We start from the raw sequence: 106,983 nt of genomic DNA, 5'->3' as shown, positions 1-106,983 counted from the left end.
GAAATTATAAAGAAATCTATAAAGAGGCGTCAATATTTCCCTAGAAGTCAATACTTTTCCCATGTACATATAAGAGGGCTGCTATATATATTTCTGGCCTAAGTGTTGCCAGGTGCAATCTGACATTTCCATTGGAAAGTTTGACATTTTTTAGCATAACATCACTCAGAACGTTTTGTCATTTAATCGTGAATTGTTTTATTTACAGGGAATTAAAAAATTCATCTCGGCCAAAAAATGGAATTAACTCGTGAACATTTTCGTGCGATCATTTTTCACAACTTTCGACGTGGATTATGGCGACAAGAGTGCATCGATGAACTAAAATCTTTGTATGGCTATGAAGCACCTATAGCACTGTGAAAAACTGGTACAACGAATTCAATCGTGGCCGACGCTCCCTCAAAGACGAATTCCGTGAAGGTATATATATGTACCTAATACAAGGATTTTAAAACTTCCGGTTGGCCGTATATATCGGTAATATATATATATATATGTGTATATATTTGGTGTCCTAAATAAGCTCCAAATTCTACAATGAATCATTTAATTAATCGTTATTCTATTTGACATAATGCCGAATATAACGGCCAATGTGTGAATAAAATTGGGTATAATTATTTTTCCGGGTATTATTGAGTTTAATGTTAAAATGAAAGCGATTCATACCTTGGTCTAGCTCCAAATATCCAATTAACGATTTCTGCGCTTTTCTTTCATATAATTTACGGAAAAATTTTAGTCAATATATAAAACCTACTTTTACAGATGTGGGTCAAATGACCGCTTTTGAAATAAAAAGTATTCTATTTTTCAGTTGATGAATACAGAATTGAGCATAAACAATAAATACAAAATAATTATTATATTTATAATAATTAATAATTATTTTTCACAAAAAGAGTCAAAAAGTCTCAAAAGCGGTCATTTCAGCGCTCTGGTAGGTTTAGTGCTGATACTAAACATTGAAGAATTGGTTCATACGTTGCACAAACCCCCATACAATGTTCTGGTTGAAGTAGATATGGTAGATTGATTAGTTTGTATACCCGATATAACGAATTTGTTTCTTTGGTTCAGTTTATCTCCTATATCTTGAAGAAAGCAAGCCACAGATCTTGATAATATTTATAGTATAAGGACATAAAAGCCCAATTCAGTTCATTTTATAGAAGGCCTTTTGATTACAAAAAATCTGAAGTATATTACAAAAGGTTACGATATATGAAATACTTAAATTCAATGAAGATCACACTTTACGGACAGAAGTATATATTTAATACGAGTAATTTATTTTTCTTAGAAACTTTGTCAATATCTAAATATTTTTTTTTTATCAAATATGTAAGTTCTTCTAACTAATTACAACTACAATTATAGCTAATGAAGTTGTGTAGTAAGTTTTACTTTATTTTTATTAGCCCTCCGTTGTAGGTTAAGTGAGCTTGGATTACTCACACTAATCTAAAATACTTGAGTATCACTACAAAATACAAAATACAAGCTTTTATAGATTTTCTTTTTAGCTGTTCTATTTCGTATTTTATTACATTACAGTTCTTTATTTGCGTTTGCATAAAGAAAGAAATGTACTGCTTAGTTTATGATGTAATTCTCAAAAGCTCTTATCAATGTTGTAAAAATGCACCAATCTTGATGCGGTCATGCCTTGACGATCGTTTATGTGACATGCTGCATTGAGAATGTAAACAAACTAGATTATATAAATGGAGCCAAACGAAAGAATATATGTATATTCTGTGGTGAAATCTCATCGAAGAGAAAATATAGAACTTTTATAATTCTATTGAAATAGCAATGACTTGAGAATCGTCGATTGTCTTAACTACACATATACATAGATATGTATATAGGATTTGTCTGTTGTATTTATAAAAATGACTCAGCATAAATATTTAAAACGTTTATATTTGTGACATTTTCTCATATAATGTATTGACACAAATGTTTGTTTATACAAAAATAATATATAAAGCATTGGTTCTGAAACATAAGTATTCATAATAGTTATATCTTAATGAAATTAAAAGAGAATAATGAAATTACTTATACCAGTTATTTGGATTTTAAAATTTTCGGTGGGATTTATTACATTGCATACAGTGAGATATAATGGGCGTTGTGGCATCGTTCAACTCAAATTGTTAAAATCAGACTATAATTTTTCCAGATATCGAACATGAAGACGTAGAATGTAGAGAGAATGGATAATATTTTTATTAAAGATATCGGTAAATATCTCAAATATTTGATCGATTTTCTAAGGGAATCTTGCTCTTCTAATAATTATGTGTCTGTGTGCCCAAATGGGTAAAATCGGGTTAATACTTCCCTTAGGAGTCCGATTTCGACAATTTTTTCATAAGTGATGCCACAGATTAATTACAGTTTTTGTGTAAAGTTTTATTCCACTATCTTATTGGTTCCTTATGTATATATTATAAAGTGAAGGAATAAGATGGAGTTCAAAATTGAGTTACATGGGAAGTTGTCGTGGTTGTGAACCGATTTCATCCATTTTTCCCACATGTCATCAGGGTGTCAAGAAAATATTATATTATATTCCGAATTTCATTGAAAACGGTCGAGTAGTTCCTGAGATATGGTTTTTGATCCATCGGTGGGCCATGACACGCCCATTTTCCATTTTGTAAAAAAATCTGAGTGCAGCATCCTTCTGCAATTTCTTCTGTACAATTTAGTGTTTCTGAAGTTTTTCGTTAGTGAGTTAACCCACTTTTAGTGATTTTCAACCCAACCTTTGTGTGTGGTGAGGTACATGAGAGAACCGACTGCAGAAAGTTTGGTTTATATAGCTTCATTGGCTTGCGAGATATATACAAATAACCAATTTGGAGCGGGTCCACGCCCACTTCCCCAAATAAATTACATCCAAATATGCCCCTTCCTAGTGCGATCCTTCATACCAAATTTTATTTTTGTAACTTTATTTATGGCTTAGTTATGACACTTTATGTGTTTTCGGTTTTCGCCATTTTGTGGGCGTGGCAGTGGTCCGATTTTGCCCATCGAAAGCAACCCTCTCACGATCTCAGGGAACATGTGTTCCAAGTTTCATTAAGATATCTCAATTTTTACTCAAGTTATCCGTTGCACGGACAGACGGACGGACGGACAGACAGACATTCGGATTTTGACTCGTCTCGTCCTGATCATTTTGATATATATAACCCTATATCTAACTCGTTTAGTTTTATGACTTACAAACAAACGTTAGGTGAACAAAACTATAATACTCTCTTAGCAACTTTTGTTGCGAGAGTATAAAAATTGCTTGTTCGTTATAAGCGGCTTTCGTTAAAACGAATTTTCGTTATTTCGAAAATTTTCGTTATTCTGGAGGACATTATTCCTAATATCTGAGTCAAATTGTGTTTTATTTTAATAAAATTAAAGCAACACAACATATGTAGGTTAAAATTCCGTATTTATTTCATTCCGATAGTAGGAGTTCATAAAACTGTCAACTTGGAAGATTAATCAAGTAACCGACTTTTGTAAAAAAGTATCACAAAACTTATTGTGTGTCTATTAGATGTACAATAAGTAAAATTTGACCACATCGTGTCTGAAAATGCATACTTTCAAAGATAGATGTCTTCTTCGATATACAAATACAGTCGAACTTCCTTAACTTGAATTACCATAATCCACTTTTGACTTCCATTGCCAATTCAAGAGTTAGAGTTATTGAGAATTTCGAGTTATGGAAGTTCAACTGTATATGGCTTTTATGCCGCTTAGTCATATTAAATATGCACATTGGAGGGTTAACGAAATTTAAGAGAACGCTGCCTAAAAGTATGCAATGAAATTCACGAAGCAGCTAAATTTTTAATTTGTATTATATCTACATTAAAAAGATATTGTTTGAGCATGTTAACGATGAAAAATTGAACTTTATCCAATATGTTTTATATATATTCTTTATTCACATATAAAAATACATAACAAGTAAGTACTAACTTGATGAGTCTGTGTTGTGTGTTTTAAATATAATTATGCATTTTTAATATTATGAATTCGCAATGCTAACTGCTAATACTGACTGATGAATAAAATGAAGATTATAATTTCTGTGCGCATATTTTTATGTTTATAAATACATAACCGTACACATTTATATATATAAACATTTTTTAATATAATGATGGTTGTTGTTGTTTTTTTAATGATATATACATACATATTCTCATTTAGATATTTTTATAGAATTTATATAATTTTTATATAATTATAGAAACTAAATAAATAACTATAATTATATTTAAATATGTATGCTTTTTATAAAAACTATTTAATAAATATTATTTAATAAGGTACACATGGTGCATTGTGCGCTCTGCCGCGCTAGTCGGATATTCCTAACGACTAATTATTTAAACTAAACCTAAACAATATTTACAGTTATAAAATTTAAAAATATACGCTATTGGCTGGAATGTTGTTTGTCGGCGCAGCTGGCTGGTTAACTGTGATTGCTATCGGCAAGACGAACATATGCTCATAAGTAAAGCATGGGAGCTTAGCAGAAGAAGTCCTCTTCACATTTGTTGTAACAACAATACGGTATGTTGTTGTAGCTAAGCGCATGTTCACGCTTGTAGCGTTCCTTCTTGTCGTGATGCAACTTCTTCGGCTTGTAACGTGGAAAGACATCGACTTTACTCAGAATTTTGAAATGCTCTTGGCCCACTTTCAAATAGCCACCATGTGGATATAAGCTGCGACTGATGAAGTGACGTTTATCATTTAATTTGGGATCTGAGGAAAAAGAAAGAGATAGAAAATGAATTTAGTGAAATTTCATACCCAATACATGCGTCAATAAGAGAATGATGAGAAAGATGTCTGTAAATATTTATGTTAAATATGTACATATATGTGGTTGCTATGGAGGCTGGCGATATAACTGCGTGTCTTCAAAAATCTGCATTGACGCAAATTGTCGTTGGCAAAAACAAAGAACTCGCATAGCAAAACGGGTAAGCAAAGCTACACAATTTTATTTTTAAGTTAACTGAGTATAAATATGTACTTAAGAATATTTGCGCACATACAAATCAATAAATACGATACGTTGAATGATATGCATGCTTTTGCTGTTATGTATGTGATGCTCATGCGTAGCTTAATGTCGGAGTTGAGCTGTTTCTGTTGTTTTGATAAGTAAGCAGCAATGCACTGTTGTTTTGATGTTGTTTTTTTTACCTTTTTTGGTAGTCCGTTATAAATTAGCGCGTCATTGAGTTTGTGTAGTTCTGGACTGTTTTAAATTTATTTTGAGATACCCAAGGGGTATGACAATAAAACATTAAAATATTAATACATTTTATACCGCTAGCTCTCAAGCGCCCTTGTCAAAAATTTCCATATGAAAACAACAACAATATTAAACAGTTGCATATCGGTATTTGCACTGATATTACTAGTGTAAATTAAAAATTCAAAATAAATGTCAGACAAAATCCATACTTCCGCCTATAAACTTCAAGTTTAGCGAATTAAATTTTTGTTGTTGTAAAAGCAAAGCTACGTGCATATTTTGATTAAGCCTACTTGCATTTTGCATTGTTGCATTTGTCATTTATTTGACAGAAACTGTGAAAATGCAATGCAATGCCAAAGTTGACTGACTTGTTGGCCTTTCCATGTCAGCCAGCCGCCACATGTAAACACCGGCGCGTTGTCAAGCCTGACTGCCGTGCATTTTGCGCTAATAATTTTTTAAATTTTATTAACAACAATTTTATTTTCAAAAAAATATAAAGCACATTTACTGTTGGCGTTGAAACGGCATAAAATGACAGCGCAAATATTTATTATTCCATATGCGCGCTCAAGTATATGTAAGTCAATATATGCACAATTGCAAGTACAACTAGTTTAACACTTAATAAATTGTTTTGCATGCCAGTTATTAACACCTTCAGCGCTATGTCAGTTGACAATAAATTAGCGCGTGCCAAATTGGTGCAGTTGTCGCACGTACTGCGTTGCATTTCCGTTGCAACGTTTTTTCAAGTCTACAAGCAACTTCACTTATTATTTGTTTAATATAATGTAAATGCTCAAGAACATATGCATTTTTGTTTTCACTTATTGTTATTTTTCGTTTCATATCATATTCAACTTACATTCATTGTGACGTATGTAATTGTGTTCATATGGTATGGGCAGCGAACGCTTTTCTCTGCCCTCATCTTGCTGGAATAAGTGCTCGCACGCCTCCATCGCAAACATCTTCATTTTTTCCAGCGAACAATAGGCATGACTCTTCGCCACCGCACCACAAATCAGGAGTGTGGGCAATAGTATTCTCAGCTGCAAGATAAGAGTGAAATATTATATAAATAGAATAAGTGTATTGACATTGAATTTTATTATTATTTTATTTCAAGAAAATTATATGAATTTTTTATTATTGATTCACTATTGAATGCAAAATTGCAAAAAAATGGTTTGTTGTAAGTTACGTATACGCAAGCGCGCACCAAACAAATACATTGCTAGATATAAAAGACTTAAGACACGAACGCCACATTTTTTTATTGCTATTGTGATTTGTGATTAGTCTAATTGAAAATATTATAGAATGCAGAATATTATAGCATGCAGTTATGATGTTAATAAGTATGATATTATGTTGGTATAGCAATGAGTATGCGGACTTGAAAAATTTGAAAAATTCAATATAAATAAAAATTTAACTATGTTATATATGTATATGTAGCTTTCAAATGTTTCTATATACTTATTTTTTCTGGACGACAATTTTTAATTATATAATTCATACTTTGGACAATTTAATTATTTATAAATTTTCTATGAATGAAAAGAGTTGTTTGGAGGATGATACAAATTTATATATACACAGTTGAACTTTCCTAACTCGAATCACCATAATCCACAAAAAAACTGAGAGTTAGAGAGACTTCTAGTTATGGAAGGTAATTTTTATGAACTTTTACTTCTATTGCCAATTCAAGAGAACTTCGAGTTATAGAAGTTCGAGTAATGGACGTTCAACTGTATTTCAATTAGAACAAGCTTTTTGTTAGATTGTCCTCCTAAATATACTTAACTGCTTATATAAAGCAGCAATGTATGTATGATAATCATTGTTACTTTTCGCCGGTAGTATAATGTTTCCCACAACTAGATTTAGACTCGATAGCATACATAACAGGCCCCAACAGATTTCAGTAAAAGACTTTCAGAAGCAATTCCCATCACAAGATGCACTTAGAAAAAATTCCAAAATTTTGAAAGGCACTTCGATTATTTTATACACACTCAATCACAAGATAACTATGCTTAGATGTCGTAGACATCTGCAATTGCTTACGAGTTTTCGTTCAAACAAATTTTGATATTTTGTCGTTGAGCTTTTATACTCACTGAGACTTATAATTATATATTCGGACTATAAAAAGCTGCTTTATCATTCAAAGATAAACTTAATATAAATTTTATTGTAACTATCGCGATTAATAATTAGATTTAACTAAAAAATTCAATCATATTGAGTGAAATAATGTCAAAATAGGTGCACATATATGCATATAAGAACCATATGTATATAAACTAGAAGGGAATACAATCGGCAACAGATTTTTATATTTGTTGTTTAAACTATAAAAAAAAATATTTTTGCTGACATTGTATTAAAAAAAAATCACATAAATTCAGTAATGTGTGAGAAAAAATCACAATGTTTGCGGTTGCTTCGTTTTGGTTTCGGTAAATTACTTGGAAAAAGTCACAACCATCAATTGCCAACACTCGCACGGCAAGAGTCATCATCCACGGTGAAAATCTCGCACAGTCATCATTGTCTTAGAAACCCAATTTCACTTGTTATGAAATTCGAACATGCTTACACATTGACGTCACGCAGCATACACGTATATGTATGTAGCAAATGTTGGCAACGAGCTTCAGGCCAACATAAATGATTTTGACTTGATGACTCAGTTTTATTTGATTTTTACTACTTCTTCATTTCGAACGCAACACGTGTGTTGTCACCCTCATTCTCTATAAAAATGCGCCACAATTGTTGTTGTTTTAGAATAACACTTGCTTATTGAGATTGTGGCCAGCACTTTGCCTTATTTGACAGCGTGCACATAACGAACTTATGCAACGCACTGCATATACACACACACACATACACCATACAAGCGCAACAAGATGCCGGCTTTAAATTAAGATGCGGAAGTATTTGCGATAAACAATGTAAGAATGAGGCGTTTCGCTGAAATGCAAAATATGCCGAATTGTCGAATTGTCGAACGAATGAGCGCAGAGAATATTCGCTGATTCGCTGATTGAGAAGTAAAGCCGAAATAAAACGTTATTTTTAACTGCACAGTGCTACGCTACGACAGCTGTGAGAAATGGAAAGTCCCAGTGCAAAGAAGAAATGAAAAAAATTTAATTGCATTTTTAGAAGTTAAGATTTGCTGAGTTAATTGATAATAAAAGAGTTGTAAAAATCTTGTCAATGAGTTGATTATTCGTTTCGCTTCTCAGTTTAAACGACTATGGAATCACTAATTTACTAGCACTACACTACACTTACCGTTATATGCATTTTATTGTGTTTTTTCTGTTTTTGTAGAACGTTAATGAACTTAATAATTAATAGCACGTAGCTATTTAGTATGCTTTGACACTTTAGTATTACAACACAATATAAAAAATGTTTACAGTTTATTACAGTTTCTTATACCAGCTGCCTTTTTCAAGGTGCCGTTTTATCACTACTTTGTCTCTTTTACTATTTGCAATTTTTTTATATTTCTAATATTCAACACTGCCTTGAAAATGTGTGAAAAAGTCTAATTTGTTAGACTGAAATTTCACTTGTTTCACTCGCGCTACGTTAACCGTAATCCAAACGCTGTGTGTGTCTTCGTACACTTTCCGTTCTTAATTGTGCTTGAATTCGCCGCGTTCAGCGATATGTTTCATAATTAAAATATCGAGTGCAAATGAAAGCGCTAATTTCAATTGGTTCATTTATATATTCGCGTCGACTTGGCGACAGGTAATGAAAGAAAGGATCGCCGCCGCAGCACACACACACACAGACACACATACGTACATACACCAGCCGAAAGCCACAACGCAAGCGCACAGCATACCGCTTAACGCTTAAACGGGTCTGAGAGCGCACGTATTAGTGGCGCTCAAGTGAAGAGCGCAAATTTGGTTAATTGAGAGTAATTAATGTGATCGCTTAGCTCGGCACACAAAAGCTACTGTTGGTTACAATAATAAAGAAAACAACAAACAATTTTTGGTATGTGATTGATTGTGAGATAACCGTAACCGTAGCTAGTGACGAACGTTAAGACATGAACACACGTTCGAATTGACAGCGAATCGGAAACAAAGCAACAACAGCACAAAACAATTTTGGGTGGGAGTAGGAAACTATTTGACAGTACATAAATCAAACAATGCAACATCAATTCCGTTGTTAATTATTTGCATGTTTGCCGATAAGCCAAATGTTATTTTCGTACTTTTGATTTTTTATTAATATTTTTTTTTTGGTAGCATTCTTTAAGTAGATATTTCGTGCACATTTACACGCACATAATGTCGCTTTCCGTTACTGTTGCTGGGCGTTATGCTAGAAGTGCGGCAATTAATGTATTTAAATAAATATTTGTAAATTAGTATCCGTTATAAATAAATAAGTTAAATAAAATTACAGTGGAACTTCTCTAACTCGAAACACCATAATCCACAAAAAAACTTCGAGTTAGAGAGACTTCGAGTTATAGAAATGTTCATTAACACATATAAATTTTCAAAAAGCTGTAAAACATAGATTTACCCACAGTTTTAGTTATTTACTTCGGTAAAAGTTGTATTTAAATACATTAAAACATGTATTTTGTAATTATGTTGGTTGCAGTTTGCTATTGTTTGGCTCTTGACGTCTATATCTCATGCCTTTGTTACATGATTTATGCAATCTACAAGGGTAATATCATATTTTTGGTTGGCCTCCATACGAATATAGGGACTCCTTTAAAATTGCTCCCTGATAGTAAAATTTTAAATTTTGTATAATGTCCTGGTCAAAAAGTTCGATTTATGAAAGGAAATTTGTTTGAAATTTTCAAGTGTTCGAGTTATGGAGATCTTCGTTTTATAGAAGGTTCGAGTTATGGAAGTTCCACTGTATTATAATTACAAATAAATTCATGAATAAGTTAAAATATGAAATTTAATTTCCCAGCATTTTCAAGTGTGTCATACATATCTTTAAATATATTTCAAAAGCATGTACTTTTATTAAGAGCAAAACACCCTCAATGCAATACAACACATTGTTCCTTCGCTATGTAATTTCGTTTCATGACAACAACTGATCTTTTGGAGTTTTATTGCATCCAACTTCACACTTAAACTTTTTACCGTATATATTTGAACAGCTTAAGAAGTAAGGCTTTTTTTGAAAAAACTTATGTTAAATTTTTTGGAATAGTTTTTGTTTGCTGCCCTAACGAAGATCGAAAACAACATTTTCGGCATATTTTACTGTTTTACCATCAAAAGGAAATCAATCAAGCCGAAAAATATGTGATGTGTAAGGAGTAGAAAAATTTAGTTTTTCGTGTCATTTCGGCAATCTCAATCTTGAAGATGCACCACCTCCTGGAAGGCCTCTTGATATAATCGATACAAATCGTTGAATAACAACTAGAGAGATTGCTGAAAGTTTAAATTTGTCTAACGCGACAGTTCAGAAGCACATTAAACGTCTAGGATCAATTTCAAAGTTTGACATGTGGGTTCCTCAAGTTCTTACAGAACGAAATTTGTTTCGTCGCATTAATGACTACGATTTTCTTATCTAATGTCAAAGAAGTGATCCATTTTTGAAGCGGCCACTTTGAAAGCCAATAATCACCAAAACAAAGGTTATGTTGTCAATTTATTTCAAAGGGATCGTTAATTTTTAGCTTTTGCTCGACAATATCACGCTTTATATCAGCTGGAAAAATTGAGTGATGCACTCAAACAGAAGAAGCCAAAATTGATCAATAGAAAAGGTGTAGTGTTCCAGCAGGATAAAGCGTAACCTCACACAAGTCTGATGACTCGCGAAAAGCTTTTACAGCTTGAATGAGATGAGCATTGAAAATTGTGTGTGTGTGAAATCAATATCTTACCCGAAAGATGGTAAGAGGTATTGGACCAAATTGGAGAATATATATATTCATAAAACATTTTACACAATATTAAATCGTGTCTAAATTGCACAAAAAATACAAAATTACTTAGCAGACGATCCAACAACCCAAATAACAATTTTTTTAACAAGGATTGTACGATCGCACTATTAGTCTCTCAAACTAGCACGGATACGGATTTATATCCGGACGAGTATTGTCAACTCGACAACATACTTCAAAAGTACTTGTAGAGTATTATCAGTAAACTACTAAAACAACAATATAAGTTTGAGCATCTAATGCTTAGAATATCTCCTTAATTCTAATACTTCAAACTTTATCATCAGATCCTCAGATTTGGTTTCTTCTTCAGTAAATTTTATAAGCAATTATGTGACAAATTGGTACTACACTATATTCGGGGGCTTGACCGACCACGCGTAAAACATGTTAATTAAGGCTGTAAGTACACTTACCAAAGCACATTGAAAATGAGTTTAAAAATACCCCAGCCTGCATAATTATTTGTGTCAAAAGTTGTGACATCAGAAGAATTACGTTACCAACGCATTAGCGCACTACTTCATCGCTATATCGGGATGGTTGTGGCCTCCACAAACCAGTACTTTATTATTCCAGACTGAAGTCATCAAAAGTTCAGTGAACTACTTGTTAAACAAATACTCGTACACTTGTGGCATATGCATTTGTTCGTATATTTATAAGTTGTAGCTAATTGCATTTAATAACCATAAAATAATAAAGTATGTTTTTTAATTAACCGAACAAAGTTCGTTCTTTGTCGGGAATGAAAGACGTGATCAAGTTTTTGGTCTATGCCAAGCGAGGAATGCATGCATAAAATCTCCTCATGCAGCTTGAAACATTCCAGTTTACTGTGAATTCCGGTCACTATCAACAATAAACAACAACAAAAACAAAAAGCATTGCTAATAAGAAATTCTAAAATATTCTTTCACAAAAGTCGAGCAACGTGTCTGTGCTCGCTAGGTATACTAAATTTTTTCAGCTTTAAAATATTTGTACAGTGCTTGCATATGTTCACGTAAAAATATTTGTTTTGTTGTTGTGTTCTGAAAAATGTTTACTCAATTCATTAATTAAATGACTTAGCAACAGTTAGTACTACATATTATAGTACAAATGAACACACTTTAAAAAGAAGAAAACTTTTTAAAATGTTTCGATATGGCAACGAAGTTAGTTTATAAAGATCGCGACCCCGTTATTATTAAATACTTTGGGATGAGGTTCCGAACTCTAAAGATGTAGAACAACATTTATGCATTTATATTATGACTTCGTCTACTAAATCCTTTCAGGTCTTACTATAGACTCTCCGGAAACTGCGTAGATTTCTAACAACATCTTAATCAGTTTTAGGAAGTATAAACTCAAGGTAAAATATTGTACTCATTGTATTGTAGACGGTTCCGGCCCTATGCTTTTTAAATGAAGTTGGATCACTCATCAGGTGTTCGATATGTTCGCAACTTCAGTTAGTAATAGCTTGAAGGGATGCTTCTCAATTCGAAAGAAGCTGGTGATTATTTATTTCTAGCCTCTTCTGAGTTTTTGTGCTGTATGAATGACACAAGTTGGGTAAAAAATTGGTTAGTTGGTTTGATTGCACTGCTTATAGGTATCAAATACGGATCACCGTGACCCTCATGACTATATTGGACTATATTACAAAGTTCTTAAGTCGGCGAATGTCTATTGCAGTCACTTCGCTGGGTTCGTCGAAGGTGTGTATACTAAAGTGGTTTAATCTTAGTCTGGCGAATGCTTGGATGATTCTTCTTCGTCTTACTCCAAGCAACTTTGGCAACTAACGTCTGGCTTGAACCCTAATCTCACTGCATGTGTACCTACGGGACAATGACCAATAAGCACACCAATGATTGCGACGATATGGGCTTTCCTAAGAGACAGTAGCTGAAAGGACCGTTTTCGGCCCATTGTGGGCCAGAAAGTCCACGAAACTGCACAGCTGCTCGTTGTTGTCCAGTTTTTGGCGAGCTCACTCGAAGTCAGTGTCTCCAGCGTTTAAGCGCAAGTTGACGACTGTCCACCCGCTTCCAATCCGATGTCAATTTTGCTAAGGTAACTTCTCATGCATTCTGGTCCGCTCTGCAGTGATCTGGTCCGATTGCAAAGTAGTTTGAAGCTACTGATAAGAATGTTAGGCACTCCCTAACTAACCTAATTATACTAGTCTACTTGAATTATACCAGTTGTTTGTTCGCTTCGTAATTCCCTAAAGTTTAGAGAACCGTAGAAAGCTTATGCATACATACATGGATTGCACGCTTATTAATCGGCAACTGTAGCATATCTTGGCGAGTTCAATGGTTAAAAATACCAATACTAATATGTGTTACTGTTGTCTTTAATAAACTAAATATGTCTTTAGGTTTGAGGAGGATGTTGACACAAGGACGAAATTAAAATGCGATCAACGGGTCGAAATGCGTTTTTATTCGTTCATTTGACGATCATTGCGTATTACATCAGCCGATAAATTCGACGAAGTGGGTGCGACTGTCGCGTGAAAGTAAATATATTTTCACCAATTGATCAACGCAAATGTGATGACGTTGTTGCTACAAATACACCTGCATATGCACATCTAACCGCTTATGTATTTAAAAGTTGGCAATGACATATAACGGTTTGTTAGCAATACACAATGTGAAATCGCCGGCTCGTCACTATAAATAATGCTTACTTACAAGCGGCGTTGTCGAAAATATCCGTAAATCGTGCACTGGTCCAACAGGTGGCGACAATCCGATTAATAAACGATACATGTGAGTGTATGTGTGTACAGATCTCATATATCTCCAACTGCATGCTTAAGAATCATTTGTGTGATATTTTTTTATATTATGCACATATATTCATACATTTAGATATACATATGCATATGTATACATTTTTGTGTTCATTTAGTTTTATAGATTTTAATTAGTGCTGTGCATCTAAAATCAGTATTAATTAATATTATTATAAAATTACATATTCGCATATACATACATACTTACATATAAGCATATATACTCGTACATAGCTTAATTTTAAATAGGTTGTTCTTACCGGTTGCAGATTATGTTGTTCCAACTGGAGAGAAACAAGTTTATTTCGGTTGCTCAGGTGATCACGCTATTAGAATGCGGTATCATAACTGTAATTTCTTAATATTTGCATAAGCTATAATATTTGAAATGCAACACTTAAGTAGCTTACATCAGATCACATCAAAAATCTATATTCAGCATTGCATTTGAATAAGCATCATAAAAATGTAGCCGAATAGCTTATTTGGGATGAGCGCATATTTAGAGGTTTGTCAACGCGAGACAAATATTTTTTTAATCTAATTCCCGCAAATTCCATTATTATTGAAAAGGCTTGGTATAGGCGGTCAATTATTGGTTTTAAAATTATGCTATCTATATAAAAAATTATTTTTTGAAAATTGGAATTACTCTGTTCATCTTTCAGAACACAGTTTGATGTATATTTCAAGTTTGAACCAATCACTCCTCGCGATAATAATGCAAGGTCTAGTAAAAAAATCCTATATTTTTGCGTTTAATAAAATTTTTTATTTAGCACAGATAGAATGATCCAATTTATGCACCGTTTTATTCGACAACTTCCTCAACTTAACAATTGGTTGAGATTTTCTAGATAATGTCATAATCGATTTTTAAAGGCTTATCTTAAGGCGTATCATTCATAAACAACATCATTTGCTTTAGACAGGAGTAGGTAGTAATCACTTGGTGCCATTTCCCGACTTTTAGATGGATTCAAAAGAACCTCAAAAACACGCTTCCGGAGCTTTTGCTGCGTCACTATCGATATGTGGGCTTGGCGTTGTGTGATGGAACACAAGTCTTCTCCTGGGCGAATCTGGGCCATTAATTCCTTCAGACGGTCCCATTGTTGACCGTACAGGTTCTAATTAAGTTTGGTCGTAGGGGTATATATATATATATTTGGCGTAGGAACCGCTTTTAAGCGATTATAGCCGAATGCATCAGAACGCGCCACTCGTTTCTCCTTTTTGCTTTTTGGCGCCAACTGGAAACACCAATTGAGGCCAGGTCACTTTCCACTTGATCCTTCCATCGGAGTGAAGGTCGTCCACTTCCGCGGCTTCCTCCAGCGGGTACTGCATCGAACACTTTCAGAGCTGCAGTGTTTTCATCCATCCGTACAACATGACCTAGCCAGCGTAGCCGCTGTCTTTTTATTCGCTGAACTATGTCAATGTCGTCGTATAAATCATACAGCTCATCGTTCCATCGTCTGCGATATTCGCCGTTGCCAATGTTCAGAGGACCATAAATCTTACGCAAAACCTTTCTCTCGAAAACCCCAAGATCGGATGCTGACATCGTCCACGCTTCTGCACCGTAAAGTAGGACGGGAATGATGAGGGACTTGTAGAGTTTGGTTTTTGTTCGTCGAGAGAGGACTTTACTTTTCAATTGCCAACTCAGTTCAAAGTAGCACCTGTTGGCAAGAGTGATTCTGCGTTGGATTTCGAGGCTGACATTGTTGGTGTTGTTAGTGCTGGTTCCCAGATAAACGAAATTATCTACAACTTCAAAGTTATGACTGTCAACAATGACGTGGGAGCCCAGACGCGAATGCGCCGACTGTTTGTTTTATGACAGGAGATATTCGTCTTGTCCTCATTCACCACCAGACCCATACGCTTCGCTTCCTTATCAAGTCTGGAAAAAGCAGAACAAACGGCGCGGTTGTTGCTTCCTATGATATCAATATCATGGGGGATGGGGTCATATGTAAAAGTTCACGCAAGTGAGGAAAGTTTCTGATTGCCATTCGCTTGGGAGTGGCCAGGAACGATTCTTTTGCATATAACTCAAGCAGCTCACGACTTCCGATTTTAGACCAAGTATCCTCTGGTTAGCCAACAGACATCCGTTTGAAGGCGAGCTAAAGTGAGAAGGCGAAGCCCGCTTCTGCGGTTGTGCGTAGGGTTTGGGACCCACCACTTAAAAAACCTCCCCAATGAAAGACCGAACAGAGCCTAGGATGAGAAACCCAACTTTTGATGATGACCCCTGCAAACGTAAGGGTGTAGCTTAAACTCAATTACTATCTGTTAATCATTACTTGACCACCGTTTGCGCCGTCTCACCGAGATTCCACTAACACCGTTTTCGCTAGACATTTAGTAGACTACTTAGTATAACATTTCATATTCGGTATCTACGTAATTGGAAAAGACAAGAATTTTTATCCAACCAAGGACTCTCCACTCGACAGGTATTTTTTTTTTTTGGAAATGTTTTCTCTGCCCCTACAATAACAATAAAACAGCGTAACATCCAAATCTAATGTTCAGATCAATCGTGTTCACCTCTAATTTATCGCAAGTTTTGAAATTTTAAAAGTCTTGGAGTTCACCATAATTTGACAGAAGGGCTTGTTAATTATTGCATTCGGGTAAGTAATTTCGATGCGTAATGTTGATCCTAAATTATATTTTACTTTTTTACTCTATGAGTAATACATTTGTCATATCAAAGTCCAGTTATACTTTCAGTTACTAATTAATTGCCAACGCGTGCCATTTGTAACGCAGTAACGCTTATTGTGAATGTTGAGCATATAAACACATATATATGTACAAATGTATGTATGTATGTAATTTAGTATATTGGTGCGCAGTTAATAATAAATTAAATTAAATCAAATGTTAATGCGGCTAAATGTTTAATCATTCATATAAAAGTTACAAATTTACCAGATTGTAAACATAGTTTATATTCACAGTGGCATTCATGTAAACTACTAGTTGGTAAATATGTACATATGTATGTCTAATATGTATTAATCATGACACATAAAAGGTAAATTTTACTTTTGTATATTTGGTAGGTGACCACATTATATCCAAAGGCGTACTTTATATGACAGCGAGTTGTGTGAATGTGAATAAATGAATGCATAGAGCGTAGTATTAACCGCTACTGTATTAGCGTGAGTGCATTTACAGCTTATTTGACTTACTCAGAAAGTAGTTTCGTTAGTACTGCGCATTTTCAAAAATGTGTAAAGAATGCACATACAAACACAACAACGGCACATGTAAATTGTAACAAATAAATATTCGTGAAAAAATATTAAATTTTTCAGTAATAAACAATTTATTATTAATTTCTTTAGATTCAGCAATTGTTTACTGGTTATTTTTTTATATTTGCATATTTTTGTAATATTACGTGATTAGCTGTACATTTTTTAAAGGAGTGAGCTATATTTTTTTTTTAATTTTTTTTTTTTGTCAATGAAAAATGTCACTTCGAATGATGAATATTTTATATGTACATAAATGGATATAATATTGAAAATACTTACACTTATACTAATAACACAAATTGCTAGTTCCAGCAAGACACGTTTACAATAAGTTAAGAATAATCAACAAAATTCCTTTTTCCACCCTTGCACACTTATCCAATAAACATGTGTTTATCTTTATTTTTGACTAAAAAGTCAATAATTAGTCAGGCTTCTAATTATTCCGTTAAATAGAATCAAACTGACAATACTCCGTTCTAAATAAGTTAAAATAAAAGTTCGAAAGATTGGTCAACAGTTAGCCTATAACTATAATCGAGCATATATTAGGTCTAATAAAAAAATCTATTATTTTTCTGTCAAATTGAAGGGTTTATTTTGCACAGTTAGAAATATCCAAATATTCACCGGTTTATTCGTTGACTTGTTGACCTTTTATATACTACATATATTTTCATAATACCACTCTTATTGGCTATGTCCACCCAGACCCCTATATAATATTGACCAAAACTGGGCTCCTCTGGGAAATTGTTTCCTTAAATCGAAAGGATTCTTAGCCAATCCTAACAATCACATTCTAACCCCCAATAATGGCTTGATTCCCTTTTGTAACGTTAATTCGTATTGTACCAATACATCTAGTTTTATTTAAATGTATCCAACCATACTTAAATGGTTCCAAAATGTTTTTTTTAAGAATGTTTAGATCTTCAGTTTTCGAAACAGTACTTAGCTCACTGTCAGACTTAATTATTTACATTATTTTATCGATATTTTCAATAGTTGTCATCCCAGAGCCTGATACATTTTCGATATCAAAAATAAGAGAATGTTAGGGAGGAAAACAAAATGGCGCTTGATTAGCTCTAATAACATTTTTAACAACCCAGCTTCCGTTTTCGCTCTGATTGGAGAAAATCAGGTCGATTATTTTGTCAAAACCATTGTTACCATTTGGAATCAAAAAAACATCGATACATATACATATGTGACCTGGATCAATGTTTTTATACTCTCGCAACAAAGTTGCTAAGAGAGTATTATTGTTTTGTTCAAAAAGCGGTTGTTTGTCCGTCCGTCCGTCCGTCTGTACAAGCTGTAACTTGAGTAAAAATTAAGCTACCACACTTGTTTCTTGGCACCATAGGAATGCTTTCGAAGATGGGCACAATCGGATCACTGCCACGCCCACAAAATGGCGAAAACCGAAAACACATAAAATGCCATAACTAAGCCATAAATAAAGCTATGGAAATAAAATTTGGTACAACTTGGTCTGTATTATTTTCCTTACATCCACATCCATTACAATGATATGTTGTGAAAATAGGCCAAATCGGTTCACAACCACGCCTACTTCTTATATACCAGAACTTTGAAGTCGACCTGAATAGTTTACTTTACAATATGTACTGAAGATCCCGGAACAGAACTTTGCATAAATACTGCATTTATAGAGTAACAGCCCCTTTCTAAAAATTCCGAAATCGGACCATAGGTTTACAAGGCCCCCTATATCGATCATGAGGACCTCGGCGCTTCTAACCTAATATTAGGGTTTCCAACTTTCAATGTACTTCATACCACATACATATATGACGAATATGTGGGTAAAATTGTGTATTATATAATATTAAACAAATAAATTGGGAGAGTATAAAATGTTCGGTCACAACAGAACTTAGCCCTTCCTTACTTGTTTATTAATAATTCTTCACATATTCACTAATTTTTTACTTGAATTAACCCGAAAACTTCTATTTCGAAACACTTTATCCCACTGTCATGTGTTTTTTGTTAATGTATCTTGAATCAGCTTTTGCTCCTATCAATCAAAAAACAATAGAAATGGGGGTTGACATAAAAAGAGTGTTTCAGAAGTTGTACGAGGCTTTTATAAACATATATATATAAACAGCCTTTTATATATACAAACATTTTTTTCAACAACTTCAAAGTGAAGGGTCAGCCATGCTATAATTACTAAAATGTCATACTGATCATCCGGTTCCAAGGTCTTCATATGATCCCTAAGTCATTTAATATTTCAGAGAGCACTACCAAGGTTCTCCATGATAAGCATCTGTTGAATATATGTACATATATAAGAAAACATTGGCTGGATAAGAATTAGTTAAAGTTATTAATGAGAAAGTCATTACATTACAGTTATACTCTCGATATTTCATTCAACTGAACTATATCTGAACTATCAGCTTACCATTACTAGATGGTAACTACCATGGCTTAGATGGTAACTTAATTAATTCAGTTTTTAGATTGACAAATGGGGTCACTATTAGCGTATTTTAGTGAAGCGTAATAAAACTGAAATTTATGCACAACAACATATTTGAATGTCTACTCATCCACTGACCATGGCTATGAGTCAACGAAATTTCTATGAAATCACAACGCTTGGTCAATAAATCTTCGTTTGATCGTCCGTAATCGCAAGTCGTTTCACAGAAAATACTTATTTTTAGTTTTATTGCAAAAAGTCCGTGTGTTCAATGTTAATTATTACGAAGAGATACCTGCTCCAAATCCAAATATTTTTTTGTAACTATTACACTGTTATAAATTGTAATACACTTGTTCATCCTTAAGGTCAACGCGCCACGAGACAATCAACCAATTTGTTATTAATAATTATTACCGAATAGTGAGTAAGCGAAACGTGCCCAAAGTAAAAATATAATTTCCCAAGCTTGGCGCTTTTGTTAACATTTCTAGCTACTTGATTTCTGCTAATGTTAGCATGCTTGTCGAGCACGTTAACCCTCAACTAGAAGAATTCCAACTATGCTTACAATAACAAATAGTGTATTATTGTGAAATTGTTATGCAGAAAAAAGGTACAGATCTAGGATATAGACCAGTAATTACGAAATTACTAGAAGATTTGAGTATCCAATTCTGCACTGTCATCATGCGCAGAAAAAGATCAGCTTCGAAATTGGCGCGCGATCACTGAACTGGCATGAATGGATTGTGTCACTTCCCTACTTGGCGCTCGAAACACGCTCTCATCCAACCCTTAACCTTGTAGACGCTTTAATTAAAATGAATGAAGTGCCCAAAATTTGAGCATGAATGAACACCGTTGGTTCGTAGAAAAACCGCAGCGGCGTCTAGACGTCAAACGTATAGCTGGTGGATGCCTAGCAACAGTGATCGAGTTGGCCAGCAGCATTCCAACGATTTTTACGCAAATAACTAACTTTTGCCTCTGCGTATATTGTAGGTGTGTATACATATATGTACATATGTATGTTTGTGTGTTTGTATGTATGTAGGCATGAATGAACTAACACTTTTATTTGCCGACCGCTTTGTGTTTGTTATTATATCTGTGTTTAAAACAAAACAACAACAAAATCCACACTTGTTGGTGGGCTTGTTTCCTGTTCTTTGAGCTCTTCGCATTTTTTTAATGGCACAAAAGCAAAGCAACAGTGAAACCTAAAATAAAAAGTACAAACATGAAGATACAGTTTTTCGCAAATAAAATGATTTAATTGAAATTAATATTTATTTTATTATTAAAAATTTAATGAATATTTTCTTAAGAAAAAAATAAATTTCGCTTATAAAATTATTTCATATAGTTTCAGTTTATAGGTTATCAGTTTTATACAAGCCCAATTACTTTATTAATTTTATTGAAAACAGCTATTTAGTATTTCAGTTAATTGAGTTAACAGTGAATTCAGAAAAACTTATGAAATGAGTATATACAAGTTATAAGAATAACAATTTGAACTCATCTTCTGCATTGCATCAAAAACAAAATATTATGAAATTTATGTATAATGGAGCAACACTGTAGCCTAAACCACAATTGTTGATATGGGTTAACCACAAACGTTCTTGAAACTTACACACTTGCTGACATATAACTCTACACAATCATTCATACAAGCCATGCAGGAAATGCTTTATATTTTTCAGTGACCCAATTAACTCCAAATCACATAAAAACATAATCTTATATTATAAGCTTATAGAATATATGAAACAATAACAAACATTATACCAGAAATCCCAGATGCTGAACGAAAAAGTATCTATAAAAAATCAATTGAAAAATGTAATTTTAAAGAATGTATAAAAACTATAAAATATTAGGGGTTAACTCCTTCTTAATTGCTCGCATTTGTTCAGTACTACCAAAAAATCTATCTAAAGCCTTACTTTATTGCGAGTAATGCCGATTTTTCCTACAGGGTGCCATAACTGCAGATTAATGTGGGCGTATGTGTGTGAATGCGTCAGTGACTTTTGTTGTCGTCATGAATTCTTATGCAATGATGCTCGGTAACTCGACTACAATAAAAAAATGTTTAAATAAAAAAGTACAAAAAAATAAATACATATGTACATACTTGCATTTTGGATAATCTCATTCTCTGAATTAGAAATCAAAATCCCCTAATGCAGACTAAATACTAAGCATTAATCGCTACCAGAAATCAATTGGTATTTCCTTTGGCGTTTGCTTTTGCAGAACTGCATTTGATGATTAAAGAAATCCGCCGTCAAATGCCGGAAATGCCACATTAAACTTCGGTCAGTATTAAAAAAGAGTTTCATCGAATTTAGAAATTCATCACATCGAGATTAACCGAAATACTGATGAAATTCCAAACTTAACATAATGGTGTAAATCTGAAAGGAATGACTAAGCTCGGCTGCAGACGCCGTGTGATTGTTCTACATACCATTTAAATGCAGCCAATTTATTTATTTTTATTCTTTATTTCATGGAGGATAGTAATAATATGTTCCATTTTCATCCATATCTATGTAGCACGGTTATATATATTATAATTGGTTGAATATAGCCCTCAAATATAAAGTTTTCAAAAACAAATAAAATTTACCGGGAACTGCAAACGTTTGAATTCGAATGACATACATATCTGTCGGGTTCAATGGGATATGTGGCAATAGGACGTCTTCACCTTGCATTTTTCCAGTCAATATTGCTTAGAACACTCCAAAAAACTTTACCAAAAAACAACCAACATTATCAAAGGCATAGTTTACAATTCTATAAAGGATATACAGATAATCATTAATATGTGTATATATAACTAAATATTGGTATACTTAATTATAATATTAATTAAATCGATTCGTGTAAGTAAATATAGTATAATTTCGTTATTTTGCTTCCTCTTCCGCTCTCAACTTCCAGATATTAACACTATTCACCATAATTGTAACACTTTTTGTGAATGGTTCATTAGGAAGGAAACAGCTGACCAAAATGGGTTGCCATTATTTGTTTTCTTTAGCTTATTTGGGTAGTTATGTTTGAGTAGTTATGATTGATAATTTACAATGAACTTTTCTAATAAACTTATTATACATAATTATTAATGACATTCAGAAATATTAAAGTATTTAATTTTGCTAAAAGTTGTTTATTTTGAATATCTAAGTAATAAGAAAAGAAGAAAATATTCAAACTATTGTTTTACTGTTATGCCACCCCTTTCAATTGTATCAAATGCGTTAAAAGTCAACTCTGACTTTAATAAAAACAAACAAAAACATTTCAAGTTCTACCATTGGGTGTGTGAGAGGGTAATGTTTATTAAAAAATATGGATTGTGGAAATGAACTTTGCTGTTTCATATTAATTTAAGTACACTGTAACTTCCATATCACAGTTTTTATACGTTTAAACAACTTATTGCGTCTAGCAGGTTACCAAAAAACATTTGAAAGTGTTGTTTATGTTAGAATACCTTTGCAAAGTGTGCTTTCTACAAGTGTTTACACATGCACACCCGCCTCCAACCACCCACAAATTATTAAGCGAATATACAACACGCACATTTTATTTGTGACGCAGCAGCAATACCATTGTTAATGGCTTCGAATTCGCAGGTTGGAAAAATTGTGGTCGTCGTTGCACTCACATTATTTCTCTACTATTTCTTTTGGGTATCCATATTGCCGTTTATGTTAATTGACGAAGGTGAGCGGAGTGATGGCAGTGATAACGATTTTTATGTGATAACTAAAGGCCTAGGCGGTCCTTTTGTATTCCAATTGATGTGAACTGATGTCAGTGAGCATATGTATGGAATGTGAACACTTTAATTCGATAAAAGCAAAACAGATGCATGCATAAAAACTCCATTTAAAGTGTATTTCTTTTCTAAATTAACATATTATGAACATATTACAACTTTTATTGTATCAATATAAAGTTTTATTATTTTATTGCGCTATTTATAGGTAACTTCATACATTCGTTATTTCCGCCACTTGAATATGCATTCATATTTCCCGCTGCTTTTGGAGTGATATTTCTTGGTGGAATATCAATTTACACGCTGTATCACATTTGGGATCATATTTGGGATAGGAAAACTATTTTAAATCGTGCGTCATTAGCTGCTGTTAACTCGTAAATTAAAATAAAAATAAACAAACAGTGAATAGCAAATAATTGTGAACCGCGTGGCTGGTTCATAAGGTTATCTAACATTGGCACACTACTTCTCGATCGGACTTTATCAGCGCAAATTGCATACTTAAAGTTTCGACAAATACCTGCAGTTAGTGTATTGAACTGCTATAGTGCGAACGTGCAACCATAATGCCGTCGTGGCTAGTAATAGGTGTTTCAGGTGTAACATGTGGTGGTAAAACAACCTTGGCTCATCGCTTGCGGGACTACTTTCAACAGTCACGCGGTGGTTCTCTGTGGAATACCCCCTACATTGTCGGTGATGTACAACTTATATCGCAAGATGATTACTTCCTGCCAGTCTTCGATTTACGACACAAGTGGAATGAAAAGTTGAACGTGATAAACTTCGAGCTGTTAAGCTCACTCGATATGAAACAGATGCTCTCCGACATAGCATGGACAATGAAAGGACGTAATTTGGCTACTGATCCAATGGAATATGTTGATTATATAAACGAAATGTCCATGTCGACGAACTTCGAGCATTATGGGCAACCAGTTACGCAACATATGTACCATCCAAATAACTATAAAGTTAATCAATGTGGCTTGACAGCGCGACATCAAAATCAACCACAATATCAACACAACCAATATCAACATCATCATTGCCAACAACATCAACATCATGGACACATTAATTTAAATGCTAATGCCGCACATTCTTCCCACATTATGCGTATTAATTCACAATTGGCGCATATGCGTGACAACAAAATCAATCTGCTTATCATAGAAGGCTTTACCATATTCAATCAGCCGGAATTGTTAACATTATGTAATATTAAATTCCATTTTCATTTGCCCTATGAAAAATGCTATGAACGTCGTCAGAAACGCACTTATGATCCACCTGATGTGACGGGATATTTTGAAATATGTGTATGGCCACATTATGAGAAGAATTTCAACGAGATCCGCGATCGACAGGATATTACCTTCCTAAATGGTGAATTAAGCAAAGAACGCATTTTCAAATTTGCGCTGCAAAAGATAGCCAACTACTTTGAGGAACGCTGTGATGTAGCCTGTCCGCCACCACAAAAGCTGCTAGGCATACCGAGTTGTTTGGCAAGTGGCCACATGGGTAATGAGAGTTGTGCTAGCAGTAGTACACGTTTAGTAGCCGGCATTAGTGGTAATGTGTCCAAAACCAGCCCTATGGAACAACAGTAAACTAATGGGGGGGAATTTATTTTGAAATTCTCTAGTATAAAAGCTTATTACAATTGTAAAAATTTTCTAAAATTTACATTAATTTATTACTATTACTAATGCACCGAAATTTTACAATGTAAGCATGTTGTTTAAGAAATGAGCGACCAGTTTCTAGTTTTAATAAAGTTGCAGGCTTTTTGAATATACAAATTGTAAAAACTCCCAGATTTATACGGATTGTATATGTATGTATATTAAAGATGAACCATCGTACCTTGTACTCACTATGTAATTTTGCGTACAAAAATATTAAATAATTCTGATCTATGTAAATAAACTATAAATTATTGAAAAGATATGTGAATAAAAAATTATATTATAGTGGATATAACAAAAATCGATTTGTTTTTTTTTATTATTATATTTATCTAATCAAGAACACTTAATCGCTGCGAATTATAGCTATTGTGCGTATTGAATTTTTTTTTTTTTTGCAGTTGTGTGGATGAAGCCGGTACTTATACAAATTCCACTTAAATATTTCTCTTTTTTCCATATTTACCTTATCTCTGCGCATATAAGCCCGCCAACTTGAATTTCGTAATATAACACTTACGTATTTGTCTCTAATAATGTTCTGTTTATTAATCTCGTCTGAATTATAAATATTTCATATTTTTATTGGTTTGCTACACTTGTAATTATTATCCAATACATTGCGAAATTGGTTATAATTGTATATATATATATATTTGTTTAAACTTGCTATCATACGATTTTTTTTGTTATTATATTTGTATAAAGTGATCATACTACAATGGTATTCAATTTCAATGCATGCCCTTACTAATGTATGTATGTATGTATATTTAGAATCTACTAAATTAATTGTTTTCAGTTTACATACATATTTATGTATGCTGAGTGGGGTGACTACGACTTAAATACAAACATTTTGTTAATTATTCAGTTAAGTTTCTAGTGCTAGTATGCTTTATAACAATTATTGTATATATGTTTGTATGTAGATGTATGCATGAGTGTATAATCATGTAATGTAGTTTTATATGCGAGTCTTGCGCATAAGCTGTATAAACACCAATTACTTGGTCAAAAAGCGACTGCAAAACAACACGACTTGGATGACGATGAAAATGGTGACGTAGCCAATACTTGTATTAGGCGTAATTGCTTTTCCATTTTATTTCTAATGCAGTAAAAACTAGCAATTATTTTGCGTTTGTTATGATTATTTTTGCAATTGAATTGTGGATTTTTCAGATTCAGATTCAAATTTTCAACACTTTCACGATTTACAAATGTACGTTTATAACTCGCTATGACAAAATTATGTTTGTAAGTATTCGATTTCGACGTGCACTTATGTTTAACTATGTATCTGTGTGTATTCTAGTAGTTAAGCTTTATGTATTAGTCAATAATTTCAGTTTTTACTCCGCACACTGCTTGCATGTATGACGAGAAGTGTCAGTTTGCTTTCCACTTACAACGCATCCCAGTCGATTTGATTGTTGTAAACTTCCTCTTCTAACCATATCGAATAGTTTTCCTTGAAGTAGTCGGTCAATTCTACTTTGCGATCCCACCAGCCCGAGTGTCCGAAGAATGCAAAATCTGAGTGTGACAGTATTTCGTCGCTGGGAAAACCGCCTTCGACACCATAATCATTTAGCTGTGTGTGTCCGTTGCCACCACCGCCCGTACCGCCACTGCCGAAGCCATTTGCCTCATTTCCACCACCACCCATATTATTACCGCCTCCTGCGCCCGCTATATTTCCCGCTGAATTATCTGAATTGCCGGAATTACCATTATTGCCACCAGCACCACATTTCTGCGTAGCTTCCGGATAGCGCCGCAAATTGAAACGATCTACGCAGGCACGCAGCGTACACTCCTCAGCCTGAAAATCCCATGGACGCGACTCCAAGTCATTTCCAAAGGCCCAATCATCGTTGAGACGATGTCTTACCTTTGCATAAATGGCACTCATTGTCTTCATGTTCGATTTGCGCCATTGGCGTCCGAGATATTTGGTTTGCATTTTCAGCAGCTTCAATACATATAACTGCATCATGGCATGGCGCACCTTGAGTGTTTTTTTGAGTATAGGAGCCGATTTGAAGACGACTAACATCATAACGCGCGAGTGTTTCCACTTAATTAACTTATTAAGTATGCGTAAGAGATTGATGCAGGAGAAAACGTTACGCCACGAATAGTATGGCTTGTCGGCGGTTTCACCGCTATACACAAAGCTTTCGCCCGAAAGATCTGGCTGTTCCCCAATTACACAGGAAGGGAAATCCAAGAGTGGTATGGTGTTTTTCATGCCCACATATTCGGTGATTGTTTGATTGAAGAACTTCAGCACCAGAGGTATACAATTGGCGAATACAAGATGCTGTGACATAAATTCGAATTGGTATATGTGATTAATTTTGAAATGCTTCAGATACAGCAAAATGATAGCGGACACTGCTTTAACAATTATCTCCTTATGTCTACTCATGTCAACAGTTAGTTTCTGCGAGTCTGTTATTGGCATTTTCTTCGGTAAGACGTCAGCCATTATATTAATGCTTTCCGTTTTCGATTTCGAAGTGGGCGACGCAGCCAATAAAACTTTCAAGAGGGCTATCATGTATTGCGGCAGATTAGGCAGTATTGCCTGATAAAGTACTTCGGCGGGATTTAATGGAATTTCGTCCTCTTGTGTAGAGATCGGGTTTCGTGCGATTTCTTCTTCCTTCTTTATTTGCACATCAGCGAGACTCACATACATGTGACGTCGCAAAGTCTGAACACCCTCATGTATTGGTTGTGGCAGTCCGGCAAGACTCTCGTGATCATCAATCAACGAGTAACCAATAAATTTATTTCGCGATATATCCAAGAATTGATCAATATCCTTTTGCCTTACTTTCGGTGTCCATGGCAAACGTGTTGTTACCTGTACAGGTAGTACTGGTGGTGGCTGTGAGAAGCTCGGCTGATTATTAGGGTTCGCAGTGTTTGAAGATGGATCATCGAACTGACGATAGAACTGGGAAATGTCTTCTTCTTGATTTCCATTTCCACCATTATTGCTCGGTGGTGTACTTTCATTACCAGCTGTTAGTTCCATGTCCATTTGCTCTTGCTCATCCAGAAAACGTTGCTTCATCAAAGATCGCCTGAAAATCGGAAGTTAATAACGAATAAAATAATTTAATGAAATCACATCTAACCTGAATGCATTTCGTTTGGGATTTTGGTTATCCAAAATGTCTGTAGCAGTCGCTGGTGGTGAGCTGGCGCGCATATTTTTCGTGACTTCCAGTGTATCCTCAGTAACAGGCTCAAGCCCTGCCTTGACGCGATATTCATTTTTGAGGTTTTTCAACTTCTCCATACCACCTAAGCCCAGCAATGTTATTTTCCACAACAGTAACACAACTTTTTTCATGGGAAAGTGGGGTGCGGCGCCACTACAAAAACGAGTTATCATGCCTAAAAGTTTAACAGCAAGCAATTCGCCATCAGGTAGTGGGCTATTTATTTCTTGTATGAAGGCTTCGGCAATATTTTTATAATCCTCGCTTCCCTTATCATACTCATCTCGTATGGTTTCCGCAATTATATACAATACCGAAAGTATTACTCGCAAGTCGGTCGAGTCTACCAAAGTAACATTCGTGATTTTAACAGCAACAATATCAGGAGAGCAAGCGCTCTCTATTTCCATGTTAAGTAGATCTATAAAAGATGAAAAAACTCCCAACTCATATAATACAATCACGTTGTCTCTTGTGATCTGATGTTGTTCTTCATCAGACTGAACTTCAGCCCAACATCCTTGTGCCAAATAGAGTATGCAACGCGCTGCCTGCATTCGAAACGCTCGACTTGAAACTTCCAGTTGATCGATCAACTTCATTATAATACTGCGCTGTGATGAGTTGTCTTGTTTTTGCCAATTAGGTGGCAAATCATACATTTCCATTTGATCTTCGAATGCTTTAACATTTTGTTGGAGCTCATTAAATTCTGTGTAACTGTAGAGCTCTGCAATTTCGTTTTGATAAGTATCAACATCAGCATAAACAAAATCCAAATCAGGCCCATCACAATTTCCATCAACATCATGCGTGTCCTGCTCGAAAGAGTTATTTATAGATGACAACATCATTTGGAAAAATTTCTTAGCAACGTCGTTGCACCTCTGACAAAAATACCGCTCGATTGGCTACCAGAATGCAGATGAAGCAGAATGATAGAATTAAAATTTATCTGAAATTAATAAGCACATTATTAAGACTAACTAAATAACTTTTTTTTCTGTATTTACAGCAAACTTTTAATTATTTCCAAATTGTATTGTCAATACGAGAACATAAAGCGTTGTTGTTGTTTAAATACTAGCTGAGTTCTCTTTAGTTAAGCTTTTGCTTTACACAAATTCCTCGAAGGAGTCCGCCTAAGATCTTTCTTCCAACATTGCAAATTACTAATCCTGTTATTTCTCCAAACTTATGAGTTATTATTTTTTTGAAGATTTTATTGCATTCCTTTTGGAATAATACAAAAATAAATTTCCTTTCCCAGACAATTTTTGTCTGTATGACGGAAAATTTTCTTTGACAATCGATACTTTCCACAATACAGTGTATACAGTCTTTACAAAAATTACGGGTAAAATATTGCCCATTTTTTTATAAAGTTAATTTAAATGAAAAGTGAAAATAAGTTAACGGGACATTAAAAATGTGTGTGTTGTTAGGTTAATCAGAAGAAACTGCACCATTTCATTCCAATCTCCAGTTTGTCCGCAATATAATGGACGTATCGTCATAAATTAATTTCCAAATTAACCAAAAAAGTATTGTTTTCTAATGCAACTCTGTTGTGGATCTCAATATCAGCTGATGTAACAATGACAAGGCCAAACACAATTTGGGTTTTAAAGTAAAAAATATTGTTTTTAAAGCCGGTTATATATTAATTCTTTATTGGAGATAAAAATCGTAAGTAATCTATTTGATTTTACTTCTGTAGATATACGTAATCACTATAATTTCAATATTTATGCCGGTTGTGAAAGTATTATTCGCATAAAAATAATTAAACATATGCATTCATATATATATAAAATGGTAATGAATGTGAACTTTGTACCGGACAAACGAAAAATAACTATATTATACAGAATTTAGGTGTGCTTTTGTTTATAGATAACACTTATAATTTTCTTAGTCGATAGTATAAATAAATTATCTTTTTTTGTTTAACGCAGAAGTGAGTACATATTTACTACACATTTCACAATTCTCATGGCTACTTTGCTGCACTTTTTTATTGGAGCGTTTGTCACCGCACTCGGGACTTATTACTACTACAACCATCACGTACAAGTAAATGAATAAATCACATTCAGAAGTTATAGTAAATATTAAAAGTCTAACCGTTTGAAGCATTAAGAACTAGGACATATCAATAAATCGGTAATGCAAAGCTATATAATATATATTTTATGACCAAGTCTGCTTGCAAACATAAAGTGCTTCGTCATTCTATGTGGTGCTACATATAATATATGTACATATAAGGGACCATATTTTCTTTAAATCCAAAATATTTGCTAGTTTAAATATGATCAAAATGAAAAACCTATAATATTTATGCCGAATGCCTAATTTTATAAAAATATGCCTGCATATAAACCAATTTTCTGTTGGTAATATATCTAAAGGAATAAGCAATGGTTTAAAAAATTTTAAGGGGAAATATATGTATATGTTCTGCTCAGTTCTAAACGAACATTGAGCAATATCTATAATGCATGTTATATGGAAATCATATTAATATAATGGTATTGACACAAATTATAGTACATTTTAATATTCAAATTTGTTCTGAATTCTACTGTTGGTTGAAAAATACATAAATCGTAAATTATTAACTATAAGACAACGATATTTAAAAAAAAAAGAGCTCAAGGTCACATCCTCTCATAAGCTCAATGAGGAAAAATCTACGCATAATTCGCATACAATGGTATTGATAAAACAAAAATTTATTTATTTATTAATTATTAAAATACTATTATTACCCAAAGAGTAAAAAAGTGTCTTATCGGTCAATTAATTGTACTATTGTCTTAGTTTATTTTTAGATGAAATTTCACAATTTTTGGCATATTCTTTATATTTTTTTTTTTATTAAATCCGTTTCTTCATTAATTTGACGTATGCTATGTTTTGACAAATTGATAATTTATTTTTAATAATTCATATAACTATTTATCATTGTGATTTTTTGGAACATTTTTAAAATCCGCATAGCTCTTTTGATACATATATATATATAGAAATATATATGTACAATTTTATACATATGTATATCTTTATTCCTTATCAGTCAACAGCTTGAGAATGAAACTATTATTAGAATACATATGTACATATGTATATATGTACGTATTACATATACATACGTCAGTGTTTTTCAAAATTTTATCAAGCTCCTAATCATTTGGCGACCATGAATTTGCTTATTTTTGAGTACACTAATAATCGATAAGTTGTTATGACTGTGAAAACAACAACTTCTGTCCATAGCAATATAACCGGCATGGAGAAAATGTGAAGGCTACTTTTACTTTCACCGGTCTAAGTAATTCTCTTAGGTGCAATGCAGAGTTAAAAGTCACAATGTATTGTGATTATGATTAAAGCAAAGAAAATTTAATAAGTAATTATATCTTTTTGCATTTGCAGTAGCAATGTCTTACAACAAATTGCATAAAATTGGTCAATCGGTCATTTCTCTCAAGTTTTTGCACTCTGCAAGACTTCAACTACAACAACAACAACTGCGTCAAGTGCAACGTAGTTACAGTCAGTTTAGCTTAAATCAGCAATCTATAACACCATTTAATACATGCAGTTTGCCAAATAATAAACGGCTATGTGTAGTGTTGTTGCCGATTACTGGAGTTAGTTGCGCCGCTGCCTCACAACTTGCAAAATCAGAAAATGCCCCATCATCGTCTACCGGTGGTCACCGTCCAGAGGTCGATGATGTGAGTAATCGTTCAAAAACACAAACAAAATGTACTGTGCGCATCTGAAACTGAAATATGTACAGTTACAAATATTCATACATTGTTTAAAATTTTTAACTACTATCACTACTACCACGCGCTCGAAAACACCTAGTAAACCAAAAATATAGAAATTTCGTATTTAAGATTGCAACAAAAATTCGTTTAGGAATAATATTTAAATTATAAACTGAAAAAATATGACCTTTTGAAAAACTATTCCATTTCCAAAAACTATTCTTTAAAATTATTTATTATATATATATACGTTTCTGCATATTCATGTATCTGAGATCAAAATTATTTTTAAGGGGGAATATTATTCTGAATTATTTCCTTACAGACCGTGAGTGTTTATTGGGTGTTAATTCATTTAGATACATGTTTGTATGTATATGTATATGTGTGTTCAAAATAACACCTGTCATGTCGACTTGAGTACCCATAAACAACCACCACACTTACTGAATTGATTTTTAATTCTCTTTATAAAATATTAACGCTTCATAATGTACATGTGCAACAGTCAAGTAGTCACAATATTGTGATCAAGAACTTACAGAACTATACATACATATGTATGTACATATTTGTCTAGTTCGGACTTTGTAGTGCTTAGTTTACTTTCGCAGGGCTTGCATGTTTGTATCTATATTAGTACTTAGATAAGTCTATACATATGTATTTATGTACGTATGTCTGTTTGTGCTCAATAACGAAATAATTGCTACATTCTGATTTGCTGCTAACGGTTTAATACTAATAGGCTTTGTCACATACGTTTTTCATAATAGTTTCGTTTTGCCTGTGCCTTAGTACGGTTGACTCCAGCTATTACTCTTACTTTAACGATCATTTCAGATTGACAGCAACAACATGTCAGGTCCAGATCCAAAAAGCGCTAAGACAATTTACGAATTCACCGTAAAAGACACGCATGGTAATGACGTGTCCTTGGAAAAATACAAGGGCAACGTTGTATTGGTCGTCAACATCGCCTCGAAATGTGGCTTAACCAAGAACAATTACGCCAAGTTAACCACTTTATTGGAGAAATATGAGTCACAAGGTTTGCGCATTTTGAATTTCCCATGCAATCAATTCAACTCGCAGATGCCGGAATCGGACGGTGAAGCTATGGTCTGCCACTTGCGTGATGCCAAGGCTAACATTGGCGACGTATTTCAAAAGGTATGTCTGCCATTATTTTTGGTTTTAAATGTTACTTTTTCACATCAAGGAAAATCTATAGCCATTTTAAATAATATTTAGCTGATTTATATCAAAACATAGCATTTGAGTTTGTTAATTGTGATTTGTAAATATTTTATTAAATATACATATGAATGTATAAACAATAAGATTTCGAAAAACTTGAAAGTATTGTCAGTTCATTGTACGGTATTCCTTCAATTCCTTCTTCCTTTTCCTTCCTTTTATTCAAACGTTGTTTTGATTGAAACCCTTACTGTTTTTCAGGTTGACGTAAACGGCTCCGGTGCCTCACCACTTTACCAATTCTTGAAGCACAAGCAAAGTGGCACACTCGGCAGTGCTATTAAGTGGAACTTCACTAAATTCCTTGTAAATAAGGATGGTGTACCTGTGGACCGTTATGCTCCCACAACCGATCCAATGGACATTGCGAAAGATATCGAAAAGTTACTTTAAGTTCACATCGATTTTGTCGAAATTAATCTTGATTGTTAATCATATACAACTTATTTAAAATAAGTAAAAATTACGCATTAATCTACATTTCTATGTGCTCTGTGCTATATAACCAATGCAGACATTTAGTTTTGTGTTATTTTGTGCTATTTGTGCGCTATAATTATTGTCTAAACCAGTGATTTAGAAAAGTTTGTCATTCACTTTTATTTTGTTGAATTGCAAATAAAAATAAATTATTACAAAAAAAGTAAACAAAATATTTTGTTTTTACATTAGCGTGTAGAGCCCTACACTGCGGCCACTGATCTATTTGAAATGCAAAACACATTTCCGAAATTATCGCATTGTAATGTTTGTCTTCGAGGTGCGTGGCTGTGTGTTTTATAGTTTGGCTTGCGCCACAGAATATATACAAGTTCAAAACAGCAACAGTGGTCGCATATAAAAGTGCATCACGTACTCCAACACATACATACATACATATATGCACATTATTATGAATGTATGTATACAGAAGTGACGAACATTAACCTTTCGCATCAACTTACTGTAATTTACTACGGGGAATACAACGAATTTTAGTTCACCTCTTGATATTTTTGATTTTGTGTATTTTTGGCATAATTTGCGAAACCGTAAATTTAAATTCAAAAGAATAAGATAACACAAATAAAATCCTATGAAATGTGTAATTGCTTGGACAATGCCATTAAAGGTACATTAAGATGTGCTTATATTCATATCATGTACAAAATATGTTGTAGAAATGTATATGTATGGACCCGTTGCCATACGTTGTTATGGATAAGGTATACTCATCCGTATATGTTAAACTATATTGTAGTAAACCATGTGATGTAGTGAAATTTTTTAGGGATTCCATAATTAATTGAAAAATAAACTATAATTATAATATAATTCTAGGTTAACCTGTCTCTGCAAATTTATTGGTCTTCAGGTTTATACTAAAGATGAGTGCGAAACGATACAGTTTTCAAACTGTAGCCTTCTCAAGAGTAACGTAGAATCTCACGGTATCATTGGAATACGTGGCAACTGGGCCCAATTTTTTTTACATAGAAGAAGAAGAAGATCATCATTACTACCATCCAATTAAATAAAATTAATACTCAAAACAATGGAGTGAATAATATGTCCTATATTATTTTGGACCAATTAATTGATATACTCGTATTAAAAATAACATTATATTTGGGTGAAACTGTTATTTTCCTTCTCCATGCTCCTTCTCCAATCATCCACCAACATAGTCGATGCAATATTTTATGGTGGAATAAACTCTTGCTTAAAAGTGAGAGCTGTTTTTCCTATTCCACCTCGATATAATTTCATTCATCCCAACTTCTCATATACTGGCATTTTAAGCTTAGTTGACTTAAAAAAACCTCCAATGAAAAGGAAGTCATCATTCATCGTTTATGGTGCAGAAGTGTGGACGATGTCAACATCCGATAAGACGGCACTAGGAGATAAGATTTACGGTCCTTTAAACATAGCCAGCGGCTACGTTGTCTAGGTCATGTTGTTCGAATGGACAAAAGTGCTCCAGCTCTGAAAGTGTTCGATGCACTACCCTATGGTGGAAGCCGAGGAAGAGGGAAACTCAGGTGGAGAAGGACCTGGCTTCACTTGGTATTACCAATTGGCACCAAACTGCCAAAAGGAGCGATGCTTGGCGCGCTGTTGTGGCCTCGGCTATAACTGAGTAAGCGGTGTCTACGCCAGTCAAGAAGAAGAAGATTATATTGATATCTCGATTAATTAATGAGGTTTTATAATCAATATCTTCGACTAGCCTCCAATAGCAAAATGTAACGAAAAGTACAGTACACAAGTACACAGTAAGTTCTGATGATAAGATAAATTCCATATACGAGAGAAACTTGATTTTAACCAACTTTGGGCCGTGATATTTGAATGATATCACCACAGATTGAAAAGGAAACTAAACTCATAAAATTTTTTCAGTTCAAAATTTGTAAATAACAGATATTTAAACAAAACGTATCAGAAATTGGGAACTCTGCGAAAGCATGTACCACGATAGTCCAACTAATAATTTGTTTATAGTATTCAATAAATAACGAAACCAAAAAGGACACATTCAGAGTGATCCGCAGTGGTACTATCTATTCTAAAAGAATAATGCTACTGGGTTACGCAGATGATATTAATATTAATATTTGTCCCGTTTTATTATACGATGCAGAAATATGGACGTTTACCGTCAGAGATGAGAATGCACTTGGAGCATTTGGAAGGATTGTTCTCTGCAAGATCTTTTGAGCCGCGAGGTGCATACAAATCTAATGAAAGCGCAATTGGACAGTGTCGTACGTATGCACGAAGCTCCTTCGATTTGATACATATGGGTGGACAAAAGAAGCAAGGACAAGGGAAGCATCACGTGCTTAGGGACCTGTCTACACATAAGTTGTACAACTGGCGGTCTTTCGCAAAGGATAGAGGCTATTGGAAGATCTGGGACATCATTTAAAAAAGGAACTCCAATGACTTTGAAAAATGAGGTACAGCAATAAAAATGAGATATTTAACATAACTTTATCTACAATGATAGATGTAGTGTTTGTGTTAGCACATCTAGCCTAGTTTAGAGTCCTACAGGAAAATACAATAAACCGGGGCAAGCGAAGAAAACTCGGTTCTAATATATATGTAAGAAATTTATTGTTAAGAAAATTTTACATCGCTATAGCCATAAAACCAAAATATTAAATAAAGTTCAAAATGTCTGAAAAAATTTAAACTTTTTTAATGCAAGTTCGCACGCCAACTAGTTCTAGTTCAATGTATTATCAACACAACAATTCACAATAATTGCTAATTTGGATATTTCCAAGTTTACTAAAAAAATCGCAAGTTTTTCAACTCAATAGCAACAAAAAATTGACCTTCCGACAATTAACCAAATATGCATGCATGCCACCATTTCTGGGAGCAAAGCTGTTGCCGCTTGATGTTTTGACACAAACCGGTGCGGTTTTACCCTTTTCGTAAATTTTCACGCTTCTTCTGTCACCGTTAAGGCGCTTACAACATTGACAAGCGACTGTGCAAGCCGAAAATAGTAATTAGAATTTCTGTAGCGCTGTGTGTGTTCCATTACGACGAGCGTGTCAGCAAAGTAGGTGGCGCAGAAGCGCACGCACATGCGTATTGCATAATATATTTCATGTGAAATAGCACATCATACTCGTAAATCAATCTCGACAGCAACGATGCGCCTACATCGGCGAGCAAGTGTTCGGGCTTCGGCTTTGGGGCGTGAGCAAATTCGGAGCATTGGAGATTCCTTGTGTAGCGCTTAAGGTGACATTCTGATTTGCTGACACACTCGACGAACACCTCGAACGCATAACTGGGTTAAAGACAATGCATTTCTTCACGATCATGCTGCGCATGTCTATAGACGGCGAATAACGTAAATAACAGCATGATCATTGCAACAACGGGTATGGTATTGTTGTCGCCGGCGATCGTGTGCGCCGCTATGTTGTTCGACATCCCCTGGCGCGGGGTTTGATACACAATTTTTTATTATACACAGTCTGTTGCTATCAGTATCGTGCAGTTGCCGATATGCCGGCCGGTGTATGACTCGGCTGCTGCTTTGATAGACGTAAACGCTAAAGATCAATCGATTGATTATTGGCGATCAACAGTGTGATGTGCCGAGTGTAAACAATTGTTTTTTCTGCTTTGCTTACGCGCTTACAAAGTTGCAAATATACATATGTATGTAGGTATGTATGTATGTTTGATTTAGAGTGATTTTCTAAAAATCGATTTAAATTGAATTCCAAACAAATTTGTGTATTGACACGTTGAAAATGCCCAAAATAGTTTGTACTTACGAATAGTTTGGCTTGTAACAAGCGCTCGCACTGTGACACTGTCAATCGGCCGTCCATTTTATTACAAGCTCATCGTGATGCATAGCGTATAAAACAGCGCCAGCCCAATCATTCGAAGTTCACTCAGCTGTGACCAGCAATACAAATCGGTAACGCATCGGTCAACGATTGTGAACGCGTACGCATTCGAAAACCAAAACAGTTAATTTTTGTTTAGCCGACATAAAGGATATACATAATGAGAACGGTCTTCGTGCTGTTGCTGTGCGTTGGCACAGCTTTTACGGCAACTCATGTTAATATCTCGATTGCTCAACACCCGGCCACGAATCCTGCTGACGTCACCTATTTAGAGGGTACCGCTCCCGAGGAATTGAAAGCGGGTCCAGCTAAGAAGCCAAGTGGAGAGGAACGTTTCGCCAGGTTACGGACAGCCGATGAAAGTGTTAATGTAGACAAGGTTCAGATGAGTGGTGAGCAAAAAAAAGAAGAGGCGACGAGCTTCGTTGACAACTCAAAATCCGCTCAGCAAGTTCAACGAAATCCAGAACAATCGAATGACTTTAAGCAACAACAACAACGATTCTATGGACATATACGTCAACAGAATCGGCAGAGTCAATTTCGCCAAGCTAATGCTCAGGAGAAACAGAATCAGGAGTTCGAACGTTATATACAAAACTATCACAGTGGCCCGACTGTAGAAACTGTAAGTGAAAATAAACACTTTACCAATTATATATCGGTTGTTTTTAAGATTTAAGGTTTAAGATTTTTTACTGAAATACAGATATGTATTAAAAGGCTGCTCTGAACTTATCCCTTCCGCACTTACTTATCTCTAATCATGCCACTTTAATTCTTTAGGTATTTGAAACCGCCGATCATTCTCCATCCGGACGTTATGAGTACTCATCCTCGTCTTCATCTTCAGGTGGTCCTGCGCGACTTGTCGCTATCGATTCGAAACCTTCACAGCAACAACACACCTTCGAAAGGCAAGTTGCACTTCCCGCTGCTGTAGAGACTTCCGCCGCAGCGTCTGCGGATGATCAGTCAAAATCAGCGCCCGACGCAAAGATCCAAATTTCACCTGCACCAGTATCTGCACAACCAGTTGTAGCTGCGCCAGCACCTGTACATGCACACGCACCAGCTCCATCTGTTCCAGTCGCAGCTATTGTTCCAACTGTGCCTACAAAGACGGTTAATACTCTACATAGTGGTAGTAGTGACGGTGGCAAAGTGAGTCTTGGCGGTTCATACGGTCCTAGTTTCGGCGGTGCTAGCGGCGGTTCCCATGGTGTGACGTTTAGAGTTGCTGGCGGTGGCGGATATAGTCCACCAAATTACGATCAAATTCCTAGCTATGCTAAGCCCGATTACGGACAACCCAGCTTTAGTTATGATCAAGGAGATGCAGGTGGTTTTCTAAACGAATATCCACCATCTGTGGATGAGCCCGCAGGTGGTTATGATGGATTTTATCACAACCAAGAAAACGATTATCATTCGAATGGTGGTTACTTACCTGTACACCCAAATGTGTATCAACGTCCAGTAGTCACTAAAACTATACAAATTGCCCAGCCTGCACTGAAAGCGAAGAAATTCGAAGTACGTCATCCAGCTATCCAAAAGGAATTCTACGATATCGAAGAACGAGTTGTGATTAAACCGGCTGGCACGATAGTTGTTGAATTGGAACATCCAGTTGCGAAGATTCCGAAAGGTGAAACGGTACTACCACTCGGTCATCCTCATCCAGCCATTGCAGCACAATACAATATAAATAGCGATGCAGACATTGAGACCGAGTCATCTAGCGCGGGTTCTTATAACAACGGCGTGCGCTCAAACTCAAATCAAGTTTATGCAAATGCTGCTAGAAAAAATCCCGCACCTGTGATTAGTGGTACACATATTGGCTCAACAGTTACCGCTACACCAACAAACAATCAAAATGCCAAACGTGATTTTGTGGAAGCTAATTTGCGGAAGCAATATGGTGAGGAGGCACAACTCCAAGCTCCCAGTGATGCTGGGCTTGGAGAGCAAAATTCACGCGGTAAAAACTATTACATACCCGATGACACACACGACAATCAGCGTCAAGTGTCTAACAGGAATTTTGCGCCCAACACATTTAGACGTGACGAGAACAATTATCAACGTCCAGCACGTGTTGAAGTGCAGCAAAGCGAGCAGGTGTACCGACCAAGATTCTCTAAAAACGAAGAACAAAATGTATCTCCCAAGGTGCCCAACGACTTTAACAACGAAAACGATGAATTTAAGGGTGAGTACATCACAGGTAACTTCTATAGTGCAGCTAAAGACCCTAAACCTGCACGCCTACAAGAGGAACCGGCAAAGAGTGAGCGTATTACAGCCGAACCGCAGACACGTATCATAAAGCATGAGCACACAATTAATATACCACCCTCTCAGCATAACATTTATTTGGCCCCTAGTCGATTTGAAGAACGTCCAGTACTTGTACAGGCACAACGTAAGCAAGCACCATCAGCTAAGCAGCAGCCAGCCCACTTGGAAGAGGAACCCGCACGCGTGAGTGAAGTTAAATCGTTCTTGGATCGTCAGCGTGACGGTGTAGTTGTATATGCTATACCCGCGCGTCGTCCAGTGGCCCCACAACAGCGTTATACACAGAATGAACGACGACAACCGCAATACGTGTCACCACAACGCTCTTACGAACAATTACGTTACGATCCCGATGGCGATGTGGACTCAGCAGCGGTAGAATACAGCGCACCTTACTCACATATGCGATACGATCCAAACGAATCTGCACGCCTTACCGAAGATGTGACATATCAGCGTAACGCAAATGAGAATGTCCCTGAACGAACCATAACAGTACACTATAATCGCGGACCCGAGTCACATGCACGTCTCATTGCACAAAATAAGTCAGACTCCGAATCAAAGGCACCCGCAAAGGTAGCGGAAAGTAATGAAGACATCATGTCAAAGCCCGATGAGATACGTCCACTTGCACATATCCAATTACAAGTTCCATATGGTCCACAAGAAGCCGATGAGCCCATCCGAGTTATGTCTTCAATTAACCCACCTAAAGAACGTAGTCGCACCGCCAAAATTAGTCAGCCCGAAGCTAAACAAGCCGTTGTGGAACAAGTGGTGAATGTAAATACCGAAGCGGCTGCCGATGAAGGTGCTAAACAAGAAGACGCTTTACGTTCGGAAAATATCGAATCACAGCCAGATTGTGTACACAGCGCTGAGAAGGTAAATGCACGTTATGAAAATGCACAACCAAGTGACTACGATAATGTGCAGTATGTGGCAGAGCGCCAAAACAGGAGACAAATCAAGTCTCAACGCTTAATTGATACCAGCAACTCCAACGCTAACAGCAAAGAGAATGTCAAAGCGGCGGCCTCCGATGCGGAAATTGTTGAAACGAATGCTAAAGACACAAGTGGGCAATCAGCACCACCAGGCTCACGTGTAATTTCCGCTAATCCAGCGCCCAACGATGCCTCCGCAACAAGTGAAAGCTTTCACAAACGTCGCATTGTGGTCAATCATCCTTTCCAAACCGTGCGCGAAGTCGTCGAACATGAACCGATCACAAACTATCATCAAATACAGGTGCACGAACGCGCCTCACCAACATCCGCATATAACAAGGCGCCATACTTTGCACCCAATGGCCAACTGCGTCAATTTGAAATGGTACGTGTTCCAGTTATGTACCATCACCCAAGCAGCGCTACGCACGGCAATTTAGTTTACGCATTACCTGATGCCATTCCCGTGCACGAAGACAATGGCGAAGTTGAGCCGAGCTATCAGCAAAGGCGACAGCGTGTTCGCGCTTAAGCCCACTGATTATCTATCGGAAAACATGATGTGGCCAATAGTTGTTGCTATTATAGTGTTGATGTTGCCATTAATTAAGGACACTATGCTTACAAACATAATATTAATCCAATTTGAATACGCGTATTTTAACTCTTTATCGTTATTAAGATATATGATATAGTTATAACCGATTCCACTAAGGTTGAAGGGCTAACTTAAAAGTTACACTAATGATTGCCAGATAGCGTATTTGCGCTATCCTTATTTAAGTTTCTAAACTCCATGTATAAGTTGACGAATAAAAATTCGAAACGAATGTCGAAAAAAAAATATTTTGTAGTTTCGGTTTTTTAACGATCTATAAATAAGTACAAACCAGAGTCAAACCCTCGAGGGCGTTCAAGAACTGCCACATTTAATCTATAAAACAAATGTTTTCAGTCCTTGAGTGAAGCACTCTATAGAGTGATATATCTATAAACGTCTTCGAAACACCGCTTACCTGCTCGCTGACTTTGAGCCCTCTTTACTCATTTACTCGATTTCTTAAGTGAATATGGCATTGATATCAAATATTGTCGTGGGTAAAGCTACAATAATGCCAGCAAGATGAGAGGGGGAATACATGCATGAATCAAGGCAATAAATAAGTAAGCAGAATATATTTTCTGTATTCTTCTTCTTGACTGGCGTAGACACCGCTTACGCGGTTATAGCCGAGTCCAAAACAACGCGCCACGTCTCCCTCCTTCTGGCAGTTTGGCGCCAATTGGTTATACCAAGCGAAGCCAGGTCCCTCTCCACCTGGTCCTTCCATCGAAGTGGAGGTCTCCCTCTTCCTCGGCTTCCACCAGCGGATACTGCATCGAATACTTTCAGAGCTGGAGCACTTTCCTCCATTCGAACAACATGACCTAGCCAGCGTAGCCGCTATGTCTATGTCGTCGAATAACTGCGGTATTCGCCGTTACCAATGTTTAAGGGACTATAAATCTTCCGCAAAACCTTTCTCTCGAAAAATCCTAGTGCCGTCTCATCAGATGTTGGCATCGTCCACGCTTCTGCACCGTAAAGTAGGACGGGAATGATGAGAGACTTGTAGAGTTTGGTTTTTGTTCGTCGAGAGAGGACTTTACTTTTCAATTGCCTACTTAGTCCATAGTAGCACCTGTTGGCAATAGTGATTCTGCGTTGATTTCCAGGCTGACATTGTTATTGCTGTTAATGCTGGTTCCCAGGTAGACGAAATTATCTACAACTTCAAAGTTATGACTGTCAACAGTGACGTGGGAGCCAAGACGCCAATGCGCTGACTGTTTGTTTGACGACAGGAGATATTTCGTCTTGTCCTCGTTCACCATCAGACCCATACGCTTCGCTTCCTTATCCAGTCTGGAAAAAGCAGAACTAACGGCGCGTGTGTTGTTTCCAATGATATCGATATCATCGGCGTACGCCAGTAGCTGTACACTCTTATAGAAGATTGTACGTTCTCTATTTAGCTCTGCAGATCGTATTATTTTCTCCAGCATCAGATTAAAAAAATCACACGAGAGTGAGTCACCTTGTCTGAAACCTCGTCTGGTATCGAACGGCTCGGAGAGGTCCTTCCCGATCCTGACGGAGCTTTTGGTGTTGCTCAACGTCAGCTTACACAGCCGTATTAGTTTTGCGGGGATTCGGCATAAAGGCAGCTCTTTTTCGTGCTGTCGAAAGCAGCTTTAAAGTCGACAAAGAGATGGTGTCTGTCGATCCTATTTTCACGGGTTTTCTCCAAAATTTGGCGCATGGTGAATAACTGGTCTGTTGTTGATTTTCCAGGTCTAAAGCCACACTGATAAGGTCCAATCAATTTGTTGACGGTGGGCTTTAGTCTTTCACACAGTACGCTCGACAGAACCTTATACGCGATGTTGAGGAGGCTTATCCCACGGTATTTGGCGCAACTTGTGGGGTCTCCCTTTTTGTGTATTGGGCAGAGTACACTGAGATTCCAATCGTCAGGCATGCTTTCTTCCGACCATATTCTGCAAAGAAGCTGATGTAAGCACCTTATCAGCTCTTCGCCGCCGTATTTGAATAGCTCGGCCGGTAATCCATCGGCCCCCGCCGCCTTATTGTTCTTCAGGCGGGTAATTGCTATTCGAATTTCTTCATGGTCGGGCAATAGAACATCTGCTCCATCGTCGTCGATTGGGGAATCGGATTCGCCATCTCCTGGTGTTGTACTTTCACTGCCATTCAGCAGGCTGGAGAAGTGGTCCCTCCGCAAACTCAGTATACTCTGGTCATCAATAACTAGATCACCTCTGGGGCTCCTACAGGAGTGTGCTCCGGTCTTGAAACCTTCAGTTAGTCGCCGGATCTTTTCGTAAAATTTTCGAGCATTTCCCCTGTCGGCCAGCTTGTCAAGCTCTTCATACTCACGCATTTCGGCCTCTTTCTTTTTTTGTCTGCAAATGCGACTCGCTTCCCTCTTCAGCTCTCGGTATCTTTCCCATCCCGCTCGTGTTGCGGTCGATCGCAACATTGCGAGGTAGGCAGTCTGTTTTCTCTCCACTGCGACAATCCTCATCATACCAGCTGTTTTTTTGACTTTTCCGAAAGCCAATGGTTTCGGTTGCAGCTGAACATAAGGAGTTTGATATGCCGTCCCACAGCACCCTTATACCGAGATGCTGATGAGTGCTCTCAGAGAGCAGGAGTGCAAGTCGAGTAGAAAATCGTTCGGCTGTCGGTTGTGATTGCAGCTTCTCGATGTCGAACCTTCCTTGTGTTTGTTGACGTGTGCGCTTTTCTACACAGAGGCGGGTGCGTATCCCAGCTGCTACAAGATAGTGGTCCGAGTCGATGTTGGGACCAAGAAGCGTACGCACATCAAAAACACTGGAGACATGTCGTCCATCGATCACAACATGGTCGATCTGGTTGCGAGTGATTCGATCCGGGGACAGCCAAGTAGCTTTTTTCTGTATGGCACATTCATATAATTTTGTTGCTAAATGAGCTGAAGACTGCTGTACAGTAGCAATAACTACTTTTCTTTGCGAAACTTTCTTTTGCGTTGCGAAACTGTATACATTGTTTTCTACGAAAGCAGTAAAGTATTATATAATACTTCAAAAATTCCGATTTTTAAAAGCTTCTCGGATATTGTGTGGTCAGCTCAATTTGATGCTACAATGGCGCTTTTATATGGTTTTATTACTATAAAGAAAGTATTGGAACACGTTCTCCATAACGAAAAAAAGAGTGCCGTAATAAAGCATATGAACTAGTTTCAACAATGAATATGTTAGGAACGGGAATAGTGACAATTATTGATTATTATAAACTTTTATTAAACAATTCCATAGAATCGTGTTTCGCAAACATAGAAATTGCCTTGCACATTCACTTGTATCTCTCGAACGTTCTTTTTCAACGTTAAAACGTATTAAAAATGAGTTGAGAAACACGAAAGGCCAAGAACGTCTTAAACATCTCAATTTGATGATCACTCGATATTGAAAGTGTTATCTCCAAAATTTGTCCATATTCAATTCACAAAAATTTATTTGAAAAAGTTTTATTTCATTTAATAACCTTAATTTGAGAACCTATAACAAACGAAGATATTTACTTATTTTCTACAGGCCCCGTGCAGTTGTAGAAAATATAAACCTGTTAAAGTGATTAAAGATTTTACGAGAATAAAAGAAAGTGTCATCGAAATCACTCATACGCATTGACGAACAGTAAATAGCACCACGTGTGTTCTATTGAATATTATAAATATAATTATATTCATTAGAAATGCATCAATACGATACAATAAGTCATCAACAGTATTTTTCTATAAATTTTATTAACAATTATTTCTGAAAAGTTATATATACCGTAATGTCTTAATACTAACAACAATAAATATTTTTTTCAACAACTTATAGCCACATTTGAGCATACTAAACTTAATTGAATGAGAGTAATTGGCAAGAAATTAACAACAAGAACAGGACACTGGAACAATGCAATTCGTTCCAAACTCAGCGAAACGTTATTTAATTTACAACTTCTCTTCCTCACGCCCAACCGGCATTGTGGAAGATTTTATAAATCTGACTGCGATCGATTTTTTCCGCTTCTCTATCGATCACTGCCATCTCTTTAGGTGTCAGTAGTGATTCTTTGGCAAGTGCCGCGGCTATGTGGGGATTGCTATAAAAGCGTCGGCTCTTCGACAATTCGGGTGGCAAATGTGACTCGCGCTCGGCATTGGCTACAACCGAAGGATGCGGTGGTCCCTCCTGATTGGGCTCGGATATTGGTTTGAAATCTGGTGGTGAAGTAGTATATTGTAGATATTGAGGTTGTTGATAAGGTAGCGGCACTGATTGATGGAAATAAAATTGAGCGCTGCATGAGATCGTCAGTAGGGTGACACAAAGCAAGACCGAATGCATTTTGCTGAAAATAAATGAAAATTTGTTTACATAAAGTGATTTAATTTTTATACTCTCGCAACAAAGTTGCTATGAGAGTATTATAGTTTTGTTCACATAACGGTTGGTTGTAAGTCTTAAAACTAAACGAGTTAGATATAGGGTGTTATATATCATGATCAGGGTGGCGAAAAAAGTTCAAATCCGGATGTCTGTCTGTCCGTTAGTCCGTGCAAGCTGTAACATGAGTAAAAATTGATATATCTTGATGAAACTTGGAAGACGTATTTCTTCGCACCATAAGAAGGTTAAGTTCGAAAATGGGCGTAGTCGGATCACTGCCACGCCCTTAAAATGGCGAAAACCGAAAACACTTAAAGTGCAATAACTAAGCTATAAATAAAGCTATGGAAGTAAAATTTGGTATGAAGGATCGCACTATGAAGGGGCATATGTGGATGTAATTTTTTTGGGGAAGTGGGAGTGGCCCCGCCCCCTACTAAGTTTTTTGTACATATCTCGCAAACTAATAAAGCTATATCAAGGAAACTTTCTAGAGTGGTTTCTTTTAGGTACTACCTTATACAGTCCAAAATTGGAGGAAATCGGATTATGACCACGCCCACCCCCCATACAAAGGTTATGTTGAAAATTACTAAAAGTGGGTTAACTCACTAACGAAAAACGCCAGAAACACTAAATTTCACATAAGAAATGGCATATGGAAGCTGCACTCAGTTTTTTTTATAAAATGGAAAATGGGCGTGACATCGCCCACTTATAGGTCAAAAACTATATATCAGGAACTACTCGACCGATTACAATGAAACTTGGTTTGTACTAGTTTCCTTACATCCCAATGATTTGTTGTGAAAATAGGCCAAATCGCTTCACAACCAAGCCTACTTCCTATATAACAGAACTTTGAAGACTGAATCGTTTACTTTATAATATATAAAGTAAGCACTAGTGAAGATATCGGTGCAGAACTTTGCACAAATACTATGTTAATAGTGTGGCAGCCCCATTCTAAAAATCGCCGAAATCGGATCATAGGACAAGGACAAGGCCCCATATATCGAACATGAGGACCTCGGTGCTTCTAACCTAATATTCGGGTTTTCAAATTTGGGTCAAATTGTGTATTATATAATATAAATAAAGTTAAATAAATAAATTGCGAGAGTATAAAATGTTCGGTTACACCCGAACTTAGCCCTTCCTTACTTGTCAATATTATATTCATTAGATTAGTGTGCCATATAAAACCTACTTTAAACTACGGTTGTCAATTATCAGTGACAGTCGATAGGGAAATGATGGAAGTCTAAACTCGACTACTTTTGATAATACTTTAGTTCAAACTAAAATAACATAGAGATGTTGCTGATGTTGGATCCATAAGTTTACTAAAGGATCCAGTGACCTAAAGGTGCTAACAGTCGTAAATGGTTCATTGGCGAATCCATCATCCAACAGAAAAAATTTTTACCCAAGAAAGGCACAGTCTCTTAAGAATCGTTCGCAAAAAAATTTAAAAAAATATTAAATCAAAATATCGTTGAATAATAGTAAAAACTTTAGTTTTATCAAAATTATTTTCATTTCAAAATTGTTATGGAATGTCTAACAAGTATTTGAATTGCTGATAAACTGTATGAAAAGGTATTCTCTGTCACAAATATTGACTTTGCTGCTGCTGTAATATTTCAGCCACATTAACCTTACTTATTAAGGGAAAAGTTTTATGACAGACGATTGAATATATTTATCGTTTCCATTTTCTGGCAGCTTTTTTATATCAGTTGAACAGTGGGGAAGCTCTCCGAAAACGATCTTTCTGTATCGTACTATATGTCAATACAAAGTATCCAAATAGAAAATTTACTAATTTAAATCAATTCACTTTCAACACAAATACAAACTTTAATGCAATTCCACTCGTTTAACCCTTATATTCCATGTGATTAATTATATTCGATATTTAGGATTTATCACTCTTTAACGCTCTATTTTGAAATATCATTTTTACACTCGAACAATTTTGATAAAGCCACTTTATCTAGTATTTCATTCTTAATTCTTAATATTAAACTTTCGTAAATTCTGATTAGATATCCTTTTCCTTTTTCCACACATTCACTATATGACTTACATCATTTTGGAAATATTCTTGTAATTTCTTTTGTTTTATTTTAAAAACTATATTTTTTACACATCCGCAATTAGAGAGACGAATAGTTGACGCAAGATAAGCGACGTTTCAGCTGCAACTGATTTTAGAATAACTACGAAGCGATCTTTTATGTTGAAAGATTTGGAATATTGAGCGCAAAGCAAAATCAAAATCAAATAGAAATAGAAAAACAAAAAAATAGAAAATTTCGAATAAAGATTTATGCAATGTTAAGTACAATCAGAACACACACAATGCGCTGAATCGGCGTGAGCTATTAGCATACGATTACAGTATTTTTACGCTCTGAGCCAACCATGAGTAATAACACATAACAAAAACAATAAAACTGATTGAAATTGAAAGCTTTTGCGCATGCGCATGTGCAACGATCAATGAACAGAAGGCAGTAGCAGCAGTAACACAACAAAAACTACGGAGGTAAGCAAGATCAGCGACGATCGTGCTCTGAGCAGCAGTAGCAACAGAGGCGGCAATTGTCGGTAGCGTAAGCTGACGATAACCGGATGGTGTTATGAATGATTTTGGCATTTTGTGAGAGCTTATAGTTGGTGGATGACGTCCCAGAGAAGTGTATGCAATGCCTAATAGGGATATAACGTGGTTATATCTTAATTGTAACTACAATACTGTTGGCGGTGGTAACAAGTAATAGACGAGTCTACAGTTTACAAACATAATTATTTACACTAAACAAGTTATGCGCTCTCGCTGAACTTGAATTTATTCTTAAAGCAAAATCATATGATTTTGAGCTCATTTACCACTTTTTTGATTTGTTGAACACAATTGTATTATATTATGTGAATAATGAGCAATCATTTTGCAGTGGATAGTATATTTCATATTTTGTGTGCCATTTTTGGTGTCTATCGAAATAACTCCTTTCTCTGAATTTGTTTGATATATGACCTTTTCAAAGGTTAGTTTATATTCTATTGATCCAAGTCGCATTTGAAAGTTTGTATGAGCAATTAAATGCGGGCAGCTGATCAGCAGCTGTTACAAATTTAGAGCCAATTAGTTGCATAAATATGTATGTATGTGTTCATGCGTGTGTTCATACGTAATTGCGATAAATTAATATGTAAGTATATATGTGACTTAAGCAAAGCTTATAAGAACTAAAACACACATAGTAATTACTGTGATTATTTTCGAATCTCGCTGATGTCAATTGGCGAAAAAATATATGGCTCAAGTTCAACCATATCCTCAATTCGTATCGATTGATTTTAGTTTTACAATTGCATACATTTGTGCAACAAGAAAAAAGTTACAATTCTCTAGTAATAAGACCTTGACTCATATTTGTTATGCACGCATACAATATTACGTGATAGTTGTTAGTCAACCGTGGTATGATTAGCGAGTTTGCGCGCAATAATTGTGTAACTAAAAATGAATGAATACAAGCATTCTCAACAGAAACTGAAACAGAAAACTAAATTTGAATACCTTTTTTCTCAATATGTTGCACAGAACATCCATTCACTTAACGGTAGGTAAAACCTTAAAATAATCGTAATAAATTTTGGTATACGTGCTTATTGACACGTAAGATAAGTAGTTGAATTGAATTAATCACCACTCCCATTTTTCAAATGTGTTCTTAAACTTATTTAGAATGTCGTTCGTGCTAAGAAACAAAAATATTCAATGTGTATTTTTGTATATCTTATAAGTTAATAAAGTTTAATCAACCCAATTTTCTGGAGTCAATACCATTAGACACTATACTTCGTATTATAACCACGCCTGTCTCCTATACAAATGCAACTCTAACTACTATAACTCGCAGTTCTCCATAACTCGAACTCTTGAATTGGCATTAGGAGTAAAATTTCATACAAATTACTTTTGGTAACTCGGAAGTCTCTCTAATTTGACGTCTTTCTGTTGGTTATGGTGATTCGAGTAAAGGAAGATCTACTGTATTGAAAACAACTAAGTGTGCTTTAATTCAGTAAGGAAAAACAGCAGAAACCCTAGAGTTTATTGTTAAGATGCTCTAGAGAGGCTGGATAAAGGTTGGTAAAAAAATCACGATAGGATGAATGGTGCCGCCCACTTATGGGTTAAAAATCTTACTTCAGGAACTAGGTGACCAATTTTAAAAAAATTCGATTCATAATATTTTCTTGACATTATATTTGAAAATGGGCGAAATCGAATTACAACTATGATTACATTCACTATACCACAATTTTGAAGTCCAACTGATTCGTTCACTTTACAATCTATAAATTAAGCACCAGTGAAAATATCGGAACAAAACTTGGCACAAATACTGCATATTTAGTTTGAAATAGCCCGTCTAAAAATCGGATTACACATTTTTAAAGCCACAGATATACGAGGGCTGCTATATAAGTATATTTCTGGCCTAATAATGAAAATAGGAATATGTATGAACGAAAATGATTTTATTGTTTTTCAAAATATTCTCCATCAAGATTTATACACTTTTGCATGCGTTCAAACCAATTTTCGAAGCACTTTTTTTGAGCCTTTTTTTTGAGCGATTGTCAAATTGTGCGGGATCCAACGAGAACAAACCTCTTTTACGGACAGGTGTTCATGCAATATCGAATGTATGCTGGTGGGAGAAATGCATAGGCATGCCTCTATCTGAAGGTATGTTACATGACGGTCTTGCATTATCAGTGCACGTACCGCATCGATGTTTTCTGGCACAACGGCTGTTTTTGACCGACCTTCACGGAATTCGTCTTTGAGCGAGCGTCGGCCACGATTGAATTCGTTGTACCAGTTTTTCACAGTGCTATAGGATGGTGCTTCATAGCCATACAAAGATTTTAGTTCATCGATGCACTCTTGTCGCGATAATCCACGTCGAAAGTTGTGAAAAATGATCGCACGAAAATGTTCACGAGTTAATTCCATTTTTTGGCCGAGATGAATTTTTTAATTCCCTGTAAATAAAACAATTCACTATTAAATGACAAAACGTTCTGAGTGATGTTATGCTAAAAAATGTCAAACTTTCAAATGGAAATGTCAGATTGCACCTGGCAACACTTAGTGTTGCCTAGGCCAGAAATATATATAGCAGCCCTCGTAGAACTTGAGCTCCTCAGTGCTTCTAGCTAATTCTTTGACGAAAATATATGTAAATCTCTCTGATATTCTTAAGAAATTCAAAGGAAAGGCAAAATCAGACCAATATTTTCTCTAGCCCCCATATATCTCATATACGATTTTTCAAACTTGTGCTGGACTTTATGCCGCATATATCGGTTAATATGTGAGATTTCATAACAAAATTAAGTGAACGTAAAATCTTAGATATAATAGCTTGATGGAAAATGTTTAAAATCAATCCAGGAATTACATAAGCTTTCACATACCATGTACAATATTTAAAATGTATCTCAGAATATCACCTGATACGATCCAGCCAACCCAGCCAAAACGGAGGAAAACTGTTATGTCCAAAACTAGTTAGAGAAACGGGAAAGTAATCATAGTCTAAAATCTTAGCTAACATAAGTTATAACTCAATTTTAACTGAGTCTTATTGGAGTGACCGGTCTTAATGTTCACAGGGTCGAGAGTAATCTTCACAATATGTTATTTATAATCGGTATCAGTTAAAAATGATAAATTTAGAAATGAAAATTTTATTAAATAGAATAATTATAGATTTTCACCAAAACGTTTTTTATTATATGTCAATTGTTTTAAAAATAATTTGAAGAATAATCAGATGTTGGAGATTTTCAACATTGAACTACTTTGAGTTAAAACTTGTTGCCGTAGTTTTGCTACCGTTGAAAGTATGTATGGATGTTAATATTAGTAAGGGAAATTTAAGATTTTTCAATCAAATATTAATTGTATTACTAAATACCGCATATAACTGTACTACTATTATAAAAAATAGTATAAGTACATATGTAAACAAATTTTTTTATTTAATTTAATTATTATATATTTACTCGAAATTTCATTATTCTAACCTTCTATGCGCAAATAGAATTATAGTATTATTTGACCTAAAACGTGACGGCCATAGTCATCTGTGGCCATAATACTGAATGAGTTAGTTGATAAAGAAGTATTTGCGGATATAAATACATTTACAACAAACATAACATAACGGAAGCGTTAACACATATTACATTTGTAGACAATTCGCAAGAGCCCGATCGCTGGCATAAATTACTTACATACATATATACTCTTAACAACAACCAGACACACAACGGTGGCATTAAAGCCACTAAAGAACATAATCTCATGATATTTGATTACCCATGAACTTTATGTTGTCCACAACACACAAGTTAATGTACGCTGGCGCGCTTTTATGTCGTACCGTTGGTCATTTCAGTGCAAAGTGAATTGATTGCTTTTGTTTGTATGTAGGAGTGTATGTGCTGAGGCGGGTGTGCCGCGTTGTTTTGTTTATAAACACGTAGCAAATTACATTTAAGAGCCGACCTTTTGTGAACTTTGTTGCTATATGCAACTTTTAAAGTATTTTACGAGCAATTTAGCTTACAACCACTTGTACATATATACTATATGAAAAATATATATATCTAACGTATTGCTATTATACTTTTAAAGAATGAATGTACCAGCGTACGATCATGTGCTCACATTTATGTTATTTGTGCATACATACTTACAGACATGAATTCGAACTTCAATTTAAATCATTGCCAAGGTCTTCAAGTTATTAACCTAACAATGTACTAATGTGCTGCTATTCACGTATGCAAATTTTTAACATTTTTGTGTATTGAAAGTAAAATTATTTTTTCTTAAATCTTACTTGTAAAAAATCTGTCGGTCATTCTAGACGACACAGACCAATACTGTGTGTTCTAGTCAGAGATAAAGAAAATGTAATATATTAGGTCTACAACTTCGCTTCCGCCGTTTTTTTGTAAATGTAAGTTTTTTTGTTTATAAACGGTTACAAATGTCGATATTACAAATGTCGATGAGCCTCAGCCACACTTTTCTTGGAATTAAAAAAGAAAAGCAAAGTTGAAGACCTAATAATATAAATCTTAACTTTTGCTTTACAATTTTACTTTTAATTTTTTAGGCTCGAAGAATGTTTATAATGAAATGGAGGTTTTTCACATCTAACTGGCCTTTCAACTGATCATTTTATGCCTTTTAAATCCTCTTGACAGTTTTAATTTGAATCCCATCTACTTATTTTGCTTTGTGACAGAACCATTAATAAAGATTGCACACAAACATTGTTGTACTCCTTCACTATTAGAATATACATACATACATACTTCCTGTTGGTTTTATACATACATATATGTATATTGGTTAATATATTTCTATTCAGTAATGTTAATCAGTCACAAATATGTATACTATAGAGATGCTACTCTCTCTTTACTAAAAACGAACTTTACTTGCACTCTCAACTGCAATTTTTAAATAGACCAATCTAATATACATACATGTGTACATAGATAACATACGAACTTTTCAGTCAATCCAGATCTAGGGATAAAATTATTTTTTTCATCTTCCGCCCATCTGGGAAAGGGAGCGCAATTCGCATGACCAACGGAATTTATATTGCGGCGATTCACGCTAGGCAGAAATTTTTTGCGTGTAGAAATAAAACAATTCTCAAATTTCATATCAATATTCTTATAAATACTAAAAAATGTATGGTTCAAAATAAGCCATATAGTTTTACACTAAAGTAAATAACAAAAGTTTAATCACTACGAGTGGAATACAAAAATAAAAAGTTCGGATGCAGCCGAACTGCATAAATGTGACTTTATAAATCTGAGCGATTTACCGATATTTTCGGCAAAAAATTAGCCACAAACTCTGAGGTCCTCAAGTTCGATATCTGGGGCCTTGGAAAGTTATAATCCGATTTCGGCGATTTTTATACGAGCTATATCACACTAGAAATACGGTATTTGTTTTTTGTTCCGATATCGATATTAATTTGAGTTTTGTTCCGATATCTTCACTGGTGCTTAATTTATATATTGTAAAGTGACCATCTGATTCGGATTTCAAAATTGTGGTATAAAGAAAATAGGCGTAGTTGTAAACCGAAGTCGCCCATTTACGACGAAGCGATCGAGGCAACGAGCTCATAAAAAAGTTAATAGAAACATGCACCTTCTCAGAGGTGCTTATAAAGTATGATCCATTTAGAGGTTCCCTACTGCTTTAAAGAAAAATACACTGACAATTTAAATTTAATGGGGAATGTTTATTATCATTTGAAAGAAGATTCTTTGGCATTTTTTTAAGATTATGTTTTTCAAATGTTGGCCACGGCTACGTCTCAGGTGGTCCATCTGTTGAGTCCAATATTCGATGACTCGTCCAGCATTTCGACTGGTAACTGGCGAATGACACGCGTGATATTTCGCTGCATGGCCGAATATAATTGGGATTGTCCACATAGACTTTACACTTTTCAAATCCTCAAAGGAAAACGTCTAACGAAGTGATATCACATGATATTGGTGACCAATTGACCGGCCCAAAACGTGAAATTATCAGTGTTCTCTCAATAAATCCATTGACTGATGCGGTCGCCATTGACAGTTACGTTCTCACCGGCATCATTTTTTAAGAAATATGGACCGATGATTCCACCGCCCCACAAACCACACCAAACCTATGTTTTTTTCTGGATGAAATGGCAACTCTTGAATCTCTTTAAGCTCTTCGGTCCAAATGCGGCAATTGTGCTTTTTACATAACCATTGAGCCAAAAATGGGCATCTTCGCTGAACAGAATTTGGCTCGAGGACGTTGGATCTTCTTGGAACTTTTCAAAAGCCAAACAATATTTTCTGTGCGCCAAATCGTTCCATACGTCAGTCCGAATTGATGCGAACGGCGCCGAATCGACTCTCCACGGTCTTCGTGTGCAGTCGGTCTTGAGCAAACAATTTTATACACCATAAAATAAGAGGCAAATGTAAGTAAAATACCTATTTTGGATTTTTTAGTAATTGTATCGTGTAATTAATAATTATAATTTTTTAGAAAATTCTTTTTTCGAACTTCGAAATCACATAATCCGATTTTGTAGTGTAATTTCGAAAATCGGAAAATGCAATTTTTTACTTACGTCTCAATCTCCCGTAAAAAATTGCTTTGTCCAATACCCAGCCGAGTGTTGTATAGTGTTATCATTAAGTATGTAAATTCTTTAGTCTGGTTACTCATACGCCACCGGTTCTTACAACTCTCGTTATATTTCTGCAGCGCCAACAACTTGCTTAAACCAGTGCAACCACCCACCAAATGCACAACATAAGGTCAAGGTGAAATGAGCAGTTTATTACTGCAGTGAAACTATTGGTGTACATACATATACTATGAAATTAACCCACACAGTCAAACTTAGTAACCATTTAAAGTTGAATATCCTTATATTAAGTCATGAATACTTTAGAATATACTCTAGTATATATAAAAGAGACAAATAAGACGGCTAATTCTGAACCAACATGCAATTCAACCTTCCATATACACTTTAATGTCCGTCTGCATGTACATATGTGTGCCTGCGTTTAAAGCAAAAACTGTCGTTTGCTCCAGAGTTGCTAGCAATGACATTGGTCGTCGCATGTTCGGCATTGAATAATCGGAATGTCGTTTTTAAAAGTGCGCTCGTGCGTTGCATTGCACGCAGCAGACCAATTTACCGTTTGCATGTACGAGTACACACTATGCGTGTGCTTTAGGTTGGTGTGTATTTAGGTATGCTGGTATGCCCATCTAACTGTTTATTCGGTTATTTATGTTTTGAATTTTTTTTGCATTTTGCATTTGCATTTGCTTACGCATTGAAAATCCAAACATGCATGCATTTTATCTAAGTCCACAACAAATATATTCACAACAACAAATCTACATGTATTTACTTATATACTCCTACTCGCACTTACTATCGTACACGTTGCTTTTATGCATGTGTGGTCAATATACATATATGTATGTATGTATGCTCATATTTATCGGCGCTTGTGCAAAACGAAAATGCATGAATGACCGGTTGGAGACAAATCTACACTAATCTATGTACATATGTATATATAGCTGTGTATAAGTGTATGTGTATAGCACAGTGCGCCGGCCGAGTAAATGTAGAATAGAGGAGGTGTTGAAAACAAATGCACCACCGAACAGCCGTTTTGCTGAATCTATGGCGACCGACAAAAGTAAGCCAAGTGCAATAACTGTGTATGTTTTCAAGTATCTCAAGGACACACATGCATACGAATTTCAAGTGCAGTTGTCTAGCATTATGGTGCACACAGTTCAGTGAAATCACTTTAATGGAAAGAAAAATTTAGAAAACAATTTTTTTCTATATTTTTGGAAGTTGCGATATTTGAAGAAAGCCATTATAATAGACATAAAATATTATACATGATATACGGAAATTAAGCGTACATCTGGAAAGTTATATGGGGCTGGGGTATTTCCTGAACCGATTTCAATAATTCTCAACACCAAGCTACATTATATCCAAAGCTTTACGTTCACTTAAGGTAAGATTTCTTACATATGTATTAACTGAAGCCCACTGAATGTTAATATTTAGTAGCTAGGGGAAGTAATGATCCGATTTAACCCATTTTTAGCACAGAAGCACATTACTGATAATTCCGGTTAAAATTATCCATTGGCACTGAAGTTTTCATCTTCGCTATCTAAAAAGTTATAGTCCGTTATAGTATTTGTATAAGTTGTAAATTCCAAATTGTGTTATATAGAGGATATGTGTGGTTGTTCACCGATTTCGCATATTTTCCATCCGTAATATCAGGATGTCAATAATTATTCTAACAATCTGTGGTATCATTACTGAGATTTATGAGGGGTTATGTGGGTTTCAGAGGCTAAAAACAAGGGTATTATTATATTTTTTATGTATTCAATTATATTTTTCATTTAAACATGTCAGCATATCAGAGATGCATATTTAACAAATGATTTCGGATGTCATCGAACATTTTATACTCTCGCAATTTGACAAAGAGTCACATATTCGGCATATATATGGTATAAAGTCCAATGAAAGTTTAAAAACCCTAATATTAAATATATGGAAAATAGGCGAAGTTATGACCCGATTTCACTAATTTTCCTTCTAAATATATGAGAGACTTACCTATATTTTCGGTAAAAAATTTGTTAGAAGTACTGAGGTCCTCATATCCGATATATAGGATCTTGAAAACTTATTGACCGATTTCGACGATTTTTAGAAGGGCGATGCCACTCTTTAAGTACAGTATTTTTGCAAAGTTATGTTTCGATATCTTCACTAGTACAAACTTTATATATTGTAAAGTAAACTATTCAGACCGACTTCAGAGTTCCGGTATATGGGAAGTAGGCGTGGCTGTGAAATTTGGACTATTTTCACAACATATCATTGGGAAGCTAGGAAGATATTATAAACCGAATTTCATGGAAATTGGCCTAGTAGTTTCGGATATATGGTTTTCCACCCATAAGTGAGCGGAGCCACACCCACTTAAAATTTTTTATACCAATTTGGGTACCTTCTTTATAATGAAATTTGAGGTTTCTCGTGTTTACCCTTACTGAATTAAAGCATTTTTAGTAGTTTTCAACATAACCTTTGTATGGGAGGTGGGCGTGGTTATAATCCGATATCCTCCATTTTTGGACTGTGTAAGGTAGTATCTAAAAGAAATGATTCTAGAAAGTTTGGTTAATATAGCTTAAGTAGTTTACGAGATATGTACAAAAAACTTAGTAGGGGGCGGGGCCACGCCCACTTCTCCAGCAAAATTACATCCAAATATGCCCCTTCATAGTGCGATCGTTCATACCAAATTTTACTTCAATAGCTTAGTTTATGGCTTAGTTATAGCTTTTCATATGTTTTCGTTAATGCTATGTTGTGGGCGTGGCAGTGGTCCGATTACGCCCATCTTCGAACTCAACATTCGTATGGTGCAAGAAATACATCTTCCAAGTTTCATCAAGATATCTCAATTTTTACTCAAGTTACAGCTTGCACGGGCGGACGGACATTTGGATTTGAACTTTACTCGTCACTCTGATAATTTTGATATATATAACCCTATTTAGGACTTACAACCAACCGTTATGTGAACAAAACTACAAAAAAGTTGCTACGAAAGTATAATAAACGTAACAAATCCTTCGTTCATCGAGTAGGTAATGTTATTTCAAAGATGTCGTGAACATCGTGAACATCGACCTGAAAAATTGAGTTTTGAGAAAACGCGTTTAAAATTTTACATTCATACTGACGTGGCCTCATGGGCGGAACTTCCAAAGGGTATATCTCTTAGATAATTACTCGAATTAGTTTCATATTTTTCAATAATATTTCAAATGTACTCCGTCTACTTATGGAGAGACGACTCTTACAACCACAGACAGTCGATTTAACCGGAAGGCATCCGGATGTATCTCCGGTTAAGACTATCAATCTGCCAGCTGTACTCAAAATTCTTTGAGGAATATTATCTGTCACTACAATAATAAGAACACTAGATTGATAACGGTTTGGAGTATAACGATCTCTGAATTTTCCTCATAAATCTGATTAATGTAATTTGTTCCAACAAAAATAAATAAATAAAAGTGAATTACAGAATGCATTTCTTATTTATATTTTTATACTTAAAACAGATATAAGATGATAAATATTTTTTGATATTTTGGATTTGGATACAGAAACGCTACCCACAAAAATTAAAGAAATTACTTTATAATAATATGATAAGAAGATAATTTGTACGTAAGTAATACAATCTTCAAAGTTCTAAAATCATAAACAAATAGAGTTCTCAGAATAAGAATAAGAAGTTTTAATTTTTTCAAACTCTCGACAAAATTCAACTTTGTTGCACAGTGTAATAATTGAAAGGCTCATAAGCTGCGTACATTAACGGTGACATTGGCAAACTATCAAAATTACTCATACGTCATGTTGTCCTTGAGCTCTAATGTGCAATCGCAACTAGTTGACATTTGTTTTGGGGTGCACTTCTGGTCGTGCCTATGCAGCTAAGCTGCCGGCTTTACCAAACACATGCTCGTTCTATGCTTTCGTTGCACACGAGAGATGTAGCAGAAAACTGCATTCGGAAAAATGCAAAGCAAAATAAATATGAACCGGTCGCACTTAGGCTAGCGCCAAGGCAGTTGCCTTCCCGGCAGTGGCGCCGACGCCGTCAACGACACACTCAAACGAACACACACACATACATACTCACGCACACTTGTGTTTGCACTTACAGTTATTGCCTAGCGTGACTGCATCACGAGGCGGCTCGAGTTGGCCGCACACGCATCCGGCGCTTGAGAATTTAGTTCTCACTCGGCGTTTGGCTCAAACAGAATGTTTGCAGATTTTTAGAGCATTTCATTATTGCTTTCTTTTTTTTTTGCTGTACTACAGTTTACACCGTTACGAATAAGTGCAGCGTGCGTGGTTTTAGTTGTGTCACCGCAAAAATTAAATAAAATGAATTGTTGATAAACAAAAGTGAAGTGAAAATTATGTCACCGGGTTACTACCAAAAGTAACGGTACGGTGGTGGCACGCTTACTGCAGCACATGCCAACACATGTGAGAATACCAGTGCTGAAGATCGCACATACCATATGTACATAAGTACATGTTTAGCTGGTCCCTTAAATGAGTGAAAATCATCGCACGAGTTTTCTCATAGTTTTGGATTTTTTTTGTATTTGTATTTGTTTTCGTGTTTTTTTATTTTTAATTATGTTGCCATGAAAACTATGAGCTCAGCTAGAATTTTACAACTGCAGCAGTTCGCATGAGTGCGCCCATATGTGCATGCGTGTGCGTGTGTTCGTGCATTCCGCTGCGCTTTGCGGAAATCGACGTCTTATCACCTTTTTAACGGCAGTGAAAGCTGTGGAACACTTCGATTTCTACGCTGACATTCGGTGGAAAGCCAAAGAACGTTTCGTACGTCTGTTGTAACGGTAGCTACGTAAAACTGATTTCGAATAAAGTACCTACTCCTTTTGTTGAACTTCCGGTGGATTTTATGTGCAAACGCGTGTGTGACAATGGACGAAGTCAATGAATACGGCGAGGATGTGGAAACTTTGTGCAATTATGTGGCTTTAAGAAAAGTGATACCCTTCGAGGTGAAATATTGGCGCTGTTCGGCAGGCAGCAGTCTGGGAGACAATTACATGTCGGTAGTTAAACGTATAGAAGTAAGCACGCATGAATTTGACAGCGGCGTGGCGCAGCGTAAAGGTGATATAAGTATTTGGAATTGCTTGAAAGAATGTTTAGTGATTTTATATCAAATTGACCACAACGCCTTCACTACTGAAACTAAATTTTGAACATTCCAAAAACAAAAAATTACTAATTTTTAGTGATAAAAGCTGGAAAATCTAAATTAAACTAAACTATTCGAAACATAAAATAATAGAGATTTTCTTTATAAAAAATATTAGGATCAAGTAATGCATTGACTTTCGATCCGTATCCTCTCCTAACCTCATATACAGAATAAATAAATATCCGCATAATAACCACAACAGACCCGGAATTATATCCAGCCAAGAATTCTCAACTATTTCCTCCGAATTATTTGGGAATAGATTTTTTGGCTGAAAGAAAACAATTAAATATCGGAAATTGCTTAGCAGACTTTTGAGCATTCGTGAGCAAACATTGTTTTTACCATACCTATGTAATTTGCTTTACCAAAACGAATATGGGCTAGTAAAGCCCGCTGTCGACCAAAATACTTACTTCGATCCTTTCTATTTTATATATAAACTGAGGATGAAGGATCAATTTGAATTTAAATGGGGGTGTTTCCGTAGCATATTGGCGTTCAGTACCAGAAATGGATGAAATCGGTCCATACCTTGAAGTGATTATTATTGTATAAAGAGAATAATTTCTTTAGGTAATACTGAGTTATTTCTAGAATCAACTTTAGCTTGACTTAATTGTATAATTACTAATAAATTAGTGTATATGAAATTTCACATAACTTCATTATCCAATATAAACACGATAAATACGTTATTAATAGAAATTTTACTAGGCATTCATTTAAAGATATTCGTAATTACTTAGTTGTGTCATAATAAAATTATATATATTTTTTACATTGCAAAATGCAATTAACTATACACTTTTACTGATACACAATTATATTTATTATAATTGCATTATGTAAACTTCATTTGATAAACATGTACATTGCACTCTGTGTAACCCGAGTAGCTACTCTATCCGTCGCAGCTTATAATGTCCAATAGAAAATCTAAGGAAAATTATAATTTTTTTTTGTAAATATATTATATGCATATATAAAAAATTTTTTATTTTATACATTTTAACACCTGGAACATAAAATTCTTCACAAAATAGTTTTATCTTCATTTGTTGTCTCTAGACAACGCCAATTTGCATTTTGCATTTAACGCAATGACCTTGCGCAACGTCAATTCGTCTCGTCTCGTCTGCGCTATCACAGATGTCTCACATACACGTACGAACGGAAAAGAAAACGTTAGAAGTGCACTAGAACGCCCCCACCATGCTATCTGCGCGATCTAAACGGAAAAATCTTCTCACTTTGAATGTGCGCTCATCGCATCTCTTTCACGTACGAATGCTCTCCAATTTATTTCTAATCTCGCTCACGAAGGTCATTTGCGCAAACGTAAAAATGTTATTTATTTTATATTTAAGTGCATGTGTATGAAAGCACATACATACATTTGATAGGCACTATTCGTTTCGCTGCTGTTTTATTTATGTTTCTTGCAAATATGTAAACAAAAATCAGCTGTGCATCAGTGTGCATGTCGCCTTCACATCCGGATTCGCAGAAAAGCAAATATTTTCAATATTTGATTTTTTGGATTGTTTAATATTGGATAATAGATTGGTAATGGTCATAAATGGCAAGAAAAAATACTAATAAACTTATGTGTGGTCTTAGAAACATTAACAAAAATATTGTGCCTTCTTCAAATGAGTCTTTCGGAACTCAGTTTTAATCATATTGCTAAATTTCAATTAAATAAATTTTTACATTCCTCTAGATTTCCATTAAATAAGTATTTAATTGATGTTTCAGGTGAACCGCATTTTAGTTTCATAGTTAAAAGACAAATTTTAAGTCAATCGCGCCGCCTGCTGTTTCGCTGTGACGAAGCATTTTACAACGAAATAAACGCCTATACACATGTGATACCAGCCTTAGAGAAATATTTCATCAACGGCGACACAGTATTCCCACAATGCTATTATGCCGGCACGGACAAGAAAGGCGAGCTCATAGCGTTGGAGGATTTGAAGCGACTCGGCTATCGCATGCCAAATCGTTTGGTGCCCTTCGACCTACACCATTGTGAAATAGTGATGAAGGCAAGTTATATGTGCATGTATAAACCTCTCCTAACAAAATTATACACAAAATTTGTTCCCACTCATTGCAGGAACTCGCCAAGTTACATGCTACATCAATAGCGGCTAAGCATTTGGACGATAGCAATTTTCGCGAACGCTATAGCAAAGTTAATGAAATTGTGTATTGTGCTGAAGCGGAAAGCTTTTATGGCAATTTACTCACGTCTTCAATAGAGGAATCGTTGAAAAGTCTACGCGAATCCAACGTTGATGGCAGTCTTTCCGATTCAATCTGTGTGATAGAGCAACTGAAAACTGAGTTGTATCAGAAAATTATGCATAGTATTAAAAATGCCAGCGATTGTGTTAGTGTAATGTGTCATGGTGATTTGTATGTCAATAACATCATGTTTATGTCCAACATGGAGGATGGCAGCGCCGGTCAAGCACCGAAGGCGGTGAAATTCTTCGATTTGCAGGTGCAGTATTCTACCAAAGTGTTTCTTGTAACACTTGTTGTTTTTGTTGCATATTTTGTTGTTACTTGCAGGCAATGCGTTATACTTCGTTCATATTCGACATCCTTCATTTTATGTTTACCAGCACGAAACGCGAACTGCGTGATGCACATACGAATCGTTTGCTGGAAACATACCGCCACGCGCTGCATACTCGTTTGGAACAACTCTTAGATTCTCGTGAGCATTTAGCCTCAATTAGAGAGACATTTTCACTGGAAAATATTATTAAAGAGTTCACAGCACATGCGCTGTACGGCTTAGCCATATCCATGTGGGTATTGCCTGCAGTTACATTCGATCCGAATAATATACCAAATTTAGATGCCATCAGTGAAGCCGTACCAAATGCCAACGAAATAAAAGTTACACAAAAATTAACCGACGAGTATCATTCCAGAATAAAGGATCTTGCGCTGGAGTTTCATCAAAACGGCTACTTTGGTTCATGGTTAGAAAAATAGTTGAATGCACACTTGCACATATGCATTTAGTTAAATTTAGCAACAATTATTTACGTTAAGTAGCTGACAAAGGCATGTGATTAGAGTGGTTACCAAAATGTCGCGAAATAAAATGCATATATTTTTTTAAATATACCGTGTATATATAAGAACCAATGTTTTATTTCACAATTCACTTTAAAAAAGTTTATGGTTGATTCCGAAAAAGAATCAAAAAATTAAATAAAAACAATTTATAAAAAAAAAACAATTACCGGCACTCAAAATTAACTGTCCCAATTGGCTTGTTCCACCATATACGAAATGCAATTCTCAATTATAATTTGTTCACAACTTTACTTCTGAATTCAATTCCGCTAACTGTGTGGACAAGCATGAAATATTTCGTTCGTTTTCGAAATTAACTAAGTAGATGGTGAATGATGTTTGCTGCATTAAAAAAAATGTTGTTACCCCGCAGGCGCCTCATTTCTTGCCACCCCAACCCAAAAATCCCTTCACAAAACCGGAAATCGACGCGCCTTTGTTGCCTGGCGACTGCAATTTGTCATCCAGTGGTGGTAGTTCAATATGCCCAATCGCCAAATCGAAGAAGAGTGGTTTGCATGCGATTGCCTCCATTTCGGGTGTCATCTTGAACACATTTGGCGTTTTGGTGTGCAGAGACTGGTCTTCCTTGTACTGCGACAAGCGCTCGTATAGTGGTTTTGTGGATTTTTGAGACTTGGATGTGGAAACCGCATCGTCGGAGATATCATTTTCGAGCACACTGTATGCGTGCGCAGAAAATTTACAACCGTCAATGGTCGAGACGAGTTTCTTCAAATCATCGGTTAACTTGAATTCATCACTGAGTTTACCACTTAGTGCTTCATTGGCGTATTTAGATGAACGTTCGTAAAGAGCAACAGCTTCTTTCCACTTTTTCATATCAATTAGTGTTAGTGCGATGTAATAGCAACGGAATGCTTTAAATGTAAGTGCCAAGTTTTCCATTTCGGCTTGGTAAGCAGCGTCGTCTTCCATACCTTGAATTTGTAGCATTTCAGTTACATTTTGCAAAATAATCTCGTATAAACGGGCGAGATCCTGAGAGCGTACACGCTTGCCTTCGCCAACAATTTGTGACTTTTGATTTGGATCATCGAAATTAGATTGAGCCTAGAGGGTAATAAAATTATTGTAATTTATCAATTTAGTTTGTGATATATTTTCTGCAAGACTCACCTGCTCTACAAGACAGAGATTGCGTTGCAAAGTGCGACTGTGCCGTATATATGATAAATATGCCAGTAGATATTGCACTCCAGTCACAGTCTGACCTGTGGTTAGTGAGCGCAATTTCGGATCTTGTTTAATTTCTTCTTTAACTGCTTGTATAGCGTCCTTGCAATCCATCAAAATACGTTCAATCAATTCGATCTTCGAGTCTAATTTAGTAGTCTTTTCTAACGACTTATCGACTTCTTGTATACTGAGCAAAAAGAGGCGAACTTTTTCTGGACGTACAGTAACCTTACGACTGCGCCATTCGATGGTTTGCAAACCTTCACTACTCTCCACTTTGGTTTGACTAACCAAGAGGTCCAGATTCTCCAATAATCCTTGCGCACGTAATTCAAGCAAATCATCTATCTTATTGGTTCCACCACCACCACCAATATTATAAGCACAATAACGAAGATTAGGCGTGAATTCGTTCACTTTAGCTCGATATAGTTCTTGTTCATCCTCGGGCAAAGCCTTGGCCAAATTTTCGTAAACTACTTGAGCTCGTTTCAAATGCTCTAGAGCAGAACCCCATAATTGCAATTCAAAGTGCAGTGAACCATGCATCCAAGCAACATACGCTTCACATTCCAACTTAGTGCGCGCGTCAAATGCTTCAGACTTTAATGAAAATTATATATGAAAAATTATACAAAGTAAATAAACAAACAAACTTACATTGCACAACTCTTGTAATTGTAAAGCATAGAAACATGCTCTACGAAGCTTGTTTATCAAATGAAAACGTTTTCTTGGCTCCGTGTTTGCTTCTTGTTTCAGCTGCATTGCATACGCCCATGCACGTTCAGCGCTTATCAAAGGAATATGTATGAACCGTTCATCTGCGCGTTTTCCTGTCAGCTGAGCCAAAGTCACATCTTTTCGTTTGAAGTGACGCTTGTCGCCCTGAGGATACTTCAAGGCTTTCCTGAGACGACGAATGCGACGGGTGCAGTAACCACGGTAACGTTGATAGTCACCATGTCTCAAACCATGTTGTTGTTGAGCATCTTTCACCATATGTAGAACTATAATGCGAAAACGTACATATTTTACACAACAAATAAGTGAAAGTATCGACTCAAATTAAAATGCAGTTTGCATTTCTAGGTTAAGGGTAGTGGCTGATGGAATGCAGTTTTCGTTTCTTACTTTCTACTGTGAACACTTTAACGGGTTCCGGTGGCGGAGGAGCCTGCTCTGCTTCACTTTTCTCAACATTTTCAGCATTAGGGGTTTCTTCGACCATTTTTTCAATTAAAATAACAATTTTAAGACGTGTTAATTTTGGTTCGAATGATAAAAACGAAATACAATTGTGGGCTGTAATGTCAAATGTCAAAACGTCATCGATTTTTGACAACATTTCAAATCATGTGTTTCACATAGCGAAGCTTCATGCGCATTTCCACATTAATTTTTGCAAAACTTTAATGAAATTTAAAATTTCTGTGAAAAATAATTATTACAGTAAATCTTTTTATAAATTCGATTATTTGAGAACATATAGATTTTAGTTTGCAAAAATAATAATATTAATATATTGAATTATTTAAAATAACTGCCATAACGACCAGTAGGTGTGGGTAATGCAGCTCTCTTAAATGACATTTGCATTTTGACATTCCCTTTTGAAATTTTCTTGGCGAGGTGTTTAGATCGCCGTATTTAGTAAATTTTTTAATCTTTAAGGTATTACAAGTAAATATTTTATAAGTGATATTAGTTTACAAATAAACTGAAAATAAGAGAGTTAATGTGTGTTGTACATCGAATAAACTATAATTCAGTGTAGTAAATAAAATTGAGGTTATATTTTGGGTGCCTTAGTTGACCATGATAGTGGTGTGTCTGTCTGTCTTGTGAATGCAATGCCAACCAGGCTGAATTGTAAATACGCGTGTATCAATAGTTATTCATACATTTTGTGGGGGGACGGGCAGAAGAAGTGAGAGTAGATTGCTTCGTTGTCAATGTGCATTTAACTTGAAGAAAACACGTTTTCACTTTTCAAATTGTTATAATAAGTGTATATCTTATTTTATTAGCATGTCGCGCAGAAAAGATCACGAAGAGACGGATAAGCAGACGCGTATTGCTATAGTTAGCGATGATAAATGCAAACCAAAGCGTTGCCGTCAGGAATGCAAGAAATCATGTCCTGTCGTGCGTATGGGAAAGCTTTGCATTGAAGTCACGCCTACATCCAAGATAGCTTCTCTTTCAGAAGAACTTTGTATCGGTTGCGGTATTTGTGTTAAGGTAAAATTATCAATTTCTCATTTTTGCAACACTTCTTAAAATTTTATTTATTACAGAAATGTCCATTTGAGGCCATCACCATTATTAATGTACCCAGCAATTTGGAAAAGCATACAACTCATCGTTACGGCAAAAATTCCTTCAAGCTTCATCGTCTACCAATCCCACGACCTGGCGAAGTGCTTGGATTGGTTGGTCAAAACGGTATTGGCAAGTCGACTGCTTTAAAGATTCTCGCTGGCAAACAAAAACCTAATCTTGGAAGATATGGCGATCCACCTGACTGGACGGAAATTCTCGCTTATTTCCGTGGTTCAGAATTGCAGAATTATTTCACAAAAATATTAGAAGACAATTTAAAAGCGCTTGTGAAACCGCAATATGTTGATCAGATACCTAAAGCGGTACGTGGTGCTGTTGCGGAACTACTCGACAAAAAAGATGAACGTAAAAACCAACACGAAATTTGTCAAATGTTAGATTTGCTGCATATACGAGATCGTGATATAGCACAGTTATCTGGTGGAGAACTGCAACGTTTTGCGATTGCCATGGTGTGCATCCAGGATGGTGATATTTTCATGTTTGATGAACCATCATCTTATTTGGATGTCAAACAACGTCTAAACGCTGCTTTAACCATCAGACATTTATTGCATCCAACAAAGTAAACAAATATATATGTATTTCATGTGAAAGTAGAGATATTAATATATTATATACAATGCAGGTTCATTATTGTGGTGGAGCACGATTTGTCAGTCTTGGATTACCTTTCGGATTTCATTTGCTGTCTGTACGGTGTACCCGGTGTTTATGGCGTGGTTACTATGCCTTTCTCAGTGCGTGAAGGCATTAACATTTTCCTTGACGGTTTCGTGCCTACCGAAAACATGCGTTTCCGTACTGAGTCTTTGACTTTTAAGGTAAATGCGACTGATTATTGGCTGTTATTCCTTGTTATAAAAAGAAATGTTAAATTCTAGGTGTCTGAATCGGCTACTGAGGAAGAAATTAAACGTATGAACCACTATGTGTATCCTGCCATGAAAAAGACATTGGGTAAATTTGAACTGACCGTGGAGCAAGGTCATTTCAGTGATTCGGAAATTCTTGTGCTATTGGGGGAAAACGGTACTGGCAAGACGACATTTATTAGAATGCTGGCTGGTAATTTGCAACCAGACGATGAGGTCGATCTACCAGTTTTGAATATTTCGTACAAGCCACAGAAAATTTCACCAAAGTTCCAAAACTTGGTGCGTCATTTGTTGCACGACAAAATTCGTGACGCCTACGTACATCCGCAATTTATTGCGGACGTTATGAAACCGATGAAAATCGAGGAAATTATGGATCAAGAAGTACAGAATTTGTCTGGTGGTGAATTGCAACGTGTGGCTTTAGTGCTGTGTCTGGGTAAACCAGCCGATGTGTATCTGATCGATGAACCATCCGCCTATCTGGACTCTGAACAACGTTTAGTAGCCGCTAAAGTCATTAAGAGGTAGGTGAACTAATTATTTTTCATTCTACATTGAGTTCACGTCTCTATATTTTTCTATAGATTCATTCTACATGCGAAACGCACCGGTTTCGTCGTAGAGCACGATTTCATAATGGCTACTTACCTGGCAGATCGCGTTATTGTGCTCGAAGGTCAACCCTCAGTGAAGACAACTGCTTTCTCACCGCAATCTTTGTTAAATGGCATGAATCGTTTCTTGGAACTGTTAGGTATTACTTTCCGCCGAGATCCCAACAACTTCAGACCACGCATTAACAAAAACAACTCTGTCAAGGTACGTAAACTAATTTCATATACACACCACACTCTTATATGTATGTGCAAGTCTTGATTTATGTATATTTTTCAATTGCAGGATACTGAACAAAAACGTTCCGGTCAATTCTTCTTCCTCGAGGATGATGCCGGCAATTAAACAGATACATTATATAAATAACAGCCAATGGAAATACTTCGCAGTTGCACTCGGAACCGTATATTGTTAGACATGAATATTTTTTTGCATTCAACAGTTTGTAAACTTTACAAAAACAAATAGCGAAACAAACAAACATAGCTCAACTCAACCAAATGTGGGATTATTTTAAGTGCGCATTTCTATTTCTGTATTGTTTTTTTGCTTGATTATAACTTTGTCTTGTAATGTTATCTATATTCTGAGAGCATTACAGAATTTTGTGTTACGAACTATTTTGTACAATTTTTCAACAATAGTAAAATCAAGGGAAATTTTGTAATAGAAAAATAAATTATTTACAAGAGCGAACTAAAGGCCGACAAGATGCGTAAATGTTGCAGCAATTTGATTGGGTTGGATCCAACGTATGTGGTCATTTGATTCCCTTCTACCTTGGGACCTCACACACATATTTCCCGTTATTTATTTATAAATAACAAAATTATTTTTAATTAGCGCATTAAATTGACACTCAATTCACAGCATATTAAATTACATTCAAATTTTTATTGAGACTTCAATACTATCTAACATGTTTTTTGTTTCTTTACTTGTAATACTTTTCAAATATTCTAACGCATATTCGTGCAGTTTCTGCCGCCACGCATACGCAAAGTTAATTTGCAAATAAAATGCAAGCGTTTCTCAATATTCATTTTCATATTTGTAGATGTTTCAACAAATTGGTAGTTTCCGTTACATATTAAATAGAAGGCAAAGATTAATTAAGATTAATGGTCGTTCTCAAAGATCGTAAAAAGTATGAAGTTTGATTTTTTTCGATCTTTTTATCATCAATCGAATCGGATTATTACCGCAATGTTAATTAAGGTGTTAGGTGGGTTTCAAATATCAAATAAATCCCACAAATTTTCTAAGAGATATACCATTTGGAAGATCCGCCTATCAGGCAACGTCAGTATGAATGTTAAATTTTAAAGGCATTTATCCCAAAACCCAAATTTGCAAGTCGGTGGACACGATAACTCAAAACATTTTGAAGCGATTTTGTACGAATTTTGTACACATCTTTGGAATAACATTATCTAGTTAGTGAACGAAGATTTTTAATACATTTATTGTAACTATATCTTTTTTGAGCCAATATATGCCGATAATTTAACCGAAAAAGTGAGTTTTTCTGTTTAAATTCTGTCAAAAGCTCCAATTTCAATATTTTATTTTTTTCTTCGTTCATTAACTAGATTTATCCATGTTTTTAGATGAACCAGTCATGAGTTTGATGCCCACGGTAGAACCTTTTTTTGTGGACATGTCATTGGAGATGAGGTGCGAACGGCTGAGCCTGAGTTTTCGAAATTTATAAATAAAAATTTCACAAAATACTGTTTAAATATGTATCCTTGATACGCTAAACTGTTTAAATTAATATGATTGTATATATTTAAAAACATTGAAAAAATACCCTAGTTTTTAGCCTTTGAAACCCACCTAACCTCTTAAAGTATTTCATTGTTTTGCTAATGAAAAACAATTCAACACAAACGACCAATTGTTAACTTTAATTTAATTTTTTTTTAATAAAATGCGATTTTTGAGAAGCTTTTCATTTGTTTTCAGTGCTTTTAATAAATATACATATATATATATATATATAAGTATGTATGTATGTATGTATGTACATTCATGCTAAACCATCATATTTATTGTTCTCTTGCAATATTCCTCCAAAACGGAATTAAGTTTTGATTTTCGTTTATTATTAGCTTAATTATTAACTTATATTAAATTACAATAAAAATGCGCCAAAAATTGACTCAATTTACAAGTGTTCACACCACTGTGCCGTACGGTGCCTACAGCGCCTGGAGATTATTCGAATACATTATCATAGTATATTTCTAGAGAGAGACACTTAGAGAGCAAAGTTAAAAATTTGAACTGCGTATTTCATAGATTAGTTTATGTTTTCTTATTTTTTCCTTTGTAAATATTCACTTGCTCTATGTTAACTGGCGTAGATTTGTTTTCCAGCGGCTGCAGCGATCAATCGGATATCATGAGATCCTCCATTTCATTACTCAGATCTGAAGCCTGCTTCCGTAGACGTATTGCCTGCGAAAGGTACATACATAAGAATCTCTAACTATAAATCTACATGAATTCTCTTACTTTCGCGCGCAGTTCCTTTTCCTGCATGACCAGTTCTTGTATTTGCTGTATGGTTTTTGTGCTATTTTTCTGTTCAATGGTCCAACGCAGATAGAGCTCTAGCATTTCGGGGGGAAAAATGTATAAGTATTTGAAAGCAACTTTTAGCGAAATTAGTATTATTACCGCTCCACAATTCCAATGAGATCGGTGCCACACTCGGCCAAATGACGCTTGAATTCGGTTCGTACAATGGGTTGAGCATGTTTTTCAGCACATCTGGTCGGTTTAAGTAAGACCACAAACTAGTGGTGCGCGTATGCACACCCAACTCGTGACGCTCACGTTCGGAATCACACAAAAATGTGCCATATTGCGAGAAGTAACTGTGCTCGTAGAGTAAAATCAGCATTTGAAGGCTAAACTCGAAGCTGCAGGGGAACTGTGTGTACAGCTGGTAAATACAATCGAGAAACAGCACAAATGTGGCACCAGAGTTCTTCGGCCGATTTGCTGCGGGCGTGTAGCAGCCATAGCGATGACGTGATGCAAACGGATGACCGGCCTGTATCCATTCCCGTTCAATTAAAGCTTGTATGCTAATTGAAAATGAAGTTTTGAGTATAATTGATTTGACACTAAAATTACAGGCCTTACCCGCGCACTGTGCGGCAGTCAGGATTAAGTATTATCTGCACCAGTGAGGTTACAATTAGTGTGGAGTCCAAACCTTTGGAGCCATGCACCAACACCGGACTGCCTTCCTGATCTAGGCATTGCGCAACGACGCAAGCAGCGTTCAATGAATTCAGCACGAGACTTAACCAGCCGCATGCCTCTAAGCGTGACAACCATTTGTCCGCGGAACACGTCACATCATTGCATGCTGTAATTGGGAAGATAATATAATATAGAGACAGCATATAGGAATATGTCATAATACCATCAATCAGTTTTGCGTAACTATCTAAAATTGCTGAAGGCGCCGACACATTGCCAATAGCACGATTCACTTTCTTCCATTGAGAGTAGTGTTGATCTGTTTCAGTGTTCGATTTACCCTTGCCCCAAGTGTCCACAATGAAGCCCTTTTTACTGCGTCCCAACACAACGTTAAGTATCGCTTCGTCGGCACGACAACGTTTAATACCTTGTATGGACACGGGCTGCGAGCTGCGCATTAACGTAGCCTGAAAATATAAAAATAAAAATAATAAATACTAGTTTAATTATATTCAATAAGTTAGTTAGCCGTATCAATATAGGCGACTGTTTTTTCTATAGTACTTAAACAATATCAACATGACCTTTAGCAATAGCTCATATTTATGCGTAAACGCAATAACATTCAAACGTGAATACATATGTAAGTGCATACATGGATGAGCATTAATTGATATCTTACTCATATGTAGATTAGTTTAATTAAGTAAATGTAAATATTTTATGTGTTAATGTTATCGTTGACGATAAAGCCAGACACACTCACATACATTGAGAAGATTAAATTAAATATTTTCGTGTCTACTCACATCAATAATTACCATGTAGTCATGCCACTCACCCCGTTTTCATGCCGATAGCTGAGCACCGGAAATCGACCGCCATCTCTGAATGCAGCCGATTGCACAATTTGTTCGTCCGTAATAGTTTTAGGCACAATAAGTGCAGTGCCATACGTTGGGCACACACTAAAATCCTTATTGACTGTCGTGATACGCCATTCGCAGCCACCAACAGCGCCAGTTACTGCCCCACCGCTTACATTGCAATTCTCATTACCATTGTGCAGATTGCAGGCTACACCGGAAATTAGTTTCGCAAATTCTAGTTCGGGGCTTTAACAAGCAAAGGAAATATGAAAAGATAATCATAAAGAGGAGCAAGCAAGTTTTTTGTATTTACCGGAACATAGTGAATCCGTCCTCGAGTATAGTATACATTGGTCGATAGAAAAATGGATATTCGAGTTCAGCATTGTGTAACGAGCTGAGTGCCTCTAGCGACGCTGCTACATTAAAATATTCCTTAGCATATTTAATCTCCAGTGAAATGATGCGTAAATCTTTGCACTTCAGCGTTATGATGCCGCCCATCACCATGTTTTGTACCATAACTGGCTTTTTCTCCACACAGTCGATATTTTTGTGCAGCAACTGTTAATGAACAAGAAGATAAGTTGTATATTGGGGCGTGTGTATGTGCTTCATGTTTAGTCAAAGCTATTGACATGGCAAATGCTAATTTTAAAGTAAACAGTTCGCCTGATTGAACTAATTAAATATGGTACGTACAGCGGGGAATGGCACTTTAAAAGCCGCAACAAAAAAATTTACACGGTCCCATTATATTTCCATTTCAGTGCTTGTTCAATGATTTTGTTTGCCTACATAAGTACATATTTATGTTCACCATTTGCTTACCCATAACTCTTGGCTATTTTCCTGCCTGGCGCTTAACAACAGATGATGACCTGTGATACAGAGTGTTCCCTCAACTGTTGCATGCAGATGGTCATGTAAGAACACACCGTCCAGCTTTGGCGTTTTGATGAGATCAGCGAACTCCATATTTATGCGATTGTCAAGTTTATGTTATTATGCTTTCCAGGTCACTGGCGATTTATAGCGCTGAACTTTGGTGTACAAATGTGTGTGTGAATGCTGAAAAACAATTATTTTCAGAGACTGATTCAATTAGCTATTCACATTCACATTTCGAACGTGTCCATTATTTCAGTATAGTTTGTGAAAATGGTGTATTACGATGCAGTAGCGCAATGGCAGGCTCGATTGATAGAAAAATCTACCGCACCATTAATTGCCTTTGCTTTAGTTTTGTGTACAAGTTACTCATTTAGTTTTAGTGGGGGCGGGTGACACTCGGCACTTTGTTGATATTGTTTTTTGTTTATTTTTTCTCACTTTTCAGCTGTTATTGTTTGCAATGCAATAATTAAACAGTAACACCACGTAAGACACTTTTAGCAATATTTATTTTTTAAGAAATTTCACGCCATATTCTGTTCTGATTTACACAATATTTTTCAGAGAAAATATGATAAGAATCGACGGGCGAACTGGATGTGTCTGGCAGTTTTCTTTTGTTTTGCCAAATGCAAAAGTCAAACAAAAAATCTGTCTGACAAAAGCTTGACGTTTGACGTTTATTGGTATAAAGAACTTAAAGCTTAGCGCTTAGCTAAAAAATAGTAAAGTCCGTTACTTTTGAAGTATTTGTTTACTACAGTACGTACGGAATTTGAAAATAACTTATTCTATAAATTGTTTATATGTATGTAGATATTTATGAAAATTTAAAATTTCTCATTCTAATGTGTTTTATAACTTTCATTTTCAATAAAATGAATAAACCACTCCGCAATGCTAATCCTTAAATTTTTGGAAACACCTTAAGTAATAAATACGTTAAAAGCATAAATCTATTTACATATGTACATATATAAAAACTTCATGCTACATTGTTTTTCCGGGATTGACGTCTAAACTAATGAACCGATTTTAATGAAATTTTGCACAAGTCTGCAGTTTGGTCTAACTTAAAAGATAGGATAGTTTATATTTCAAATTATAATCGCAATGTCCATCCGACTGCCCATTCGACCTTTCGGTCAAGCGAAAATTTGAATTGGAATCTAGATATCTTAATAATAATAGATAGGCAAAACCTGACAAATGCAAAAAGTAAAAATAAAAATAAGTTATGCAACAGATATTCACAACACATAAGGACATTAGGATTTACACAATTTTAGGTAAGTGGACGTGGTCACAGCTCAACATCCGTCTGTCGGGTCGGTCATTTGGTCAAGCGATAATTTGATCTGGATATCCAAATACATATACTCTTCAACGACTAAAAATAGTAGTTAAACAAAAAGGGATATAACAAAAATGCAATGTAAGTAATAAAATTAGGAACACATGATCTAAGTACGGAATTAATAGTTTGATAAATCGGCGAGAAGAGTGAGTTTTGGTATACAGTGGAATTTCCATAACTCGAACTTCTATAAATTGAAGATCTCTATAACTCGAACTTTTGTATTGGCAATAGCATTTAGAAATCAAATCCCATACAAATTTCCTTCCATAACTCGAAGTTCTCCATAACCCGAACTCTTAAATTGGCAATAGAAGTAAAATTCCATACAAAATTTAAAATTAATAAAATTTAAAATTAATAAAATTTTAAATTTTACTATCGAGGCACAGTTTTAAAGAGTCCCTATATTCGTATGGAGGAGAACAAAAATATGATATTACTCTAATGGATTTCATAAATCATGTAACAAAGGAATGGGATATAGACGTCAAGAGCCAAACAATAGCAAAGTTCAACGAACAAAAATACAGAATACATGTTTTAATGAATTTTAATAAATTTTTTTGCGAAGTAAATAACTAAAACTGTGGGTAAATCTATATTTTACAGCTCTTTGAAAAATGTATGTTTTAATGAAAATTTCTATAACTTGAAGTCTCTCTAACTCGAAGTTTTTTTGTGGATTATGGTGATTCGAGTTAGAGAAGTTCCACTATATTTATCGCAAGCCACTAAAGCTGACGGAAAACTTGGAAAGTAGTTAAATAATTAGTTACTCTCTAAATAATTCCACTTTATCAAATAGTTAACCCGAATAGAATTTAACATTCATATACCTTACCCACAGCAATGCGTGGCCCGACCACTAGTTTTGTTATAAAATATACGAAATACTTAAATAACAGCCGATAATACTGTTTCAAACTATAAAATGCTTCCATAACGGCATGTAGAGTAAATTTCCGTGGCGCAAACTTGGCAAATGATCCAAAATTTTGGCCGACGACTTACATGTTTTAAAGATATGTCATTGGACCAAATCCTGATCGGGCAACATTTCGCTATCCAGTTAGACATATACCGCTATATATTAGCGCGGCGCGGATATACAACTCCTTCTTCACATCCGATAACGGATGAATGACGAATTATTCATATAGTATATGAGGGCTGAGATAATTCCTGAATCGATTTCCCTAATTTTCACCTCCAAAGTACACTATATTCAAGACTATATGCTCAATTTATTTGGCTAAGACATATCACATATTAACCGATATATGCGGAATATAGCCCACAATTTTTTTGGGAAAAGAGACACACTATGAGAAGAAATAGATTCCATCTAAATTAAATTAAAATATCTAAGAGATTTACCGATATTTTCGGTGAGTTCCTCATGTTCGATATCAAGGAACTTGGAGAGTTCTAGTTGTTCGGTTACAGCCGATCGGTAATTTCGGCGACAAGATTTTCAAAGTGGTTTTGGAAATCATTCAATTATTGTATATGGAATCACCATAATCCACACAAAAACATAGACTTAGAGAGACTTCGAGTAGTGGAAGGAAATTTGTATGGAAGTTGACTTCTATTGCCAAATCAAGAGTTCGATGGACTTCGAGTTATGGAAGTTCAACTCTATTTCGAATAACTCAAATCGGACAGTTTGTGAGATATAATATTTTTCCTTACTTTACTAGTTTTCAACAGGTTATATCTATTATATTATATATTAATTTAAAAACAATAACAAACCTCTAACTTACCTCAAATTCGTTTTGTAAATAAATAGTTTAGGTAAATTTTATGCATTTATTTTCTTCAATAGATCTAATTTCTTGCAGCTACTTTTAGAAATAGTGTGTATTTTTTATCGATTGTTTTGCAAATTTTCACTAATTTTTTGTTATACATAAGTTTTGTAAGGGGATGCTTACATGTAAAAACTGTAGACCTTGTAAACTTTTATAATTTTCTATAATGGTTACCACTCAGAAATTACTTGCTATATGTATGTATGTGTGGCTTTCATTTAAGTGCTACGAAAACCATTTAAGAGGGTTTAAAAATATTTTTAATAAATTGGAATCACAATGAGTTTATAGTGCAGAAAATGTGGAAAACATCACATGCCACAAAATAAGTACTTGTACATGTATAAAAAAGACCAGCGAATGTAAGCCAAATGCACAATAAATTACTTAGTAATTATTACTGTTGAAAATAAAACAAAATGCGTATTCGTTCTTACTAGTCATAAATGCCAAGTTGGAAGTTTCTTTAATAAAAAAATTTTGTACCGATTACAAACTTAAAAATAGTTTAAATTAATACAAAATGTTGCTTTAATATAATAATAATAATAATAATAATAATAATAATGGATATTTAATTATAATTATAATTGTAATAGTAAAAAGCAAAACTTGCTTATTCGGTAATAATTTACATGAACTGAAAGTAATTAGACAGAAATTAACTAATTCAAATAATTAAATAATAAACGAGTAACTTAATGCTAAAGTTTTATATGAAACGAACAAATGATTAATCGAGAAATGCTTAAGTATAAACGCTAATGTATGGCGCCCCTTTTTTCTACACATTAGTTATGTAGTATTCGTATGCATGTATGTTTGTATGTATTCAATCGTTGTCAATGTTAATAATAAATGCGACCGACATTAATGTATATACAATCTTAAAAATAATTAAGCGAAATCAAAATTTACAATTGAATAAAATGAAATATTCATTTTTTTATTACTCTATAAATATATTTATGTTTTAATTCAAAAGAAAATGAAAATGTGTAGCATGCTTGGAATGCTTTTGTTTAAATGAAAACTGAAAATGAACTAATAAAATTCGATGTACGGAAAAAACAAATAATTACAATGCGAAGACACAAATGGGAAGACAGTGTTTTTCAAAGGAGCTTAATAAAGAGAAGAAAACATACTAGAAACTACGAATTATTTACCATTGGAAGTACAATGAACGGCAACAAGTGGACTACAGTTTTAATTAATTAGTTCAGAAAAAGGAAAAATTAACAGATTATATATTATATGCAGTTATTTAAATTTTTTTCTTCAAAATGTGTATGTGAATGAAATGAGATTACTGATTTTTCAAATGTATGATTGTATGTATATAAATTAAGTGTGCGCTAGACTTAATGCTTTCTTGCAATAACATTTGTTAGATGTCATAAGCGGGGTTTCATTCATTTTGTTAATAATAAATGAAAAATGTTTTTAGTTTCATCTACTGCATTTCTTGCTTTTAATTTAACAATTAGTGAAATGCTGTGTAGCAATTGCATATAGTGTGCGAAAAATATTGTAGAAACCTGTTGCTATTCTTATTCCATATACTTTCCATATACTTTCTGCAAATAAGCATTCACAATTGTCTGTTTCGTATTTACAATCTGCATTGACTTTTGCAACCACATTCAGTCTTTAAGCATATAACTAAATGCCTCTGAATAAACTATATATTTAATATATTGGAAACGTTTATGCTATCCAATAGTAACATAGATACTGTAGATGTTTATAAATTAAAGAAGTAACATTAAGTAATGAAGTAGTTAATAATTTAGAAACAGTCGAAATAAATAACAAATAGTTTAATAATTATGTTACAATTCATTTACAATGTATGCTATGTATTAAGTAAAGTTATGTAGTATAACAAATTTGCATAAGAATTCTTTCAACATTTCACACTTTTTTTCTTTCAAGTTTTGAAAATAAACACTGAAAAGTAAAGCTTATTTGCAGAATATTATTATGCATAGAGTTGTTGCAGTGTTTAGTTGTTCATTAAGTTACTCTAAAATTACTTAATTCTTTACAATTATATACAATTTCGCTACACGTATGTGTAAAGTACTTGTATAATGTCAGTTATTCATATGTAGTTACATTTCATTTATCGCTTTCTTTCTCTAGTTCAACAGTTATTACACTAAAGCGCTTTATACAGAACAAATTTCATTTCATTTCATTTTTTTAGCTTGGAGCATGCATATAATGCAGTAAATTGGAGTTCATTTCTTAACTGTTTCAACAATGCACTGTTGACCTCTGTGAATCGAGGCGCAAGGTGTATGTTAAGCCAGAGTTTTAAGTTAGGTTTATAAATAAATCAGCTTATTTCACTACGTACTCGTATAGGTAGTACAAGTATAATATATATGTAAATATATATATGTATCTATAAGTATATCTACAAACACACACTACAAAGCGTTTAATTTAGAACTAACGCTCGCAGTTACATACTCTTGCTTAATTTCACTTAAAATTTGTATACAATTATATAATAATAAGTAGGTATATATATATATATATATATTTATATAATAGCGTTTGTATAAAATAAATAGTCTCACACGTACATACGCATGCGAATACGAATGCTAATATTTTAGTATGTATATTAATAATAATTCGTACAAAGTAAGTATTTGTTAAATAGATTTACGCAATTATGTATGTATATATAATAAAAATATTTAGAACATAATTTTTTACACAGAATTTGAACTTTTGCTTGTAGTATTGGTTGCTTGGTATTTATGTTACATTTCTGGGAAGTGGGTAAGTTACACGATATAACTTGTACCAGAATGCAGCAGCTTATGGGCTGATGTCCAAATCAACACTATTACGATTATCAGACGCATTAATAATTGAGTTTCATATTTAAAAAAAAAAAAAAAACAAAGAAATGAGCGTCGTGCCCACCTATAGCTGCCATTTGACATAAATAAATTGTGTTTGGTAAGTAAGTACCTATTGCTTTTCAAGTGTTTAGGTACATAACGTCCCAAGCGAAGCGCTTCTTAACTATCTTCTACTACACATATGTATATTACAACTACACTAACTGCTATTTTCTAACACTGAAAAGTCGGCTCCACGCACAACGTTTTTCATTGCATCAGCTATTTCAGCTGATATGGATATGCGCGCACGTGTTGCATTTGTGGCAAAACTTGCGGTTGCTGCTGCTGCTGTTGTTGTTGTGTATGCAATATCACTTGTTGTTGGTGCTGCTGGTGTTGGTGTTGTTGCTGCTGTTGATGTTGTTGCTGCTGCTGCTGCTGCTGGTGTTGCTGCAGATTGAAGTGACCGGCCGCATGCATCATATGCAAATAGTTGTCATCACCAATCGGTGCCTGTCGACTGCCATACTTCAGCTCACGCGCTATGCCCGCTTTGTAGTTGCGGTGATCGCGATCAATGGCATATGCCACTTTGCGCAGTTGTTCGATTGTATTTTGAAATTCCGCATAAGCGGCTGGCGTTTGTTGCAACGCCAATGCGGTGGGACCAAGTGGATTGTGACCCTGCTGCAAATGATGGAAGGCAATCGGATCCAGCGGTGCCACCAGTTGGGTCATATGAGACATAATCAACGTATGTATGCGTTGCAGATCGAGCGCAGGATCGAGTGAGGTGACAAGATCCATTTGAAAGTAATTGATCGCTTCGGCGGAGACAGTGCGACAGCCGGGTGCGTTCTCGTCCGAACGCGAACAACAACTGTATATGCCGTTCACAAAGGCGGACGGATGGAAATACTGCAGGCGGATGGAATTGGTAAGGCAGATCTTGTGCAACAAATCGATCCATTCGCGCTCCTCCACACAATTGGTTGCCTGTATAATAAGCGAACGCTCCTTACGTATGATCTGCAAGGGAAAATAAAATAATTTTAATAAAATACTCGTAATTGAATTTAAAAAAGATGTATACTAATAGAATGTGTTTTTATGAAAAACAAATTTCCCTATTTCATGTCCTAGTATCTATATAAAAACATAAAATAGCGCAGCAGCATATTTGCACGCGCTTTAGGATGTTGAGACATTAATAGTTAATTGTGGTACAACAATATGTGGCAACAATTTGAACAAAAGCTAATAATGTGCACACAAATTGTTGTGAACTGGGACAAGCATATGGCGTCAAAGTAAAACGATTAATTTCTGTAGTGCAATAAATAATTAGCACGTTGCAGAGGTCTGAACATTTGCATGCATTGCATGAGGAAAAAATGTGGGAGAATTTATATTTAATTTTCAGAAAATTTTTAACATTTTTGGCTCTACATTTATCTATATTTCTTATTGTAAAATATGTAGCACTAAAAAGTCAAATATCTCTAAATAAATATAGTTGAACTTCCCTAACTCTAGTCACCATAACCCTCAAAAAAACTTCGAGTTATATTGCCAATTCAAGAGTTTGATTATGGTTTAGAAATTACGAAATCTCAATTGAATTCTGTCTCTACTAAACAATTTTACATAAATATATAGTAATTATTCAACGAAAGTTTTTTTTTTACCGGGGAAAGTGTTAATGGCACGGAAGGCAGCATGTGGCAAGATATACATATTTACATGATAATGTAAAACATAAGGGAACTAAAGACAAACATAAAAGCTGGCATATAAATATCGGATTCGCTTGCTATTGCTACTAGTATTATATTCGAATTTTTACAGCTTCTTCACAATAGTAGTATAAACAGTAAAAAAACACTATTGAATTTGTTTCGTGTGAAACGCGATGCTCATTATGTTGCGTTTTTTATTGTTGCAATAACTATTGCAAAAACAGTTCTATGAATAAAAATGCATTGCACATATACATATATGTTTTACACACTACTGTTTAAAACAATAACACAATGTGCAACATAATTCGCCTTCAAAACCGTAGTGCCAGATGCCAAGCGATGATTTCACCGTGTATAGTGTGTCTTCAATGTGCCGACGAATTCTGCTGGTACTAGTGTGTTGCAGAAGAGCAAGTTAACGTAAATAATATTTATTTATTTAAATGCAAGTTTCCACAGGTGTGTGAGTGTGTTGTGTTGAAGTGGTGAACTACTTCACTGTGGGCGTTGAAATTATGTTAATATATATTTCTCTTATATGTAATGTATTTCATATTGATGGTCATGAATGAAGATGTGCATGCAGCTACAATATCTAGGTATGTATAATCGGCACAGAAATTATGTTCGCTTGCCACACAAGAAAGATAACAAATGTGTGGGAGACACGCGAAACAATGCACACTTTTAATTATAGCAAAGAATTTATGTAAATCTGCATTTCATTCGAAGAAAAGTAAAAACTTGCCAAACCAATGGATGGGGTGGCATTGTTCGAGCATGGAAAATAGGTGAAATTGTGGGTAATTCAGGAAAATGAGAGTTTACGCAAACAATTTTGCGTGTAAATTTATTTTTAACAATACAGCGCACGCACTAGTGCATAATTATACAGATATTTGCGTAAGTATAATACAAAAATATACAGAAAGTGTATTATGAACTTTATAAAAAGCAAAAGGGAAATTTTGATTTCCGCGCATTTTAGATTTCTAAAGCAGCAATTGTATTATGCGTTGTGAGAATTACTGCCACACTGTTGCTATTCAAATGCTAATATCGAAGAAAATATTTGCTCTGTGGGTTTTTTAGTATTTTTTTTTTATGTAAATCTACATATAATTTTATTTATGCTGAATTTCATGTTTTTTTTTATTACAAGTCACACCCATTAAGTGTCACAAGCATATTTTTAATTATTTAATAATAATACGAAATGCCAATTAACAGCAAAATAGGCAATACCGCCTATGAGCGTCTGAGTAATTGTAAAAGAAATCAACCGCCAATGCTAGTCCAAACAATACAGCCAACAATTATATTATGTGTGTAAAAGCGTTTGTATGGCGCCCACAAGTGAGTGCAAATTGAAGTGGTTTGCACAAGACACTTTTAAGCGCGATTTGGAATTCGCGAAATGCAATAAGTTGGCGTTGACAATATTAACTGGCAAACATCAAAGCCTAACAGCAATGGCGTTGTGACATTGTGAACTATAAATGGCTTTGCAATTACGCGTAATTACAGCACAGCGCGAATGAATATGTCTACATGCGAGTATATGCCATCCATAATATGTGAGCATTGTGTGTATTCAATATGGATTTGTTATTGGACCACTTACACTTTGGTGATTTTCATTAATTTATTTTATATAAATGTATGTACTGCATTTTACTCACCTTAAAACAGTTTTGCATTTTAAAACTCTTCTCATTCAGCTGCTCGACGCGCTCAATCTCCGACAATGGTATATCACAGATGGGTTGTTTGCCCTTTGATTTGGCATAGCTGAGGGTTTTTGTGGTTAGACGAAAGTAACGCTGCTTGAAACGCCGACGGCCGAATCGTTTACGGCCCTGTGGATATTTCGTCATCATCCTGCATGTGCAAAAGTGTACGTGAGCATAATGGTTAGTGATAAAATATGCATTTAGGTGCGTATATACACGTGTGCGGTGTAATATGTTATATAGAAAAATAGAAAATGCAAAATCGACAGAAGAAATTTAAATTAAAAAAAAATAATTATAATAAAATTAGAAAATAATAACAAAAACAAATACCCTATAAAAATTAAAATATATAAAATAAAAAAAAAAATAAGTAATATTTTAAATTATTAAAGTTAAAATCTTCCATGTTTAAGACCAATTACAAATTACAAATTTCAATTACAATTACAATTACAAAATTAACATTCACAATTACGAAAATTAAACTTAAATATGTTCGTTCACCAATTAACGTGGTTGATTTCTTTAGTTAACTTTGAAATTACGAGTTTATTAATAAAAAAAAATATATATATATTATTATTAATAAATTATAAAATAAACAACAAAATAATAATAAAAAATAACAAAATCAAAATACGCATAGTATTATAAAAAAATACAAAAATATAATTGACGAACCAACTCTAATAAAATGCATGCAAATAACTTGAATAATCCTTACCCATCGCTATGTTAGTAAATGTGTTAGTTAAGTTGGCAATACATTTCACATGAATTTATGGTGGATGTTAGCAATGATTTTGCGTTGGTTGCGTTGAAATGGTGGTGGTAGTGCAAATGTGTTTATATTTCCCAAAGATAAAAGAACAAAGCGAAATTTGATATATATTTATAGATTAAAAAATGCCAGCAATTGACCATAAGCTTTAAACTTAATATTCTTTAACAAATTACGAAACTTACCCCTCTTTAAGTAATACTGGTTCGAGTGTACCATCTGCAGGGCACACAACTGGCAACAATATATTGGCTGAATCTCCTTGCAGTCCACAATCCTCACCGGGCGTTGAAATCACCTCCAAAAAGTGTTTAACTGCCGTCACATGTTTCTCCGTGTAGAACCGCTTATACAGCTGACCGGTGTACTCTTCTTTGTTTGGCTGTTGTGATGAACGTGAACTCACCAAATTCCCCAGAGATTGTATCGTTTTCGAAATTAGCGTTAACGTGCGATTCGTTTGATGATCCTATAAAGATAAGATAATAATTAACTAATAAATAAAAAGCCAAGTGCCAGCCAATGTATGTAAGTACTTACTAGTGGTTCTGACGTCAAGTCGAACAACTTTGGACCTAGTATGGCTGGTGCGAAGAAACGTAAAAATATGAAACCCGATACCACTGAGTATCGCACTTCATGATTACGTGGGAAATGTCGGCCAGCACATTCGCGTAGGTCGTGAAATATCTGACAGAGCACCTTCGGACAGCGTTCCGCACTCTTCGTAATTGCATCGAATACACGTTCAACATAAACTTGCAGGTGATTCAAATTTGTATCGACTGCTGAACGATCCTTTACTTTGGATGGATCGATTTCGCAGGGTTTCTTTTCCGCCAGTATTTGCGCGAGCACCGGACGTAGCGTCTGATGTAGATAAGGCAGACCAGACAGTCGCATAGCCTCGTCCATCATCTTGGAAACAAGCGTATTGCCGCGAAAAATAGTCGTAGGGTCTGTGAGATTTGAAATTTCATAGTCGGCCAAAGCTTTGATAATCGATGCAATGCGTCCGGTGTGTGTGAAGAGTCGCACCAATGGTTGCGCCATATCCGTCTTACACGACACTAGTTCACCTAGTATAGAGACGGCGGACACTGTGATAGGTCGTTGATCGACCGACTCTAATAGCAGGTTCATTAGGTCATCATAGGTCGCCAGCGGGAAGACATGATCGGCGGTGTAAAGTAATTTCAGGCGTAACGTACCGATCGTGCTGTCGCAACTGAGTCGTGTACCAGGTGGGGTAGCGCATGAACGCGGTGTGGACGACAACGAACGATTCGTTGTACTGGCTGAGCGTGGTTGTAAAAAATACCAGGCGGATTGTTGGGCGACGATTTGTTGTTGCTTACTTGAAATGGGTATTTTCACTTCACCGAGGAACACTTTATCCGCCATGCCCGCCGAATTGTGCCACAAAGCAACGGAAATCTCACAGAGATCAGCACCGCCTAGCGGATAAATAGTATAACCCTTATTGGAGTTCGTTGTACTGGCATCATGATGTGAGGAAATCGACTTTGTTGTCGAATTATCAGCATCAATACAGAGATCAAAGTACACCGTCTCATCGTATTCCGGATTAACGGTCTTCTCACGCACTTTTGTGCGTCTCGTCACTTGTCGTTTGTTCGTATAAGTCGCTGTAAATATAACATACGGATCACAAGTACCATTCTTTTTAGCCAAATCAACACATTCCAAACAACGGACCGCAACACGTGCATGCCGCATGGCCATCACATTTTTCCAATTCGTACTGTGTTCGTTATGTGTGCCAAAGAGGCCGCGTGATTTCAAGGAACCACGCTGTATATTACTCAGTTCACTATTCTCTTTGTAATCGTTCAGATGCGCTTGATGCTGATGATGATGGCTAATATCTTCGATGATGTCACTGCGATCATATTCGCTGGGTCGTATTAAATTGATACGTTGCTCATGTACGGGCGGTTGCACCTCCTCATATTGCACCTCAATGTGCGCCATACCCTGCACCTCGGAATCCGAATCGACCGGCCGCAATGCAAACCAATTATCCTTGTGATTGTACATATGCAGTTCTTCGCGTTTGATCGCTATCTTCCCAATTGGTTTGTCTTGTTTCATATGTCGATCACGATCCCACACGTATATGGAGAGATAACGGAAGCGTCGTGGTATTTTGAATTGATACTCCTCGCCAAAAAACGGCGCCAATGTGCGTTCGATGGTAGGTGTGCGACAGATTTCCTCCTGATCCAGTGCGATTGTGCAGTATACATCACGTACGCCTTGTGTGCTGCAACTGGTGTTGGCCGCATTGCGACTGCTCAGGTTCTTGGCTTCTCCTGGAAGAATTAAAAAACATAAACACTTTAGTATTTGTTATTATTATAAAAGTGATGATGATGTAGTTTAACATGAATGTGCAAATCGGTTGTTGATTTCACCAACACTTTCGATTTCGAACACAATAAAATTTGTAGAGATTTGTTTATCATTAAGGAAATTCCAATTATTTAATATGTATTTACGAGAAAAAATAAATGCATTCAATTGTATATTTCGCTTGAAAAAAATGAAACGGTAATCAATTCGAATTTTTAGAAGATCCAATATAAATACACACAAAAGTACATATTTGAGTGTATACATATTTTGAGAAAATTTCTTTTAGTAATGGCTACTATACATATATATGTATACAACAATTTATTGTATTCAAATTATGCGTCACATGTTAGTTTTTCGTTGGAGCACAGCGATTTCGAATAAATTTCAAACAAAAAGCACATAAGCATTCGTGTGCTATACATTCGCTCCACACGCCTCTCCTAATCGCTATAATACAATTGTATACAAAGCGTATAGCGTATATACTAGAATCTAGCCACTTACTCACTCACGTCAGGGCATGTCATCAATGGCCAATGAAATCGAATTCCACCACGCCTTACGACCTTGACGTGCCTGCCTGCATGCCTGCTGCCAGCCGTATAACTCATTAAATGTTTAATAAATATTAAACACGAACTTGTAGAGAAATCAATGAATGAAAATGGTAGTGGCATGCCCAACTTTTTGGCCAAGTGCCCAAAACTAGTGATGGCGGCAAAGGCGCAAGTTATTGCCAGGCTGGCAAACCCTCAAAGGCCATATGTAAGCATATTTTATTGTAGATACATATCGAGGCACGCATATAATATACATATATATGTATACGTCTGTGTGTGTGTATATAGTTTAATAGCAATGCGACAAGGCAGCCGAATGTAAAGGCAAAAAAAAACGCTACTGAAAGAAAACATATGAAAATGCCGCAAGCAGAGGAAGCGAAAACGTGACTTCCTGCCATTCATGGCGTTGACGATGGAGAAGCCGGCATTGGCACATCACATCACACGCATATAAAGGCATTGTGCCGATGTCGTTTCAGCGGAAAGTCAAAGTCATTCAACGGACAAAAAAAGTATAAAGGGAATGAGTACAACGAGCCGAGTATAAGAATTTGCGAAATACTACATACATACATATAAACAAACATATCAGTAGTAAAGGTCGGAGAACACCAGGGCTCTGCAATAAGAATATGTACCTAGTATGGAAGTACGGCTGGTTTTGCAGCGCGTGGCGTTCAACGTAATACCTGAGCGGAAGTGTCATTAATTTAACGACAGCGAAGTCGCAGTGAAAGGGTACTAAACATTTCTGCTGACTACCGATTTTTAATTTGTATTGCTGCAGTATTCTTTGAATGCGAAAAGAAACAAATGTGGCAATTCGCACTGCCCTCCAATACTTCTTATGGGTTCATGTTTTTTTATTGTTAAGAAAATTGTATTCTGCAATACTATAATTATTGTTTTTTTTATTTAAAATAAATTCTACAAATACAATTGTCAAAATTTCAAAGATCTTAATTCAAAGCATGCGGATTTGCATAACAAAAAGTTTGGCAAACGCTGCCAACAAGAGTCATTGATAAGAATAAGCAGTATACATGAATGAAATGAACTTCACCCATTGAATGGAGGCGCAGACATTTGTAGGTGTTGTTGCGTTAACCGAGGAAATTACTTTATTTTGACGTGACATTCCGCTCGCGCAAAAAGTGCTAAGTGTGTGGGGAGAATTGAGAAACCGTGTCGCCATTCAAGAAAATTGCCAGAATATAAAAAATAACGATTACGAAAGCAGTCAATAAACGCCACTCACATACATACATACATACGAAGATATGTATATACACATATATATACAATGTATATATAAAACACATACACATACACATTCGTGTATTCGCGTTTGTGGGACGAGCGCATATGATATCGAATCGCTTGAAGCACCGTAAAGCCGGGCAGTAGATAAGAATAACAAAAAACTACAACAACTATATCTACGATAGTGAATGAAAAAATAGCAACTAAGCGGAAATGAAGCGCAAATAGCAAATCAACAAATGAATGAACTGCTAATATAAGGGAAATGTGCAAAATAAAATAGAAGCGATGTGCTAAGTACGTACTTAGTATGAGCCAAAGTAATCTTATCATTTAGACAGCGGCGATTAGTGAATGCCACCAAAGGAATGTTGTAGACATACGCACATACATACAAATGTATTATAAATATAAATATTTATATATGTATAACTATACTTAAGGCTGTTACAAATCTGTATATAGTATAAGCAAATTCTTTGCTTGCATTGTTGGCACAGCTGTTTTCTAGACGCGCATTCCGATTAGAAAGTGTCACAAAAAGCGTTTATAAGCAATTCATTAAATTTAATATATTTATAGTAATCCCTAGAATATTTTGCATAACATTGAATCATAGGTCTTAATGCTACAAAATCTCCACACTTTATTAACGCCTTTTGCCAGGTGGAAGCAGAAAGGCTTAGTTTGACTTGATCTATATGTATATATGCATATAATTGGTAAATAAATAAGGTATTTTTGACTTATAATATTCATAAAGTTATATGCTAATATAAATATTTTAATAAATAAAAAATAAATCAAGAGCAAAACTTAGCCTCTAAGTGTTAGCAATCGCATATCGTTTTTAATAATTTGTTATTTTAGTTTTATTATTTTTATTATTATTTTTTATTTTTATTAATTTATTTTTTTATTTTTAATCTTTTTATATATATATATATATTCTTTTTATTTTTTGGTCTTAGATAATTGAGTAAACAGCTGATTATTTTTCCTTTTTCATCTTACTTGTTTCTTTTTATTTATTATTTCGACATTTATAAAATAATGAATGAAATCACAAACCAAACAAACAAACAAAGAATTGCAATTAATGTTATACAAGACAATTCAATTTAAAATATTTATGAATGAAATGACAACAAATGGTCATATATCTAATGTACATACGTACACATACCCTCATATAATTTAGCTTAATGAAATACACTGTCGATTTTACTACAAAATGACTAAGCGAAAATTCGTTATCAAAGAGAAAATCGTCCAAATTAAAAAAATAAAAATAAATATTAAAAAGTAAAACAAGAAAAAATTTATAAAAATAAGCAGTAAAAAACCAAATCATGAATTGATTGAAAGGATTTTGAAATGACACATCATACTGTGGTGGCACTTTATCGCGGTTTATACAACTTTCAATTTACAAAAATAAAATATATTATAACGAAAATTAAATAATCCAAGTAAGTTTCTGAGAAAAAAAACTAAAAACCAAACCAAAATTGAAATTATAAACGCATTATTTATAAACTTTTTCATTCCGTAAAGAACGGACATATGCTCCGTAATAAAAAAATCCCGGCAAAGAAATGCACACGCACCAATATATGTACGCACATACACACATACATACTTATATGTATAAATACAAATGTTATAATCAAGCTTACAAATGCCGCCTTTCCAGCGAAATATCGCGCTGAACGAATGCTGAATCAATAATTTTGCTTTTGCAAAATTAGCATTTTCCTTTTAAATTTTCATTATCATTGGATACACTTCACACATGTATGTATATGTAGTAACATGTGAATGTTGGTGAATTGTGTGTTAAAAATAATAATAAAAAAGTAAATATCGCACGACAGAGCAACAAAAGTAAATAATAGCTAAGCGGCAAATGAAACAGAAATTTGAATAATAGTTATATTTATGGAGTGCACGAACGGTAGCGGAACACCGGTAGCGCACGGCGTAAATAATTATTTGTGTTTAAAAACTGCATATCAATTTATTTGGTGGCAAGCACGAAAAATGTATGCGCGTTAAAATAAATAATTACATAGCGCACCGCCTTAATAATATTTTAAAGTAAATATTCGATGAACTAAAATCAAAGTAAACTGAAAAATTTGCAATTAAATATCTAATAATTGCAATGTCCACTACGAATTATCAAAATTACTTTTTACAGTGGAACTTCTATAACTCGAATCACCACAAAAAAAATCCACAAAAAAAACTTCGAGTTATAGAATTTTCATTACAACATACAATTTTCCAAAAAGCTGTAAAATATAGATTTATACACTGTTTCATTTATTTACTTCGTATAAAGTTTTATTTACATGCATTCTGCCTCGATAGTAAAATTATAATTTTATATTATGCCCTTGTCGAAAAGTTCGATTTATGGAACGAAATTTGTATGAAAGTTGCCTTCTATTGCCACTCCAAAAGTTCGAGTTATGGAAGTTCCACTGTATTTATTTTTGTATGCCAAAAAAAATTAAAACAATATAATGTTTCGGTTATTTTTTTTTTTTTGTTTTCAAATCAAAATGCATCATAAATCACTTCAGATGTATATGTAGTTGAGAATCGAATTATTTCAATGTAGATCTCATTAGTATGTTATTATATCATTAGCAACCCTTGCGACAAAGATCTGTCAACTCAACAGCATTTCCAAAACTCAACATTCATTTTAATTTTATTGCTTAATTTAAATTCAGATGCACCATAACGCTTTAGTTTGCACTTCAAAGGAAAGAATGCAAAAGTTTAAACATTAGAAATCTATTCATAAAAGAAATAAAATATATAATAAGTTACACATTATGAAATTACGCTTAATGCTACGGCAATTCGCGCAAGTTTATGTAACACGAGAGTGCTTTTATGACTTTCGTAAAAATTCTATTCACAATTCACTTTGCATTTTGCAATGACAACTTGTCGCCAAATATGGTGGCACAACAAAAAAGAATAAAATAAAATAAAATAAAATAAAATCACAACAACAACAACAATATAATAATAAGAAACAATACAGCAGCAGTTTATAGCGGTGGCAATAGCAAGCAGCAATAGTTTTGATTAATGAGAAAAGGAAACTATTACCTTACCAGCTGCTCAAATGACACTTTCGCATTTGCTTTTTTTTTTTTTGTTTTCCCCCTTAGTACGTTCGTCCGCGTTTTATAAAGCATAGCAAACATAATACACAATAAAAAATTTGTTGCTGTTTTTTGACTTATTTCAATAGCATTCCAAACAAGTCAGCGGTATGCGTCTCCTTCAAATGTAATATCCAGCTAAAGCAACAAATCGTCAAGTTAATCAAGTCGCTTCATATGGACGCCACTGAAGGTTATAACGCGCAAACGAAATCGTACGAATCTTTGTGTTTTTTGATTTTTTGTTTCTTTTATACGGTCTATGAACTTCTTTGTATTAAATAAGTAGCAAGCGTCAAGTGGCATAGACGAATAATTTGCTTATAATTGCCGTGCAACAAAGTCTGGCGCTTTTTGACACACTATGACGTTTATTGGAGAGCAAAAAGAGCTAGTAGTTTTTATAAATGAGCGTAAAATCGTAGATTCGTAGTAAAATGATGATGATTCAATGCAAGGTTTTGTTTGGCATTTCATTTCAAATAGAGGTCTCTAAGCTAAATATAGAGAAACATGTTTAAAATTCTTTGGGGTCTACTGCATAATAGAAAAGCATCTCAAGTGACTCATATGATACATCACATCTATCCTGAAAGAATTAATGTAATCACTATTAGGTCGAGATGAGTATTCCCTCTGGAAGTATATTTCCTTGTGGATAAATAAGTGAGCACAGGATATCGCCCTAAAATCTAACTACAGTTGAACTTCCATAACTCGAAGGTCTTCATAACCCGAGCTCTTGAATAGACATTAGAAGTCAAATTTCATAAAAATTACCTTTCGTAACTTGGAAGTCTCTATAACCTGAGTGAAGGAGGTTCAACTATATATGGTTTTATACCTTTTTTGTGGAGTCAGTTTCCTGAATGCTATAAATACTATATGTTACAGGGTGCTCAAATACTTCTATATTACAAGAGAAGGTTACACACATGAATTAATGGTTTTACTATTCACTCGATGCGATCTTGAATATATCTCAGGCTCATATGATCCAATCAAAACAGTTTTAGAAAGACAAAGAGAAAACACGGCAGTTAGCAATTTTTATGTTGAACCTATATCGAACAAAGTTATATTTTGCTGACCAGATGCAAACTACAAATGCAGAGAGCAATTGCATTTACAAAATATAATCTAAAATATATGCATGCTGGTTACATTGGCAAAATGCTGGAAGGAAGGAAACTATAATTAATGAGTGAAAGATGGGAAATAAATGAACTCAATAAACTGCAGCTGCAATAAACCATACAAACAGCAGACTTTGAATAAAAACCAAAGAAGGAAACAGTTGTATGTGCGCTGTAAAGCGTTCGATGAGGGCAAGATGAATAACAGAACGTGTTACTATCATAATATACTATACGATTTAGTACATACGCACATGTATATTCATATTTGTATGCCTACAAGTGACTATTCCAGTGGTAACTTTGAAAGAAAGATAGAAACCAATTCATAACCAGTTCAAAAATAGTGAAACACTTTTCAACTGTAAATCGAGCGCACATAAATGCCAGTGAAGCTGTCTATACAAGTGACAAAAATTATTTTTAAGAAAGAAGGCTAACATTTTTATAGTGACTTAGTAGAATAGAATTCGGATTAATGCATAAACGGATGGAGAAATAAATAAAAAGGTATTAGTGTTATACATAATACTCTGAATTGTATTCTTCAACGAAAAATAATGTCAAAAGGTACACACATTGCAACTGCTACGGCCATTAAAGTGTCCAATTCGTTAGTTCTTTTATGAAGAAGGAAACCCAAATTTTCCAGCAGGGCATAAATGCAAGCAATATCTTCTATTGTGCATATGTGTGCATCAATATGTGCGGATGTACTACGTACAGGTTTAATATACTCGTACCAGTCGTCTGAAACGATGTGTTGTAATAGGCGTGGGCCAGCACACTTGTACAAAGTGCAGTTAAAACGAGTATACTATATGTACCCAAAGCAGCTTCATTAGCTGCATCATCATCAACGGCAGTCGCAACGGCAACGGCAACGACAACAGCAAAGTCAACGCCGTTTTATTACTTTAGCGCAAAGTGTATTGTACCGATGCAGTCGCAGCTATAAGACCGGAAATTGAACTTGGTTCATACACGTACACACACAGATGTGCATGGATCTGTGCAAGCAAAATAATAAAGAATAAAGCAACACTACAATAACAACGAAGATAGTGGGTCGACCGGTGCATTCGGTTAAGATAGAATGTATGGAACGTTTACCTGCAGGCTGGCAGGCAGGAAAAGAAGCCCGACCAACAACCGCATACATGGAAGAGAAAAAAACACATGTGCTTACACACATGGTAGGAGATGATGAAGATCATGAAGCACAGTTCTCATTCAACAGCAGCGTAACGATTGACCTGCAACACAGCACACACCGATGGCAATGCTATACTGTGCTGTGTGTCCGATAGCTTGATTTGTAGCAAAGCGAGAAAAAAAACTGTGTTTACAACCAAGTTTTGTTTGGACCAATGACCAGTGAGTTGCGTGTTCGCAAAGAGTGAGCCATAATTTAAAACAGCGGACTTATTTCATCAAATGTCCAATGCATGATTAAAATAGAATAAATGACGATGGGGAAAGCAAGCAGATATGCATATACTTATTTATGGTAATTACGCACTGGATTGTAGTTGCAGAAATTAGTTATTGCATATGTAGTTGTTGTAATGTACGGATTTGGTTTTCCTGTAGACGCGGTATATTTACATAACAATGGTGAGTAATGCTATTGGAAATTTGTTATAAAACTGCTGGTTTTTTAGTCGCTAATCATGAATGAATGCCGGTCTACTTGAATTCGCTACTATAACTAGAATTTGCATTGGCTATTTCAGATTTCAGAAACATTCAAATTTTAAGAAAATTGGAGGAAATATTTTCATATTTCATAATAATAATATAGAAAATATATAAATAAAGTAGAGTTATCAACAAAAATTCTTAAACTTCCATTCAAGTAACCCTTTGTACCCTGATATATGTACATATATGTATATCATATGAACGTATGAACTCTTGCCTGCCGATCTTCATTTCCATGACTGTTTCTAATTGTGTAAATACACATCTACCTACATATATGTGTGTGAGTTTTATTTCCAGGAACAAGGGATGCTGATGACACAGCATTTCTTCTTCGCGCCGCCATGGTGGGCTGCCCAACTCAACTGTGCTCGCCAAAGAAAACTATCAGCTTGCAAAAATTAACAGAACAATAGAACTTCAGCGGTCGACAAAGCTCTAAAGTGCAGAATCAGCGGAAGAAGGAGGAGTGAACAAAAAAAAAAAACACGTTCGCATGAAATGATCCAAAGTGTGCATGCGCACACAGCTACCGCAGCAGGCACCAGGATGTAGCTTTGGTCACATGAAAAGAATATCTACAATAATAACATCAAAAGAAAACGAACAGCAGCACCAACAATGACAGCTTCAGCTACAACAACAACAACAGCTTCAGCAACACGAAGGTATTACGCAACATCGGCGAATTTCCATCTGTTCTGGCGATGCAAAAGTTATGCGTATTTCCGTTTTAGTTTGCTTTTTTACCCACGGCAAATATAAATAAATGATTGCTACAAGTACATACATATACATATGTATATATGTATAAAAGTTCATTTAAGTTTTAGCTGATTTCTTGCGCAACCATAAGAGGGCATTTTGTTGCTTCTTCTGATTGCACCAGCTCTAATACTGTTTTCATTGAAATTTTGAGTTTCGTTAAATATAAATAATAATAAATAAATAAATATTGTTTACAAAACTAAATTTTATTTTTAATTAAATCTCTCATAAACATTAATTATTAAATATTTCTATATATAACAATTGACATTTTAAAAAAACTCTCCCTTAATTGATGCTAGAAAGTCTGCATCCAAAAAAAAATTGCATCATTATATGCTATTAACCTCTAGCTTATGTAGCAGCGGGGTGATATTCGTGTGGCTCACAAATCATGAAATGTCAAATTTTCTTTTGCTTTCTTTATTTTTTCATTAGACAAACTAATTTTTAGACTAAACAAAAACAGTCGCAATTAACTATACAAACATTATCTACCAAGTGTCTTGCATTAGTAAGATTAAGTTATGGAATTTGAAGAGAAAGTGATAAAATATTTGCGAACAGCAAAAACGAAAGACTACTGTGCGTAAATTAACTTAGAGACAAAAGATAGACGTTTGGTGTAAACATTGAAAAGGCAAGATAAACACCGGAGGCCTGAGGTCTAATTTACGCAAGCGATAAAAATATAATAACATGCATACAGACTCAAAATGATTTATGTATGGGTATAAAATAATTTAAATTTAGGGGTGTCGATTAAAACAAGAGAGCAATACTCAAAATAGCGAGCAGAGAAATGTCGAATCGAAGACAACTATTTTGTGTCCAGAGAGTGTATCACAGGAGACTTTGCAAGCGAAAATAACAAATAGAAATTTCGAATTTTATAAAGAACTTAAGTAATAGCCTCATCGCACAGGTGTTAATTGAACAATTAACCGGCCTTTGCTCGATTTAAGTGCTAATTTAGATCGATTTACCATACAAAAGAAAAATCTTATTTTACTACATTAATTTTTAATCGAATAAAACTCGAGTTGTAAATGCAATGCAAGTTGCGGGTTGGTTTCCAAGCTCTAAATCTTGTTGTAGTTATTGATAAAATAGCTATCAGCTGTTCAAATGTACCAACTTCTAATGAACAGCAAAAACGGGGTTTTCAATTATAACCTTATGTACTAAATTACTTTGGCTGTGCGAAAAGGCTTTACGATCGAATCATTAATGTCCAAAAAAAGAATGAATCGCTGCAGGGCTAATTGTTCCACAGTTTACGTTACTTTAACGAATGTTTACAAACTTTCTTTTACAGTGATTAATTAATTAAAGAAAAATCTCAAAAAATTTAAAGGAAATTTTGAAGGAGTTTTTATAATGCTCTTTGGCCCAAAAAATAAAACTCTCCTTTGCTACATTTGTTTGCTGAACACAAACTGCGCCAATTCAATGAAAAATACATGAAACGCAAAAAACTATTTTATTGTACTACAATTTTTTCTGTACTTGTACTTTCTAAACACAACCCATATTAGCGCTATGAGCTTACTTGTTATCAGCACAGCATATTGTAGTTGCTTGTGAGTTTAATCTAGTTAGATACATTTATGAGCGGTAAGCACGTAAATGTCAAAGGATCATTTACTTGTACATACACATGTGTTCGTACAACATATATGAACTATACACAACCAAGCAGCGCAGCAACAACAACAAATGGGGGCCAAATTGAAAGTGGAGACGAGATAGAGGTGGCAAACACCGCACTATTTTATTCTAACTTTACTACTAGCATATGCACTATATATGATACATATATATGTATGTAAGTATGTACATATGTAGATATTATTTACATATATATTACATTTATACATATGCTTACAGAGTATTGCTGCGCGCTGAGTGTGTGCGCGTATTAAAAGTCAATTCTAATTTTAAGGTCAGCTACAGAGCTGCAGCGACTAATGCGTGTAAGCTCTAAACTGGGGCTGAGTTGAACCCCATGGGGTCAGGCGGCGTGAAATAGAATAGTGCCGCCAAGCCGCAGCAATATGCAGGCACAGAAATATTGTTGCTTTCGATTATGGTAGACGTGTACGGTGATACTTATGTGGCAGCACACACTCCTGCATACAAATAGTGTAAATACATATATCTCATTCGCATTTATTGTATTTCTTTAAAGATATGTACATATGTACATATGTAATTGTAATGCTGATGAGTGTAATTATGACGCTGCCGATAATGATGATGATCAACAACTGCGTGTTTAAGCCAACATATCAGGCGACTGTCGACATTACGTGTAGATGATGCGTGTACAATTCTACAATGTTTTCTGCATCGTATTTCTTTATTTTCCACTTTTTTTTCTAAATATTGTAACTTCAACAAGGAATAGAAGAAAAGTCAAAGTCAGAGTCAATGTTCGCGCTCGACTCAAGTGTAGACATGCCGCCTCGCCGACTTAACTTGGCTTGACTACAGCTTAGTACATTTCTATGAAGGCAAACTTGCGTTTTCCCTTGTATTACTTGTAGCTTTTAGTTGATGTCGTTGTTGTTGTTAATATGTTTGTAGTTTTTGTTGTAAGTTGTATAACAACATCGTGTTTTTTTTTGTAGCTACTTTACACAATTCAAGCAATTTTCTACACTTCTTCCAGCAATTGTAGTGATACCTTGTTTTTCTTTAAGTTGTGTCGTTCTAATGAGTTGAGTTAATTTTTTTTTAACAATTCTACGCTTGCGTTAATTACGGACGTGTATAACTAAATATTGCTTAGACACATTAGAGCTGCGTGCAGAGTTCTTTGTTTTATTTCACTGCTGTGAAGTTGTTAGAAGTCATCGTCAGCGTTGGCATAAACAATAGCCGATGAGCATTAGGTTCATACAACTTGCGGTGGCGTCGTGGAGCAATTAAGACAACGCACTCGCTGACTGGCCAAACGCCTGAAGTATGCCAATATTAGTGTATCCAGTCGCTGATGGTGAAATATGTAATTAAAAGCACAACAACACCAATAAGAGCAGCAAAAGACAAAAATACAAATATAACAACATTGCAAAATGGTATGGCACACAATTTAACTAATAAGTGTAGGTTCAGTTCAAATGAAAATATACAAAGGAAAAGAGACGAAAAAATAAATATGTGGTATATAGACAGCTACAAAGAAAAATGCATGTTGAAAACAACTGCTCTTCTTAGAAATACATAGCTAAATGTTTTTGTTGGATACATTTTTGTTAAGAAGTAGAACAAGTAAAATATATAATCAAATATGTTTACAAAAACTACACGGTGTCTAATTCTTAATTTACTTTAAAAAATTGTATTTTTCGCTATTAGCAACTCATACAACATTAACAGATATTATAATGTGTCGAGTAGTACAAAGCTTTCACCGAATTTGTATAGTACTTTAAATCAGATAAATATATGAGTTGAAAATATATAAGTGGACATTTTAGCGCAGGGTTGCACCACAAGTGCCTGTTTGTTTGAATTACTGGATAGTTCGTTCTATTGACTTGTCTATAACGCTTGCTTAGCCAATCGATGACAGCTATTATATAGTTATACTGAGTTGAAATTAAAGTAAGATTGACGGTAATCCATTATCGAATGCATGATAAGATCGTCAAATCCATAAATATACTCAAATACATGAAAAAATATAAGATAACGTTTATTTTTAGTTCCAGTTGTTAAAATAACAAACTAACAATATCGTAAAATCTTCACTCCAAGCAGTAAGCAATACGTTTAATTTGGCAACAATAAAAATAATTATGTAACAATTAACATTACCAATTTGGTGTGCTACAATAACAACAACCAAATTAATGCTGATGACAAGTTTCAACGAACTATTCAACTGGTCAGACAAAACTACAATGGAATTATAAAGAACCGTGTCTGCAATTAAAACAATTGCTTCAAGTGGCTGCTGCTTGTTTTGAGCTTTTAATTAATTACCTTTTACAGTAAATTGAATTTTGACCACTTTACTTTAGCTTCTCTGCAGGCTAATGCTAACAATATAAACATTACATATACATATTTCACGTAATCATGTATTTGTAATTGAATTATTTTTTTGTTGTATATCTGTTGTTATGTTTTATTGCTGTTTCTTAAAAGTTACGTTAACTGCGTACGTCAGAGAACAAAAAGAAAAAAATGTAGTCTAAGAAAACCATACACAAAATTTAAAAAAGTTTAATTATGATCATAGCAGCAACAATTACAAGCATAAACAACAAACATTTTTATCTTAAACTCCAGCAGTTGGGTGGTTTGACGCACGCACTTGCGCCTACAATTGTTGTAACATCTCGCTTGAGTATTATGACGCGCTAGGTAACAAGCCACAAATCGTACAACTAACTATACACAACTTAGTTGCCCACAAATATACTGACCACAATTACTGTTGTTGTAACATCTCAACCGCCGCTGTGTGGTCTACTCTCCTGTGGCCGATTCGTTATGAACGCGACTAAGCTCATACACCGTTGACGGTTAAGCCCTTTTTTGCGGTCATATGAGACACATAACCATGACTTGGTAAGTTTAAGAGCACTTGGTGGTGTAAATGCGTTGAAATCGAGCACGAGATGTGTCGGTTGTGGAGGCAATAAATTCGTCATACAATACTTGACAACAGTCAATGAGACAATAAATAAAATATAATAAAGAGACATGAAATGAAAAAAGTTCAAATCTACTTTGAAGTCGTTCCATTGCGCTACTGACCAAATTTGCCTCCTGCTCTGTCAACGCTCAATGTTTATAAATGTGTTTGGTTGTGTACATTATGGACTTGATGTCCACAATTGGTTGTGCGCATGACTAATTGTTTCAGCGTTATTGTATTGAGCGCAATATTTTTTGTTTTTGTGTTCAATTTCTTTGCTTAAGTCTATAACACAAAATGTGACTCATAAAGCTACGATATTTTCGTTTATTTAATAGTAAATTCTACTATTTGTTAATAAGATTTGTTATAAGGAATATACATATATACATACGTAACTAATTTAAACTAATTACGACAACAGTAAGCTGTTTTCGTTTTTGCTGTAGGACGTACGAGATTAAACTCGTTAGCACAAAAAAAACCAAAGCAAAAAAAAAAAAAAACAATAACAATATAATACTATAAACACCGGAAAACGTGCTTGCGGAATATCGTATGATAAGAATATTTGTATAAATTGTAGGTAATAAATATAAATATTTGCGTCGCAAGTTACCTTTGAAATATTTATTGGTGTAAGATAGTATTACTTTATAAACTTTTTAGCCGTAAACGGAAACGTACATTTAGTATGGAGGAATAATTATACACATACATACATTATGTATTAGTTGGGGGCTGCTATCAACGACAACGCAGTAGCGTATATACGTGATTAATATTTTCAGATTTCTTTGAAAAAAGTAAAAGTTTCCATAACCTAAATGCATTTGGTGGAGCATTTTCTACGAGCAGAAAATTATTACGTTATTTGAATTTAAATATTTCGCCTATCGCTTCTAATAATTCTTAAAGTTTAGGTTATTGGAATTCCGTTCTCATATCTCTATCCCAATACGAAATGCATATCTTAAGTTTTTTCCAAGTCAACATAGAATGACTTTAATTTCATGAATCAGAAAATAATAAGAAAAACCCCTTCATACAATTTTAGCCAAAGAACGTATGCTTGAGTTCTCCACGTTCACAACCATATTTCCGCAATCTCTTTTATTTAATGTAGTAATTTTATTTTCTGTACACGAATTATTACTTTTTTATTTTTCCAAAGAACCAAACAAGTAAATACCGAATAATGTATTGGATAACTTTTGATAAATTTAAAAATCCCCCTTAAAATATTTAAAAGTGTTTCAATTTAAGAATTATTCTAAGTAATTCGATAAATTCAATACTTTTCAGCATAATCTTATTATTAAAACATTCATTCTACAAGAGCTATATTGTTCAGTAATTGAAAAGTTACATAAGCAGTTTTTACAAACCTATCTGCTTATAACTATGTATCCAAAGTATTATTAAATACAGACAAGCACTAATAGTCCCATATTTTATTCTGCACTAGGGAGCAAGAAATGTACACACAGATAAGAAAACAGGTAATGAATGCTTCCAGCCAATAAGACGGCAACTAGGGCGATGAGACAGGAAGCTCAACATAAACCAACAACATATGTAACATACATATTTATGAATATACCCAGTCAAATGTACAAGTAGTGACAACGACAAGCTTGACGGAGCGTGCAAAAACCAAAGCTACGACTTCAGCATTAAAAGTCCAAAGACGATACACTTGCATACACATTTGTACATCCATAGGTGTAGTATGTTAAATTTCTTAGTTGGCTTTTTATGCCTGGCTACTATTTGCTAAGTTTTAATGCGTTTGTTGTGGTTCTGTCATACGTGAAAAATTCATATGATGAGAAACGGAAATCAAAAGTTGAAAGTAACAAAGTGCGACTTTGCATAAAATTATGGGGTTGAATAACAAAGAAAAGAAATCACACTTATAGACTTATAAAAAAGCGTAATGTTACAAATATGATAGACCAACTGGCAGCAAAGCGAGCTAATAGCACACACGGACGTATAATATGTATATCCAACCGTGTGTTGGCATAAAGAAATCTTATTTGCGAAGATGGGTGTGGTGCGGTTAGTAAAGCAGGCGCGTTTGCCATTTGTGTACACAAAATTTTATTATGCTGACTGTGATTAGATACATATCACACATAGCGATATAGATATAGCGAATAAAGCTAATTGTGAGAGCAAAGTATATAAAATGTATTATTTAAACATATTTCATATATTTAACAGCAATAACTTCTATAAAAAAATATAAAAAAGGAAAATTAAACAGCATATTTAGTATTCAGTAATAATAAACATTTGCTGCCGGTTTGTACTATAAGTCCCTTGATTAATTTATCTATATCTATCTCTCTATATGTATTATACATATTAAATATTTTGAGGTCACAGCAAGATTAGGTGACAGTTATATCTGATAGTCCAACATATTTTCCATTATTATAAACATGTTGGGGTAGATAGTAAGAGGGTACAATAACCTATATTTTTATTATTTTCAAATAAGTAATTATGATTGCACATAATAGGACGATATGTTCTGAATTTAAGATCACTTTCTTCACCTACATAAAATGATTGCAAGCATAGATTTTATTTAATATCCAGTTCCAATTTTTTAGGTGTGAGTTATGCTAACTAAATAATTTAAATAATGAAAAGCCATTGTAAAATTCGAATGTAATCGTAATTAACAAGTAGCTATTATACTAACTACCTTGTCGAATAAATGGTAGGGCTCTAGTAATAAAGTTTTGCCAAATAAATTAACTACTCACAAAATTGGAAGTGACAGAACACATCTGCTTTAACTAAGAAGTTTCGAAGTTACAATACTTATATCCCCCACGATTTTCTTTAACCAAATTAAAAATAAAATAAAAATATGGATTATGTTTCCTTTCAATCACAGATTAAACAAAAACCTGTAAGGCATACATCTCGAACAGGCCAGGCCTACTCTTAATCGTGTTCAACCTACCTACCTACTTGTCAAATCAGCGATGTGCGTTCGCTTTACCATAACATTCCGTTCATTCATGAAACCCACATACAAAATGATAACAACAGCAATAACACAAGTGTGCACATCTACACAAAGAATCAAGCAGTAGCCCTGCGCAATTCCAGTACACAGAAGTGTACAGAAAAATTCATTCATAAAGGGACGTAGAGGGAAATACAAAAGCACCAAGCAAACAGATAGAGCACTGTGTCGGCAGCTGGCAAGCAGCAAGCAGCTGCATTTGTATAGGCATTCATTGTTGTTCCAATTTCAAAGCGTTTTCAATCAACACCTTCACGAAATATCACAAATATTGTGTGCGTGTGTTTGTGAAGGAAAGCAACAAATGGGTACACAACACAGGAGAAAAAGAAATAAATATATATGCATATGCCGCCACTGTATGTTTCTTATTCATTTATTGCTCGGTGTTATTCAAATCGTCTTGATTTTGTAAGTATTTTACACACAAAATTCACCGCCAAATTCTGTTAATGCATATAGGCTCATTGTTTATAACTAATTACAACACTTTGTATTACACTTTTTAATTAATTTTGTTGGAGCATATATGAAAGTGATTTATAAAATCCAATATGTAATGTTAGCGTTCCATTCCACACAATATGTATTGTTTTAAGCTAGAAAGTGAACGAGCGAACCAACAACGCACAATACCACACACACACACACATACACACATACACAAATAACGCGCATCAATCGCGACCAGCAACAACATTCCAATGCACACACGAATGCCCAACAAAATACCCACGGAAATGCAAATATTCCACACGGGTGAGAACAACCGATACCGAATTGCACTTTTTCTTCTAATCTAATAGTAATTTGCACTAATTTACATACCAATTTTCACTTTTAATTGCTCTTCAATTCGTACTTCGCGTGTATTATCGGCCATGTTGGATCCATAACTAATGCTTGTATGTTCCATACTGTGGTCGTCTCTTTCCTCGTATTTCTTTTTCAGATGCATTTCGTTAATTCTCCAGTTCCACACAATATCGTGTTCGTTACACGAGGGAAATTTTACTACACTTTAGTGCTGCAGTGTTGCCGTTGTTTATTTATATTTAATGCATTAAATGCGTGCGGTTAGCACAAATCTTTTTTTGAGATAAGGATATTTGTTGTAATTAACTCATTTGTTTTTAAATAATTAGTTGTCTTCTTTTGGGTACACATAACTTGTAGGTAATTTATAACTGAAATTAAACACAACACATAAGTTAATTTAATTTAAAAAATCTTGAAAACCATAATTTACAATAACACAAAATTGTTGTAGTACATTTTTAACACACAATTCTATTATTTATTAAACAATTTTTTGATTTAAATACACTCAATGAATAAAAATTTTTTCATCACAATTTGGCACTTCAACGTAAATTGTATGAGGAGAAGCTTAAGTTTATGACTATTTATAAAACAAAACTCTTATTCACATAAAAATATTATTTTGTAAATTTTTCATAAATTCACAAAATTATATTTTTTCCAATAGTCTTTAATACTTTTTTTATAATGTTTTTTTATTTTCAAATCACTTCCACTTATTAGAACACTAACAGTACTTTATTTTTAAGATTTAATCTGATTTTATATTTATATTATTATATTTTGAAAATTCTGTTTCAATGAGAATTTTATTAAAAGTATTCCAACTCAAATTTCCTGCTTGCCAAGGGTCTGCTTCTAACCGTGCACAAGAATCCAATTAGCATGAAACAGTGTGAGAATGAAATTTAGCTATGGACAGGTGAGAAATTTTGTAAGCCGAAACGACATGAAGTTGGAAACGAAGAGGAAATCCTTTATATAAATTACAGCAAGAGATTTTCTGCTTTTTTTTACTTTGGGTTAACAGTGCGCTGTACAAGATACGCTGTTAAGTCAGTGCAAATGTTTTCCGAAGCCTAGCCATTAATTTTTTTGTTGTCCAAACGCAATGACGGCACTTTGGCTAGAGTGAGAGGGTGCATAAACGAGTTTGTCTTGCTTGTTTGCATAGCTGCTATGCGAGTTTATGGGTAATCGGGGTGCGTCACAGAGGAAATGGGAAATTTGAGTTCATTCATAAAAATCTGCTTCAGTTGTGGCTCAGGTTTTTAGGATGTCATTACATATATACATATGTATATACACTTGTATATATGTATATCGTCTTATGCATATTGCGTGCACAAGTACGTGTGAAACTCCAAATGTGCGCCTGTTTGCTAGAGTTCAAGCCTATATAAATAAATATGTACGTGTTGTACATATGGACGTGGGTATTTTCGGCATTTCGGCAAATTGTGCGTAGTCGTTGCCGTTGCTCTGCTATCTATGGTATTTTGTTGTAGCCGTTGTCATTAGATGTGCATACACACATACATATCTACTTAAGTACATACTACGTACGTATGCATGGGTATTTGCATTCTGCCAAAGCATTCAATTTTGTGAATGAACTGACTTATAGCCGTAAAGCCGTATGGTGTGGAATGTCAATTGTACACGGCGATATGACTTTGGTGGTACTCTGGGCAGCAAATTATTGGATTTGGAAAGCACATTAGCCATAAAATTGCGTAGGTCACCAGGCCCAATCGCAAATAGTTCGATTGCGCTTATCTCAATACATATTTACGCACATAAAGCGTTCGTATATAAAACTATAATTTCTGTACACTTTTCAGTTTTTTTTAGACAACTTCATTTTATTCGCACATAATTGACGAGTCACAGTTTAATTAATAGCTATCACTTTGTATACACATTTGGCACAATTGAGGAAGGCAGAAACGAGTATTTTTTGCACTTATTGATTTGTTTCGTTCATTCATTTAGCGTATAATATTCTTTATGATTTCTCTTTAACCAAGATATTCGTATATCTTTTGGCAAATAATTACACATTTCATTTGATTTTTCGAATTTTGTCAATCAGTAAAAAAAACTTCACTTCCGGTGTCTGCGGTGTGGTCTACTTTTCACATAGAACCAGAAGCAACACATATGTTAGTTTGTACGTACAAGTAAAACGACGAAATCGGAGTCGGCGGGGTACTTTGTTGCTGCTGCACAAGTTTCATTCAACCGCAAAACGTATGTCCGCAGTGAAAAACCAGCTAATACACAAGTTGTGCACAAGAATTACGAGCCGCGACACTACTGGATGAACAACTAGTACGTTGGACGATTTCTTTGCTACTATTTTTCGTTTACGACCACTGTGTGCACAGTGTTGCTGCGCACAGGGTTGCAGCACTAACACGGAAATGTCTTGTCATGCAACCCTGCTTTGTCATAACACGGCGTACGCACTGTGAAACGAGGCAGCAACAAAAACCTTCTTAGAAAAACACATTATATTTAGCTCTTTCATACTGATGGGTCGATAAGTTAAGGTGTTACATGGGCTGCTTATGAAAAAACAATTTTGAGTAAATAGAGTTGAAACTTTTGAGTGCCAGGCAGAAGATATTTTGACAGAGACATTTTGTTCTAACTCACAGTGACTCAAGAAATGATCATGCTTCCGTTGAATAGCCATTACTTCCTTCATTCCATCTTACATATGCAGTCAAATACAAATCCAACTGATTACTTTTGTTGGTTGGTTGTTTAAGGGCGCGATCCTTTTGTATAAAGCCAAATAAATTTTTGTGATCGGATGGGCGCGAATGGACCCGGAGATACAAGGATGCGAAATTAGAGGCACACCACGCATAAGCCTATGATGAAGTTTGAATGAGGTTCCATTATGGTGTGGGGATGCATGACGACCAATGGTGTTGTTTGGTTTGGCGAAAATTGAAAAACGAATGACGGCAGAGTTTTGTATTGAGATTCTGTATTGATAATCGGTCGCAGGCGAAATCGGCCCAGCGAATTATTGCTTAAGGTGCAGCAGGTGTGGGATTCTATTTATATCAGAAACATGCGCAAATTTGTGTAAATTTGTTTTTAATTCTTCATTGTTATAACTTTCTAGCAAAAGAAGACAAATTAAAAAAACACCAAAACATTTATTAGCTTTTTATCATCGATTCGGTACTTATTGATACG

General features: G+C 35.0%; 12 protein-coding genes and 1 long non-coding RNA gene across 16 annotated transcripts; 6 read left to right on the top strand and 7 right to left on the bottom strand.

Moving 5' to 3' along the window:
• Nucleotides 1–3,953: 3,953 nt before the first annotated feature.
• LOC105221149 (uncharacterized) lies at nucleotides 3,954–9,039 on the bottom strand. The gene is made up of 3 exons (XM_011197893.3): nucleotides 8,633–9,039; nucleotides 6,183–6,369; nucleotides 3,954–4,809 (listed from the first exon to the last, which is right to left on the bottom strand). The coding sequence occupies exons 1-3, from the start codon at nucleotides 8,642–8,644 to the stop codon at nucleotides 4,571–4,573; spliced, it is 438 nt and encodes a 145-aa protein (XP_011196195.1). The 5' UTR covers nucleotides 8,645–9,039; the 3' UTR covers nucleotides 3,954–4,570.
• A 14,139-nt stretch (nucleotides 9,040–23,178) lies between these two features.
• Nucleotides 23,179–24,049, top strand: LOC105221150 (uncharacterized). Its single transcript, XM_011197895.3, has 2 exons — nucleotides 23,179–23,610; nucleotides 23,874–24,049. Exons 1-2 carry the CDS (start codon nucleotides 23,502–23,504, stop codon nucleotides 24,047–24,049), a joined length of 285 nt encoding a protein of 94 aa, XP_011196197.1. The 5' UTR covers nucleotides 23,179–23,501.
• A 186-nt stretch (nucleotides 24,050–24,235) lies between these two features.
• On the top strand, nucleotides 24,236–26,824 carry LOC105221151 (uncharacterized). The gene has a single exon (XM_011197896.3). It carries the CDS (start codon nucleotides 24,238–24,240, stop codon nucleotides 25,285–25,287), a length of 1,050 nt encoding a protein of 349 aa, XP_011196198.1. The 5' UTR covers nucleotides 24,236–24,237; the 3' UTR covers nucleotides 25,288–26,824.
• LOC105221152 (striatin-interacting protein 1 homolog) lies at nucleotides 26,283–29,931 on the bottom strand. Its single transcript, XM_011197897.3, has 3 exons — nucleotides 29,621–29,931; nucleotides 28,521–29,562; nucleotides 26,283–28,466 (listed from the first exon to the last, which is right to left on the bottom strand). Exons 2-3 carry the CDS (start codon nucleotides 29,459–29,461, stop codon nucleotides 26,774–26,776), a joined length of 2,634 nt encoding a protein of 877 aa, XP_011196199.1. The 5' UTR covers nucleotides 29,462–29,562; nucleotides 29,621–29,931; the 3' UTR covers nucleotides 26,283–26,773.
• A 211-nt stretch (nucleotides 29,932–30,142) lies between these two features.
• LOC105221153 (uncharacterized) lies at nucleotides 30,143–34,305 on the top strand. Of its 3 annotated transcripts, none has more exons than XM_029046219.2 (4): nucleotides 30,144–30,296; nucleotides 30,566–30,683; nucleotides 33,236–33,565; nucleotides 33,854–34,305. In XM_029046219.2, exons 2-4 carry the CDS (start codon nucleotides 30,603–30,605, stop codon nucleotides 34,043–34,045), a joined length of 603 nt encoding a protein of 200 aa, XP_028902052.1. In that variant the 5' UTR covers nucleotides 30,144–30,296; nucleotides 30,566–30,602; the 3' UTR covers nucleotides 34,046–34,305. The 3 variants fall into 3 exon arrangements, with proteins under 3 accessions (XP_011196203.1, XP_028902052.1, XP_011196200.1); XM_011197898.3 differs by lacking the exon at nucleotides 30,566–30,683 and adding an exon at nucleotides 32,049–32,353 and having other exon boundaries at nucleotides 30,166–30,296; XM_011197901.3 differs by lacking the exon at nucleotides 30,566–30,683 and having other exon boundaries at nucleotides 30,143–30,296.
• A 3,740-nt stretch (nucleotides 34,306–38,045) lies between these two features.
• Nucleotides 38,046–41,830, top strand: LOC105221155 (uncharacterized). Its single transcript, XM_011197904.3, has 2 exons — nucleotides 38,046–38,653; nucleotides 38,812–41,830. The coding sequence occupies exons 1-2, from the start codon at nucleotides 38,183–38,185 to the stop codon at nucleotides 41,815–41,817; spliced, it is 3,477 nt and encodes a 1,158-aa protein (XP_011196206.1). The 5' UTR covers nucleotides 38,046–38,182; the 3' UTR covers nucleotides 41,818–41,830.
• A 3,839-nt stretch (nucleotides 41,831–45,669) lies between these two features.
• Nucleotides 45,670–48,535, bottom strand: LOC105221156 (uncharacterized). Its single transcript, XM_011197905.3, has 2 exons — nucleotides 48,376–48,535; nucleotides 45,670–46,245 (listed from the first exon to the last, which is right to left on the bottom strand). The coding sequence occupies exons 1-2, from the start codon at nucleotides 48,378–48,380 to the stop codon at nucleotides 45,861–45,863; spliced, it is 390 nt and encodes a 129-aa protein (XP_011196207.1). The 5' UTR covers nucleotides 48,381–48,535; the 3' UTR covers nucleotides 45,670–45,860.
• Nucleotides 48,536–59,784: 11,249 nt separating this feature from the next.
• LOC105221158 (uncharacterized) lies at nucleotides 59,785–64,103 on the top strand. Its single transcript, XM_011197908.3, has 4 exons — nucleotides 59,785–60,715; nucleotides 62,568–62,857; nucleotides 62,929–63,318; nucleotides 63,390–64,103. Exons 1-4 carry the CDS (start codon nucleotides 60,520–60,522, stop codon nucleotides 63,819–63,821), a joined length of 1,308 nt encoding a protein of 435 aa, XP_011196210.1. The 5' UTR covers nucleotides 59,785–60,519; the 3' UTR covers nucleotides 63,822–64,103.
• LOC128921539 (uncharacterized) lies at nucleotides 60,213–62,186 on the bottom strand. Its single transcript, XR_008470979.1, has 2 exons — nucleotides 61,815–62,186; nucleotides 60,213–61,745 (listed from the first exon to the last, which is right to left on the bottom strand). It is a non-coding gene; the product is annotated as an uncharacterized LOC128921539 (long non-coding RNA).
• A 141-nt stretch (nucleotides 64,104–64,244) lies between the features above and the next one.
• LOC105221157 (signal recognition particle subunit SRP68) lies at nucleotides 64,245–66,433 on the bottom strand. The gene is made up of 4 exons (XM_011197906.3): nucleotides 66,243–66,433; nucleotides 65,769–66,118; nucleotides 65,049–65,711; nucleotides 64,245–64,982 (listed from the first exon to the last, which is right to left on the bottom strand). Exons 1-4 carry the CDS (start codon nucleotides 66,337–66,339, stop codon nucleotides 64,287–64,289), a joined length of 1,806 nt encoding a protein of 601 aa, XP_011196208.1. The 5' UTR covers nucleotides 66,340–66,433; the 3' UTR covers nucleotides 64,245–64,286.
• A 194-nt stretch (nucleotides 66,434–66,627) lies between these two features.
• LOC105221159 (protein Pixie) lies at nucleotides 66,628–69,670 on the top strand. The gene is made up of 7 exons (XM_011197909.3): nucleotides 66,628–66,782; nucleotides 67,139–67,352; nucleotides 67,409–68,019; nucleotides 68,083–68,278; nucleotides 68,339–68,859; nucleotides 68,920–69,154; nucleotides 69,236–69,670. Exons 2-7 carry the CDS (start codon nucleotides 67,140–67,142, stop codon nucleotides 69,293–69,295), a joined length of 1,836 nt encoding a protein of 611 aa, XP_011196211.1. The 5' UTR covers nucleotides 66,628–66,782; nucleotide 67,139; the 3' UTR covers nucleotides 69,296–69,670.
• Nucleotides 69,671–71,036: 1,366 nt separating this feature from the next.
• Nucleotides 71,037–74,575, bottom strand: LOC105221160 (myotubularin-related protein 9). Of its 2 annotated transcripts, XM_054229473.1 has the most exons (9): nucleotides 74,164–74,575; nucleotides 73,873–74,112; nucleotides 73,355–73,605; nucleotides 73,014–73,287; nucleotides 72,393–72,639; nucleotides 72,107–72,335; nucleotides 71,636–72,048; nucleotides 71,471–71,568; nucleotides 71,037–71,413 (listed from the first exon to the last, which is right to left on the bottom strand). In XM_054229473.1, the coding sequence occupies exons 2-9, from the start codon at nucleotides 74,017–74,019 to the stop codon at nucleotides 71,345–71,347; spliced, it is 1,728 nt and encodes a 575-aa protein (XP_054085448.1). In that variant the 5' UTR covers nucleotides 74,020–74,112; nucleotides 74,164–74,575; the 3' UTR covers nucleotides 71,037–71,344. The 2 variants fall into 2 exon arrangements, with proteins under 2 accessions (XP_054085448.1, XP_011196212.1); XM_011197910.3 differs by having other exon boundaries at nucleotides 73,873–74,575.
• A 2,963-nt stretch (nucleotides 74,576–77,538) lies between these two features.
• Nucleotides 77,539–106,114, bottom strand: LOC105221161 (GTPase-activating protein). The gene is made up of 6 exons (XM_011197912.3): nucleotides 105,949–106,114; nucleotides 103,774–104,132; nucleotides 84,779–86,574; nucleotides 84,424–84,707; nucleotides 83,404–83,602; nucleotides 77,539–81,008 (listed from the first exon to the last, which is right to left on the bottom strand). Exons 2-6 carry the CDS (start codon nucleotides 103,901–103,903, stop codon nucleotides 80,259–80,261), a joined length of 3,159 nt encoding a protein of 1,052 aa, XP_011196214.1. The 5' UTR covers nucleotides 103,904–104,132; nucleotides 105,949–106,114; the 3' UTR covers nucleotides 77,539–80,258.
• Nucleotides 106,115–106,983: the final 869 nt, after the last annotated feature.

The sequence above is a fragment of the Zeugodacus cucurbitae genome, chromosome 4 (assembly GCF_028554725.1).
Source record: "Zeugodacus cucurbitae isolate PBARC_wt_2022May chromosome 4, idZeuCucr1.2, whole genome shotgun sequence".
In the NCBI taxonomy this organism is placed as follows: Eukaryota; Metazoa; Arthropoda; class Insecta; order Diptera; family Tephritidae; genus Zeugodacus; species Zeugodacus cucurbitae.
Note: the sequence above shows the minus strand (reverse complement) of the source record. Positions and strands in the feature narration are given on the sequence as shown.

Coding starts and splice junctions, on each gene's coding strand:
- LOC105221149 (XM_011197893.3), bottom strand. Junction 4,810..6,182: donor TTACATACGTCACAATGAAT/GTAAGTTGAATA, acceptor CTTTTTCCTCAG/ATCCCAAATTAAATGATAAA.
- LOC105221150 (XM_011197895.3), top strand. CDS start 23,502: ATGGCTTCGAATTCGCAGGTTGGAAAAATTGTGGTCGTCGTTGCACTC. Junction 23,611..23,873: donor GTTTATGTTAATTGACGAAG/GTGAGCGGAGTG, acceptor CGCTATTTATAG/GTAACTTCATACATTCGTTA.
- LOC105221151 (XM_011197896.3), top strand. CDS start 24,238: ATGCCGTCGTGGCTAGTAATAGGTGTTTCAGGTGTAACATGTGGTGGT.
- LOC105221152 (XM_011197897.3), bottom strand. CDS start 29,461: ATGATGTTGTCATCTATAAATAACTCTTTCGAGCAGGACACGCATGAT. Junction 28,467..28,520: donor CCCAAACGAAATGCATTCAG/GTTAGATGTGAT, acceptor TCCGATTTTCAG/GCGATCTTTGATGAAGCAAC.
- LOC105221153 (XM_011197898.3), top strand. CDS start 32,054: ATGTCTTACAACAAATTGCATAAAATTGGTCAATCGGTCATTTCTCTC. Junction 32,354..33,235: donor ACCGTCCAGAGGTCGATGAT/GTGAGTAATCGT, acceptor CGATCATTTCAG/ATTGACAGCAACAACATGTC. Junction 33,566..33,853: donor TTGGCGACGTATTTCAAAAG/GTATGTCTGCCA, acceptor ACTGTTTTTCAG/GTTGACGTAAACGGCTCCGG.
- LOC105221155 (XM_011197904.3), top strand. CDS start 38,183: ATGAGAACGGTCTTCGTGCTGTTGCTGTGCGTTGGCACAGCTTTTACG. Junction 38,654..38,811: donor GTGGCCCGACTGTAGAAACT/GTAAGTGAAAAT, acceptor TTAATTCTTTAG/GTATTTGAAACCGCCGATCA.
- LOC105221158 (XM_011197908.3), top strand. CDS start 60,520: ATGGACGAAGTCAATGAATACGGCGAGGATGTGGAAACTTTGTGCAAT. Junction 62,858..62,928: donor ATTGTGAAATAGTGATGAAG/GCAAGTTATATG, acceptor CACTCATTGCAG/GAACTCGCCAAGTTACATGC. Junction 63,319..63,389: donor TGAAATTCTTCGATTTGCAG/GTGCAGTATTCT, acceptor TGTTACTTGCAG/GCAATGCGTTATACTTCGTT.
- LOC105221157 (XM_011197906.3), bottom strand. CDS start 66,339: ATGGTCGAAGAAACCCCTAATGCTGAAAATGTTGAGAAAAGTGAAGCA. Junction 66,119..66,242: donor TAAAGTGTTCACAGTAGAAA/GTAAGAAACGAA, acceptor TTCGCATTATAG/TTCTACATATGGTGAAAGAT. Junction 64,983..65,048: donor ATCTCTGTCTTGTAGAGCAG/GTGAGTCTTGCA, acceptor ATTACCCTCTAG/GCTCAATCTAATTTCGATGA.
- LOC105221159 (XM_011197909.3), top strand. CDS start 67,140: ATGTCGCGCAGAAAAGATCACGAAGAGACGGATAAGCAGACGCGTATT. Junction 68,279..68,338: donor CTGAGTCTTTGACTTTTAAG/GTAAATGCGACT, acceptor GTTAAATTCTAG/GTGTCTGAATCGGCTACTGA. Junction 69,155..69,235: donor ACAAAAACAACTCTGTCAAG/GTACGTAAACTA, acceptor TTTCAATTGCAG/GATACTGAACAAAAACGTTC.
- LOC105221160 (XM_011197910.3), bottom strand. CDS start 74,019: ATGGAGTTCGCTGATCTCATCAAAACGCCAAAGCTGGACGGTGTGTTC. Junction 73,606..73,872: donor AAAATAGCCAAGAGTTATGG/GTAAGCAAATGG, acceptor GTTCATTAACAG/TTGCTGCACAAAAATATCGA. Junction 71,569..71,635: donor CTCATTGGAATTGTGGAGCG/GTAATAATACTA, acceptor CCGAAATGCTAG/AGCTCTATCTGCGTTGGACC.
- LOC105221161 (XM_011197912.3), bottom strand. CDS start 103,903: ATGCATCTGAAAAAGAAATACGAGGAAAGAGACGACCACAGTATGGAA. Junction 84,708..84,778: donor ACTTGACGTCAGAACCACTA/GTAAGTACTTAC, acceptor TTATCTTTATAG/GATCATCAAACGAATCGCAC. Junction 81,009..83,403: donor AAATGCAAAACTGTTTTAAG/GTGAGTAAAATG, acceptor TTTCCCTTGCAG/ATCATACGTAAGGAGCGTTC.